Genomic DNA, 144,179 nt, shown 5'->3' with positions numbered 1-144,179 from the left:
GACAGGGCTTGACGCCGGCTGGAAGGCCGGCTGGACAGGGCTTGACGCCGGCTGGAAGGCCGGCTGGACAGGGCTTGACGCCGGCTGGAAGGCCGGCTGGACAGGGCTTGACGCCGGCTGGAAGGCCGGCTGGACAGGGCTTGACGCCGGCTGGAAGGCCGGCTGGACAGGCCGGCTGGACTACGGGCTTGCGCGCACGGCTGGACAGGCCGGCTGGACTGACGGGCTTGGCGCTGGACGGCTGGACAGGCCGGCTGGACTGGACGGGCTTGGCGCCGGCTGGAAGGCCGGCTGGACAGGGCTTGGCGCCGGCTGGAAGGCCGGCTGGACAGGGCTTGGCGCCGGCTGGAAGGCCGGCTGGACAGGGCTTGGCGCCGGCTGGAAGGCCGGCTGGACAGGGCTTGGCGCCGGCTGGAAGGCCGGCTGGACAGGGCTTGGCGCCGGCTGGAAGGCCGGCTGGACAGGGCTTGGCGCCGGCTGGAAGGCCGGCTGGACAGGGCTTGGCGCCGGCTGGAAGGCCGGCTGGACAGGGCTTGGCGCCGGCTGGAAGGCCGGCTGGACAGGGCTTGGCGCCGGCTGGAAGGCCGGCTGGACAGGGCTTGCTACGCTCGGCTTGGCCTGGACCGGCTCGCCGGCTGGACAGGTGGCTACTGACGCTGCGGCTGGATCGCCGGTGCTGGTTGAGTACGCCGGCTGGATCGCCGGTGGAGCGTGGATCGCCCGGCTGGATCGCCCGGCTGGACGCCGGCTGGACGCCGGACTGGACGCCGGCTGGATCACCGGGCTGGACACAAGACTGGACGCCGGACTGGACGCCGGACTGGACGCCGGACTGGACGCCGGCTGCACCGGACTGGACGCCGGCTGCACCGGACTGGACTTCCCCCTCCTCAGCTGGACCGGCCCACAGGACATGTGGCCGGTTGTTGAGAAGCGGTGGGGGGCACGGCTAGCTCCGTGCTAGAGGAGTCAGACGGGGAGTCCCACGACTCCCTCCGTCGGCGCCGTCCACGGAGACTGGTGGGCGGAGGAGGGACTGAGTTCCCCAATGTGGCGATGGCCAGGACGCGACCCTCTGGCACAGTAGCTAGCGGGCGGGAAGCCCGGGCCGGTGCAATGGACTTAGGGTTGTCCCGGTCAGCCAAAATCCAGACCAGGTTGTCAAAACTGGGGGAACCCAGCATCCTCATCTCGCTAGGGGAGAGGGGTTCGGTGAGGCCACTATTAAAAATGAAGCCAAGCTCCTCCTCACCGAACACCCAATCTGCTGACGCATCCAGGAACTCGTCCACATAGTCCCTGGAGGACCGGCTCCCCTGGCGGATCCCGAAAAGGCGGTGAGTCAGGGAGGATCGCAGGGAGTCAGCCATGCTGCCTGCTGGGTTCAATGTGGCTGTTGGATTCTGTCACGAGAGGTGGTGAAGAACCCAAGCGCAGGCAGGCAGTGAAGGGGTTAACAGAATATATTTATTCTTTTACAAAAAACACGAAACAAAAACACCCACAATGGGGAAAACTAAACTGAGATATATATACACAAAACAAAGACTTCCCACGTGGGGGCAAAAACAGCAGGGAACAAACTAAAACCAAACATGACAAAACATCAAAAAACACGGCAGGGTAACTAAGGTAAAAAACACAAAAACTCACAGCTCCAGGACACGGCAAGAAACAGGCATGAGAACATGAACGGTACACATCAAACAGAACACAATGAACAATCCAACAGCACAAGACAAAGAAACATGAGGGTATAAATGGAGAAAACAAACGAGGGATAACGAGCAGGGGCAGGTGTAGAACATCAAACACTCAGGGAAAAATAACGAGGAAACGAGAGGAATGGGGCCAATGACAAGACACTGGAGAGAACGTATATTATAGTCAAACGGACAATAATACGTTTCTCTCCACACATAACCAAAGACTTTGTCATGGCTCTGCTACAGGACCAAGAAAGACATGACTAAGGAAGCAGAGCCATGACACATTATGTGCCCTTTTGTGGCCACTATTATTCTGTGTTTCAGTGTGCTTACGATTTATATATCTATTTACAGTATTATAGGTACAATAAAAAAAGAAAAAAAACACACACATTACAGTAAAACTACATCTGACGGCTGTCCTTCTGAAACCTTGTATCTCCATATTTGTTGATATTTATTTTTCGCCATAATTCCTTATTATTAGTCTCCCTTTATGTTTGTCATTGGGTTTTATTAAAAAGTATTAAATTAAAGTATTTTATTAAAAGTATTAAAAAGTGCTTGTCAACTTTGACAACATAGTATTTAATAATTTAAAAAGTGCTGTGTTTTTTCCATTTCCTGAAAAACAGCGAATTTGGACATCCAAGGTTTTGGAAGGAGAGGGATTATATGCTGTGTTGGTTTAATGTGAAGTTAAACAGTTTGTTCTGCTTTGCTGTACAGTATGTACAGTAAATGGGCCATATAGTATACTGTAAGCAAGAACATGATCCCTTCTGTTGTGCACTGTTATAAATCAACACGGGTTGACTGTTGAACTCATATTTCCAGTAACATGCAACTGACTGATAATGAAGCAGAAGATTTTCAATCTTAAGAATGCAAAAGTATGGTGGTGAAAAGTCTTGGAAGGGGCTCTGTTGCCAAAAGCCAGCTGTTTATTTATATGCACCATATGTCTTGAAATAAAATGGATAGATATCATGTACAGCAAATATGAGGACAAAGGGGAAACAAGCAAAGTTTCACCACAAGAATCGTTAAAAGTCATACAGTAGGTCCACAACAATAAGTGTCCATCTAACAGCTCATGCTACTGAGCAGCTGTGCTTACCTCCTTCAGTACCCCACCACCGCCCCCACCCCACCCCCCGAGGCTCTCCCGGCTGTTAAGTGTTTCCGAACCAGCACCGAGCAGATACACCAGGTCTTACCCTGGGTTTTAAGACTCAGTTTGTCAAATCCCAGACGCACTGAGGTTAAGCTCTTGCTACAATAAATCACAACGCATTAGCAGTGACCCTTCAACATCATGCATTGAGTGATTTATGACTGCAACTGTAGGTGGCATGACACCTTTGTCTATTTTTTAGGCTACTTATACAACAAAATCAACACTTTTGCCATGGAGTGACCACCAGATGGGATTTGTTTATTCAGGTTCATTTAATTATGATGAGTTTAGTAACTGCCTTTAATCTTATTTAATATATCATCCCTATAGTATTTACTTTCCAGCAATGTTAATATGAATAAATTGCGTGTAAATATTTGAACAAGATGAATAAAATAGATTGTTAATTATTAAACAAAACCCAACAGAACATGTGGAAAGCATAATTTGTCTTGTAAAACTGAGTTTATGACTGATCTGACCAGTTATGCTGCTGTCATCAAAACCACTTTAGCTGTCACATCTGTAAAGCAGAACACCTGTATGACAGATCAAAGCTCAGGATCTCACAACACAACCAAAGCCATAATTTTACAGCACTGTGCACAGGTGTTGGCACACAGCAGAATCTGGATCTAAAATACTGTCAACAAACAAGAGACAAGATTAGTGTTTATAATAGAAAAAAACAGTGTTGGGAAAGTTACTTTGTAATGTTGTTTATGTTCTTATTATGACGAGTGATTCATTGTTATTAAAAAATAGATAGAGACTATAGAGACTGGTTTATTATTATGGGTTTCATATTCTATTTGATGTCAATGTTATTGTCTCCAGGGCTGGACTGGGAAGAAAAATCGGCCCAGGCATTTTTAGGCCCGCATCGGCCCTCCACTGAATCTGTCGACGGGGGGGAGGGGTGGGATGGGGTTGGGGATTTGAAGTTTCACGCGTTGCGTGCATTCGCATTTATAATACATCTGTCTAAGCGGCCAATGCCTCCGTTACGGCCCCATACATTAGCGGCAAACTCGTCCATTACGGCCCCATGTGCGGCCACAGCCTCCGTTCCGGCCCCATACGTTAGCGGCCCACCGGGAAAACGCCCGGTATGCCAGATGGCCACTCCGCCCCTGATTGTCTCTGTAATACAGCTAAACAAAGTATAAATAGGTTGCAATGTGTAGCGTGCTACGGTAGCATCAGAACGCTAAGCTTCAAAATACTGGCGATGCCAATCTATTTTCAAAGGGTAGTTAATAGCATTACGTTAATATTAATTTGAACAATTACGTTTGCAATATCATTCGCCTTTCTGCTTTTTAAGGACTGCTGTTTCGCTTCTAAATGAACGAGTCAATTGAGTCATTCATAAGACTTTGAGCCGTTTTGAACGAATTGGTTAAAGGATTCAGTGACTCAGTAAAAATGCTGCCACCTACTGGCCGATTCATTTTAAATTTAAAACAATAGTGCTGTGTAGATGAATTGTCGCACATTGAATGTCCACTCCACAAATGAAAAATGTTGCAAAATACTTTAACATTTATAGTAAAATATAGTAAAATTCATGGACACTACAGTGTTTTTGAGCCCTTACCACATTGTAAAAAAATGAATTTACAGCAAACTCGCTGTGTTGGCTTGTATTTTTAAGTTTGATTAAATTAAAATTTTAAGGCAACCAGGTAACTTTTTTACAGTGCATATTATATTTGCCTATAGGCCTACTATATATTCACCACAGTTTATCAAATGACTATAAATACTGTAGTGTACATAACTGATGTAATAGGCCTACTGTAATATGTTACAGTATACTGCAGATTACTGTGGCAAAGTATGGGCTACTACAGAATACCTTTTTATTGTTATTTTTTGGTGTATTAGCATGAACAGCAGCACTTTTTTCAAAACAGAAGTAGTGACTACAACATTTTTTTCATGTTGTTTTCTTTATGCCATTTTTATGATTGGTCTTCAGGTTTTCACATAGTCAGATATTCATTCCCATTAAAAAGTATTCAAAACTGGTACTGACTTTTTGAAGATCTGAACTATGAATTACCAAAACATTGTACAGTATCATGATACTATTTGGTTTTGTGATAGTTCAGGGTATAGTGTCATAAGATGTTTATGGTAGTGTGACAACCCTAACCCTATAGGCTTGTACTTATACTGTACACCATATGACGCCATCTGTTACCAAAACCCCACCTCAACCTTTTCTTAAAGAATTTGCTTTGGTCATTTGGTCATACAGTAGGCTATTTAATATTCAGTTCACACCCAAAGACCGCAAATGGAAAACAGAAAGTCTTTCCCATTTCACTATTTACAGTTTCATATGTGGGCGATCAGTAGCTTAGCTGCAGAAGGGATGCATACTGTATTAATGGAGTTATTCTTCTCTCAGCCAGAAACAACAGGATAATGGGTTGAACTTGGAGATGTTCCAGAGTGGAAGACGGTCCTGCGATGTAAGTGGACATACTCAACATCCACTCACATGTGTGTGACGGGAGCATTGAGAGGTCAGAGTCAAACTGATTCTTTGTTTCCCTAAAGCAATGACTTAGGAGTCTGTTCAAGGAGCTCAGTGGCATGTACTGTAGGCCTATAGTGTTTTTTTTTAATCTATGGACTGGCTTTTCATAACATTTTTATTTTGACATACAGCTTTCAAGATCTCCTAAGAAAGGAAAACAATCTGATGAACCATAAGTGAAATTTGAATTTTCTCTTAACAATGTCTGCAGACATATTAGATAATGTTGTTGAGGTAATAATGTGATAGACATGATGTCTGGTGTAGAGTGTCTTCTTCTGTTGCAACTGTGTCCTTGTTAAAACGTGTTAATGAAAGAGTTACTCTTCATTACAGCAGGACCTGCGGGGCACCAGCATGAATCAAACAGAACCTCACACGCAATGGAAACACACAGGCAAACCGCCCTGATCAACCTTTTTAAAGGAGTCATATTGCACTCGGCTAAAACAAATATTATTGTTTGTTTTAGATGTATTGCAATGTGTATACACCATTTAAAGTTTAAAAAACATTGTATTTTCCACATACCGTGCATGTTTGTATCTCCTCTTTGCCCCGCCTCTCTGAAACGCGCGGATCTTTTACAAAGCTCATCGCTCTGAAAAGCGAGGTGTGCTATGATTGGCCATGTTCACAAGTGCGTAGTGATTGGTCGAATACTGCAAGCATTTCACGGAAATGTAACGCCTCTTACCATATTCGGAACATCAGGTTCCAAAGCAATTGTACTGACAGACGATACAATGAGATTTACAATTACGCCCACCTTAACTATGTGTAGATTTGGGCGGTCTTAGTCAAATCATGTTACGTAGATTCGCCGGGGTGTGGTTACACGAGGCGTTTCAGGCCAGTCTGGTTGAGCATTCGCTTTTAGATAGAATGCATCTTTTGTACCCACACTTTCATTTGTGCAATTTTACGTGTCTAATACATGCATGGGCAACTTATAACACACCAAAAACACAGAAAAACACGTATTATTGCCATATGACCCCTTTAAAGATTACTTTATCCAACCCTATCTCACCTCTTTTAAACAATTTCTCTTGAATGCAATGTATAATATATATCACAGTAAGCTTCATGCTGTTACAAAACTCTCTTCCACTGTAGCAACAGGAAACTATGATATTTTCCTTATTGATTTTCAGACTGAACAATGCATTTTGTGCCATGGCTATGAAGTGCTTAGTGCCATGAAAAAGAGCGGTAGAAAATGTTCTTCTATACATTTACGACATAATGTTTATGAAATATCAGCTTGGCAAAGCATTAAAGTTATTGCTTAGAATTTTACAAAGCCAGTTCCAATAAAACACAGAGATTTAGAATTTAATGGATTAGATTTTCAACGCAGGACACAAATTTAATGTAAGAAGAGATGCTGGAAATGATAAGAATATCTCAATTATCATATATTCCCATTTAAAACATTAAAGTCCCCATGAACAGGAAGTTGCACTCATTCTTACTTCTGTATTTTGAAACGGAATTTCAAATGTGAAAAATAGTGGCTTGCGTTTTTCTGCGATTTGATTGGATGTATAAAAACAGCCGTTGCATTTTGAAATGGAACTGGCAGCAGACTGACAGTGGAAGGGGAGGAGTTAACGGAGGCTCCGCCCATGCCGTTTAACGTACGTCATTTAAGATGGATAGTCACTACAGGGCGGAAGTGCATTTTCAGAGTTTAACTAAAGATTATGAGGGCACACAAATTTTAATGACCCAAATCGATACGCTATTTACAATAAACGCTGCAATATGTCATGGAAAAATAAGCATTGTAATTTTTATTTCACTGGGACTTTAACATAATGTGTAACTGTTCAAAACGGAACAGAAACTAAAATAAAACCTTTCAGGATTTGGTGTGTTGTACAAGAGTCTAGAAGCTGTTTGCGTGGGACACTGGTAAATCACAAAGAAATTAAGCGAATCTTTGTACGTGATTCAATGACAAATCGTGTTTTGAAGAGTGTGTTTACAAATACTACACATACCGTCACACATTTCATTTTTGGGAATGTTTTAGTTGAGAGGTCACAGATAAGAGGGGCTGTCCTCCCCTGTCACTCGGATAGATGATCTGCTTTCTGTCAGTTCTCTGAGTTAAGTATAATAGACACTACTCTCGTATTGAACAACTCTCTCCTATTTACCAACAAAGACTGTGCAGAATGTAGTGCAATGCCCTACTTTTATCAATGCTTCTTTACGAGATGGGCTGGAGGGCATAATTGTACGATTACAACCCAGCAGACCGGTTAATGGTTCTCAGCCCAGGGCCCTTTCCATGATGGCTGATGGGTTTAATGAAAATCTCCGGGAGACGGATAGATTGATGGTTAGAATGGTGCACATAAAAACCTCTTCTCTCCTCACCAGATGCTGATGAGCAGACATGCTGTAGCTCTTGTCGTTCCAGGGTTGATGTTTTTGGGCATCTCTGACCTGGAAAGCTCACTAATGGGCTAAAGAGAGCAGTTTGACAATGCCAAACACTGGCTCTCCAGTAGGCCTATGCCAAAATCATTATGCCCAAATGTGCCTGATTTTTAAGCCAAGGTTAAAAAAGGTGGAATGTAAAGAATAAATATTATTTAGGCATTATTATTAGTCATTAGTGTGTCAAAATATATAATGTTATATTATAATAATATATGTCATTTTTATTCTACTGTATGTTGTATCTAACAATAGATGATGCTCATCTGGGTCTCTATAAGCTTTTTCCTATTCAGTGTCCCCCACACCCCTTCACATATTAGGAAACCAGTTTTGCCAATAAACATCTGAGGCTCATGAATATAGGGCCATCTGGAGAGGTGGACATGGGTTAGTGGAGAACCACACTTACTGTCTCCCTGCAGCTGTCGCTCTTCCCCAGGCCTCTGTAAGCCAGTTAGGCCCCGCCCCCTCGCTGGCCGACTCCCCTGGGAGGAGCAACCATTCAGACTGAGACCCCCAATGATCTGTGACTGCTTGGGGGATGAGGATGGTGGACATTGGTTACACTCAGCATATGGTTATATTCATTAGAATCTCGGACACAGATGTTCAATTTTGTTTGAATGAACTTAATAGGTCGATAATGAAACACATGCTAAAATGTGGAGAAGACTGAATTAAAGTTGTCCAGGCCTTGGTTAAACGAACAGTTCACCCAAAATTAAAATGATTTAATAAAAAAAACATTTAGTTATTATTTACTCTACCTCATGTCATTTCTAACTGATATTTTCCTTTGTGGAATAACTTTCTTTTTAATTCCCCAGGCACTTTCCTATAGTCAACAATGTTGAAATTTCCAAAACACAATTGCTCAGTCCTGCCACTGGAGAGTCATCATCCTGCAATGTTTATATCCAAGATTCAGCTGTATCCAAACACCTGAACCAGATCATCATCAACAGACAGGTGTTATACTGCAGAAGTAATATTAAAGTTATTTGGAGAACTAAGTGAATTTTGAATGACTAAATGTAGCTTACATTTCTCTGTAGAAATGCAATCGCTAATGCAATCATTATTAATTAATTAAGTAATTTGATGTAACTTTAATTTTCAACATTGGAGAACAGATGTGCATTTTGTTTAGGCCTGCTGTAAATCCTGTAGCCTACGTAAAGTGCAATTATTTAAATGTGTCAAAGGTAAATACAATTTTGGTATGCATTTACGTTTATTTTTACAAAACATATCTACAAGACATATCTTAGGAGATGCTCACATTTAATCAGTGAAACAGAATTATATACAGTATATTGTGCATAGTAGTGACACTCATGACTTCTACTCTAAACGACGCTGTCTGTATTCATTGCCTTCTGATCTGCAAGAAGCTTTGCTGCACTCTTCTGGTCATATTGGGCAATGCATGATATTGAATGGAATCTTTATGCCACGTTTTCTTCGGTAGTAAATTATTTATAAGGATTAACTGTTAGTTGTAGTTTAGTGGGTTAAAAACGGATTGGAGGAGATTTTTAAAATGTAAAAATGTGGCTTTGATTTTATATAGATGTCTTAATGGCAGAAAGGGAATTAGAGAAAATGAAGCAGAACCTCACAGAATAAATCAGTGTGGATTAGTCAGAGGAGAAACTTTGTTTTAATTTTTGTTTTAAATCGAATAGTAGTAGCAGATATGGACTTAGTAAAAAAAACATTGCGTTTAGTTTTGCTGCTTGCAAAATAAAAGTAGTTTGGGAGGGAGTGATAATGTAAGTGCATGAGAATTATGAAAATTGTTACTGAAGAAAATCTTTAAAATATTCTGAAATATTTTTGTGAGCTTTTTGTCAGCAAAATGTTTTGGCAAATAAAAATGGGCTCTTTGAATACGTATGTTTTTACAGTAAAATGTAGGCCTGTATTGAAAGTCGCCTTTTATTATAAACATTGACAAGCATACTGTGAATGATCAATTTAGATCAACTATACAACTACAGTTTTATTATTACATTATTATGATTACTTTTTTGTTACACAGACTTTCCCCACAGCATATCAGGTAGATAAAAAGCTATTACTGTATATTATTTACAGCAGGCCGCATGGTTTCTATTGACGGTACTCTTTTTGTTTATTTAATCGGTAAAACTTGTTCTCATTATGGCTGAGTATATAATGTGGTCTATCTTAACTATATAATGTAGTGGTGGCCTTGCAGCATCTTCACCAATATTAGCCTTGTACATTATTGTCAATACGGTTTTCAAATTCTTAATCTAACTTTATTTAACCACTAAGAGGCGCTAGTTAACAGTTAGTGTTTAGTTACTGCACGTGTTAACATTCTTTGCGCACTGTAAACTAATCATTCAGGTATTTTGAATAAATGATGTAACCCATGCTCCCCATGATATTGTATATTTTGATACGTTCATGTGTATTCTTTATTTCTGATCATGCATGAGAATATTCTCAGGCTACTTATTTCAATTACATACTTTGTATTACCTTAATTCTACTTTATATAAGCTTAATTTCTTGCAAATGCATTGTACGTCCACTATTTCTACGTTTGTGTTTGGTTAATGAAAGCTAATAGTTGCTTTTTACCTTCTTTGTCACAACCCATGAAAACATTATCTTATTTTGCAGATGGACACAATAGTTGGATGCAATATCCAGGTTATTGGCACAGGAAAATGACGTGGAGACATTTATCCAACATAAGGATGTAATGAGGCAGTTCTCTGTTAAAATTGTGTCTGTGGTCAATTCAATTATGTGTTATTATTCTGCCATCGAAGAAGCCATTATTACAAAGCAAGCCATTCTTCAATGTGCAAATGTTGGAAAAATAATTCATGTAAAGGTAGCCTGAATGTCCAAACTTTAGTATTTTCCCTTAGGCTCTGTGTTTTACAAATACTGTACATTTAGATTCAATAAGATAAAAAAATATTAAAATGTGGATAAAATGCAGCCATACAATCCAGAATCACTAAAGTCTGTAAATGTACTGTAGGTGTATTTAAATGCAAATTGTGTTTTTGAAGAACTGCATCTGAAGGTTGAACATCTGTAGAAATATCAGCCAGTATGACTGCTGAATAAACTGGATGCAGTGTAGGAAAATGAGCTTCAACATGTGACATATCCATATATAATCATTTAAAAATCATTTAGCAATGAAGTTGGACATTATTATTGACAGATTTTGTTATGCACTATACAGTCAGGCCATGTGCTCTCATAGTATCGTGTTTGCAGGTAGGTTTGATCCGCACATAATGATAAAAATGTATATATCATGAATGCAATAAATGACTGTGGATTAAAGTGGCTGCCAAATGCATTGAATGTATAATCACCAACCTTATTGCTCATCCTCTGTGGATTACTTATGAGAATGTCAACAGGATATTAAAAGTCAAGTTCACACAAGCACAAACAGTGGAATAAAAAAGTGCTCTTCATTGTAATCAATACACAACCCCGATGGGCGATGGGTGATGGGTAAACGTACGATTTGCTTGTGGTTGTTGGGAAACTGTAAATGAAAGTCAAAACATTAAAATCGACATTAAGTCACCGGTCTGATGAGGAGGATAATGAAATAAGTCACACCACTGAACATCTTCTGCCCAATAAATGACTTTTCACACTGCAATACATAAAGACGGTGAAACGGACCACAGTTTTATTATTTATTTTGATTATTCGTTTTTGGAAATCTCTTTGTAAGCTATTGACATACAGCTGTAAACGTACATTTTACACTTCAGAGTAACATGAGAACACTTCCTCTTTGCAAACATAAGACAAAAAGAACAATCACTTTGAATAAACAAAGTCTGGAGTCTTTTGGGAAATAAGTAATGATGTTCTGCAATGGCAAATGCAGTGACACTTGTCGTATTGAGTAAGTTATGCAATTTTAAAGAAGCCCACTGGGCTCAGTGAAACAGTTGGAATGTTGAAAAAGGAAATCATAACCGTCTATACTGTCATGGTAACAGGTTATATAAGAACTTTAATAATGGGGTAATATTCCTTATACTTCAGACAGCTGTTCGCCCACTTTATTATCAAAAGCAATGCTGATGTGTCAAAAATCGACTAAAAACACAAATATTTCAAGATTTAAATGTCATTTGTAAGAAAAACTACAAGGTTCGGTGTGGAATTTAACGAGGAAGATGAAGTGCACTGAACAGAGTGCAAAATAAGATTGCAAAGAAAAATTGCAGGCAGTGAAAAACGGGCGCTCGTGTAATTAGTGTGTGCGTTAATGGGCACACGATGAGAGACACATTCTTAATTTTATTACAGACTGTAATAATTCAGGGAACAACAACAAATACTGCAGGGTGGCAGAAAATTCTGAAAAATTACTTTTGATATGGCAACATTTTTAATTGAGGAAAAAGGCGACTGGTCTGCGTTGCTCCTGAAGACACATTTTCTGGCTTAAACAACATTACCTACTGTGTAAAGCTCAAAGGATGCAAAAAAAATCTAATTTACACGATTTATGTAATTGCTTTTTTTTGAGGCTTAGGTGAATATTATGTTTTATATTATATTATATTGTACATGATATTGTATTGTATTGTTGTGTTGTGTTGTGTGTTGTGTTGTGTTGTGTGTTATGTTATGTTATGTTATGTTATGTTACGTTATATTATATTATATATATTATATGATTTGTATTTTCCCCACATAGTATACTGCATATCTGCTGCAAATAATTTTCAGCGTATTTATATGCATGTGAGCATGTTGATAAACTCCTTAGTGGGCTGAAAGACAACATGGCTTCTAATTAGCACCTTGAAATATCAGTGTTTACTCCCGCGGCCTGGAGTTCCCTCTCTAATGCCCACAGCTGTACACAACGGAAGCTTTGATTACACAGAGCCTTATCAGACTGAGTGAGCGAGAACTACATTGCGTGCAGCTGCTCTCCGCCCATTGATCTTCCTTGATGGCAGTGTCAGTATCTTATCATATCAATAAGCTTAATAAGCCGACCTGTTTCACTGTAAACAACGGCAGAAGAAAAAAACCTGTTGACATGTGGGTGTGTCATTTGGTGTCTGAAGTCATTTTTTGATTTGTTTCTTCAGATGGTCAATATTTTTAATCGCCCAAATAATGTGTTACTCAGTGTCATGGATCATAAGATGTTTCAGGTCATAACAATTATATTCTTTGTTAAAAACATGTCTTAAATATGTGAAAATCATGATTTCTTTTGTCATATTTGTCAATTATGTTTTTCCATTATGTATCATCAATGTCAAAACAAAATATATAGTCCTACCTTTCTTTTGGTAATATCGCAGTGATTTTATTTATTTAAGACCTAAATAATCGTTTCCATAAAAATGACTTGATGAAAAAAATGATCTGACGATAAATCTTATGTCAACTCTGTTACCGTACCAAACATTTCTTTTGCATTTGTGGAATTTACTTGAAATGATGTCACTTCCTCTAACTGACAAGATCCGAAGCAATTTAAGGCATGTGTTCTTCTTTGAGGAGATAAGTACTTGAAACAGGACTTCTTTTCTAATATGTCAAAACTGTTACCTCCGTTTCATAGAAAAAACATAATTGATCATTGATACTACTGCAGTTTATTTAAAATCTTTTAACCATGATTTGATTATAACCACATGCTCATAGCATTTATGCAATTTATGCTAAAATTGGCAATTCTGTTACTGTCAATTCTGTTACCAAGGTAATATAATATAAAATACAATATAATAAGGTAATATAATTATAATATAACAGGATTGACACTAAATAGTGGTGTTTCACCTGTTTAATATTTTGCCTTTAAAGCCCACAACAGTCACAAACTCTATCAGGACTAACTATCATAAAGCATGGAATTTCATGCTGGTGTGCTCTGGTCTTTTCAGTGGGGCGCGTTTAAGTTGACAAATGTGAAAGAAAGTTTTAGTGTAAAAAGCACAAAATTGCATTGCATTTAAACAGCAGGAGTTCTACGCAGTGTAATTACGCAGTGCTCAGAAAGCCCAGCAACCCAAACACACACAGAATGGATGTAAAGGCTATTTCAGTTTGCCATGATAAAAACTCAGACTTGATCATTTAGCAGTTGCATAACTAGTCTAACATGCCATCTATAATAAACACCGTAAGCATGGGAACTTTATGTACTGAAGGTTAAGAGGAACAGTATCTTACCAAACAGAAAATTACTCTGATGCTATGTGCTCATTTTTGACATAATGTGCCCCTGCTAGCTGTAGGGCAAAAGTAAAAACTTCTGGGCAAATGCATGTGGGAGGGCGTGTATGATGATGGAAGTACGCGGGGGGGGGGGGGGGGGGGGGGGGGGGGATTTAAAGGGTGGATGTATGAAGTGAAAGATTAAATGTGATAAAGTTGTGTGAGTCATACGTTTTAATGCCTGGGACACTCTTTTCCCATGATGCTCCTGGGTCACAGAGACCCTGAGCTACCCAATTAGTGAGAGGGCAAAGATGCCAATTAACCATTTAACCCCCCCATTCTATTTCACTACAGCAATGGGTCGGTCAAACAATCTGGTGGTCTTTGCTCTTGTCAGCAGAGGTTGGATGCATGCAAAAATGATGCAATAGATTTTAATAACTTAATGGGTTTTTATGTTAATGTTCCATAAAACAGCGACAACACGCAAAACCAAAAATTTCATAACTGTTACAGATGGTGCAACAACAGCTTTCTATTTTCCTCTGTATTATTATAGAGGCCTATTATTTTCCTCCACATTTTTAAATTATAAAAATGCAAAGTTTCTTCCATTTTATTTGATCTTATCTTTATTCTAATGCCTTCAGAAAACTGAATTAATTTGCATTTTGCTTCGTTAACAAATACATTCTTTTTTCTCTCTTTGTTGCATCTTCTGTTGGTCATGCTTGTTATACTGTCTCCACATAACCTCACGGCAATGTGTGACTATTTTACGAGGTGGCTAATTCATATGAATTCGTAAAAAAATCGTATTTGTACGATTTTGTGTGATTTGTCTTCACACCAGTGACGTTAGGTTTAGGGGAGGGGCTTCCGTATTGCTTTTTACAAATTAACGTTTCTGCACGAATCACATTGTACGAATTTATACGAATTAGCCACTTCGTAAAATAGTTACAAATAGAGTACCGCAGAGATGACTTATTTTAGTAGGCCAAACCGGAAGTTAGCGCTGCACTGGTTCCCTCGACTGAAAGCCTAAATGCATTTTTCCCAGAGACTTTTGGAAGATCGCAAAAAATAAGATCTGTGATTAACAAAGGTTCATGATGTTTAGATGTTTTGCCATCAAGATAATCTTTACAAATGAGCACGACATTTGTTACTTTTGAGGCCGACATACATCCGGCAGATGGAAAAAGCTAACACGAGGCTATAAACAGACACTGTGGTCCCTGATATCAACGTCACCGCCACCAAGCCTCCGACAACTTTATTAAAAACATGTTCCCTGGTAAGTATTACTCTGTGAATTAATCACGTTTTTAGAGATTTGTGTCCATGTTGCATTATTTGTGAGATTTATATGTGTGCCCGCATATAACATGCCCGCCAAAGGATGTAGTTGCTTTTATAGCAACATGTTAGCAACCGCTGTTTTTAAAGTCACCACAAAACGGAAGTTGCGATTGACGTCTTTTCCGTATCGTGACGTATATCACTTTTTTCAAAGAATAAAACATACAAATATTTAGAGGTCTTGTTAACCACAGATCTTATTTCAGGCAATTTACCAAAAAAACATTCAAAAAACCATAGACTTTAAGGCGAGCTCGCTTTCGAGGGTTTGCATACAAAAATATGTCATATCTCCGGTAGGCTACTCGGTTTCCTCTGTAGTTGTCTCCCAACCATTTTATGATCTGTTCATTTTGGTGTAGGCTAATGCGCTTGTTTCCATCTCACCTAAATGTTGTCCCTTGCTCTTAGCTTTTCTTGACACTCAATGTTTATTAATCCTCAAAATTACATTTCTATCTCATCATTCGCTCCCATCACTCTCGCTGAATAAATGATCTCCTATGCAAAACCTCTCGTTGTTTTTATTTCAGTCTTTTTGCTACTTTATCATCCATTCCCAGTTGTCCACAGTAAGCCCTCTTGTAGGGATATTCACAGATTATTTATTCACTTTGATATTTAGCCGATATTTCCCAGTGGCGCTATGCTTAACTGTGTATCAAATCTCTCTCTCCCTTGTGCGTCATGGCGGCACGGGCACATATTCACCAACACCCGACCTCCCACATTCATTGCACACACATCGCGAAGTCACATAAACTGATAAACACATTTAAAACACATAGTTTTAAAATGTAAACAATCTTCATCAACTAAATAAATACACACTGATATCACCAATGCCCTTGAACGTAAGGCTGTGTCCTAATGCTGAGAATTTTAATTAGAGCCCATAACATTCCCAAAACAATAGAGCCCAATGCATTCATAATGAGGAGATATAACACATACATTGCTTGAATCGAATTATCTGTATCTACACACCACTCAGGGGAGCTATAGCCACACCCCAAAACAGGACAAAGCTGATTACATAAAGCTGAATGTAATACTTGTTTTTTTCCCCATGGGACTTCAATGTGTTATTCCTCCCAGTTCATTGAAAATGCTATGAAATTTAGAGCTCTGATATCTGTTTCAATAGTGTGAAGTAAGCATCTCTAGGGATGTTAATGAAGTGATGCTCACGTGATTATAAAAGCTTGAAGTGAACTTTGATTTGCAGTCTGGATTTTGAAAAATGGGCAGCAAGGTCTTATTATAAGACAAACAATAGCCATTATTATTTACTACTTCATTCCGTCTTCATATCCTGCCCTTATTGACATAATAATAAAATGTATTTAAGTGGCTTGGGCTGAATTCCCTCTCTGTATTATAAGACTTAAGCTTTAATTTATCTTTTGCACCACAGTTGTACACATAACATTATTTGTGTTTGTTTTCCACTAATTGCATTATTAGATTCAAATGCTGTTATTTATAACTCACATCTGTCAATCTAGTATAGTGGTACTGAACTTAAAGAAATCAGTGTTTCATTGTTTATTGATCCCATTTTATGCCTTTCTAAAATGAAACAGCCAAAACATTTATTTAGTTTTATCTTCCACTACTATCTCTCTCACTGCAGGCAGAATTAAATTTAGGGTCATGTCCCTTTAAATCAATGCATAATGAAATTACTTTCAGCCTTTGAATGTGCACTGGTGCTTTGGACCAAATGGAGAACCTGTGATGCAAATTCGGGTCCATCAGGTCGTGTTGCATTATTTTACATAAACTCATCTCAGTTCACAGCAGCACAAGGTCAGCTGCAGTTCTTTGATGAAGAAAATTCCATGTGATGTATTGTTTAATCATTTGACTTGGTGCTTTCATGTATTATTTGTGACTGTACATAAAACAGTGAAAGAGCTCAGTCCAGACTTTGAAACTCTGTGTTTTTCTCCTTTTGAATAAATAAAGTATTTGAATGCGCTGTCACCTTCAAGGTTTACTTTTATCAATCTATCATATCGCTACTGTCCTTCTGAAACCTCCTCCATATTTTATGATTACATTTTTTTGTCATAAATCATTATTATTGATTGTCCTTTATGTTTGTCATTAGGTTTTGCAAATATCGAACCAATGAAAAGTATTAAAAAGTGCTTATCAACTGTGTTTGTCAGACAGAAATACAGGACGACCCAAGTACGGTGAAATCCGAAGGAGTTTATTAAATACAGGCAGCAGTCAATAGAACAAAACCCAACCGCGAACGTGCTGTCCGCGGTGGTGAGAACTGGAGTCCCCAGAAGGGATGAACACGGCGACTCGGGCTGAGGATAGGTCTCCGACAATAAGGCATGGAGGGAAGTGCCTGGGGACCTCACTCGGCCCGGGACCCGTGCTGAGAATCTGGAGGTCGACCACGACCAGGAATGGAATTCAGACTCCGCCTGCGGGTAGCTGCCTGTGATGGGTAGAGGTCGAGGTGAACGCCAATGAGAGCTGCCGGGAAACAGGAAGACAGATGAGGTAACAGGAGAGAGAGAAACTTCACTTGACGAGACAAGACAGTATTAAAGACTATGACACGACAAAGAGAACTAAACTTCTACAGGAGCCGCAGTTACGTCTGGGGCAGTCTGAAACTAGTTACAAACAAGCAACGATCAGACAACAGACAAGAGACACTGAGGAAATATAAGGGGAAAACATAATGCGAAGGAAAAGGTTGGCAGGTGTGAGGTAGTTACGAGTACAAGTGCTTAATGAGTAATGAGTCAGCGGGCGTGTAGGTGCAGAGTGGAAAATCACCAGTGCGGGGAAGCCTAAGGAGACACGAGGGCGGGGTAAAATACGCAGACACCGAGCACGCGGATGCCACGTGCTCGACAACAACAACACAACCCACGTGCAGATAATACCCTGACCAGACCAAGACCATGACAGTACCCCCCCACCAGCGCCCCTAGGCGCTTTATGGAGGGGGCTCACCTCGTCTCCGGTGGAAGTCCATGATCAACGACCGGTCCAACACATCCCGCGAGGGAATCCACGACCTCTCATCAGTGCCATAACCCTCCCAGTCCACTAGGTATTGAAAGCCCCTGCCTCGACGGTGGATGTCCAGCAACTTCCTGACGGTATATGCCGGAATGCCATCCACCAGTCGAGGGGGAGGGGGGTGGGCCGAGAACTGGCTGGGTAGAGATGGGAGGAGACTACGGGTTTAACCTTGGAAACATGGAATACAGGGTGAACTCGACCAAGATGTGAAGGAAGCTTGAGCCGCACGGCCACTGGATTAACCACCTTGGCGATCCGGAATGGCCCAATGAACCTGGGCGCCAGCTTACGGGAAGGCGCCCGGAGAGGTAGGTCCTTGGTGGAGAGCCATACCCGTTGACCTCACACATAGGCAGGAGGAGAGACCCGGTGGCGATCGGCCGCTGTCTTGGTCCTCAGGGAGGTTTGGGCCAAAACCTCTCTGGCCCTCGTCCAGGTCCGGTGGCACCGCCGGACGAACGCCAGAGCTGAGGGAACTGCAGCATCGAGTTCCTGGGAGGGAAACAGAGGTGGTTGATAACCAGAGCACTCAAATGATGACATTCCTGTGGCTGAGGCGGGTAGGGAGTTGTGAGCATATTCCACCCACGAGAGCTGTTGGCTCCAGGAACTGGGATTGTTGGATGTCAGACAGCGGAGTCTCCGTCCGAGTTCCTGGTTGGCTCGCTCACATTGCCCATTGACTCTGAGGATGGAAACCTGACGACAGACTCACTGAGGCCCCGATCTGTCGACAGAACTCTTTCCAAAACCGAGAGGTGAACTGAGGACCCCTATCAGACACGACGTCGACCGGAAGACCATGAAGGTGGAAGACGTGGTCCACCATCAGTTGAGACATCTCCCGGGAGGATGGGAGCTTGGGGAGAGGGATGAAGTGGGCCGCCTTGGAAAATCGGTCCACCACCGTAAGGACTACAGTGTGCCCTCTAGACAGGGGAAGGCCAGTAACAAAATCCAGGTCTATGTGTGACCACGGCCGGGAGGAAATGGGGAGGGGACGTAGCAGACCTGGGGGAGGGCGGTGGGTAGTATTGCTTTGCGCACAGACAGGGCAAGCCAACACAAACTGTCTGACATCGATGGCAACCGACGGCCACCAAAACCGCTGGCGCACAGACGCCAATGTCCCCTTGATTCCTGGATGACCAACCAGCCTAGAGGAATGACACCACTGGAGAACCTCAGGACGCAGCCGAACGGGAACAAACAGCCGACCCGCCGGGCACTTCCCAGGCGCTTGCACCCCGCGACCGGCCTCCTCCACCCGCTGCTCGACCTCCCAGACAAGAGCCCCGACGACCCTCTCCCAGGGGAGGATGGAGTCGACGGGTCTCTCACTGCCTGGTCCCTCGAACAGTCGGGAGAGAGCGTCCGGCTTGACGTTCTTGGAGCCAGGCCGGTACGACAGGGTGAAGCGGAATCTGCCAAAGAACAGCGCCCAGCGGGCCTGACGAGAGTTCAGTCTCTTGGCTGAACGGACATACTCCAGGTTCTTATGGTCCGTCCAGACCAAGAATGGCTGTGACGCTCCCTCCAACCAGTGGCGCCACTCTCCCAAGGCTAGCGGAACTGCCAGCAGTTCTCTGTTGCCGATATCATAATTCCATTCGGCGGGGCTGAGGCGGTGGGAGAAGAAGGCGCAGGGGTGCACCTTCTCATCATGACTGGCACGCTGGGACAAGGCTGCGCCTACTCCGACATCGGAGGCGTCGACCTCGACAATGAACTGGCGATCAGGATCTGGAAAACAGAGCACAGGAGCAGAGATAAATCGGGACTTAAGTTTATCAAAAGCTACCTGTGCAAGTGAGTTCCAAGCGAACGAGATCTTGGTGGAGGTCAACGCCGTAAGCGGTGCGTCCACTTGGCCGAAACCCCAGATGAAACGCCTGTAAAAGTTAGCGAAACCCAGGAACCGCTGCAGAGCCTTACGAGAGTCGGGAACTGGCCATGTGGCGACAGCCTTAACCTTAGCATCGTCCGGTCCCATGCCTCAAGGTGAGATCACATGGCCGAGGAACGAAACAGTATCGGAGTGGAATTCGCACTTCTCCGCTTTGACAAACAATTGGTTCTCGAGAAGACGCCGGAGAACCTCTCTGATGTGTTGGGTGTGTTCTTGGGGAGAAGGAGAGAAAATCAGAATGTCATCCAGGTACACGAAGACAAAGCAGTTAATCATGTCGCCCAGCACGTCATTAATGAGGCCCTGGAAGACGGCCGGAGCATTGGTCAGTCCAAACGGAAGAACCAAATACTCGTAATGTCCCTATGGCGTGTTGAAGGCCGTCTTCCACTCGTCCCCCTCTCGAATGCGAACCAGGTGGTATGCATTGCGGAGGTCCAACTTAGAAAAGACCCGAGCTCCCTGTAGAAGTTAGAAGGCAGACGACATTAATGGTAAGGGGTATTTATTCTTTACCGTAATCTCGTTCAAACCTCGATAATCGATACAAGGGCGTAGGGAGCCGTACTTCTTCTGCACAAAGAAGAACCCCACACCGGCTGGCGAGGAGGAGGGGCGGATGAGCCCGGCATTCAACGAGCTGCGAATATATTTCTCCATGGCCTCTCTTTCCGGAGCCGAAAGGGAAAATAACCGACCCTTGGGCGGAGAAGTGCCCGGGAGTAAGTCAATGGCACAGTCGTAAGGACGGTGAGGAGGGAGGGACGTGGCACGGGCACTTGCAGAACACGGTGCGCAGATCATGGTATTCCTCCAGAACCCCGGTCAAGTCAGCGATATCCACCTGCAACATAGGAGACACAGAAACAGGAGAGGGAGCAAGACCAAGACAAGACACATGACAAGCAGGGCTCCACGCTAAAATAGAAGTGTTAACCCAATCAATGTGAGGATTATGCTGTGACAACCACGGATGCCCTAATACCAAAGGGGTTGTGGGGGAATCGAGGATGTACAACTTAATCTTCTCACAATGATTACCCGACAGAAATAAGCTTACGTGAGGAGTGGTGTGGGTGACGGTGAAAAGTGGCAATCCCGCCAGCGTCACGGCTGAGATGGGTGGATGTAGGGGAACAGAGGGAATTTCCCACGCTCGGGCCGTGGCAGCGTCCAAAAAGTTCCCTTCGGCCCCAGAGTCAATTAAGGCCTTTCCTGTGTGAGTCGTTAGGCCGAAGGTGAGGCGGAACGGCAGCATGGTGCGAGGGAATGGAGAGGTTTCTGTGATGGCGCCCACCCGGACTCTCCGCTCTACGGATGGGCGTTGGCTTTTGCCAGGCAGTGAGTGACAACGTGCCCCGCCTTCCCGCAGTAGAAGCAGAGGCCGTCCGTGAGTCCTTGTTGCTTCTGGGCGGGCGTGAGGTGTGAACGCCCGATCTGCATGGGTTCAGAATCCGGTGGTGGATGGTGTGTGGTGCTGGCGTCCCGGCTGGTGTACCGGCTGGCATCCCGGCTGGGATCACGGTGTCGCCAGGCGGGAGGTGAAGCGTGTCGCCGGTGGCGAGCATTTATCCGGCCCTCGATCCTCAGACAGAGATTGATCAAATCCTCCAGGTCCCTGGGTGGATCGAGCGCTGCGATTTCGTCAGAAATGGTCGCGTTGAGGCCGTCAAGGAACCGCGCGCGCAACGCCCCGGCGTTCCACTCACATGCAGCCGCTAGGGTCTTGAAGCGGATCGCGTAGTCCGTGATAGTAACTCTCCCCTGAGTGACACGGGAGAGTTGAGCGGCCGCTTCATCACCACGGGCCGACCTGTCGAACAAGTTGGTCATCTCCGCGTGGAACTCCCGGAACGAACGACAACATGGGTCCTGGGCCTCCCAGACTGCGAATCCCCACTGACGAGCTCGCCCGGTCAGCAAGGTAAGAACAAAGGCGATCCGGGTCTCCTCCGTGGCATACCGGCGAGGTTGAAGCGCGAACACCAGGGAGCATTGAGAGAGAAATGCCCGACAGGAGTTGGGATCTCCGTCGTAGATGGGAGGGCTGTTAGCATGCGGCTCCGGATCGGTCGAGACTCCGTGCGGAGGGGGGCGTTGAACTCCTCGCAGGAGCTCAGAAACCTGGTGTTGTAATGCCGTCACCTGTCCCTGTAGCGCGTCAACCTCCTGGGCGGCAGCAGAAAGACGAGATGCCTGTTGTCCCAGCAGAATTCCCTGCTGTGTCAGCGCTGCTCGCAGCGGATCCTGTCCCGCTGGGTCATGCATCTGGTCTGATCGTTCTGTCATGACAGAAATACAGGACGACCCAAGTGCGGTGAAATCCGAAGGAGTTTATTAAATACAGGCAGCAGTCAATAGAACAAAACCCAACCGCGAATGTGCTGTCCGCGGTGGTGAGAACTGGAGTCCCCAGAAGGGATGAACACGGCAACTCGGGCTGAGGATAGGTCTCCGACAATAGGGCGTGGAGGGAAGTGCCTGGGGACCTCACTCGGCCCGGGACCCATGCTGAGAATCTGGAGGTCGACCACGACCAGGAATGGAATCCGGACTCCGCCTGCGGGTAGCTGCCTGCGATGGGTAGAGGTCGAGGTGAACGCCAACGAGAGCTGCCAAGACACAGGAAGATGGACGAGGTAACAGGAGAGAGAGAAACTTCACTTGACGAGACAAGACGGTATCCAAGACTATGACACGACAAAGAGAACTAAACTTCTACAGACTAGCCGCAGCTACGTCTGGGGCAGTCTGAAACTAGTTACAAACAAGCAATGATCAGACAAACAGACAAGAGACACTGAGGAAATATAAGGGGAAAACATAATGCGAAGGAAAAGGTTGGCAGGTGTGAGGTAGTTACGAGAACGAGTGCTTAATGAGTAATGAGTCGGCGGGCGTGTAGGTGCAGAGTGGAAAATCACCAGTGCGGGGAAGCCTAAGGAGACACGAGGGCGGGGTAAAATACGCAGACACCGAGACAACAACAACACAACCCACGTGCAGATAATACCCCGACCAGACCAAGACCGTGACAGTGTTTTTTTCCATTTCCTGAAAAAAAGGGAATTTTGACATCCGAGGTTTTGGAAGGGCAGCGATGACATATTTGGTATGGTTGATGGTTGGTTGATGAAGTATTTTTATTAAACAAGAAAGTTTTTGTATATAAACTTGTCTGAGCCATCTAATTGAGGTTTCACTCATTTAGAGAATAATGGTGTGGATTTTCCTAAATATAAATAAAATAAATGTAACTGTACCTGACTGAATCACAAAGACCTACTGAACTTCTTAATTCGTATTTGGGAAATAACACATATTTTTTCTTACCTGGCCCTGTTGTGTTAGCTCTCATTTCTTAAACAAATATCTATCTCTGTCTTTGTACATCTGTCTTTCAGGCCATTGATATTAAAGGGATAGTTCACCCAAAAATGTCTAAATGTCTTTGTTCTGCTGAACACAAAGAACACAATTACTGCCATAGTGGGGAAAATAAATATTATGGGAGTCAATGGGGGATGAGATCTGTTTAGTTACTGACATTCCTCCAAATATCTTCCTTTGCATTTAGCAGAACAAAGAAATGTTTACAGGTTTGGAACAATCTGAGGCTGAGTAAACGATGACAGAATTTTCATTTTTGTGTGAAAAATCCCTTTTAAGTAAACCCTTAAATATTGGTTCAAATTTGCATACAACATAACAGGCATTTTTTACAGTCTGGATTTAACATCCAGACTGTAATTAAAGTGTAAATATTTATCCGCTTTCTTTTGGAATGTTTAGAATTTTCCAAAGCAATGGATGACCGATTTCAATACACCAACAGATCTGGTGTAAAAGGTTTGCCAGCTGCATCATCATCTAAACCTTTTAAAGTGACTATTAAAACCAAAAAAACATTTCTAGGAATACTGTTGAACACAATTGTTCATGCTTCTTTAAAATCCAGATAAAATTAGACCTAGATTGGCTAAGGTTGGCATGTGATTCAAATTTCCAGGAATTAATTACATGAAAATGAGCTTCAATTGTTTGTACACATTGAAATAATTACGCATAAATGTCTTAATCATTTCCCTACAGGGTTTGTCTTTTTATGTGCAGGAAATACTTTTGAAATCTAACTGTGTCTCACAGCTGTTTCCTCATTCCTCATTACGGCTCATTCGGCTCAAGGGACATCTGGAGCTGTCCACGAACCGTGGTGCTGAAACGCACTTTGACACCTTTACTTCTTTTTTTCCCGTTTCCAATGGTTCAATATTTACTTTGTTTGCGAGTAAACGTGATTAAAGCAATAGAACATATTATGTACTCTTACCACAGTCCCTGAATTCTGATATATGGTGTTTGTTTGATCTGTAATGCCTCTTTTCAGCCAGAGAAACGACCAAATGAATGTTTAAACTTTTGATCTATATTAAACATCCACATTTAAACAAGGGCTTTTAAAATATTTATATAAAACAAAGCAAACACATAGTTGAACACAAATCATGAGCCACATGAGTTACTTTTTCAAAGTTTGGTTTCACTACAACTTCCGGATGAATATCGTCATAATATGCCCGTTTAGCGTTTTTACCGTATGTGGAAAGTGTGCGCTGACATCACATGACGATTTGTGTGCATCAATTAATCTTACGCACTGGAGACTCGTGCATGGTGACGTACTTTACGAAGTGCGTGTGTGACTGCGAGAGTTTAAATTCTTGCTTTAAGGCTAACCGACTGAGAACCACAGGAAAGAAACGCAAACGCGATTTACCATGAGCAGCAGCCAATGTGAAAGCGGATCATCTCACAACACGAGCGGCAGCCCGAGAGATCAGCACCACAGCGCAATGAGTCCGGTACACAGCTCCAGTCTGATGCTCGCACTTCTCTTCATCTCTTTAATACCAGTCACCAGTAGTAAGTAAACAAACATCTGGTTTTTATCACTTTTTGTCTGTTTTATCATCTCAGAACAACTTTGCTGAAGTCTCTCAAATTTTTACTCAGAGAAACTTTAATCTAATCTCACCATTTTAAATAATGTCTGCCTTCTAAACAACATAGTTTGTTGAATAGTAGTCTATTCTGTTTTTTTATGAATAAGTAATTATGTAAAGCATTATATCCTAATACAAAAATAAAACAGTACCTGTGTAATGGCAACATTGTCAAGGGTCAAAACATTACATTCAAAAGATTCTCAATATCACAGTTTCAGTAAAAGACAATCAAATATTAATTGTATATATTTTGTAAAAGTTTGATAAATTATGGAATCCAAATTTGTTAGACAACTTAAAGCTTTGTTTTGTGTGAATGCGTCTACATTAATTGGTTTTAAGTCATTTTAAAATGATGTATTAAATAACATAAGATGCACTAACAAAAGACATAAAATGGTTTAACACGTTATTAAAGCTGAGAAACAAAATGTGTTACAAAATGTAGGCTAACATCCTCATTTCCAATATGATACAGAAATATTTCAGCACATTTTCGATGATTTTGTGACCCTTTGTTGCCGGTTCAGCATTTGCCTTGTCATTCAATTGGCTGTTTACTCATACAAAGGCTAAGTTTATCTGTCTATGGTTTCAACATATGCTGCATTAATGTGTAGTGTACAAAATAGGCTTGTGATCTCATTCACATAATGCTTAAAACCAATTTTGGGCTAATGCAGGAATGCGTCACTGTGATGCATTAACCCAAAGTGTATGAACGATAGTGAGATTTGTTAAAATTGGTCTTGCTTCGATTCTGGCGCATGCTCTCATTGTCATATAAACCCTTAATACAAATAAAAACAGAGCAAGTCAAAATCTTTTGGAAGTATGTAAGAGTGACAGAAAAAGCTGTCAAACCCTTATATTGAAACCAATGACCAAGAAATGCCTCCTGTGTTGCTGTGAGATTGTATTGTGTGAGGTTTTGAAAAAGATTCAACAATACTTTCCAAAATGTCAGAATGATTTGGGGAATGATTCTTATTGTTCCAGAAAAAATAAAATGACAACTTGATTATCTGCAAAATAGCAATAAAGTTTTTTTTTCAATACCCATTACTTGTCACAAGAAAAATGAGTTAAAGTGTTGCAGATTTTGATAGCACATTAATAATGAATTCTGATTCACTAAGGTGTTGAAAACTTTAATTGCTGTTTAAGAGTATCAAAAATGTCAAGAGAGATTTGTCAAATTAGCAGCCGTGACAACTGTGACTCATTTGCTGATAAAGAAATAGAATTATATTTTCACAACTGGTTTTTAAATGTCATAAGAGACCCAGAGGGCGAACCAGCTGATAAACGCAGCTCTGCAATAACATGAACATTTTAAATAATAAATATGTTTTCCTGGTTCTGTTTTTAGTGTTGGTTTATAACCTAATACACTCTTTTCCACTAAATTTGTGACTAGTTGTATTTATTTGGTGAAGTAATGGAAGGTCTAATGATGGTGGTCCATAATTTAAACACAGAAATCAATTATGGAACCTCCTTTTGGGAATACTGCTTTAAAAAGGTGGTTTGGTCAGGGCATCTACTCAATAAATCAGTAAATGAACTTTAATGATAAATTACAACTTGTTCCATTGAGAAAAGCGGCTGAATGCCAAAACAAGAAGTCTGACAAACAGGAGTAATGAATTTCAGAGCTGTAGAGCCAAACCTCAGCAGAATTACAGATTCAAGCCTCCCAGAATGATTTCCCTGCTAAGTCACCTATGACAATGAAATATATTTTGTCAATTGCATTTAAACCGAGAACTTTGAATCATTGGTAAACGTTTGATTTAATGGAATGTTACTATTACACTCTAAAAATATACAGACAAAACCTTTGGGTTACACTAACTCAGGGAATGGTGTATATTTGACCCCAACAATGGACTGAAACAACCCAGCAAGGTTAATTGACAGCCCATCGGTTGGGTTTGTCCATTTTTCAGCAAACGCTGGGTTGAAATAACCCAACATTTTAAAACTGAAAAATATACTGTATAGAATACAATGTCTCTAAATGACATGGTTGTTTTATTTGTGTAATATATGACTCCAGTATCATTTTGTTTGTAGATATTTTATTATGCTTTTATTATTGCTGATATACATATAGTATTGACTTTTCCAAACGAATTCCAGGTGCTCCAGTACTCTTGAATCCATCTTCAATAGAGGAAGACCAGTTACTTACCCAGGTGTGCATAATTCACTCACATGATTCCAAATAGGCCAGGTATCGAGCTTTTCTCAACAGTTAACCCTTTGAACAGTTAACCCTTAGAGATCATAAATTATGTCTTTTCATTTAGATAACAACCCTCTGCTCATTCTACCTCTCTGCAGACCCGTCCTTTAGAGTGAGTAAGAGTATTGAAGTGTTGTTGCCATTTGTGTAAGAGCCACTTAACTATGTGCATGGCTTTGAGAAGGCAAAAGCATTTATTTGCTTAACTCATTTGGCCGAGTCTCAGACTTTTAAACTGTCTATTATCCATTTGCCTTTCTCTTAACCTCTGCCAGACATCTGATGTCCTGGAGGACCTGTGTTTCCTAATGCTGGGATCACTGCAGAAATCTAAAGTGAGTTTCATTTGTATTGGCATTAAATATGCCAATATATTTCTTTTAAGGCATTAAAGTATTATTCTGTGTTATTTGTAAAACATTACAAATTAACATGATAAGATATTTCCATGTTTTTTATGTTTTACTCTTTGTATCTGCAGGAGATCACAGCTCGAGAGACCAGCAAAAGGGTGAGTATTCGACATCTGCAGTCAAATGTGACGTCGCCACAAAAACACATTCCTTGTAATGACAATTTGATGGCATCATAACATCAACATCCTTTATCTTTTTATCTGTCTATTCATGTATGTTTCATTGTAATTGTTTCATTGTATTGTACTGTATGTATGATGAATCTGCTCTTTCTCACTGTGTGAATGTTGATGTATTTGTCTGTTGCGCTGTTTTGATTTTTTGTTTCTATATGTGTGTCTCTTTGTATCTGTTCGTGTAACTTTTTCTGTGTTTCTGCATCTGGTTTTATGTGTGTGTGTGTGTGTGTGTGTGTGTGTGTGTGTGTGTGTGTGTGTGTGTGTGTGTGTGTGTGTGTGTGCGTCTGTCCATGTGCGTGTAGTTTTTATTTCATTACACTAAACCGAATGGTGCTGGATTGTCACATGGGACGGTAGGTTTGCTTTAGAGTTCATGTAGTAATGTCTGTTGCTTTGGACACACAACCACTCTTGCTGCGCCACACCATCCTCAATTATACGTTCTTATTTCAGACTGAATACTGTAAAATGTAATTTTGTAATTTTGTTTAGTTTCAAACTGAAGTTTAAGACGTGTACTTAGACTAATACAAACTAGATATAAATATTTACAAACACACACACATTTAGTTCCCATTCTATGCATGCTGACCTCTGACATCCTTTAATTCCTTATTATTGACGGCATCCACACTGGGAAAATGAAGAGAACCAGATAAAAAGGTGCAGTAATGATTGTGTTTAGAGCAGTTTCATGTGGCTAATAACATGTCTTCCTAAATTATTCATTACAAAATTTCCCTTTTAAATACAATAATTTGCACTTGTTTTACCCCAGACACTTCCTCAGTCTCCATCTTCTCTTAATTAGAATTTCAGATATTTGGCACCAGCACAAATGAGAAGAGATCCTGACTTAAATAAACCTTCCGTGTTGATGCTGTCAAAGGAATTGAACTATTGATTGTCTTTGCTTCATGTGAAGGTCCTACTGTTCATTTCTTGCATGTTCACCACATAAAAAACACCACTGCTTCAAACATGGAACACAATCAACTTATTGCTTGCTGTTTAATCCTAAACTGACTTGCAATATTAAAATCCTCCATTTTTACAATTGATTGCTACGCTCCAAAACTAAACAAAACAATTATTCCAGCACAATATCATAACTTAGCATTCCCTCTCATATGTTGTCATGTGCTCTGGCATGGTCAGCATGTGATTGCAATTTTTTTTAACATTAGCGCACCTCGTGTGCAAAATGAACACTAAGTCACACTGAGGACAGACAAGTGTGTGGTCCTCTCTGCGACTGTGGTGTTCATGGTTTTCATATCTCTCCATGTCTGTCTTCATGATTTCTCTTTATATATATGTATGTGTCAGTCCTCTGTGTTGCACCCTCTTCTGGAACTCATACCCCAGCTTAACAGAAGAAGAAGCAGGAGAATGAAATTAAATGTATGTATCCTGCATGCTTACAACATTCATTCATACTTCAGTAGTGCTGTGAGTATGACAACTGAGAAACAAGTGTATACACATGCAAGACATTTTGCACCAGTGTGTCACTTGAACAACATTTAGTAACACAAAACAATGCATTCAAAAGTCTGTTTTACTAAAACTCTACTACAATATAAATATGTGTTATTCAATTCTATCAATTCTGAATAGGTGCCATTATAACATGTAAATTGCAAAGCGGCTACATCACAACGTTAAGAATTCCAGTTCTCAGTTGGAATGATGATGTGACAAACTTTGACATTGTTATTTTATTTTTACAAAGAGGTAAAACTGTATAGTCTGTCCTGCAGACTTGCAGATAAAGAATGAATGTTATTCACTTACTAGACAGTAACCATATTAGCGTGCATGGAGACATTGTTCTCCACTCTGTTATCATGTGCCTGCTTCATGAAATGCCATATGCTGTTTGATAACGTCCCATCATGACTTTGCTCTGGGGGGCTTCTCTTCTGACCATCAGTAATTGTTAATTTAATTAAGTGTTAAGTGTTACTTATTGAAGTGATTAGTGTTAATTAATATTAAAAAAGACAGTGTGAGTATTTGTGTTTGCACACATACCACACACACACATATGAATATACAATAAATACATTAGGGTTGTCACGATATCAGATTTTCACTACACGAAAGAATATAACACAATATCTATTGCAGTTTTTAAAACTAAATGATGGTATCAGTCAAATTCATCTTTAATTTTTTTACTTTTGCGCTTTCTCTTTATACATTTTTGGCAGTGAATCGCAGTGTATGGAGGCAGAATGAGAGAATTTATAACCATTGTGACTCCTAAGACAAAACTTTAAACGAGCAAGAGTTATTTACGATATTACAATATATGTAGACTTATAGATCAATAACACAATATCATTCATACATTTTTATATCGCGGTTATTGACAATACAGGTATGTTATGAAGCATAGAGCTACATATGCTTTTTTGACAATTACAGATTCAAGAAGATAATCTGATTATTTTTATGTGAGAAGAATAGTGTTCATCCTTCCATTTTTTAAAGCAACTGCATGGGCTGATGCCTTTCCCAACATCATGGGCCACAGTCAGGGTACACCCTGAAAAGATGGCCAGTCCAGCGCATTGGCACTATACATTGTGTTTAAAAACATTAATGTTTGCACATGGAAAATATGTGCATGTGTTTGAAAAGAGTTTGAGTGCATCTAATCCCATGTACACAATGTGAAATGGTTCAGCCTTAGTTTCATTAACTGCTCTTGTCCATTTGAGAGGTAATTGGATGCTAAAAATGTCATCGTGCTATAAGAGTTAAACACACAACAGAACCACAGTAAATGATGGTTACATCATCCTGTCACAGGAAATGGACTTGATGTGGACTAGATAAAGCTTTTTAAACCGTCACAACATAAAAGCCTTCATAAAACCTGCTATGGTGAACAGAATATCTAGTGTGGGTCCATGAGTTAGAAAATGTTCTGTAGATCGCATTTAGTAGGAGTTTTGGTTTGTATTGTGTTGTAGAAATCTATAACAATGATTTTTTTTCATGCACAGGAGGACCTTCAAGAACAAGGGCGGATCCAGAGCAGAGGGTACTTCCTTTATCGGGTATATTATATATGGCTATTGTTTAACACATGCAAGGAAAGTCAATTACACACTTCCCATTACATTTCCAAGAATAGAATGTATTGTGTACACAGTGACGAAAATGGTTGGACAACACATGCTACAGTAATGTTTATTTATTGAATATGAGATGTTACAGTATTTCCTGTGGGTTTTTCATCAGGGTATTTCAGCTTCCATGCTATGTTTAAACATATATCCTTACGTAACCTCAGATGTTCAAATTTCCTGTTTTTCAGGAAATGGAAAAACACTGTGTGATTAAATACTGTATTGTCTAAATTGACAAGCACTTTTTAATACATTTTATTGGTTAGATATTTGCAAAACCCATGCAGTGAGAAACAAAAAGGGTGACTAATAATAATGATTTATGGCAAATAATCAAAATCATGAAATATGGAGATACAAGGTTGAATCCATATGCTTTAGAAGTATTTCTTTGTGGTAAAACACTATTTATATTGCAGCCACGAAATGGAAGAAGATCTGCTGAGTATGTGTAAAACAATAAAGAATTCAGGTATATCAGTTTTTGATCTCATTTCCCATTTTGTATTCTACAAATGCACTGGATCTGCATTTACATTCATTTATTTTTGTAGTTTGTAAACTAAAGGAATTTGTATTTAAACAACATTGTTTACATAAACCTGCAAAAACATTTATTTAATACATTGTGATGTCTAGAAAAATGTGTTTTTCCAAAGTTTTTTCTTCCTTAATACTTTTAGTGCCAACAGACCCCGTCCTACAGATGTGTGATCCAGAGCAAGAAAACCTGAAACGTCACGTCATGCACATTCCTGCGACCTCCTTCTGTTCGAATCGTGATGTTGAATGTACAGACTAAATCCAAATAATGTCTTTTATTGGTCAAAACGTGCTGTTTGTGTAACCGTGCTGTGTCTTTTGAATTAAAAGCATTATAAAATGTTACCTCATTGTGGCATTGTGATTTTACTGTATATATTTCGCATTATTGAAGTACTACCAAAGAACAAAGAAATAAAAGGTTTTGTGCAGTTTTTTTTTAAAAACATTGGGACTGTGGTTGTTCGCTTGTTTCTGCATGAATTTGTGTGTTTGTGTTATCGTTGCATCTATGTTCAGTCCAATAGTATTAATTAGCCTTCACTTCCGATTACACCCGTTTTAATTTGATTGGTGTGTATAAATGACCCCATGTTTTGGTAACCACATCCTTTTCGATAAGCATCTTTTTTAGGGTTATGGTTATTAGTTTAGTATAATGTTGCAAATGGTCTGTTGTTCTCATAAATACGCATGTTTTCATTGAGCTGTAGTCATTCTATTGATATGAATTGGGGCCTGTGAGAACTTCATTAAGTGGGTTAGTCACTGATTCATCACAGCATTTCCGTTAAGAACTCGTGAAACTTGTGACACGTGAAGCATGGGTAGGCAGACACACCTGGAGGGAATAACTCAAAACACATTAGTCCTGTAGTGGGTGTGTGTAAAAGGGGGCTGGGTGTGAAAAAAGGCAGCTTCGGGGTTGTGAAAAGATGTCGAACACAATCAATCCAACATTATGAGAAAAGTTACAGAGTGGAAACCTAATACTCTGTCAAAGAGTATGTATAGCTTGTTAATGCTAGATTGTATCATAAAACAACAGTTACATGGTTAAATGGATGGTTAAAATTAAAAGGAACAGCTGTGACAAGGGAACTGTGCAGTTACTGAGATCCTAGCCCTGTAACAGTAGGTCTATTTTGTGGCCTTGAGACATTTTATATACGTAGACACTTAATTAGTTTACTAGTGGAGTATGCTTTAAAAGGCTAAATTAAGAGCTTAATTCATTATTTACTAATATAACTTATTATTGAGACTAATATTCTGCTGTCAGTATAACACACAATACACAGAGGAGCTCAAAAGTTTGATTATACGTGTTAAAATGTGTTACGTGCTGGGCAAGGGAAAACAGGGAGCGGATCCAAATGCAGTATATAATCCATTAAAATAGTCCACAGAATAAGATAACATCCACAGAATGACAAGAAATCCACACACACAAGAAACATGAGAGCGTAACATTCAACAACGATCGGCAACCGAGAACTGAACTGAACACAAAGGCAATATATACACAAACGCAGGGACAAACAGGAAATGGAACACAAGTGAAACCAATAGACAATCACAGGACACAATGCATCATGGGAAATGGAATCCTTGACCAAAACACAGGCAGAAATACTGAGTAATATGGCGTCCTCAGGTGGACAGCCGAGGCGCCAGCAACGGGATGTGACATAACCCCCCCTTTAAGCGCAGATGCCCCAATAAAAACAAATTCCAGGAGGGCGGTGGAATGGAGGTGGAACTGGGGGAGGGTTGATGGGCCAGGACTTTGGAATGGCATGGGACGCAAAGGCGGAGTGGCAGGAGGAGACCAAGGCTGAGCTGAAGGCAGAGGCCAGGGGGGAACTGGAGGCAGAACTGGAGCCTACTGAGCTGGAGGCAGAGTAGGAGGCGGAGCTGGCAGATCTGGCAGAGCAGGAGGCAGAGGCCAGGGCGGGGCTGGAGGCAGCGGCCATGGTGGTGGAGGCAGAGCAGAGTGCGGCGACCAGAGCAGAGGCATAGACAGAGCAGGCAGAGTGGGTGGAGTAGACTTTCCAGCAGGTGGTGCAGATGGTGGCCCTGGTGGCTTCAGCGGAACAGACTCTTGGACTTGACCAGACTCAGGAACGAACTCGTGGACTGGCCACAGAATAGCCACAGGAGCGGACTCTTGGGTTAAACTAGACGGAGCAGTTTCATGGGCTGGACCTGGTTCAGGTTCGTGGACTGCAGCAACCTCTGGGGAGACTGAGGAACAGAGCGTAGACCACACACACCACAGAGCTGTAGCCACCACAGGAAACACAGTAGACAGGGGACACAGCTCTACAATCTTCACTGCTGGAATCATTGGGATGCCAGCTGCCCCCCACGACCTCATAGGTGGGTCTGCAAAGATGGAAGCCAGCCTTAAACGCCTAAGGAAAACCTTTAAGTCATAACACGCAACCCTCAAGACAACTGGGAACTCTGGTTTCGTGTCCTTGACGACCGTAAAATCTGTAGAGTCATCCATGACACCTGGAAAAACAGGTGTGTCGTCCATGGTGGCTGAAGACCTTGGCGTGTCTTTCATGACAGCAGGAGGCTCTGGTGTGGCAGCCATCTTGAGTGTTGATGCTGGCTCCGGGACTGGCTGCCATATTGCGAGCGGGCTCTGGACTGGCGGCCATTTTGTGAACAGGCCCTTGTGTGGTGGCTGTGATGACCGGGCTTGCCACCATTAACATGGTGTGAGCAGGTTTCCACAGCCGGTCCAGCTCTGCGGTCAGCGGAGCCTGAGGCCTGATGCCTGCTGCCCCCCTCCAAAAAACATTCTGGGGAAGCTTCCTCCTCCACCTTGCCCACGGTGAAGGGAGATCCGCTCTGTGCCAGGGGCTGCTCAACAAAGTTCAGAAAGCTCCCTTGAGGATCAAAACTGGTAAGCTGAGTTCTGAGTTGTTCATTGAGGCTGCAACAGTAAAAAACAATGAGTGACTTATGTGGGAAGTGAGTTTGGTGGACTAGGTCCAAGAAGTCCTGTGTGTGATCCTCAAGGGAGCAGCAGCCCTGGCATAGCATGAGTAGGTGGGCTCCTGGGGGAAGGGAATCTGCTGGATCCATAGTTTGTCAATCATTCTGTTAAGTGCCAGGCAAGGGAAAACAGGGAGCAGATCCAAATGCAGTATATTATTCTTTAATAAAGTCCACAGAGTAAGATAACATCCACAGAATGACAAGAAATCCACAAACACATGAAAAACACAAGAGCGTCTGACATCTGACAACCGAGACAACCGATCTGACAACCGAGAGCTGAACACAAAGGCAATATATACACAAATGCAGGGACAAACAGGAAATGGGACACAGGTGAAACCAATAGACAATCACAGGACACAATGCATTATGGGAAATGGAGTCCTTGACCAAAACAGGCAGAAACACTGAGCAATATGGCGCCCTCAGGTGGAGAGCAGAGCCGCCAACAACAGACCGTGACACAATGCTATAATTTTACAGTGTTCTCTGTAAAAAACATTACCATTTGTATTAATTATGTTTCAAAAACAATACCACTTGACTTGGCATGGACTTTGTGTAAAACCGAAAAATATTCCAAAAAGCATTTTGTGTGCAACAACGGAAGCAAGGAAATCTTACCTTTCATACAAAGTATATGGTCAATATCACACTTTGCAAATTTAATTAGTGACTATGAAATAAAACAGAATCTTATATCTTTATTATTTATTTATGCAAAACTTCTTTTTCTTTTTTTACAACACCCAAAAAGTTGTTTATAACATTTTTATTTTACTTTTTTTATTTAAAGAGGATGCAGACTTTTGAACTATAACAGGTTAAAAGCATTATAAAATTATAAAATTGGAAAACCTTTTTTTATTTTGAAAAAGAAAGCAACCTACATGCCTGCTTTTTTATATGAAATATTTTATTTTAATACACCAATCTTAGTGCTAATGAGGTATAGTTTTTCAAAGCAAAAATAAATAAATAAATAAATAAATTCTATCACGAAAGGAAAGACAGGTATGTAGTGTGATCATAGTGCCACCACGTGGTTACTTTATACCTAATGAGCTATGTACGCTTTCCAAAGCTTTGTACCAGTAGGTGTCACAAGCTCTCCACTAATATGAAACCCAGCAGAAGTTTGATTTTGTGTCATCATAAAATGTGCTGTGCCAGCTCAGGTAAAAATATCACAGTACGTTATACAATACATTCTTAGGCTACCGTAATACAGTATTGTTTATTTCCTTGTGTAATTATTATTATTATCATCAATGTTTTAGAATAAATATAGCAGAAATACAGTAGAAAAGAGAACCCATTAAAACATTCTGGAAAAGACATGTTTAATAAATTCTTCTCAATTCTTCTCAACTGAAAGCTGCATTTACATAGTATACACTCTAAAGTTTAGAGTCTAAACTAAACGCAAGTAATTTATTGACTTTAAAAAAGATCACTGTAAAATCACACTTTTTTTTCAGACTTTATGTCTCGTTTAAAATATATTGTAAATTTTTCTTGCACAATATAGAACAATCCCACAACTTCTAAAAATATTTTTGTCGTGCCTTCTCATATTAGCTCCTGGGAATGGAAAACAATTTACACTTGCAATTTTCATGTCTGAAGAGCTCTGCAGCAAGTCGTGCACACGCATCATCTTTCTATTGGTCAAGGGAACTGTCATCCAAAGCGTTACACCCTAATATTTTCGCGCGCACGCTCACACAATCAAGGTTGGCTGTAGCGCGTATTTGACCTAATTGGCATTCCTCCAAGAAAAGAGTGTCACATGTAGGGCAAAGATTGGGAACGTTTGTATAACATAAAATTCACACCGAAGCGCACCCATTAAAAGATAGCAACGTATTTGCCGTTTTAACTTCTTATATATATTTGTAACGTGGAGGCAGTATTGAAAATGTTAATTATTAATTAATTTTAATCATTTTAATTTGTGCATATGCTACAATAATAAAATAGACCACATACATATAGAATAATTTCAGATGATAAATGTTAATGTCATATAGGCTATATGAATCGAAGTTACAAAAGCCGTTCTTATCTCTGTTTATTCCCATTAAAGTTATTTTTACGTCGATGCACATACGATAAACAACAATGCATTTGTGTTCAGGTAGCCTGCTCTCGTTGTGTTGCCAGATTGTGTGGGATTCTGCTCCAGCTCTACTGCGCATGCGCGTGGGAAGCCTGGGGTAGGCCCTGCTGTTTTTCTAACTCTAGTTCAATCCTACACTGCCATCTCAACCAAAACAAGGAGCAAGAAAACCCCCCTCTTGGACGGCAGATAAACGAGGTAAGGCGACAAGCGGGCTTGTAAAACAGCGTTATTTTGATTAAGAGATGCGCGACCGTAGTGTCGTATTTGTTTCCGATTTGACACGAGCGTACTTGCGGTGAATATACACTGGTGTGTTTTTTTTAATGCTTGCTTGGGAAGAATCCGGAGGCCCGGTGACCCACATTTGTTCTACCCTAGTGAGACAAGGGGAGTGTACGATGATGCGTTGCCAAATGTTTGCAACTGATTTAAAGCCAGCACATCTCTCGTGCCTTGCATGATTTAGTCGGTGCATAAACTATATATCTTTGCGGTTCGCCGCCTTAAACTTTGTTGCTAAATTTATCACCAATGCACTTGGTTATGCAGGTGACTCGCGTTTGTCCGACTGTAAACTCGCGGTTCTTCGGGTCATGTTTTACCCTGTATTTTATAAGAATGTCCATAGAATAAATGGCTCTGGTCGGGGATTTCTAACCGTGATGCTAAATTCGCTCGTTTATTGTAATATGCAGCCGTTTGCTTTCGCTGGGATCGCGACTGTGAGAATGGGAATTAAATCCAATTTAACCTGACCGTTTTACCGCGGCTCTGGCAGAGCAACCTGTAGCGAGCTGGTCTGAATACATAATGTCCTGTTACTAAACACAACGTGGAGAATGAGTTAACATCTCACGGACGTCGTGTAGCCGGAGATTTGGACATTTATCGCTGCATTAACTTACGCGTTGCACGGCTTGCTCTGTTTAATTATAAAGCGACCGAGGACTGCGCGACAAAATAAGAAGATAACGCCGGTATTTCTCGTTTCATTTAAACGTGTGACAGTGTACGTTCTTTCACCTACGGGTTTTCTATGAGGGTTTTGAACCGTACAAACACAAAAAGGTAAAGAATCTACGTTTTGACTCGAGTAAGAAATGTTTCGGTTTTAAGAAGAGGTGAAATGAGGGTATATGGCTTCGAAGCTGGTGTTTCTCTTATGAAGCCGAGCTGGTCTCCCCCGTTTCGTTTATAGTTATGTCAGTCTGTCCATAGGCGATTATGGATTTGTATGTCGCCAAAATACGCTAAGCATATGTTGACAGTGTGGCGCGGTCTATGTGAGCTGCCTGCGGAGTATTTTGGGCATCACAGGCGCGTGCACGTTTATGGGAACGCACCGGTAATAGATAAAATGTTGTCTTGGTAGGCACTTGGTTTTGGGGTTGTCACTTTGCACAGCACATTGACTAGTGCTGTTTTTGCAATGAGTTGGTCTTTTATAGCTTCTTTCGCTATTTTGACAGTCCGTGTTACGCGTATTACATGTATATTTTTGTTATATTTTATGATTATATCAAAGCAAATGAACTTGTTAACTGTGCTGATTTAAATCGTTGCATGATGAACACTACTGTAGAGAATAAAGTGTAACCTCCGTCGAGATAAGGTGTGTTTATCACCCACGTGAGAGTGAATAACTCCCTGTAAATAAATTAAACGCCCTATTTAATTCCTATTAAAGGAAACCATGAAAGCAACATATCAGTTGTTGATTCACACCAGTTCTTCAGTTCAAAGACTGCACAAGAATGGTTTTTTTTCTCTTTCAGGATGTAATTTCCCACTCTTCAGCTGTTTTCAGCCAACACATTTTTCCCTACGTTAGTTTCATTTTGTTATTCATGTTTATGTCATTGGTTGCTGTTAACAAGCTACTACATTATAGTGTTGTGCGTTAGTTTGGTTAATTATGGCTATTGAAGTTTTGTTGTAAAGATAAAGGATCCCATGATGAACCTATAAGAGCATCAAAAACCTATCAAGAAAGTCCCACTGACTTTTTGCCTTGTTAGATTGTTTATTTGGCCCTTTTGCAAGGATGTTGGTGTGGCTTGAGCCAATTCACAATTGGCCACATCCAAAGTCATGCCCATCTGACTTAACAGGTTTGCCCATTATTGCTCTTGATTGCATGTGTAAATGTATACCAACCTTGCATGCCTTGCTATGTTTGAAAGTGGTTCAGTGCATCACATATCCCTTGATTTTGATCCAATGGCTATTTTACAGGCAAATCCCCTGCTGCAGCTTTTGTTAAATTTATTAAAAGTATGTTTGCCATATAGTGACTGTGTACGGACTTATAAAAGGCAAGATTATTATAAGAAATAAAGGATGTGTGTGTATGTTTAGTAAAACTGTAAATTTGGATGAAAACATGACATCCTGTGTGGAGAGCGATGAGTCATTGAGTACATGCACAAAATAAACCGATATCTATCAAATATCATCTTAAAAAGAAACCTGTTTTCACGTGTTTACATGCATAGTAAGAAGAAACCAGCTATGCAGAAAACCGCGTTTGCATGGAAGTTTGAGGTTTCTTGCATGCAGTGACGTCATCGTCGATAGTCTGTTTAGTAATTAAAAATGCAGGGGGGAAACTGTCAGAAGCTGTATTTTTATATCTCTTCTCATGTCCGCAGTACCTGCATATGCAACAATCACGGCTCATGCGACCTTATTTCTCAATGGTGCGACTAAGAAAAATCTGAGGTCGCACCGGTGCGACCAGCCGTTCGAGGGAGAAAAAAAGTCATGTGCGACTCTGAAAGTCTCCCTGTGATTGAACAGCAGACACACATTAGGCCCATATCGTGGTCTAAACCAATCAGAGATAGTGAAGGGCGGACCGCCCTCTGATTTGCCGTGGTCCAGATTTTCCTGTACGTGTGTGTACCAGAGGTCGAAACAAAAATTCTCTGTCATTGACAGATTTTTTTTTACCAGTGACGGAAAAATCTGAAGGCCGTCCGTCATTTTGACGGATTACAATGAGGGCAATTTGTAACTCCCCGTTTCCCTTCATTAGAGCGTGATATGCTCGCGAAGGGACGTGCATGTTTTCACCCGTCATTGTTACCGACTAGACATATGTGATGCGATCTGGGAAAACCCGTCGGATGTCGCGCTGGGACGCGGGAAAGACAGGTCAAAGTAAACCACATAACATGAAGAATGAAGGAGTATCAATGCACATTTCCCGCCAGTCCTGTGTAAACTACGGCATGCAAAGTTTTTTTATACAATGTTTTCGTGAGATGACAGAGCTCCCCGTCTGCAGCACCGGGAGTTATCCCCGGTCCACTGCTCATGCGAGCCGGACCGCGATCGCAGAACATACAAGGGATGATCAAAATTCCAGACACTATGCACATGATAAACAAGGTAAAACTTGCTTCACTGCTTATTAGTTGTTTGCTAGTTTCCTTGTGTAGTGATAACGGCAGAGCTCTCGTTCTTTAAGTGTGCCCTGCACCATTTTCCTTACTTTCGTTTTATTCAAACGGTTTTGTACAGTGTTTTTATAGACTTCAACACTGGGAAATGTTTTTTTTATTAAATTGTTATTAGAGTAAGTCTTTTACCACTGTAAAGTGACTTTTACTTGTAATACTGGGCTGTTGTGCTTTTATTTTCATCACTTAACTTTAAACCCGTTTTCCTCCAAATTCCGTTCCTGAAAATCCTAGCGCTTCAGCCGACCTCAGCCATAACTTTTGTCACATACACAAGGTATGAGCAGAATAAAAACTGATTTGGAAAGGGCTTGGTATCAAAAACTGTAATATATAAATTTACACCATGTGTTGGGTTTTCCCAGATCGAATCACATATGTACATGAACATTAAAACATTAAATATATAGATGAATATAAACAACAACGGCTTTATTGGGCATTCGGTTGTATTAAAATACAACAAGTTGCGAGACGCAAGTACAGCGTGATGATGTCACGAACATACTAATTACAACATAAAGCACCTTGCACCATAGTGACGGGTAATAATAGATTATGACAGATTTTTTACGAGCCTGTCAGTCAAAATGACGGACAATAAAAAAGTCTAGCGCAACCTCTGGTGTGTTCGTGTGAAAATGCTGTGCTGCGGTCAGACAGAGAGAGGAGGAGCCTATAGTCCCATCAGTTAAACAGAGTGGATGTAGCCGATGAGAGAAGATGAAAAGAACGATTGACAACTTTTTCTTGAATAATGTTAAGTTAAGGCCTGATCCTTCCGAAAATCATAAGCAATTGTCATGGCTCTGCTTCATTTAGTCATGTTTTTCTTGGTCCTGTAGCAGAGCCATGACAAAGCTTTTGGTTATGTGTGGAGAGAAACATATTATTGTCCTTTTGACAATAATATACGTTTTCTCCAGTGTCTCGTCATTGGCCCCGCCCCTCTCGTTTCCTTGTTATCTTTCCCTGAGTGTTTTATGTTCCACACCTGCCTTCGTTCGTTATCCCTTGTTTGTCTTCCCTTTAAATACCCTCTTGTTTCTTTGTCCTGTGCTCGTGGATTGTCTTTTGGATGTTCTATGGATGTTTGGGGTGTTTCATTTGACCCCGCGTCTCAGCCTTGCCTTGCCTTGCCTTGCCTTGTCCTGTCCGTGAGTCCTGTTTAGTTAAGTTAGTTGTTTTTTAGTGTTCTTTGGTTTTTGTCTTGCCCCCTCGTGGGAAGTTTTTCTTTGTCTTTGTTAGCGTCTTTGATTATTGTGTTTGTCCCCCATCGTGGGTGTTCTGGTTTCTGTTTTTTGTTCAAATAAAATCTTGTTTTTGTTAACCCCTTACTGCCTGCCTGCATTTGGGTTCTGACGCCTACCAGTCGTGACAGCAGTGCTCTGACACAGAGCCATCAACCTCCCAGGTTATGTCAAGCCCTGGTCCATTTATCTTGAAATGTTTCAAGTTTAAGTTTCAGTTCAGTGAAGCACTTTAAGCACCAACACTTTTTCAGTAAGTTACCTTTCTTGTAGAATTGTGCTTCAAATAAAGAACTTTATGTTGACCAGATTGTTAGTTAATCATTTACAAGTCAATTTTGCCTGTATGGACAGCGATTTAAAAAGAAGTGCACTGGTAAAACTGTGGTGTTAAATGCGATGCGGTCGAAAATTTGGGTGCACCTAAATTTTGTGCTGGTGCACCTAAGAAAAGGCGCACCAGTGCAACCAGTGCAAAAAGTTAGTCTAGAGCCCTGAACAATAGTTCTTCATTTTGACGTTTCTAAATCAACTGCATGAATCGAGAGCGGACTTCTATGCGTTTTTTTACAATTACTTCTGTTTGGGACTTTTACTATTGCGCTGTCAGACATGCGCACATAAACAAAACGGAGAGAAAACCGGTAAAGGCGTTTACATGCAGCGCGAATTCTGAGTAATGGGCAAAAAAACACCTCTGCTGAGTGGGTTTTGCTTACGCTGTTTATTAGCTTTTGTTTACATGACCTTACACGTTATCAGTTTATTAAGCATAATCGGAGTAAGACTGTGCAAGTATACGCACTCATTGGTCTGAGGTGTCACATCTAAAATTTGGAATACATAAGGTTTTACATTGTGTGGCGTAGTACTGTACCTGCATGAACCTATTTGGCTGAAGTCATTTTACAACCCTAGAGGTAATAACGGAGTGGACATATGAATATGAGTCATGACGCATGTTTGTTTTATACATGTGTGTATGCATGATGGGGTTGCTTGTAATCCAATTACATGGATTCATGTAATTTCGCCTAAATGAAGTCCAGAAAGTTTTGTGATGTTTCAGAGGTGAATAGAACAGGGTTTAACTATTAACCCGAGAGTGGTTTTCTTTAAATTGCCTTATAAAGAAGTGAAAGTATAGCAATACAACTACACAGCCTGCTAATTAACTTATCAGTGAAGAAATGTTTTGATTTTGTGAGTATGGCTTTAAAATCTCCATAAACCCACCTACACAGTCATCACCCAAAACACTCTTTTTTATTAGTTCTAATATAGCAAAAGCAAACCAAAGATAAGTTAGTCAGTGTTGGTGTTTACCGTGCTCCGGCTTATTGCCATGACACTTGTTGTACCACTCAGCTGGGGTTGACAGACGTGTTACACATTGTAATGTACTGAATATAGAGCAGCTCTTTGGTTAAATTTTACAAAATGATGTACCACCATGCTGTTTAATGATATGATTCAAATGACAGTCAGATATGCTAGGTTAGTAAACTGATAATAAGATCGTTACTAAACAACAGAAATGTAGACATCTTGTTGAATGCATATTGATTTGCTAAATGAGGAGAAAACATTTAAAAACTTACTGAAAAGTAATTCCTCAATCAGACCTAACACATACTCTTGCATTAACTCTCATAGCTTGATATGTCACTTACATTGAATACCAATTTCCTTAAAAAGGTTAATAATCTGCTGATCAATCAATGAGCAAAACAGAAGAAAACTCTAAATTAGTACATTACCCTGATTTGCAATGACACCTTATTGTACTTGGAAGGCATTTCTGAATAGACAGCCAATGGCTTAATGCCATATTGACCTTGTTAGCTGTGTTCAATGTCAAGCTTTTTGATTAAAGTGTGTTTATGGGGCTGTTTACATCTGGGCATGACTGTGATCTGTAAATTGTTTATTGCAGAAGAACATTTCTGAAAACAGATGATATTACAAGAAGGCCTTTACAATTTAGCAACACTGTGCCCCTCACTTCCTCAGATTGTGCAAATAGCTTTTTGAAGTTATTGAGGTTCTGAGATATGGGGCCTGGCCAGTTCTTAGATAAAGTGACATAAACCCCATTCACACAGACCATTGATCCCAGAAAACTGCTGTAAAATTGCCAGAGTGCCTTCTGTGTGAATGCAAACGTATCCCGGATTGATCCGAAAAGCGATTCTGGAAAGGGGACCTTGTAACATAAAAGGGATCAGTCCCGGAAAGCGCCCTGTGTGAACAAAAGGCAGAAACAATGCTGTAAAAGCCGTGTAGTGATGACACGTATCTATAATAAATTGTAAATAATTTGGCTATGAAAACAATTATAGTGAAGCGAGTCATTTTAGTTCGTTAGTAAATAGAAAACTAAAAAATAGGCCTACTATTCGTCTTTAACTAAATCATGGATGAATGCAAGAGTCCTAATCACCAAACTTAAGGTCTGATGCGGGAATAGTGTTGTCTGCTTCTAAACGTTGTTTAAACTTGAAATTACTTTTATCAAAACTATTAACATGAAAATACACAGTGCTTCAATAAACTTGATCGCTTACCAACCTTTAAAACACAGCTGTGTGCATCTGCCGTGTTCATGCTGCGCTGCGCTGCGCTGCGCTGCGCTGCGGAGAAGCCCACGAGTTTCTGTGCAGACACTGTTAACAGACTAACTCCAAACTTTCACCCGAACATTTATGTGCTTGTTTTTCTCAACAAAAACATTGTAATCAATATAAACATGATGATCATTCATATACCTGACCTAAGTGTTTATTTATGTTGTGCTTTTATAGCATTATGTGCAATATGCTTTATTAAAGGGTTTTTCATTCGATATGCATGAGCTTATTCTGAAATGGTTAGAAAATCTAAATGCTAAAAAACGTTTCTCAAACTTTGTTTTAAAAAAACCGATAATCTTATTTTTAAACTCACATTTTTGTTCATAATATTACTGAAAAATCATTATACCATGCCTTTTGTATTGCAGTTAGGCTATGTTGCAAAACTACTGGCTAATTTTTACTACGCAGCATTCCATTATATTTTTTCATTAAGGCTGGGAAAATGTGCTTTTATTTGTTTTCATATGACATTTTATATTTATCTTATATTTAGCTTAATCTCGTTTGGCTATAGCCTACCTTGCGTTCTTGTGCCTCATTCCTCTTCGTTGTTCTGCATATACCAGTAAAAAATACAAATAAGTGTTTGTTTTAAAATTGACGTCTTTGTCATTTGCAAATGGCAATAATATATGCTACACAATAATAACCAAAAAAAGAGAGATTATTTAGGCCTATTTGGCACTAAATAAGGGCTATTCAGCCACCTAAAAACACAGCAAGAAAATATCTTTCACCCCAACCCTATTTTCACCAAAAAAATGCACATAACATTACATGACAGTATATTACGTACGCACAGATTCCAGAAAATCACTGGCAGTGTGAATGAACAAAATTTAACGATCCCGGGACAAATTCCTGGACACATTTATACAGACTCTAATGGGATTGTTTATTGCAGCAACCAGAATTAGAATTTTAAAGTTTTACTTGATTAATATTGCATATAGGAATTTATAGTCTTTAATTTTTGACCTGTGCTTCTCTCTCCTTTATCTTAAATGTGTGCTCTCACTGAGCGTGTGTGTGTGCGTACTTGTCTGTGTACGTGTGTGTGTGTGTGTGTCTGTCTATGTGTGTTAGTACGTGTGCATATTGTGTGTGTGGAGTGTTTTGTATGTGGGTATGTCTGTCTTCTGTGTTTTCAACTTTTTCTTGTTTTTACAGGTACAACTTTATGCTTCTAGTCAATATGTCTCATGTACAGCTGCTTTGTAACAATGAAAATTGTAAAAAGCGCTATATAAATAAATAAATAAAAATAAATAAATAAATAAAACCAAAGCAGTGTTTCTGCTAGGATTTTTTGAAACTGGCACTTGATGACATCACACGCGAATTAACATATTCGTGACGTCATCACATAGTTTTAAAACTGCGTTCAAGACACCTTGGAAGTGGGATATTTCCCACCACAAACGCGGAAGTAACGTCAGATTTATATAATAACATTAAATGTATTTAGTAACATTTAAACATTACAAGTATCTTTTAACATTAAGAGAAGCACCGTGCCCTAAATCATTTCCGGATTGAAGTGAGAATTATAGAATTTCCAAGAGCGAGTAAAGGCAGAAAAAGTTGCAACTTCAGTTCAGACCCGTTTCGATTCTACTCTACATACAGCTTATCGCCCAATAAAGCCATTGTTATTTACATATCTTCTGTTTCTGTTGTGAACACATTTAAAGGTGCGATGAACTGGGCTTGTTTATTGCGTTATACTGTAGTATGAGGTCTACTTATGACGTTCGCATGGTTTTTACATTCAAAAACATCAAAATCAATAAGTAATAGACTATTTTCTACGCGGGTTTTGAGGCCGGCTCGTCAAACGATCGGTTTGAATGGGTGTTCCGCCATGAAGACTTGGAAGTAAATGCCCAGTGCTATGATTGGATAGCAGTTTGCGTAGTAAACTTAGTTGGAGCCTTCTGTGAATTTGGTTAGACACGTAACGTTAGGTTACACATTAGCACCATTCGCACGAGATTAGTATTATCTAGGGACCTCTTGTAAATTATAAATTACCTCCCCACATCAGTATTTCATGTGACGCATTCGCACGGGATGATTTTACTCAAATTTACTGATTTATTTCCCGGATGTGATGGCAAAGCTTTGCGTACAGTTTGTATAGCCTATAGTTGTATCGTGTTTAATGATATATGACAGTACCTGTCAGCATCTGAGACCTGTGATCGCGAACCGGACAGAAGATCACTGTGATCGCGGGTCTCAAATGTAACGAGAGTTTTCCATGATAAATAAACAAACGGGAGACTCCCGGTAACTTATGGATATGACCCTGCACCCGAAATAATAACAAAACACTTCAAAACAGCCTCCATTATTCGCAAACGGTGGATAAAACCTTGAAAAATTATATATGAGCCCGCCAAATCACAGAGATCCCGATTCGCAAGGGATTAAGAACACAGACAACCTCTGCAATTATTACAAATGACTAACGTTACAGGTCCACAGGTAATACTAACTTAATCCCGTGGGAATATCAAGTGATCTCTAACAAAGTAATAGTGACGCATGGTACAAAAATGTTTTACTCGTATAGATTGCTGCGCCATTCCTATTGGATTCAATATTGATGGCACAGCACTGCTTTTTAATTTTAGTCTCTCCGCAAATCCAGCGTCGATCTGTGCCTTGTTTCATGAAGGAATCCTCGGAGAAATGAAACGATCAAACGCTCCATGTTTTTCCCACTTGAGCTGGAACTTCTTTAAAAATAAATGTTAACCACGCATTCCTAATATCGGAATCCGAAGGAAGGTTATGCAGCGACTGTATTCTTCCACAACCAGGGATGGCACAATATTTAGCTATATTTAACTGCATATTTGTTTATTAGTTGCTAGCTAAATCTGGTTCCGCGCCACTTGTTACTTCAGTTCTGTCATGCGCGAACCAGTGGGCGGGGCGAGAGAAGTAGTCGTTGATATTCTTTCTGTGGAGGCGGTGTTCAACCTATCAATGGTGCATTCCAGAACCTGCCATCCGCTGGGCCTGGTGTCAATAACAGTTGTAATCTCAGTAACAAGGACGTTTTCAGTTCTGACACTTACAGGATGTTTGCATGAACAGGGCTCTAGAGTGCGACCAATACGCCATTTTCACATGACGTCACGCATCTTCCCTGCCGCGAAGCAGTGTATCGTTACTTCTGCTAGCACTCCAGTTCATAAGGTGGCGGTAATGCACTTATAAGCTGGTTTGCCAACTGCCAGTAAAACTCAAGAAGAAGTTACTTCCGCTAGCGCCTCAGAATGGAGTTTACCAAGTCCCTTGCACGTCTGCCACAAATACGGCTAGATGATGTACAACGTTGTGACAAGCAGAGCGGGATGAGAGAGATGCCAGGCAGGTGCAACGCGCAGCTGACGCTCGTTATCACTCGCATCACGGCCCTCATCCCACTCTGTCACAAACATCTTTTTTCGCTAACGACAAGATCAAAGCTAGAGAAAGGATACAAATTCTTCGTTGAACAGTACCTGTTTGATTATGAAGGTAAGTGTTTTGTTTTCTTTTTGTGTTAGCGAAGGTGCTAGGATAAGTACTTGAATACGTGTTCTGTCAGTTTCTCCACTGTTGTTAAATTCCAGCGTGACAGCAAAACGGAAGTTCTTCTTCTTCTTCTTGTTTGTTGTAAGACGGATGTTATGATACACTGCTTTGCGAAAAGGCGGAAGTTAAGTGACGTCATTGTGAAAAGGGCCTATTTGGTCGCACATGTGACCTTATTTCTCAATGGTGCGACTAAAAAAAATCTGAGGTCGCACCAGCCGTTCGAGGGAGAAAAAAAGTCTCCGCGACTCTGAAAGTCTCCCTGTGATTCAACAACAGACACACATCGTGGTCTAAACCAATCAGAAATAGTGAAGGGCGGACCCCCCTCTGATTGGCCGTGGTCCAGATTTTCCTGTACGTGTGTGTACCAGAGGACGTGTTAACCGAAAATTCTCTGTCATTGACAAAAAATGTTTACCAGTGACGGAAAAATCTGAAGGCCGTCCGTCAGCCATTTTGATGGATTACAATGAGGGCAATTTGTAACTCCCCGTTTCCCTTCATTAGAGCGTGATATGCTCGCGAAGGGATGTGCATGTTTTCACCCGTCATTGTTACTGACTAGACATATGTGATGCGATCTGGGAAAACCAGTCGGATGTCGCGCTGGGACGAGGGAAAGACAGGTCACCTATCAAAGTAAACCACATAACATGAAGAATGAAGGAGTATCAATGCACATTTCCCGCCAGTCCTGTGTAAACTACGGCATGCAAAGTTTTTTTATACAATGTTTTCGTGAGATGACAGAGCTCCCCGTCTGCAGCACCGGGAGTTATCTGATCGCAAAACATACAAGGGATGATCAAAAGTCCAGACACTATGCACATGATAAACAAGGTAAAACTTGCTTCACTGCTTATTAGTTGTTGTCCGTAATGTTTGCTAGTTTCCTTGTGTAGTGATAACGGCAGAGCTCTCGTTCTTTAAGTGTGCCCGCACCATTTTCCTTAGTTTCGTTTTATTCAAACGGTTTTGTACAGTGTTTTTATAGACTTCAACACTGGGAAATGTTTTTTTTTATTAAATTGTTATTAGAGTAAGTCTTTTACCACTGTAAAGTGACTTTTACTTGTGATACTGGACTGTTGTGCTTTTATTTTCATCACTTAACTTTAAACCCGTTTTCCTCCAAATTACGTTCCTGAAAATCATAGCGCTTCAGCCGACCTCAGCCATAACTTTTGTTACATACACAAGGTATGAGCAGAATAAAAACTGATATGGAAAGGGCTTGGTATCAAAAACTGTAATATATAAATTTACACCATGTGTTGGGTTTTCCCAGATCGAATCACATATGAACATGAACATTAAAACATTAAATATATAGATGAATATAAACAACAATGGCTTTATTGGGCATTCAGTTGTATTAAAATACAACAAGTTCCAAGACGCAAGTACAGCGTGATGACGTCACGAACATACTAATTACCACCTAACGCCACCTTGCACCATAGTGACTGGTAATATAGATTGATGGATTTTTTACGAGCCTGTCAATCAAAATAACGGACAATAAAAAAGTCTAGCGCAACCTCTGGTGTGTACGTGTGAAAATGCGTGTGCTGCAGTCAGACAGAGAGGTGAGGAGCCTGTAGCCCGTCAGTTAAACAGAGTGGATGTAGCGCGGATGATGAGAGAAGATGAAAAGAACGATTGACAACTTTTTCGTGAATAATGTTAAGTTAAGACCTGATCCGTCCGAAAATCATAAGCAATGCTCTGACACAGAGCCATCAACCTCCCAGGTTATGTCAAGCCCTGGTCCATTTATCTTGAGATGTTTTAAGTTTCAGTTCAGTGAAGCACTTTAAGCACCAACACTTTTTCAGTAAGTTACCTTTCTTGTAGAATTGTGCTTCAAATAAAGAACTTCATGTTGACCAGATTGTTAGTTAATAATTTATAAGTCAATTTTGCCTGTATGGACAGCGATTTAAAAAAAAAAGTAAACTGGTAAAACTGTGGTGTTAAATGCGATGCGGTCGAAAATTTGGGTGCACCTAACTTTTGTGCTGGTGCACCTAAGAAAAGGCGCACCAGTGCAACCAGTGCAAAAAGTTAGTCTAGAGCCCTGGTGAATACGATTCCCTCTTATATAACAAAAGCTCGGGTTAAAATTGTGGTTTTAATTCATGGCATCTTTAAAACTATTCTGTGGAATTCTGCAGATTTTTTCCCAAATTTTAGGGTGGAATTAAAAAAAGTCAGCAGATTTAGTATTACCCTGGTTATGAGGGAAAACTACTTGGAAAAAAAAAACTTTATGTGAGCAAAACCTATGAGAGGGAAGATTTACACACATCAGGATAGCTAAAAGTATCTGATTTTTTTGTCCTGTAATGTCATATACATAAATGTGTAATGATATGATATGAATTTAAACAATATATTAGATAGGCGTCACACTGCAGCTCCATTAAAAAAATGTTGTCCTACCTTGATAAAATTGTTTAAAGGAATTTAAAATCCCTTTTCTGTTTAGGTCCATCTCAAATTATTTAAAACCTCATAAATCTTTTCTCAAATGCACATACAAATACTTAGACGGAACAGGAGCGAGCCCTTTAGTTTATTTATAGATGTTTGTTTGTGTAATTTGGCTACTTGTTAGCATTGTTATTTGTGGAATATTTATGTCTGACTTTACGTCCTTTGTAAGGTCAGTAACCGGTCTCTTATGTTTGTTTTTCATTTGAGAATGCTTTTGGGTCAAGGGGCCATCTGAGCTGTTTTCTGTAGCAAGCCGCCATTTCAAAAGAGTCTGTGATTTGCTTTCCTGCCTGCCAAATGACATTCTGTTTAGCCCACACAGATGGAAAACGAAACCGCGCATGTACCTCTAATGAGATTTATTTTTCTATTTAGAGTGCCTTAAATGTCTATCGGCCATAACCAATCTGCTTATTTCAGTCAAAGAGAGGCTGCGATGATGTGAAGTACAGTAGTTTCCATTTAAACTTAGTTTTTAATGGCATGTGACAGTAACGCAGGAGGTTTGTCCTGTGTGCTAAGAGCTTCACACTGCTTCTCATAACCCCTGCAGCAGATGCGTTTCATTAATTTCCGATCTGTAATTGATCAGAGAGGTGGAATTTCCACTCGTGATGCTCAGATGATCCAAAGAAAATGAAAATTCCTTGGCATTTTTGTTTTTTATGCTACATTTCTTCCCTGTTGCTCTTAGAGACGAAACCAGACCTGATTTTGTTTCGTTTTGGCAAAGGGACTAACTAATGCTGGGTGCCAGCTCTGTGTCCAGAGGGACACGTGACTGCATTGTGGCTGTGTGGGTTGGAATGATCAGTCTTTTTGGATGCCCAGAGCTCTTAACATCCTCCCACTCCACTCCACCCAACCCGGCATGCATGCGTCCATCTGTTCGCTCTACAATATCTACCTTCTGCACTGGACTCTACTTCAGTGGACCATGCCAATGCGATGTGTGGAATATGAAGTGTGTTAGTAGCTCAGAAGACCAGGTTTTTTTTAAAGGTGAAGTGTGTAGTTTCTTCAGCACCAGTTGGATTTGCAGTCTGTGTTAGCAGCCCGATATAGCAACATTGGCTCAACCAATGGCATGGAATTGGTGAAGGGCTAACCATTGGTCTGACCAAGAACAGATGGGGAATGTTTGAAAAATCCAATTCATTTTTGTTTACTGGCTACATTTTGTATTACAGCAATATTAGTGTTGGATCTGAACAGCATAGACATGGCATTGTTAGTAGTGTTGTAAACGTTTTCCAATGAAGATTAGCAGACATGATGACCACAGCATGATCTGATTTTTGTGGTCATCACCTACTCAAAGTATTTTTTGTTTTTGTTATGGGAACGTAGTATACAGTGCATAGCAAAAAAGTACTGTGCTTACTAATGCGTAACAGAAGTGACCGTTGTTACCTAGATGCACATTGTGATTGTCAAGAATAGGGCTGAAACGATTCCTCGAGTAACTCGAGTAATTCGAATACAAAAATCATCGCAATTTTTGTTGCCTCGAAGCTTCGTTTAATCCATTTAACTACAGTACACAAGGAGCGCTGTGTTTCCCCACGGACCGTTATTACTAACGCACAGCCCGTCTCTCACAGCCCGAAACTCTATTCATGTTACAGGCACTCAAGTCTCACGCATTCACCGTGAGACACACGCATTTTAGTCTGTTCACACGCTCACACTTATTTCTCATGCTGATAAATAAGTGATAGCTTATTGAAATGGTGAACTGCTATTTTACTTAGTTTTAGTCTATTTTGCGAGTGAAACTTGTTTTCCGGCTGCATTGAGTCCATAAAACTAGATGCGGACTAGTGGACGCCGAATCCTGTTATTTACACGTCATCTGTCTGTTCTGCGTGTCTGAGTGAATGAACTGCACTTAATGAGGACATGAACTTCATCTCCAGAGTTGCTCTGAGAGTTTATTTCAGAACATTTTACTGAGTGAAGCTGACACACTAAAAAATAAGCGTCTTCCGACGACCTGCCAAAATAAAAGTATTTTTATGTGGACAAATATATTACTATTTAATAGTAAAAAAAGAAACTAAAACTAATTTAGATAAACTAAATGCATCATGCATAAGCTGAAGTTAGTTGTTTACCTTTGAAATGATTCTTTCCATTTTTATTCATGTTTCTTATTTATACATTTGTATTAGGTCTATATTGTATTTTGAATGTAATATGGCAAAGGAATGTACTAAATGGGTTTAGTTTTCACAGATATTAATGTATGCAATTTCAGCAATAAATATGTTATTTTTTCTAAAAAGGAAACAAATTAGTTGTTCATTTTAAGAGACCAGTCTTATTTTCTCTTGTATATTTAGTAATGCTCTTTAATAAAGAAAAAGTACTTCGAATCGAATACCCGATTAATCGATGGAAAATCAGTAGAATACTCGATTACTAAAATAATCGATAGCTGCAGCCCTAGTCAAGAATCACACACTCGTAAATATAACACACAATATAACACTGAACTACAGTACAGCACGAGCACACAATACATCATCGCATTTATTCACTGTGAGGATGGAAGTTTGGGCATGCTTTCATGGAGAATTGTACAATAAGGGACTAGAACCTAAGAACCAATAAGGGACTGGAACTAAGCCAGCACATTGACGTTTAACAGTGTAAAGAAGTCAGAATGCATGAAATAGCATGTTACCAAGAGCCTCATCTGGGGCATAATGTGAAATTAAACATAATCCAAAAGAAACCAGCTCTGTCCTTCTCAGATTAAAGAAGTAATGAAATGAGTTAGATAATTGTATATTAAATGTTTGAACCATGTATATGTAACATTCAAGAAATGCGAGATGTCTTTTTGATAGATTTATTGGGGTTCACTGAACGCATTGAATCTTACTACTCGAGCTAGAGTAGTAAGCGCATAAAACAGAACGCTAGTGCAGCTCTTCTCTTCAAAGAGAAATGAGCCAATAGTGTTAGAGTGTAAGCAGTGACAGAGCATTTTTATTGGTTGAATTTACTGAACGAATACGCCCTTTACTGAAGTCAATTGAGTCAAAACGAGATTGAATAAACATGCCATTCTAATGGTCTAATATCATCTGTGCTGCAATAGTGCAATGTCTAATTAGGTCATATTAATGAATTTGTTTAATTTAATTCCAACAGTTTTGAAAGTTAACTGTTAGTCTGTTTTTGATAATAAATTGTATTTTAAAATATAATTAATGAACCCACTGGCTCATTATGATTTTTTCCATCGCCCATAGATGGAAATCCCTTCAGTACTGTTTAAAAAAGGGTGAGACCTTAAGATAAGATAAGCTGTCTGATAAAATGCCAAGGTTATCATTTTACAATTTCTAGGCAAAGTGGTAACTGTTACAGATGTTAGAATATGACCATTTAAATTTCTTTCAAATGCGTTTAGTCACAACATAATTCCCACAGTTACAATTGTCCTACTCCATAGTTTTGTTAAAGGGATATTTCATCCAAAAATCAAAAAAAATTTTTTTACTCACCCACATGACGTTAAACATGTTTAGAGAACTTCCGGCGTCTTCGGAGCACAAATAAAGATATTTAGGTGACATCCGAGAGCTTTCAAGGCCTCCTCATTGAAACCATGGTGTCAGTTTTTGCCAAGGTCCAGAAAAGTACTAAACACATCGTTAAATTGGTCCATCCGCGCATAGTGGCTCAGTTGAATTTTTTTGAAGCGACGAGAATGCTTTGTGCGAAAAACAAACCAAAATACCCACATAATCGATATATTCCTGTCAGTGTATGGGGCGTGTTCACGAGAGCACTTCTTCTTCGTCTTCTTCTTGGACGAGAGCACTTCAAAAGTAGACAGGTTTGTGCGGCGAACGCCACATGGGGCTTGCCCATATTGGATGCCGGTGCTCTCACAATGCGGAAGCGCAACTTTGTGTTTACATGCAGACGACGAACAAGTGCTCGTGAACGCGCGCCATACACTGACAAGACAGAGGAGAATATATCGATTAAAGTCGGTATTTTGGTTTGTTTTTCGCAGGTGTGGTTGCCTATGCAACTTTCCCATTTGGGTTGGACACATTCAAAAGATTTATCTTTTAAAATGGTACCAGTAAACTGTATGCATGGATGGATGAGAGTGTCTGCGTTTATGAGACATAAGCAGAGGGGCAGTCGTTTTGTCACAATATAAAGGGAGCCGTGCGTGCGTGCACAGTATTTGTGAAGCTTAGTTTTAGTTGTGATTTCATCTCTAATCAGAACCTCTGGGAGAAGCGAACGGGGCAGTTACAGAACCATTCTTAGGACTAGACAAACACCCCCTCGACACACAAGCTTGAAGCTTTGGTAGTAATCAACACTGAATATTCGAAGCTTCGGAGGGAGGGGACTGAACATATTCTTCTCTCTAATAAAGTCTGGAATCTCTCTGTCTGTCTGTTTGCATCTGTATTATGGCATGAACCGTTCATCCAATCGACTTCACAAGTGGCGGGTGTGTTGCTGCGAACTCAAGGGAGTGCAGTGTTGCATTTTGGTGCAAATATGGACACGTGACAAATTCAGAATGAATAAACTACACAACAGTGCGAGCTGGAAGCGGCATTAAAATAGTTCCGTTTTGTTTTTAATGGCAAATTATATTTCGTTCAGTTTCTGTATTAAGTTAATTTAGAAAAATGTTTGGAGTAGTTTTTGTTTGTGGTTCAGGTGCTAGCATAGTTTGATTGCCAACTACGCTGGAGTGTGGATTTAAATGCATAACATGAAGGAGACTGTTTAAACTGTTGCAGCCAACCGTTTTGTTTTCAATGGTAAATTAGATACATTTCGTTTCCTTTCTTTATTACATTAGTTTAGAAAAATGTTTTGAGTATTTCTTGTTTGTTGCTCAGGCACAGGACGCAGTTTGATTGCCAACTACGCCAGAGACGCAGATTTAAACGCATGACGGGTAGGGCTGGGGGTAAACGATTATTTATTAAACGATTAATCTGGTGGTTATTTTATCGATTAGTCAACTAATATAACGACTAGTTGGGCGATTAATCTAACGATAATTTTTCTGTTGCTCGATTAATAAAAAACATAATGTATCTCAAATAAATACCAAAAAAATCTATATCAATATCAAAAATCAATCTACTAATTGATCAAATCAATCTAATAATGATCAAAAATCAATCTACTCTTAATCTCATTGCAGTGCTATGCTATGATTAGTTTATTTGAATGCTAACGTGGCTATCTAGCAGCTGTGCACTTTGGTGGTGCTAGGCTAACCAAGTAACCAACGCATCTTAGCTCTCTGTGCAGTTTGTTCGTGCTAGGTTAGTAGCTAACGTTCACGTTAGCTAACATCAGCTACTGTCTGCAGCCGTAAGATAGTTTCCATTCAAGCCAACATTAGATGATAACTAACGTTAGCTAAACACAGCTGTCTAGGCGCCAGTAGCTACCTAGCAAGAACAAACTGCACGGAAAGCTAAGATAGTTAGCTAGCACCACCGAAGTGCGCAAAGCTCAAGCTACACTACACACTACACAAACATGAAATTAATTTAGCCAACGTTAGTACTTACTTGTTATTGTCTCCTTCACAAGTGGGTTAGGGGTGCCTCAGTTTCAGATGCTCCAACATTGCCGTTGTGCTGGTGTGGTATGCCAACACCATTTGGCAAAGAGCGCAAATAACGACACCTTTACGTTTGGGACTAAATTTGAAGTATTCCCATACCTTCGAAGATTTAGGGCGAGCTGTTTTTTTAGGATTTTTTCTTTTATTGGGGCTTTGTTCGGAATTATGTGAGGAGGTTGCTGTTTCGTCCTCCATTCTGCAATGTTTTGGTCTCCCACGTGTGTGTGTGGCGAGCTGTGGCGAAGCGTCGATGCAAAAATATGACGTCGAAGCATCGCTACAGGCCTAATGACGGGCATGAATCTGTTTAAACTCCTTATTCAGCTTCAGCTGTTACTGTAAGAAAAAAACTTTGGATACGTGCGACATAGTGACATGCAACCTGTGTCCTTACCGGGTCCCAAACTGCTCCAAATATTAGGTTTGTCGGACATAATGCAGCGCTGCGCAGACAAAACAGAGCAAAGCATCGTGTTGTTTTGATAACATAAGCAGATCTGCGCAACACACACATAAATTCAAACACATAATAAATCACAAAGTATTTTTCAAACTTGATGTACTGTTGTAGGCCAGTTTCGATTCGCTGCCTTTGTCTTGTCCTTTAAAGTGTTCCCACACACCTGAGGTCTTTGGCATTTTTGTCTTCTCTTCCAGATTAACTAAATCATGACGTTCACTCATGGGCGATTCATATTCAAGCACGAATGAGAACTGCTTCGCAGGGGATGCCAGGTGTTTGAAAAAAAGAATATTCGAATTTCAAAATTAAGAAAATCGAATGCCAACCCACCGAACGAATATTCGAATAATCGAATATTCTGGTCCAGCCCTACACACAACACACATGGCTAAAGTCTGTGGGTACACGCGGCAGCACATCGCACATTTAAAGCGCGACCTCGTTTGTTGACACATTTTTGTGCAGAAAATTTAACTCAGCAAAATTGTGAAAAATGAGAAGCATGACAATATATGTTGTTACACAAGCCCAAACCCTTACAGCGGGACCGCTAGGGGTATTCTGTATAACATTTTTGCTCGTTTTACCTTTTGCTTTCATTCGTTCGGTCTTGCGGTTCAGATTTATTTTAAAATGTCAGAATGGCGTAACATACTGTAAATATCCTATCCATGGTACTATGTTTGTTACGTTTTCATGCTAGTAGGAAAGAGTGCTTAAAAATTCCTTTTTGCATCCGCAGGGTTTTCATTACCATCGGGCTTGACTTTTCTGTTTGGACTAAAACGCTCAATGACAATCTACAGGCACTCTCCAAGACCTTTCCCCACCTAAAGAAGGTAGGAAATACTTGTGATGCAAACATAATGAGTAACTGCACGCTTGCTGGTTATGTTAACTTGTTATGGTCAATGTATGTGACTGACTGACTATAGAAGAATATGCTGTTTATGAAGAAAGGCTTTAACATTTTAGATCATTCCCATTCTACTGCTGTATACAGAATAAAGTGGCATTGGGAGCTGCAGAATATAAACAGTAGTAACTTGCTGACATTTTTAGGAATGAACTAGCACTGAACATGATAATTGTGAATAAAATTACTGAACAGACTTGATTCACAAAAGCAGCAGATATAGCTGAACTAAAAACCTGTAACCTGCATGAAACATCTCAGAAATGATTGTGGTTACTGTGCTTTTCAATGAACAAGGGTTGAATTGTAGATTGAATTGTTATTCCGATTTTGCCCTGCCAGTTTGCATAGTCTGTTTTTTTTCACACCTATTTTGCATGAAGAAGCTGTGGCTTATGTGTATTAAGTGGTTTTTGAGCACAAAATATGCTTGTGCATTTTGATCGCACACACTCTTACACCCATTTCACACAGCACGCGTCAGCAACGCGTATTTTTTTCGGAGCATTCATACCGCATTCATACCGCATGCGTAAGCAACGCGTGCTCTCGGAGCAGAAGCGGCGCGTAAGCAGCAGTGCAGCGATCATTTCGACGGCGAGTCTATTTTTGCTGCGCTTCTCACGCTCAATTAAAGCGACAGTGCATACTTTACGGATTTTTTCAAATCCACATAGATTGATAGGAAAAAGTAACACTTTTACCTTTAAAGCATGTAAGTGGTGTCTAATGTTTTATTTAATGATTTCAAAAACATTGATTTGATTTTGAAAAACACTTTTGCCAGGAGTTTTTGGCTAAAACCACAACAGCACATTTAAAGGATTTAAATAAAGTATATCTTAAATGTTATGCTTATATTGCATATGAAGGAGTGGAAAATGATCGCATTGCGCTGTCAGGGTACTGTCTGAAAGTAACCCAGTCAACATAACCTATCTGAAAAAACAGATAAAACAACATAGACATCATGTTATTTGCTTATATTGCGTATGTGTGAGAGAAAGCGAGCACATTACTCTCCTATGGTGAGTTAACCCTTTAGTGACTTCGTATCCTTCAAAGCACGATGGCTTTTTGTTTATAACTTGTACTACGTAGATCTAAAAGAGCATGAAACTGGCAGATATAACAAATCATAATTATGCAATCTACTTAAAAGGCGCTTTGAAGTTCTGGAAGATATTTTGCTCATTGATGTATTTAAATAACGTAATGCGAAATTGCACAGTGCATACACTGCCGGTGTGAAAGGACAATGGGGGCGTTATGAAACGGGCGTTAGACTCTGTTTCCAGTGATCTCAGTGTCTTGGCTTTAGACCCCCTCACGTCGCATTACATGTCTGTGTTCTCTTAGTGAGAGGGAAAATGGCAAATGAGCACAAGGGAAACGTGAGGAATTAGCTGTATGACTCTGCAGAAATTGCCTGTTCTTCGTATAAATGCCACTTCATTTCTTTGAAAATAACAGGCATGTTTTGTTTTATCAATGATGAATGATTCATCATCTTTTTTATAAGCTGTATTCTAGTTTTATTTTGTTGACAGTAACATGGATATTTACACTTTATTCACTATTTACATCATCTAAATGCATCTCATATTGTATCTCATATCATAATGTCATTTCATTTAACTTTGAAAACTGGAAGCTTGTTGCACTAGAAATGATATTTTGCTAAACAAAACTTGACTTCACTTGAAATGATGATTTTTAATTTCTTTCAACAGTCAATTTGATATTTTTCGTTCACTATATTCTTGTCTCAGATGAACAAAACACTTGCTGCTCTGCAAATGATTAGTTGACAATATGATACATTTGAGTAATTTTATGTTTCCTAGAACTCAGCAATCTTTACATCTGATAAAGAAGCCACCTTTCACTTAAAGACTTCAACACTTAACACACAAACCTCAGTAATGGTGACTGTAAACAAACCGCATGATGTAAAAGATAAGCTTCTGACTTCACCACAAAAACAATACCGGCCGTGATAACAAAAACAATTACAGTAGTTTAACGAAGACAACAAACAGCAAAGCAACAGCCGTAAAGCAGTAGCAGTACAATTTATGCAAAGATGAATTGATTTACAGTTACTAGCTGAATGACAAAAATTAAACTCGGAAGACGAATTCTGGGCAGGTTAGGTACCCATTAATTCATTTTGGGGTAAATCAGAAATTTGGTGTTGATATATCTAGAAAGAAAAATGTGCCTTAACAATTTAATGATTTGATTAAGCAACAATATCAATTTTTTTTGCCCAGCCAGTTATATAAAAGAAGCTAAAAGATGACTGATTTATATCAACTATTTATTTTACGGTATCTCTGAAGTAGATGCTTTCATGAAGAATGCCACAAGAATGTTTTTATATGTGCTTTCATGTTTCAAGTCAGAAATTGTGAAATGATTCTTATTTACTGTTGCCGCCTTTGGAGTTATTTCAGATCAGAATCTAGGGCACATTTTTAAGGCAAGTCTGATTCTGGATTTGCTCAAGATTTGAAGGGGCTAAGCTACATGAGTATGTGGCATTGAAAACAGCTTGAGGCTGTTTCTGGTTGTTTTGTTACTATGTGTGCAGACTTTAAAGGATTTTTAAATGAAACTTTAAAGGAAGTTTACTTTGATGTTAAATAAAAATTAAGTTGAAATAAAGTTACAATTTTAAATACCAAAGTTTGTGAAAATATGAAATATTAACTCCCATAGTTAGTATATAATTTTGCTCATCAATTACACGCAGAATCTGAAAATATTTAACATTTTGTTACCATCATTATTGCGGGGGTGTGTGTAACAGCTTTCTATATGCCATGCATTTAAGATCTGTAGGTCAAAAAATCTGTTCAAACTTTTGTTTCTAATTAGAAAACGTCACGTGTGTACAAGCAATGGTGGTTACTGGAGTAATAAGACAGGATTTACACGAGAGAGAGAATGACAGAGACCGAGCGAGAGAGAGTGACTGAGTGTGGGATTACCTGGGTCCTGCCGAGACATGTCTGCTGAGGAAATGGATAACCTTGGCAAGTTGGCATAGTATCATTACGCTTTAAAAAAACCTGTCTATTGCAAATATTTAATGCAATTATTTGGTCTCCTTCCATGTTCTGCACTTTTGAGTTTTTAGCTTTACTGGATCAATGAGATCTTGGTTTGCCACTGATCACTAAAGCTACACAGGCAACACAACCAAGTGTGTGCAAACAACAGTATATTTTTAACGTATCATTTTGATATTACTTTGGCTTATGTGCTTAAATATATCTGAAATGCAGCTTATTCAGAGCAGTACATCTGCTTTTTTCAACTATACAACACAACTCATGTCAAGGTGTATGGTTCAAACCCTTGTCTGATACCATCGCTGTACCATCTGACCTTTTCTTTTTTGGATTTGTTCCTGGAAAAGGTGGTTCTGAGGAAAGAGGGAGGATGATAGTGTATCATAACTCTCATCCTGGTGCTTGTAAATCTTGCTTTATCATGGTGGGGTTCCATGAATCTGCTTATAAATGGAGCTTAGTTGTTTTGGTTAGATTTTTAACAAGTTCAACACACATTAAATGAATGATTAGTGGCTAGGCTGTTGTTGATGTGTTTGCAGGCTTGTTCAGTTTTCACGTGTTTGTTTTCTGTGAGTCATGCAGGTGTAACAGGTGAGTTAGAGAAAATGAGATGCTTTTGAACTGTGGACAGCCACCTTAGACTGGGAGAGGCTCACGTGAGCTCTGTTAAAAAAACATATATTGTAAAGGGCGGGCGGCACGTGAGGCGTTCCGACTGAATAACACAATGAGTGTACACATCATACACATCAACATGTATCAGAACGGTACATATACCCCAATCTCAAAATAAGAAACTGTATTTGAGCTATTTATAGGTTTTTTATAGTGTAAACAACACTGGTTCTGTGATGCTATCAAAACTACCTGTATGTTTATTTCGGACGTCTCGACACATGGCAACATTGGCTCAACGAATAGCATACGCTGGTTTGGAGCGGGACCTTCACTTCTTCACTTTTGTTTTGGTTGCTGGTTCTTAGTAAATCTAAATTTTCCTCAGCCTCTGACATATAAGCCATGTATTCAAGAAAATATACCTGGTTTACCGTGCTGTACTACTAACCTGTAAAATAGGAGTAACAGCATTCCTCGGTGCACAGACATGGTCATAGAGATAAATCAGACTATCTACTATCTTAGGAAGTTCAACCAGATCAGTTTAAAATGGCATTTTAACATATATGTTAAAGAGATAGTTCACCCCAAAATGAAAAGTCTGTCATGAATAACTCATGACTCGCCTATATGAATGTTAGCAAATGAGATTTCTGGTGCACCATTGACTACCATAATAGAAAAAATTATTATATGATAAATTTTTTTGTTCTGTTGAACACAAAATATTTTGAAGAATTTAGGAAAACAAACCGTTCTGGGGCACATTTTATAACCATTTTAATGGTAGTCAATGGTGCCCAGGAAATCTCAGTTGCTAACATTCTTCCAAATATATTATATTATATATATTATATTCCAAATATTATATAGTTTTCAACAGAACAAAGACATTTTTACAGGTTTGGAACAACTTGACAATAGTAATTCATGACATCATTTTTATGTTTGGGTGAACTATCCCTTTAAGTGAAGTGCACACAGACTTTTTTAGTCATAGTAGGTGCATCAACTAGCCTATTTTCCTCCCCGACTGTACCTACAATCCCAAAATACAATCTCAAACTCGAGCACATAGAACATTATTTTATTCTTGATCTCCACAGAACAAGTTTGAAATTGGTCGTAGTGTCTCTTATCATCTGCAGTGTTACCATAGCACCTATTGCAGTCTGCGCCTTATTGCTGTTGAAAATTTCAAAGAGCTTGAGTCCTGTAGTAGTGTGTGCTTAAGCCCAAAGTATAGTCCGGCTGTCTGCGTCCGCGCGCCACCCGCATGACCTAATTTTTGTCATCAGGAATGTCCGCGGTCGTCCTCATATCCCGTCAGCATGCAACCCAATTTTTGAGACCCTGCGGACGAAACGCCTACAAATGCGCATGCGCGAAGAAATGTTGAATTGGCCGAGTCCACTAGGTGACCTACTGCGCATGTGTCTGTCGAACTCGTCTATCCGCGCTTACCCGCGATCGAGTATGCTCAAGAAACTGTGGACGCATTTGTGCAAGAGTCAGACACAGACGCGGAAAGTCAAGTATACCCGGCACTTTAGCTTAAGTTGTCTACATTTGCCTCTAGAGCTGGGCGGAATGACGGAATATGCCGTTACCGTGGAATAAAATGTCAACCATAAGAGATTTTTCTATTCCGTGTGTTCCGTGGCCATTATAATGAAAAAACATGTGAATTAATGCACCCATAACAAATGAACAAATCAAATATTCTTTAGACCTTCTTTCAGTCTGAAGTTTCGTGATTCGCTCCAGTCAGGCGCATCTCTCAACCACAGTGCTCGTGCAGGGATCTGTGTGTGCATATAAAAAAGCTCATTCTCACGTTTTTCAGAAGTCCGATTGTTTTGTAAAGTTGTTAATATTTTTAATAAAGTTCAACTTTAGGCGAGCCGAGGGGAAACTTGCGTTGAAATGCGCAATGATGCTCGCCGCGTGAGCACTTTGACATGACGCGCCGCAACCCCCCGTTTTGGGAGACGCATGTGGAGTCAACAGAGACTCGCAGTGCAAAGACAAGCGCGAGAATAAAACAAACCTAAAGACAAAGAGTCGCAGCACACTAAAAGTGTGCATCTAGACAGTTAAGAGCGATGAAGACCTACAGTACAGACCCCATGAACACCGTCATATACATGTACTCTCATTGTTTTTGCATATATTCATACTTCATTGTTATACATGTTGTCTATCTTCCTACTGTACAACATATGATATAGCCAGAAGATAAATATAAATAAATAATACATTTGATCAGATTTATCATAATTTTATCATTATCAGAAATTAATTTGATATCTTTAGTACATTTTCATAACTTGCCTACATTATAACTATGGTGAGCATTCAAATGAACTGTAATAAATAAATAAATAAATAAAATTAATCTAAAAAAATGAGGTACAAGATATAGAATTTTAATTGGAGATTGTTACCGTGAAATAAAATTACTCATTCCGTGAAATAGATTCTTGGTCATCCCGCCCAGCCCTATTTGCCTCTAATCCTTACATACTCCTGTGCTCTCTGTCTCCCTCTGGCTGAGATCACGACTGACCCACTTGGCGCGGGTGCCAGTGGTTGGCTCCTCGCCGTTCCTCTGAAAGAGCAAGCCAACAGCCGCAGCAACTTCACCACGGGGCCTCCTGCAGCTGCGCCATGGGGCCCTGCCAGTAGAAAGCCGTATTGCTCAGACATTTTCCTGTCTGTAGACCGCTGGATGTCAGGGTGAACAAAGGGAGCTTTTGTGAGACCCAGGGACAGGGGCTCGAGGCTGAGTACAAGCCCACAGAAGCAGCGCTAAATCTGGGAAATCAGGCCACGGTGATATAAAGCGTCCTGGAGGACAAAATGTGACCTTTACTTAGTTATCATCATACACAAATAATAGACAATACTGATTAGCTCGAGTACCCAGAAGTGACAGCAATAATTGAATCGCAAGAGAGATAATGTGGTGTCGTTCAACTTTTCCACGAAGTTAGGAACCGCTATACATGATTTTGCTGAAATGGAACGTTGTTTTTAAGTTGGATTGGTTACAATTGGATTCTGGGTTTAAAGTCTGTTTGGTTATAGGGGGTGTAGTTAAACCATACATTTAGTTCCAACAAGAGAAAAGCAGTGCTCAACACTATATGGAGATACAATAATAATGTTGTATTTGTTAACATTAGTAAATGCATTAACTAACATGAATTATGAGTTTTTAGCATTTATTAATGTTGGTTAATGTTACTTAATGCCAATATTATTGTTAACTAATGTTAAAGAGATAAAATGAAAGTTTTGTCATCATTTACTTGCCATCTTGTCATTTTAAACCTTTATGACTTTCTTTCTTCCACAGTAACCGAACAGCACTGGCCCCCATTCACTTCTATTGTATGAACACAATACCAGTGCAAGTGAATGGGGGCCAGTTAACAACATTCTTCAAAATATATATTTTTTGTGTTCTGCAGAAGAAAGAAAGTCATACAGGTTTGACATTATAAGAGGGTGAGGAAATATCAGAATTTTTATTTTTGGATGAACTATCGCTTTAACATATACAACTTTTGATTTTAAAAATGTATTAGTAAATGTTCAATTTAACATGAACTTAGATTTAAAGTAGTTAACCCAGAAATGGAAATAATTTATTCCAAACCATTGACTTTTATTCATCTACAGAACGCAAACGAAGATATTCCGAAGAACGTTTGTAACCAAACAACATTAGTCCCCATTGACTTCCATTGAATGGAACATTCCATTGTATGGCGTTTCGCAAAATATCTTCATTTGTGTGCCATTGAAGAAAATCAAATACAGGTGTCGATCCACATGAGAGTAAATAAATTGTCTTTTTTTGTTTTTGGGTGATCTATCCCTTTAAAGGTGTGATGAACTGGGCTTTTTACGTTCAAAAACATCAAAATCAATAAGTAATAGGCTATTTTCTACCCGGGTTTTGAGGCCGGCTTAACAAACGATCAATTTGAATGGGCATTCCGCCATGAAGACTTGGAAGTAAACACCCACTGCTATGATTGGATAGCAGTTTACGTAGTAAACTTAGTTGGAGCCTTCTGTGAATTTGGTTGGAGACGTAATGTTAGGTTACACATTTGCCTTATTCGCACAGGATTAGTATTATCTGGGGACCTCGTGTGATATAAAAATTACCTCCCCACATCTGTATTTCATGTGGCGCATTCGAACGGGATAAATGAAGCCTGTGATTTTACTCAAATTTACTGACTTATTTCCCGGATGTTATGGCAAGGCTTTGCGTATAGTTTGTATAGCCTATAGTTGTATGGTGTTTAATGATATCCGTACCTGTCAACATTTGAGACCCGTGATCGCGAACCGGACATAAGATCACCGCGATCGCAAATGTTACGAGAGTTTCCATGATAAATAAACAAATGGGGAGACTCCCGGTAAATTATGGATATGACCCTGCACCCGAAATAATACCAAAACACTTCAAAACAGCCTCCATTATTTGCAAACGGTGGCTAAAACCTTGAAAAATGATATATGAGCCCGGCAAATCACAGCAATCTCTAACACAGCAATAGTGACGAATAGTACAAATATGTTGTACTCACATAAGATTGCTGCACCATTCCTATCGGATCCAATATTGATGGCACAGCACTGCTTTTTAATTTTAGTCTCTCCGCAAATCCATCGTCAACCTCTGCCTTGTTCACAAAGGAATCCATGGCAATGTTTTACCCACGTGAGCTGGAACCTCTTTATAAATAAACTTCAACCACGCATTACTAATGTCGGAATCCGAAGGAAGGTTATGCAGCGACTGTGTTCTTCCACAACCAGGCACTGACTCCACAATATTTTGCGATCTTTAACAGCATGTTTATTGCTTGCTCGCTCTATCTGGTTTTGCGCATTTTGTGTTACTTCAGTACTGTCATGCTCGAACCAGTGGGCAGGGCTAGAGAAGTAGTCGTTGATATTTTTCTGTGGAGGCGGTGTTCAACTTATCAATATTGATAGGTGCATTCCAGGACCTGGCGTTCGTTGAGCCTGGTGTCAATAACAGTTGTAATTTCAGTAACAAGGGCGTTTTCAGTTCTGACACTTACAGGATATTCGCTTGAATACGATTCCCTCTTATATAACAAAAGCTCGGGTTAAAATTGAGGTCTTAATTCATCGCCCCTTTAATAAACGATGATGTTCATTGTTAGTTTATATTAGCTTATGCATTAACACTCTTATTGTGAAGTGTTACAGGTAAAACAACAAAATAAAACGCAAGGGTCTATTTAAAAAAACAAAAACGCAATACTCATGCCATAAGACGAATATGAATAGATGGTGTAATGGCTTGTGACTGATGCACATACCAGCAATAAATAAAAACGGCAAAAACCAGAACTCGGTCCCTCCTCAATACTCAGATTTATCTGTTGAGTACTCAAGTCATAACCAGAATCTACATCTCTAATACAGATAAGCTTGTCTTCCTATTCCTGTCATTGCAGAAGAGCATTTGGCACAAACTCAACCCTTCTTATGGGTTCTCATGAAACTGTACTGCATTAATGGATAGTGGTATTTCAGTTATGTCAAGTTTTTGGTTTCCATTTAAATGTGAAAGATGTTTTTACTGCTCTGCTGTTCTGGGTTTTGTCTCTCCTAACCTCTTACTGAACTTTTTTGTCTAAAATGATTTATTGAATGCAGTGTGATTACAGTTAAAAAAAAAAAACAGGTTTATGGGTGTGACATTGCGTTGTTTTATGGCTGTTGTCAGTGTTTATTTAAATGCCCGTCTCTCATTCACACCCCTGCGCTCTGTGTGGATATTAGGGAACTCATTAGATAAATGTGTTTACTGCTTATGTCTACTGAACCGTTTCATTTCACTATGCCACCCTGAGGTTTGTGTATGTGTGTAAGACTGCCGAATGAAAATGTGAGTGCTAATGATATCTGTATATTAAACACGCTTTCTTTGTGTTTTGCGACCTGAACTGCTTGTGTCTGCGTCCATTTAGCACTTACATTCATCTATTTTTGGTCTTTGCCAAGCGTGAGCGAAAATTACTTTGTGCTTGTAAAGTTGACAAGGTTTGTAAACACAAATGTTTGCCCAGTTTTGAGTCAAAACAGGCAGGTTTTGCACACTAAACTAGGTTAAAATTTGCCTAGTTCTTAAGCATCCTCCTCACTTCCAAGGGAGCGTATCCAAGCCGTAGCTGGTTTTAAATGTCGACTGTGGTTGCTTATGGATCGATCGTCATGGTAACGGTGACGCAGTCATCCACACTCCCGCCCTGTGCGTGACACTCGACAGCAGACGGCAGTCCCGGCTTCTCTCTGGAGTGCCACTTTTGCATTGTCACTATCATCACTATTGCAAGTGCCACACCCATCAACCATGTTTGTAAAAGCTCACAGATAGAAACCTTTAGTTTAATGGGCAAAGGGAATGTTTCACATGCATAAACCACATTAATAATCAGGGATTTTTTATTTAAACTTGGAAATGAAGACTAAGTTAAATTGTGCTGGTGTATTGGATATACAGTATCATACATTCTGTGTCGTTTCTAGGTCACTAATCAAATGTAAGCACATTTTTTGCCATTGATCACGATAACTTATCGTGTGGCTCGCGAGCCATAGGTTCCTGACCACTGGCGTAAGGGAACTACCCATGAAGATAACACATAAATCATCCATTAATGGAGAAAGTTTACACTGGTTCTAGTGAGAATGCTGAGAACTATGAGGGGAAGAGGAGAGCGGAGTTATAAATAGACACATACCCAAGCATAAGAATCACTGGGCAGCACATTCGAGCACAAGGGGATTCCTTGCCGTGAGATGTATTTGGTGTACAGTAGCCAATCCCTTTTTATAAAATGAGAATATATTGAACACAGATTTGTGTAGTGGCTGAAAATAGTTTGAGATGGGTAGGGTTGGGTATCGTTTGGGTTTTTTCGATACCGGTGCCAAATCAATACTTTTAAAATGGTACCGGTGCCTAAATCGATACTTTAAAAAAAGAGCCACAAAACACTGGTGGATGACGTTAAAGAACAATATATTCTATTAAAAAACACAACACAACAAATTCACAATTAAAGTTTTAAGTGAATGTGAAAAGAGCATGGACACTGATGGACACAAAGATGTTATAGTGTTTACCTTGTTTACCCTCCAGCTAAAACTAAATGTTGACAAAATGTTTATATGCTCTCCTACTTGTAAGTCGCTTTTGGATAAAAGCGTCTGCCAAATGAATATGTAAATGTAAATGCTCACCATGGTTGAATGAAATGTGGGCAGAAAATGAATAAGTCCATTTACAGAGAGCCTTCTAGGCTACATTATATGTGCACACAAACAGTATGTTTATTGAATAGGTATAATTTTAAACAAAACATGCAGTCAGAGTAAAAAGCTTGACAGACTGATGTCTAGAGATCGGACTGACAGATGCTATAAGGCTTTAGTATAGATGCTATAAGGCTTTCACTACTGTGACTCGCTTGTCTTTCTTGTCAAATGTGTTACTGTGTTAAAGAGTAAATATTTTGTGATTTAAAAAATTTTTTTTTTTAAGGTTTATGGAGTGTCCAACAACAAGTTTATGTACATCCAAGTTGTAAAAACACTTTAATTTTCTAATAATAGGCAGTTATTGTTACTTCTTGACTGACTCAAATGATTCGTTCGGCGATTCATCTGTCTAATCTCCTCCTTTCTGTCAGCCCACTCTGATCTGATTGGTCAGATGGTCTAGTCTGCTGTAATTGGTGTACCGCGTGCAGTGTCACAAATGGAACGTAGGCAGGCATTGCACGGAGTGACGCAAATCTGACCCGGAACTGAAATTAGAACGACAGACGACTCGTTCGCGTGATTCAGAGTCGACTCCTTTTTTCCCAAGCCAATAAGTTTGTTATTCGTTCACTTTCGGCTTTACAGCTTGGCAGACTGCTTACATTCACACACAGCAACATTACACACTGCATGCAATGTCATTTTAAGGACATTGCAATAGTTACTCATTAAGAACAAGCTCCACGGCACGCAGCACGCGCTTAGTTGATTTTAAATGCGGGCAACAGTTTTATTGTGATCGCTTGCATTACAGATGTGTCATGAGCGTGTCGAACGTTAGTTTCACTTTAAAACTGGCCTTACGTGGCTGTTGAAGTTAAAGATGATGAATGCTGAACACTCCGAGATTGATGGAGGGAGAGAGAGAGCAAGCACTAAAACGGTTTTTCAGTATGATCAATCAACGGGTCATGTGTGTTCCGATCCGTGGGGCGTGCTCGCGATCATTTGCGACCCCGTTTAACCATAAGATTTGTATTATCAGAGCTTTCCGACTTTTGTTCACTTGAGGGCAAATGTCTCAATCAAAGGCTCAGTCAGTATTTAAGTGGCACCGGATTTCGGTACCCGACCCTAGAGATGGAACACATTGAACATAATTCAATACAGTAAAGAACCTTTCCTTAATACATGCATTTTCTTTAAAATATAATTATTTGCACTGCATAAAATGCTTGTATTACCTGTAAAATGTAATTTAAAATGACTTAACCAATATCTGTGCATAGAGAACAGTTTAATCTAATTGAGAATGAAAATGATTGTCGAATCATAGTTTTTACATTGTAATAGATGTTATGGGATCATTTACCGATAGCCGTATGCTTTGCAGATCTCTTCGCAAAGGGCTTTTCTGGTCGATTGTGTAGATTGCCGCATGAGTAATGGAGAAAATGCTGAAAGAGAATATGAGAGGGAAACTCTGCAGCAGAGGAATTCAGCACATCTATTTTTATCCCGCTTGGTGAGAGTGGTTGCTATGGTATTGCCAATGGGCACCGTTGTCACGGCGTCTCTGTGCATGCAGAGCAGCGCTGAAGATCCACACTGGAGTGACTCACATCCTCAGAGCTTTACTGACCTACATCTGAGAAAACGCACACACACCATGTGTCTGTAGAGACTCCATCTGAGTGAGAATGTGTAGGCACCTTGCATGAATTTATTAAAGTTGAAAAGCATGTATGTGGACAGGAAGAGAAGAGAAAAATCTGCGTTTGGTTACCACTTCAGTTAATGATGTGTGTTACTGTGTGACCAAGTTTGTATTGATATTTTTGGAGAGTTTGAAGATGTTTGTGTTCTGCGATGCAGAAATCACAAGAATTAAAGACGTACAGCAAAATGGAGTTCCATTGAAATTGACTATAATGTTTTTATAGTTTTGTTTTCAGTTTTGTTAATATTTTGAATCAGCATTTATTTTTGTTTTAAATTTTATGTTAAAGGTGTCCTGAACTGGGCTTGTTTATTGTTTTATACTGTTGTATGAGGTCTGCTTATGACATTTGCGTGGTTTTTACATTCGAAAACATCAAAATCAATAAGTAATAGGCTATTTTCTACACGGGTTTTGAGGCCGGCTCGTCAAACGCTCTGTTTAAATGGCCGTGCCGCATTGAAGACTTGGAAGTAAACGCCCACTGCTATGATTGGAAAGCAGTTTTCGTAGTAAACTTAGTTGGAGCCTTCTGTGAATTTGGTTAGAGACGTAACGTTAGGTTACACATTATTAGGACATATCAAGCGATCTCTAACAAAGCAATAGTGACGCATAGTACAAATATGATTTACTCACATAAGATTGCTGCGCCATTCCTGTCGGATCCAATATTGACTGCACAGCACTGCTTTTTAATTATAGTCTCTCCGCAAATCCAGCGCCTTGTTTACAAAGGAATCCACGTGAAATGAAGCGAACAAATGCTCAATGTTTCACCCACGTGAGCAGGAACGTACTTAAAAATAAACTTCAACCACACATTCCTAATATCAGAATCCGAAGGAAGCGACTGTGTTCTTCCACAACCAGGCGCTGCACAATGTTGCAAGTTTGTTGCTTGGTCGCTCTAAATAAAAATAACAGTGAAACAAGTCACTTTTGCACATATGACACGGGGCTAGCCGCCCTCGAGAGCCCTTCGTTAAAGTGACCGAGTTGCCAGATCTTCACAGAAAAAATAAGCAAATAAAGACAAGACAAAAACAAACCATAAAATGCAAATTGTTTATATATTGTAACTTAAAATCTGCAAGATCATTTATTAAGACCTAGGTGCTGAGGGTTTTGGATCTAAGACCAAACGACAAGCATAAAAGTGCTTATTAATAACAAACATGGCAACACAGCAAAAGAGCGCTGTGTGATGGAGCCTTCCGAGCATAAACACAACACAGCGCATATCAGCAGTTTAGTTTAAACTGACGGACAAAACGAATCTTTAGCCAAAAAATATGTCGCTATTGTTACCAGTTTGTCGATCATCACAAATGCGGGAGTGTGTACTGTGTGTGGCTAAAGTTATTCGCGAACCAGTGGGCGGTGCAAGAGAAGTAGTCGTTGATATTTTTCTGCAGAGGCAGTGTTCAACCTATCTATAGGTGCATTCCAGGACCTGGCGTTCGCTGGGCCTGGTGTTAATAACAATTGTAATTTCAGTAACAAGGGCGTTTTCAGTTCTGACACTTACAGAATGTTCGCTTGAATAAGATTCCATCTTATACAACAAAATCTCGGGTAAAAATTGTGGTTTTAATTCATGGCTCCTTTAATTTTATTTCATTTGTTGTTCAAATGTTTTATGTGCTTTTATTTTATTTTTATTTGTTTATTTTTTATTGCTATATAGACGGTTTCATCAGACACACTTGCCTGGCCCGCAGTTAACTTACAATCTGTGTTTAGTTACAATATAACAATTTATTTTATATTTAATTTATCTTAATATTAATTTATATGAACATTTTATTGTATATTAATTGTATCATATTAAACCTGCAGTCGCGCTTCAAGCTTGCGGCGTTTTACCGACGATCGTGAAGGAAAATAAGACGCTTTGTAAACCGCATGGAGACACAGAATATATGTCTGTGCTTACCCCTACCCTTACCCATACCCTTCTCTGTGCTTCACCGTTTATATGAGATAAGCAGCACATGCGTGCAAACTGATTAACTGTTATTTTCATCTCGTTTTTATTAGTTGATGAAAATGTAAGTATATTTTTATTACAGTTTTTGTTATCATGCATTCATTTTTATTTAGTTATAGTCTCGTTTTCATCAGTGAAAACATGTCGTTAACGAATACTTTTCTATGTAGTTTTTCGTCAACGAAATTAACACTGATGAGCTTGTTGTATTTTAACCTGGCGCTTATAGGGCACAACTGTTTTGGCTCACTAGCAAAATCTGTAGATGTTTCAGTCTTAGAAAGAGCAGATGTCACTCTGACCTCAGCCAAGTGAGTTTCACGACTGCTTCAGTGGTTTTGTTTAAACTCATGTCCTTATGAGACACACAGACGTGTTTCATTTTTCCTCCCCTTCCTGAGCTCTTCAATGCAATCCCGCTCATCTTTCTTCACATCCCTGGTTTGCAGTCTTTGATTTCTTTCTCAGCCTGATATTGGCTGTTGGTTGCTTATGGTAAGCCAATCCTGACTCTCTGATTTGCTGCTAGCGAATGTATGGTGAGTAAGGCCACCGCGTGATTGGCTGCCTGTTGAGCTGTGATTAAGTCGCTGTGGAGTAGGAACAGAGAGAGCTAGAAGCAAAGTAGGTCACTGGGTCAACAGGTCAGTGAAGCATCTACTGACATCACAGTTACAAAACCATTTCTCAGCCTACTGAGAACGACACAACCGCTAGGGACTGTCGTACTTCCTCTTTTTCTTTACTCTTACGCTTTTATGTCTGCTTTTATCCTCTTTTCTTCCCTTTTTTCACAAATACTCCCCCTCGTGTTTTTTCTTCCTTGCGCGTTGGTTTATTCATTTTTCTCATACCTTCTTGCACAGGATTATAAATCTTGCTTTTTCTCAAAGTTTATTTTCTAAAATGACTCCTTATTTTAATTTACAGAAAGGAATTATTTGACTTTCCTGCATGCTTCCCCCTGAAGCCCCCTCTCTCTCCACATGTGCCCTTCCACATGTTTTTTTCATAGAATACCCATTCTCCTCCCCATACAAAGAAATCCTCAAACTGGATTCTCAGTATTGTATGGTCAAATGGCATGTTTACGTGTTCATTGCAGAAAGGAATGTTAGGGGTTCACGTCCCTGAATGTTGCTCTGTAAGTTCTATGTAATGAAGCTTGTTGAAGTAAAACTTTTGCATTACAATTAATATGATTCCTATCTGGAAAGCATCTTAATGCCAAATATCGCTAAATCAGAGACTTCTACAAACACGAGGCTGAGGCGTCAAAAAATGCTAAAGGTTATGTGTAGAGGATTTCTATCCTAATTTGTAACCAAACCAACAGATGCTAATGGAATCAAATGGGAATATGATTATACTAGATGAACTGAAACATTTTAAACTTGCTTTTAATTCATGAAAAGTCCTCTTTTCTTCAAAGGCCTATGTAAAGTATTGCATTGGAATAATGACTTGATAAGGTGTGTGTATTACATGTCCTTTTAAAGGGATAGTTCCCCCCAAAATGATAAAATTCTGTATTAATTTACTCACTCTCTAGTTGTTCCAAACCTGTATAAATTTCTTTGTTTGGTTGAACACAGAGAAATATATTTGGATGAGGGTCAAACACTAAAAAGGGTTTAAGCATAAAAACAATAAGTGTAATACTGCTTTAAATTGTTGTTCAAAAGAAAGAAAGAAAAGGTTTTCTGTTTATTTTTGTTTTTCTTTGCAAAAAATAAATATCATACATTTTCCCTGATTAATAGAAGACGCCCACTAAAATGTCATACAGTGTAGCAATCTTGTCAGGCATATTTACAACAAAAATCAATTTATGACATATTAAAAGACTAATTACTTGTACATTTTTAAAAAATGCCACTATCCGAGGTTTTGCCCATTTGTCAATAAGATTTTTTTTTACTAATTTAAAGCACAATAAAATGTTATATGCTCCCTAATTCTTTTATATATTTTAATATGTTCAAGTCAGAATAAGCATGTTGTTTGAATTTGTACATAAATATTGTGTAACATTATTTCAACCATGCAGATTTAGACATTTTATTCTCCAAAAACTTAAAGTAGACCTTAAAGTAGACATTTTACTTACATTTAATGTGCTTTCTATGGATATAAAACACTTTTGTAAATTTCTTTTGATGGGTACATCTTAACGTCTTTGACCCATGAATGCTTGTAACCAAACAGTTCTTTGACCCCCATTGACTACCATAGTAGGAAAATTCACAATGAAAGTCAAAAGTGCCCCAGAACTGTTTACTTTCCTACATTCTTCAGAATATCTTCTTTTCTACATTCTTCAGAATATCTTCTTTTCTACATTCTTCAGAATATCTTCTTTTCTACATTCTTCAGAATATCTTTTTACTTGCGTATTCGGACACATTTCCGAGTGAAAACGAAATCCAAAGGTGGCCGTGGCTTGCGTTTTTAACTGCGAATTGATTGGATGTGTAAAAACAGCTGTTGCATTGATTTTGAAATGAAACTGGCAGCAGACTGACAGTTGAAGGGGAGGAGTTAAGGGATGCCCCGGCCAGAGCCATTGAGAGAGAGAGTTCTGCCAACGGAAGTCCAAAACGCTGGAGCGTCACGTGATTCATGAAGCCTTCAGATAGTTCCAGGAAGTTATGTTTTCTCTTTAAATGCTTTATTTCTTTCATTTTTTATTCATTAAATGGCTTTTATCTTTAAATGGGTTAGAAGTTTACATCAATTGGTCTTTTTAGTCGCAGCTCCTTGCGTTACTAGCCTCCATTGCTGTGAAAAAACTGTTCCATTGGAATCAACGAAGTTGATGCGACTCTCTCTCTCAATGGCTCTGGCCCCAGCCAAGCCGTCTAATTTACGTCATTTGAGATGGATAGTCATTTCAGAGCGGAAGTGCATTTTCAGATTTTAACTGAGGATTATGAGGGTACGTGAATTTTAAAAAGAAAATTACCCACATTGATAAACTATTTACTATAAACGCTGCAATATTTCATAAAAAAATAAGAATTGTAATTTTTTATTTCACTGGGACTTTAAAAATATTTGCGATGAGCTACAGGGATATTTTGCCAAATCCTCTTGGAAACTATGGCTGTGTCAGAAATAGCCCCCTGTACTCTAATATAGTGCACTATTTGGGGGGACATCCATTTTTAGTGGTGTCTGAATTCATAGTGCACATTATTGAGTGGCAGTGCACTCATTCAATCCCATGATGCATCATAATAACGAGTGTACAACAGATGTACACTCGCGGCTAGCTGCTAGCTATCTCGCGATGGCGCCCACAGCATTTCCAGTGCACAGAGTGTCCGAATTTAGTTACTTGTTTTCACCCGCTCCTTAAAGTGGACTATATTAGTGAACTAATGTAGGGAATAGTGAATGAGGGTATAGTGGGCGATTTCGGACACAGCCTATGTCTATAGTTTTATTACAATGTCTAGTTTTTATTTAGTTTATAAAACAAGAATTTTCATCCTAGGGCTGTGTAGTTTCTTACTTTTAATTTACGTTGTGTTAGTTATTCTGTTAGTCATGTTGTGTCTGGTCAGATTGTAGCTCTTTGTATCAGCTTGCCTTTAATTTCCCATTAATGCTGCAGGAGTGGCTTGGAACAGTCTGAATTTGTTGTTATCTCTGTGTGCGAGTGTCTCAGACAGGAGTCAGTAGGATACATAGTTGGTGTTCAATGGGGCGTAACCAGAGGTCCAGACATGCATGTGACAAGACACTGGCTTCGATCAGAATAACCTACTAACATATTATTCTTACTATTGCTTGGTCTTGCAAACACGGTATACTGGAGTTTTCTGTAAGCATTCAATACCTGAAATAAAATATGTAGAGTACATTTAGGGGTGGTTTCCCGTACAGGGCTCAAGTCTAGTCCTAGACTAAAATAAATGTTTGAGCTGTCTAAACTGAAAACAGCTTGCACTAACATATCTTAAAATGTATCAGTGCCATTGTTTTGTCTAAAAATGCACACAAGTAATGTTTTTTGTAAGGCATGTTTGTTAAAACTATTTAAATGTCCTAATTTAACTAAAACCTAGTCCTGGTTTAATCTAATCCCTGCGGGAAACCGCTCCCTAGAGTTTTGTGGATGCAGTGCTATCCCACAAGGCATTGCATGCAACTTGAGCTTCCGTATCCAGTGTTATAGATGACCCAGAAGTAATTACAGCCACAGCTTTTGTGTCTTAATCATTTTTGCACGGACTAGCACATAAGACAACCTTACAGTTATGAAATATAACATTACCATTATAAATGTTTATTACAACATGATGACTATTACTGTTTAGAGTAAAAAATAGTAGATTGTACTCAATATTTTGACAGTATTTTGTGTAAATATTTATGGACAACATAATTTTCTCTACCAATGTTCTGCCCCCTCAGAACTACTTGATTTCTTTGCGTCAGCATCCCTCTCAGGTCCATGTGCATCTTTGCATTTCACCAAACAAATAAAATTACTATATTATAATAGCAAAATGAACTCTGTTACTACATAAACCATTTACATTTAAAATTAAATCTAGACATTTGCACATATGTTTCTGGTGTAAGTGTTTATGACGTTTCCGGTTGATCCAATTTTGGAAGGCGGTTCGTAGTTGCGTGTGATGTTTATTTGAACTTCAAAGAATGTGTGGGTGCATTGAGGAATTTGTGTTCGTGCATTTTCACAGATGAATTTTGTATGAAAATGAACCACGCCAGAACTGTTGCTCATAGCGTGTGGTAACGGATAAGGCATGGGAACTTCTGCCATTAGGATAATCTCTGTGATATTAGTTTCTTTTATATGGTTGAAATGGCCTTCAAGTACAAGCTTGTAAACAAGTTCAACTGACTGCTTCTGGCAAGAGGGCAAAGACGGTTATGTGCTCTATCATTTTATGAGTAGTAATGAAAACATGTGTTTTTCTGTCTGAACGCTTTTCTTATTGCAATGTGCAAAAACAAACATTGCAGTGGGTACAGGAATTTTATCAGTGGTGTTGTGGGAGACTCGGCACATTTGTGAAGCCTTAGCCAATGGACATTAGACTTTTGATTGAATATCTTCAGACATGCACTTTTGGCCATGTTCGTCTTATAAGACTGAACTTTGAATAGCTCAGCTGTTGGTGCGTGTCACTAGCAACACCATGAATGTGGGTTCGATTCTCAGAAAACACGTGAATGAATAAAATTTGTTGGAATACAAATGCTTTTTAGTAGCTTTGTATAAAATCCTATGCTAAATGTAAAATCGAAATAAACTAGCACATCCGTTTCATTCTGAAATGCAGCAGACACAGAGGAGCCGAGCCACACACTTCTTGTCCCATCAGATTAGTGAAGCAAAACCCATTGTGGTAATGTATTAGATTTAGACCCTGTATATGATGCCATATTGTAGATTATTTCTTAAGGTTGAACAGTTTTGGCATAAGGTCATAAATAAGTCATCATGTTTGGAATGGAGGTGAGGTTTGTAAGACTATGTGGTTTTAGGTGGCATGTTTTCCTACAACTTGACAGCCTAGCTTTGCATATTCTGATGCTCTTTATTTTTTATACGCAAGATCTATGTTTTGATAATCATTTTTATGTCATTGGAGCAATGTTTTGATAAAGCCGTTAGTTTAGAGAAAAGATTTCTGGTGTTTAAAGGGCATTGCAGCTAAAACCCAAAATCATGACTTGAGTCAGCTTTGTTTCTTATGTCCTATAGCCCACAAGAAAACTGTTCCTGCGCAGAACTTCACAGGAACACATTTCGGAAACCCATTTTCAATTAATTCTGCAAAATCGTTTAAACATAAAACAGAATTTTATGCTGGTAACAAACGATGTTAAGGACACTTGATAGGTCTCAAATAGTACGTTTTATGCATGTTCAGTACCCTAGGGTGAAATCAACACATGATGACTGTACTCACACTTATGCTCAATGGAAATATTCATAATGTCATTTTTTTCCCTGTTTTCCTAACAGGTTTCCATTTTTGTTTTAGAACCGACATTCGGCATGCATGATGTTTTGCCACTTCCAGGCATAATTTCTTGTTAAATTGTAAATGTTCATGAAACGTATTTATTTCAGTCAACAAAAACTATAAAGTGACGAGTTGCTCTGCATATTGGTCAGAAATATTATATATAAATATGTCCTATAGCAGGAAAATAAAAAATATGCATAGGAATTATCAAATGTAAAATATGTGATCCTGATGTGCATCGATCTGTTTTTATTTGCAGGCAGCTACTGCTAACATGTGGTACCTTCAGTCTCGCACCCGACGGAAATCACATGCACCCCACTGGGGTCCACAGCAGGATTTTAAACCTTGACCTTCAGGTGCTCACAGAGACCTCTGACTGAACCCGCATACAACAATATTGATATTCAAACGCATCTATCTAGTCCACCGGCTGACCCTACATCCCGTGACCTTACAACTCCTTATATAGAGAAAGCAGAGCTGGAGGTAAGTTTGCTTTGGAATGGATCATTAAATTGTGCTCACACTCATGCATCGTTATACATTTATTGATTTATTAGACACTAATATTCAAAGTGACCTATAAATGAGGACACGTAATAGCAATTTATCCTAGAGGAGCCGACAGTACTAGCAATACCACAGTGCAGAACACTGTAGTATTAAAATTTTTAATATGTGATAATAAGTGCCTATCAAATCAAATGCATTTATAGTTGATGAATTAAATGCTGGTTTCTTTTGTTTCTTTGTGCCTAGGTTAATATACAAATGTCTACCTCACGCTTAAAGGTCCTCTCTCTACATCTGCAACCTTGAACACGCTACAAAAATGACTTCCAGCATAGACCGGTGAGCACTCAACTAACCCTATACACTTCAGTTTGAGTTTTGTTCTGTTAACAATAGCCACATTATTTGCTCACAATTGTTTTCTGAATAATCAGTAATATTCAGAATCATATAACAGAGAGACCAAGACCACCGTTCCTGTCCCATCTCCATAAAAGCATTATTTGCTTGACACCACTACCATGGTTAAATTTATATCCGATGCACAGACCGCTTATATAAAATCTTAACATTATGATCATAAGATAGCATTCCTCCTAACACGCCAAAATAACACACCTATGGTCGGTTACTAAGCAACAAGAGTGAAATGACCTGCTCTAGCTCGCCTGGATTTTTCTGACTGGTTGGGCCTGTTAAGTGACAGCGAGATGCGCCATTGTACGACAGTGGTGTGGAATTTTTCAAGATAATCCCGGGATTACCTCCACACTGAACAGAGCCGGAGCTCCATTTTCCTCTCTCGCAGGATTCAAAGTGAAGTAACATGGAGAAAGCACATCCGGTCAAGAACAGGAACTTAAGGCACAGCCATGGGGCTTTCACAATCTGTATTTGTTTACCTTCTCCAATGAATCTTTATAAGAAACACTCATCTCTAAGATTATATGAACCGTGAGTGGAAAGGTGGCATGGGGCACACGGTCGTGTTTAAGCACGGATTGGTGGAGCTCAATGATTTAATGCTTTTCAGTTTTGTTTTAGCTTGACATGGCTTCCAAAACATGCACGGTGTTGTGATGTGACCAAAGACGTGCATGTAGACGGTTCTCCAAAAAAAGGCTGTTTATCCCCAGGACAGTTATAAAAACCGCTCTCTTTTGATTTAACGCTCATGCAATCTTTAGCAATTATAGTACATTTTATAGTATTATTGTACACTGTAATTTTCTTAATCGTGCTTTGTAATTATAATTGAAATCCGTGTTTACTTTCAAAAGTTTATTATAAGGTTAGTAATTATGCACTTATTTCTGCCCCTGCTGAAGGTGATGAGACAGGACTTACCTGCTATACAGTCAATCAAAGGTGAATCTACCAAGCCCTTGACGTGCCAACAGATATATTTAGACTTCACATAGCATCGGCACTTAATGTGATTGCATTTAATATCTGCAAAGACAGTCATAGTCTGAAAGTCAAAGTTTAGTGTTCCATCACGTTTTAGTTACAGCATCAGGGTTGCCAGATCTGCATAATAAAAAACATCCCAATGGTTAATCAAAACAAATTCAAAACTAGCCCAATGAGCCCACTCTAAAAGCCAAAACTCAAAAATATGCCACTACTATACTTAAAGGTCAAATGTGTAATTTTTTGAAGGATCTATTGACAGAAATGCAATATAATATACATAACTATATTTCCAGAGCTATATAAAGACCTTACATAATGAAGCGTTATATTTGTATTACCTTAGAATGAGATATTTCTATCTACATACACCGCGGGTCCCCTTACATGGAATTCGTCATGTTGTTTCTACAGTAGCACTAAAAGGACAAACTGCTCTACAAAGCGTGTTTCATAAATATGTTATCTCCTTCAGCAAAGAAGCGAAAACGTGACGACATCTTAGTCCTGTGTCAGCCACCGTAGTGCTTTGAAAGAGAGAGGGGAGGTGTGGAGGGAGCCGTTGGTTGCAATTCGCAACCTCATGACTAGATGCCGCTAAATGCCATACACTGGACCTTTAAAATACCATAAAATTAAAATAATCTTTTTTCATAAATAACTCCATCTTAAATTATAAATGAAAATATTCTTCACTTGTATCCCGCAAAAAAAAACCCACAGACACAGTTTAAAAGTAACCCAATTGTGTGGGTAAACCGTGGACCTGGCAACCCTCCCAGAGATTGATTGGGTAGTTCCAAGTTGGGTAGTTTCTAGTGTTATTAATAAAATAGCCAAAAGTAAGCTTTAAGTTTCCACATTTTAAGGTTATCATTTTTGGTGTTACTTTCAAATATGTCAATATGTGATTTAGTTAAGACACATTTTTCCATCCTCTCCACACACACATTTGACACTTTCCAAACACCATCCGACAGCAAGTTGGGTGAAGCTCAGCCTGTAACAGCGTGACTCCTTTTGAGTAATTATAGTTGTCAAATTTGGCAAAATCTTAAGTACTTACATTTGCCAAGTCAAGCAACAAGACGTCAACGTTGTGACTTGAGTCTCAAGTCCACGTTTCTGATATCAACTGAACATTTCTTTGAGCATATCTAGGCCAAGCGTGTGTTCAACAGTTCAGGGCTGCTTTAAAAGCCCTGGAATACAAGGTACAACTATGCATCGGCTTAGCAAACACATCTTTAATGGGCCATGCTGCAGCTCAAATGTTTTCTCTCGATAATTGTCAATACCAGAAATTCACTTCTGTTTGTAATCCGTATTGACGTCTGAATCATCTATATTGCATTGTTGTGGTCACATTGTTTGTGTGTTTGCCCCACAGAAATAGGGAATATGGCGGAATAAAAAGCAAAAAGCTGTTTTCTGTTTTTCTCTCACAACACAAACACTATTAAAGTTAATGATAAGCCATCGAAAGCCTTTGCACATCCTCTCTCCGTGCGTGTCAAAGAGAGCAGTGACACTGTAACCGATAAGCGCTGCATTGTTTCCATTGCATAAATGACACTGTAGGTGAGGTCTTTATAAAATGGCACAATTTGTTACATCTTATCTTATATAGTTGAATGTTGAGCTGTTACGGTGTGAGAGGCGTAAAGTAGTCAGATGGAGGTTAGAAGGTGGACTTTGTAGGCAGAATGAAAATACCACCCTCCGCATGTGTTGTGACTAATAGACCTGTTTGTGCCTTCACAGCTGTCACAGCCCTTCATTTTCATTTTAACAGTAAATGTGTGTAGGGTCCGCGAGTTTGTGCCTTATAACCCTGCGGAGGGTCCCTTAAATACAACTACTTTAAGCTGCAGGGCAGGTGAGGAATGGGGTCATTCGAGGTTGTTAGCCGATACGTGTGCTTTTATGGTGGCAGCGTGTCACGCACGAGTCTACCACGGCTGATGCGGTGACGCATTTGGTGGCCATTTATTAAACTCTGAAACTGCGACTAAATCAATGGGTAATTTGTGCGTAATTGGATGGTAGCTTCAGAGGTGACAAAGATGCAACCAATCTGTGTTCAAAGAATATTTTACCTCTTTTGTTTGTGACGTATGAATGGAGTGATTAAAGAACATGATTTACACATTTACTTCTCCATATTATCAATTATTAATGGTTAACTTCATGGGGTCAATCTTCTTTTTTGTAATTTTCTTGTCACTTATTCAGTTCATATTCCAAAGTGAATGTGAAAATACACTGTTGTTTCCTTGTATTCCCAGCTAACAGGGAACATTCTCTGAAGGTTTTAAAAGGATTTTTGCTAGGGATGCACCGACACTAGGGGTGCTCCGATCAGGATTTTTGAGGCCAATCCTCGATCACTGAAAGCTGTATCGTCCGATCACCGATTACAGAAGCTATTTGAAGCTTTCTTAGTAGCATTATTTATTAAACTATATTTAACAACAATGTATATCAAGTATTCAAATTAAGAGAAGGGAAAGTCTCATGAATTGACAATTGAATATTGGCAAGTGACATATTTACATAAAACATAGCAGCCTGTGACATGAGTCGCAGAAAATGTTCGTCTTCCACAATATATAGTGGCTGATGATCAAAGAAAATGTATTCCATTATTTTATCTGATATTTGTTTATGCTTCTTAGTGTCCTTGCAGTAGGGTTGATGCTTTTGAAACGTCTCTGTTACCGACAGCTGAGCAGAGGTTGCATTTTAGAATGTTTCTGTTGTCAGACATAAAATAATAGGCTAATTACAGACAAATGTTTATGTTCAAATGTCCAATCGGTAACAATGACAGATGCCTGTAAAAGGTGTTTTGTACTCACAAGTAAGCTGTGTTTTGGTCATATACAGACGTGCTCAAATTTGTTGGTACCCTTACAGCTCATTGAAATAATGCTTCATTCCTCCTGAAGAGTGATGAAATTAAAAGCTATAATATCATGTATACTTGCATGCCTTTTGTATGTCATAGAATAAAGAAAAGAAGCAGTGGAAAGAGATGAATTATTGCTTATTCTACAAAGATATTCTAAAATAACCTGGACACATTTGTTGGTATCCCTTAGAAAAGATTGGATTATAGTAATATTTCAAACTAAATAGTTTCTTTAATTAGTCACACACATGTATCCAATCTTGTAATCAATCATACAGCCTATTGAAAAGGAGAACAGTAGTCACTGTGCTGTTTGGTATCATTGAACCACACTGAACATGGATAGAGTTGTGTGAGGAGCTCAGAAAGAAAATAATAAAGACAAGCATGGTAGAGGTAAAGGCTACAAGACCATCTCCAAGCAGCTCGATGTTCCTGTGACAACAGTTGCAAATATTATTAAGAAGTTTAAGGTCCATGGAATTGTAGCCAACCTCCCTGGGTGCGGCTGCAAGAGTAAAATCGACCCCAGATTGAACAGAAGGATAGTGCGAATGGTAGAAAATGAGCTAAGGATAACTGCCGAAGAGATACAAGCTGAACTCCAAGGTGAAGGAACGTCAGTTTCTGATCGCACCATCCGTCGCTTTTTGAGCAAAAGTGGGCTCCATGGAAGACCCAGGAGGACTCCACTTTTGAAAGAAAAACATAAAAAAGCCAGACTGGAATTTGCTAAAATTCATATTGACTAGCCACAATCCTTCTGGGATAATGTCCTTTGGACAGATGAGTCAAAACTGGAGCTTTTTGGCAAGTCACATCACCTCTATGTTCACAGACAAAAAAATCAAGCTTTCAAAGAAGTGAAAGTGAAGTGAAGTGACCTATTAGTCAGATATGGTGACCCATACCTGAAATGTTACCTCTGCATTTAACCCATCCAGAGAGTAGTGAACACACGTACACCCGGAGCAGTGGGCAGCTATCACTGCAGCGCCCGGGGAGCAAGTAGGGGTAAGGTGCCTTGCTCAAGGGCACCTCAGTCGTTACCCGCTGCCCTGGGAATCGAACCAGCAACCTTCTGGTCACGAGTCAGACTATCTAACCATTAGGCCAAGACTGCCCCTAGTGAACGCCATACCTACCATAAGTCCGAAGTACTTCGGTACCGAAGTACCTTCACCATAAGTGAATGCCATACCTACAGTGAAACATGGAGACCCATGACCTGCATGGTTATGTTTTGGGGCTGCTTTTGCTGAATCTGTGCAGGACACAATGCAATCTCAAGACTAGCAAGGCATTCTGAAGCGAAACGTACTGCCCAGTGTCAGAAAGCTCTGTCTCAGTTGCAGGTCATGGGTCTTCCAAAACACACAGCTGAAATCACCCAGGAATGGATAAGAACAAAACATTGGACTATTCTGAAGTGGCCTTCTATGAGTCCTGATCTGAATCCTATGGAACATCTATGGAAAGAGCTGAAACTTGCAGTCTGGAGAAGGCACCCATCAAACCTGAGACAGCTGGAGCAGTTTGCTCAGGAAGAGTGGGCCAAACTACCTGTTAACAGGTGCAGAAGTCTCATTGAGAGCTACAGAAAATGTTTGCTTGCAGTGATCGCCTCTAAAGGTTGTGCAACAAAATATTAGGTTAGGGGTCCCATCATTTTTGTCCATGAAATTTTCATTTGTTTTATTATTTACAATATTATGTTGAATAAAAAATCAAAAGCAAAGTCTGATTTCTATTAAATATGGAATAAACAATGGTGGATGCCAATTACTTTTGTCAGTTTCAAGTTATTTCAGAGAAAATTGTGCATTCTTCGTTTTTTGTGGAGGGGTACCAACAAATTTGAGCACGTCTGTATGTGCTGCTTCTGCCGCTCACTGAACAGAGAAAACGCAGAGAGAGACATTTTTCCACTCACTGAAAGCTATTATTTATCCAGAAAGACGCTATTTATGAGGTAAAAACTCTGTAAAGACGGCACCACTGCGCGCCTGTGTGTGTATGCGTGCACGGGACGCAGGGAGTGACGGATGCATATGAATCACGGTTAATCAAATTTTCGGTTAACGCGATCTCTGCACCTGAGTGGCGCTTGAGCTGCTGAACTGTCCTGCTCTCTCTTAGCGCTAGCTAACTTTGAAAATTACTCACACTCCTTTACGTGACTAACCTTCAAATGTCTGATGAGGTTGGTGGTGTTAAAATGTTTTGGGTGCTTCCCGCCTCGTGGAATTTGCATGGTACACACGTTGCAGATTGCTAATGTATTGTCTTTTTCACACACCTTGCCAGACCGGTGAAGCCATTTTCGTAGGGTGTAAAAAAAAGTCTCGTGCATTTTGCGTCATCTGATCGGCTTTTCTGGATCGGCCTTTGTAGAGACCACTGATCACACTTCCCAAAGTGATTATCGGCCGATTGTGATTGGCGACCGATCAATCGGAGCATCTCTATCCGATACCTTCTCGCCAATAATGATACCTGTATCCGTATTTTTGTGTGAGGTGGCAATTTCCCTAACACATGAAACTAATAAAATAAATTGGCTTCTATATTATGAACAACTCGAACACATTATGAAAAAAGACAAATCACAAACTTTCAAAGCACAACTTTCAGTCAATTCTGTCCAGGGGCGGCTGGCCATCTGGCGTTCCGGGAGTTCTTCCGGTGGGCCGCTAATGTATGGGGCCGGAATGGAGGCTTGGGCCGCTCAGACGTATTATAAATGCGAATGCACGCAACACGAATGCAGAAGACATGTATGCATGCCACCCCCCGGTCAATAGACTTAACCGTGCACCCCCCCCTCGTCGACAAAAATGGTGGAGGGGCGATTTTTCTTCCGAGTCCAGCCCTGGTTCTCTCAGGTATGTCACGTGAGGTCTCGGTCTTTGGTATCGGTGCAACCGTACGAGTACAATACGAGTACATGAGCTTTGTATCAGGCCCGATACCAGTGCATCCCTAATTTTTGCAGTAATCTTTTATCAACATTATATGATACAAAAAACATTAGTATCAAAATGTTTTACTTACAATGTTAGTGGAATGTTTAAATAACGTAGTGGGAACCCAGCTAGCACACGTACGTCTGTAAGATGTCTGCTAACGATCTGGAGATCTGAAGAACATCTGCTGTGTAAAAATATTGATTTTTAAATCATAAACATCTTACAGACGTCTTCTAGATGTCTAAATGACATCTGACAGCAGACGTCTCTGAGACGTATTGCAGATGAGCAAAGTATGTATTGCAGATGTAAATGCTGACGTCAAATAGGCGTCTGGCAGATGGAGTGTGCTATCAGTGAATGTTAGCCAAGCGTTCTTAGAACATATTTTTGTTAGCCGGGTTTGTCCTGTTAATTGACCGATCCTCCTCACATTGTACCGTTTCAAGCAGATGGCTGTGAATGTCACAGAGCAGATATAAATATCTTTGTTCTCCAGCCAAATCAGCTGATGTCAAAATATTTCTGAACAGACATGCAGCGCTTATATCTACAGATAGCAGCTCTAACACATACTCGCGCTGTCACACCCACAACCAGCAAATGCAAATGGAGTGGGATAAACGCTACATTGTTTATGTAAAAATGTTGGTAATGGACATCCAATAGCAATTGCCCAGGCTGATGTTTGCCCTCATTATTCACTCATAACTTTGCAAATACTGTAAGGTTGACTTGCATGTAAACATTCAGTTGTACCTCTGGGTAACTGTTAGTCTGGTGTGATCTCTGCAGTTATACAGATAAATGCACAGTGAGTGACATACTTGTACCCCTGCAGAAGACGGCTAATATGTTTAGCCTATCTCAAGGCTATATATAAAAAGACTGATTGTCATGCCGTGTTAAAATAACCTTTTAAGAACCTTGATGACTAAAATGGACATTTAACAAGAGAACATATTCAAAGCAACTCTTTCTCTCTCCAGTGAAAATTGTTGACCATAGAGAATATTCTGATGCACTCAGGTACATGTTATTGACCACCCGTGACCTGAGAAGATGTCATGACATCATTCCTCTGAAATCAAATCCAAATCGCAACCACCACAGTCTTTTCTCAGATCAGCTGCTGAGAATGATGGTCCCTCTTTCTCTCTTTGTTTTCAAAGCAGCTGGATCTAAATATAAACCCAAACACAGCACCTCACAGGCCTTTATTTTCAAATCACGGCACATCTCCTGCTGATCTTTTGCCAGTTTATTCTGTGATTTATTAAATGGCATGATTGTGATTGAAAATGTGTGGCATTGAAGACAGTCTTGAAGTTTGGAAACTTTCTTGCTTGAAAGGAAAGCTTTTTGGATTAAACATTTTACTCGCCCTCGTGTTGTTTCAAGACTTCTTTATGTGCAGCTGAAAGAATATTTTTATTCCAAAAGTTATTTCATTTCCTTTCATTGAAGACTTTTAAAGGGGTAGAGAAGGAAGCTGGCTCCGATTGGCTTGTTGTTGGTTCAGTTTATCTAATCAGTTTCGTTTTGGTCTGTTCTCAGGGATGACAGCAGTATCTTTGATGGGTTGATGGAAGAAGATGAGAAGGACAAAGCGAAAAGGTGATGATGCTAACAAAATCGTGATCCTGGAGATTTTTTACTTGGAGCCAAATTCATACTTGAAGTCAAATTGAATCACGAGTCAGTCATGTTTAGGTTAATTCTGAAGAGTTGTAGACTAATTATTTTCCCGGTAGTCTCAAAAAATGGTTTTGCGCCCTGAATTGAAACTAAACAGTACTGTATATATGGCTAACACTCATATTGTGAATGATCACAGTACCGTACAGTAGATCCTTAAACTCTCGCCATATTTTTGTTCAGATTAAATCTTTCTGTTATCACTTTGATAATTGTAAGCCGTTTAGTTTTACAGGAAAAAGTGTACTGCTGAGTAACATGAAGTATAATGTTGTTCAGCTGTGATTCAGTATTCAGTACTTTCTCAAATATCAATAAAAGAATATCAATGATCTCCACTGGAGTTTAAAGAAATTTTCCACCTATTAATTTTTCCGTCTACAGAGTTTCTAGGAACAAGTCGGAAAAGAAGAGGCGAGACCAGTTCAATGTGCTCATCAAGGAACTGGGCACCATGTTGCCGGGTAACACCCGCAAGATGGACAAGTCAACCATCCTCCAGAAGAGCATCGACTTCCTGCGCAAGCACAAAGGTGACTGTACTTCCAGACCAACAGTTCAATGCTTCTCTTATTCACTATAGACTTAGCCTTATTGTGTGTTTTGCATACTTTTAAACAATGCTTGTGGGAGGTATGGTTTAAGTTACGCTTGCAAGTCAGGTTTTTTACTGTTTGTGTATTATGACCAAGAGCAGCCGACATGGAAAGGAATGTCTTACGACAGGTATAACTGCCAACCGTTTACTCTTCAAACAACATATAGATGCAGATGCATCCATGCGATGCCCTTTCATTTCTTTTGTCGCCACACTGTACAGACAACACAGAGAAAATAAAAATGACATTTAGTTTAAATCGAATGATTAAATATTAGGATTATCTTGAGTTTGTTTATTTTTGAGTTTTGCTGTCGTGGCATATATGGAACAATTAAATGCAATGCTACAAGAAAACTGAAAAACCAAAATACTGAAGTAAATTCATTGAAAAGGAAATGAAACTAGTATTTTCGTAGGATAAAAAGAACAATGAAATGAAGAAATTAAAATCAAAATATCAAACAAAACCCAGAAATGCCGTTCCATATTTTGAAAACTCTGTTTTAGCCGAAACGTAATATCTTTTAATACACGGCTCGTTGGAATGCTTCATTCTGATTGGCCAGTCGCGACATTTGCAGGTTCGTTATTCCCTGATAACAACCTCTCAAAACTAACAACACAGGGTAACCCGGATGCAGCAGATCATTTTGACAGGTTTTTTTTGACAAATTCAGGCTTTTAATAACATATATTATATTTACAAATGATTAAACCAAATTGCCTGTTCGTGACATTTGAAAGTCGTTTCTTACCTTAAAACCGAAAGTAAACTGCTTTTCCTCGCGGAAGGTCTGCAATCGGTAAAAATGAGCTAATCAAATATTTCAGATTCACATTTTCATTCCAGTTTTTTCTCATGTGCCAAGTAGCCGTGTAATACGCGGGAAAATGTACAAGCAGCCGGCTGTTATCGCGACATAAGCCCCTTCAGTGTGATACCGGCTGCCTGTACATTATCCCTCGCATAACATGTAATGAAACGATTGTTTCAGTTTACCAATAAATCAACATAATATTGTTAAATTGAGAAATATAACTTCATTATAAAAATTAAACGTTCTTCTGTATTGGAAGCAGAATCGTTTTATTTGTGCTATATTCCTGTCAGAAATCGCTGCACAGTCTGAGTCCAGTGAAATCCGTCAGGACTGGAAACCTCCTTTTCTCAGCAACGAAGAGTTCACACAGCTCATGCTGGAGGTGACAGAGGACTTGACACGCACATACATGCTATAACTGTATTTTCCATCTGTAGATACAGTGGCTTGCAAAAGTGTTCAACCCCCTTCATTTTATTCACATTTTGTTATGCTGCTGCCTTATCTTAAACTACTTTAAATGATTATTTTTTTACATTAATCTACACTCCATGCACAATAATGACAAAACAAAAAAATGATTTTTGACAGCTTTGCAAATGTATTAAAAATAAAAAACAAAAATAAGTACATTTAAAGTAGTTTAAGATAAGGCAGCAGCATAACAAAATGTGAATAAAATGAAGGGGGTTGAACACTTTTGCAAGCCACTGTAAGTAAAGGCTTTAGTCAAATCAATCCTAAATTCTGTATTAATCTCAAACTCAGATAAGTAAAGTTCCTGCTTTGTTTGATTTTTCTTAGGCACTGGATGGATTCTTTCTGGCTATCATGACAGACGGCAACATAATCTATGTCTCGGAAAGCGTCACGTCTTTATTAGAACATCTACCTGTGAGTTTAAGCCCACTCCTGTTTGACGTGTACATTTGTCTTTTTAGATAATGGTGACAATGTTTGTTGTTGTATTTTCAGTCTGATCTTGTGGATCAGAACCTGTTGAACTTCCTTCCGCTGGGTGAGCACTCGGAGGTGTATAAAGCCCTATCCACACACAATCTAGAGGGGGAGACCCTCACCCCAGACTACCTGAAGAGTAAGGACACTTGTATTTTAAGTCTTCTTCATTGTCTACAAATATTTGAATTTGGAATAGGGGAGGATACATTTTCTTTCTTTTCTGTTCATTTAAATGGAATTGCAAAATACTTTATCAGCTGACTATATATTTTGAGATTTTTTACTTGGATAGTATTATTATTAATAATAAATAATAATATAATTGAACAAAGTTAACTTAAGGATCCATTCATTTTTTAATGTTATTATTTTAAGCGTTAGGTAATATGATTATTAATAATAATAACTATTATTATTATTATATAATTTACCAAATGTAATTTAAGGAATTTATTTATTTACTATGTTATATAAAATGTTAAATAATATTATTGTTATTAATAAACATTATTAATAATAATATGAATAGTATTATTATTATTATATCATTTGCCAAAGTTAACTTAAGGAATTTATTTGTTATTATATAACATTTTTAGGAAGCAAAATATCAAAAAAGCTTGTCAGCTTGATTTATCAATCAGAAACAAATATCCCAGATAACCATGCGTCTGCCAAATGAATAAATGTAGATATAATAAACATCTCATGACTGGAGAAAAGGTATCTTTCTTATTATGATGCCTCTGGCCTCTCTCTTTTTCTGTCTCTCTATTATTGTGTCTACATTACTGTTAGCACACAGACCCCAAAGGTTGGCTGAGACTAGAGCTCATAAATGTTGTTTTCTTGTTTTTGTTTTGTTTTGTTTCCCTTTAGCAAAGAACCAGTTAGAGTTTTGTTGCCACATGCTCCGAGGCACGATCGACCCAAAAGAGCCGCCCGTTTATGAGTATGTCAAGTTCATCGGAAACTTTAAGTCCCTCAACACTGGTGAGTGTGTGAACGATCGCCTGCAGCCTTAGCCGGAGTCTTTCATATAAACCTTGAATTATCCAGTCAAGTGCCTGATTGCTTAGCTTCTTTGTAGAGTAGGTGGAGCAGGGGTCATTATTTTAGTAGGAAGTGGTGGGAAAAGCACAAGCGGCAGAGAATCAAGCTTTTGACCTAGATTTCAAGTATTGGAAAGTTTGTGGTTAAAAGGTGTAGTAATTTCTGCCTGTGGGGAGACAAACAGAAAGTCCCGCCCCAAACTTTCACCATTGGTTGATTTAATAACGAATGGCATGCCTAGCTGTCACTGCATATTAAGTCAGTGGATCTCAACCTTTTTGGTTTTAAGGACCCCCCATTGATCACAACAATATTTAAAGCCCCCCCACAGCTTGGCATAGCTGGAAAGATGTGCATTTATTATCAAGCTGACCAAACGCTTATAAATGTCCTAAATTAATTATTTTTTGTATTCATATTTTGAATTTACTTGATTTTTTATGCGTTTAATTTTATTTTGTGTTTACATTTTTACATATTAAAATGTAGTCATATTGTTATGTGCTTTTTCACTATATTGCTATATGTTTTTCTTGTTAATTTTATTTCAGTTTGAATAAATAAATTTATTTCACTTCACTATATTACAAAGGCAACATTTCTGATTTAATTCAACATTTTTCAAATAATATTTAGGCCTCAAGTTTATTTCATTTCAAATAAAAGGAATGTTTTAATAGTTTTAGTTGTAGTTAACTACAATAACAGTGGGAATATCTTGGTTTTTATAGTTGTTTAACTTATTTTCATACTTGAGGCCTCGATCCCCTGCTTAAGAAATACTGGATTAAGTGTGATATTAGAAAGCATTGGAGAGTTTCTAATTTAAGATTTATTACCCCCTTTTTAGTAAAACTGCTTTGAAACAATATGTATTATAAATATCGCTATACAAAATAAAATGACTTTACTTGAAATCTCATGTAATTGTCCCTAATTTCAATGTGGGTGCTGCTCCCTAGTGGTAGGCCAAAAAAACAAGCGTATGGTAGCACAATTTGTATTTTTTCATTTAAAAGCCTTTATTTATAAGCATTTACTAATCGATCAATTTATCTTTCATCGTCTGCAGTGCCTAACTCGACGCGTAACGGCTTCGAGGGAGTGATCCAGCGATCGCTGAGACCGGCTTTCGAAGACCGAGTGTGTTTCATAGCAACTGTGAGGTTAGCCAAACCTCAGTTTATCAAGGTAGGCTGAGCTCATGCTTACTTTGCAGCTTCTCATTGGTCCTCTGACTCTTATCATTTGCCTAAAAGACAGTGACAGTCTCCGCTTTGTAAATGATCATCATGACATTGGGTGTACATGAGCTCGAGAGAGCCGGTGTCTGTGTGGGTGTGTTGATAGATGCAATACATGTTTGTACAAGAATTTGCTTTGTTTTGGAGACAGATAAATAGCCAGCATGCAAAACAGCCTGTGTTGAGAACTAGGTCACTTGGATTTTGTTTATTTTTGTATGGTGGGAGTGCTTGTAGGTACATTAAGAATGGTTATGTATAATATGTTTATAACCTCTATTCTGCAGGAAATGTGTACTGTGGAGGAGCCCAATGAGGAATTCACCTCCAGACACAGTTTAGAATGGAAATTCCTGTTTTTGGACCACAGGTACAAACTTCCTTTCTGATGTGTTTAGTGTTGCTGTTAGCTTATTTTTATGGACACACATAAGGTTCCTATTTATCTCTCCTACTTATTTATTCTTGTTGACCGTATTTACACCTGAAGTGAAGAATTAGTTTCGGTCAGGTGGTTAGACAAGAGTGCAGAACCTGGTAGTAACGATCACTTGTGTTCTTATTTCAAGTGGATTTTATCATTAAATACACCAAAATACTACTTAGTGCAGTACATCAGTAAAATAAGCTAAATAAATGTTGAAAGTACATTTAAACATTTCTCCCAAATTTACCAATAATAATTTAAAGTCATAATTGAAAATGAAAATGCTGTCATCATTTACTCAACCTCAGATTTTTCGAAACCTGTGTAAATTTCTTTGTTTTGCTAAACGCAAAGGAAGATATTTGAAAGAATGTCAGTAACCGAGCAGATCTCGCCCCCCATTTACTGCCATAGTAGGGAAAATAAATATCGGCAAATATCTTCCCTTGTGTTTAGCAGAAATTCATACAGATTTGGAAAAATCTGAGGGTGAGTAAATTAAACTATCCCTTTAAGCACAAACAAGAAAAAGACAGTTTTTATAAAAAAGTTATTATAGGTTTGTTTACATTTTTTTTGCAGTTTTATTAATACTTTGAATTCGCTTAAAAATATTAAAAAAAATATTTTCAGTGTTTTCATCATGTTCATTTTTGTTTACTTTTTTCAGTTAATAAGTAAACAAAGTTTTAAAAATAATATTTAGGCTTATACTTTATTTGATTTCAATAAACATAAATGTTTTTAGTTTTAGTTATTTATTATAACCTTGGCACAAACCTGATGTTTTTAAGCAGAATTAAAAGGTTTATTTGCCAAAACAGATCAAAAACATGGTTTTTATTAAGTTTTATTGCGTTAGTTAGTTGTTGTTGTTTTTTAGTTGTTATTACCCAACCGCAGTTTGATTGATAATACTTGGAATGCACAATAAATAACCATGGGTTTTGAAAAACAAAGTTAGCTGTTTTTGCAAATGAACTCTTCATTTCTTTTATTTTAGTTCGACACTGTATTAACTGCTCCAGATCTTGTTTGTCGCTGCATGTTAATACCAGGTCTGTTATAGTTCTGTTAAGTCTTGTGTGTATGTATTTATGACCTTTTCCAAATCTTCCAGTCGATTGTAAACAGGGTCATAGTGATTCTGTTACAACCCTCTACCTTCCGTCCTATTCACTCTCTATTCACCAACTCATGATACATATTACATACGAGTACATATTACAATCCTTTGTTTTGAAAAAGTCCTGCACCTCTGGCTCTGCGAGTCCTGTAATAGTCTCATCTCGCTTTAGCCTCGTGTTTGCAGTACTTGAGTCAGCTGACCCCTAAGGGTCTGAAGTGGGAGCATCTTGCCTTTCGTTAGCGCACATGGTGTCACTGAGCGTTCGATCAAATCCTTAGCCCACATGCTCAAATACACACACATATATATATATACTGTATGTATATGTGTATATACACTCACCTAAAGGATTATTAGGAACACCTGTTCAATTTCTCATTAATGCAATTATCTAATCAACCAATCACATGGCAGTTGCTTCAATGCATTTAGGGGTGTGGTCCTGGTCAAGACAATCTCCTGAACTCCAAACTGAATGTCAGAATGGGAAAGAAAGGTGATTTAAGCAATTTTGAGCGTGGCATGGTTGTTGGTGCCAGACGGGCCGGTCTGAGTATTTCACAATCTGCTCAGTTACTGGGATTTTCACGCACAACCATTTCTAGGGTTTACAAAGAATGGTGTGAAAAGGGAAAAACATCCAGTATGCGGCAGTCCTGTGGGCGAAAATGCCTTGTTGATGCTAGAGGTCAGAGGAGAATGGGCCGACTGATTCAAGCTGATAGAAGAGCAACTTTGACTGAAATAACCACTCGTTACAACCGAGGTATGCAGCAAAGCATTTGTGAAGCCACAACACGCACAACCTTGAGGCAGATGGGCTACAACAGCAGAAGACCCCACCGGGTACCACTCATCTCCACTACAAATAGGAAAAAGAGGCTACAATTTGCACGAGCTCACCAAAATTGGACAGTTGAAGACTGGAAAAATGTTGCCTGGTCTGATGAGTCTCGATTTCTGTTGAGACATTCAAATGGTAGAGTCAGAATTTGGCGTAAACAGAATGAGAACATGGATCCATCATGCCTTGTTACCACTGTGCAGGCTGGTGGTGGTGGTGTAATGGTGTGGGGGATGTTTTCTTGGCACACTTTAGGCCCCTTAGTGCCAATTGGGCATCGTTTAAATGCCACGGCCTACCTGAGCATTGTTTCTGACCATGTCCATCCCTTTATGACCACCATGTACCCATCCTCTAATGGCTACTTCCAGCAGGATAATGCACCATGTCACAAAGCTCGAATCATTTCAAATTGGTTTCTTGAACATGACAATGAGTTCACTGTACTAGAATGGCCCCCACAGTCACCAGATCTCAACCCGATAGAACATCTTTGGGATGTGGTGGAACGGGAGCTTCGTGCCCTGGATGTGCATCCCACAAATCTCCATCAACTGCAAGATGCTATCCTATCAATATGGGCCAACATTTCTAAAGAATGCTTTCAGCACCTTGTTGAATCAATGCCACGTAGAATTAAGGCAGTTCTGAAGGCGAAAGGGGGTCAAACACCGTATTAGTATGGTGTTCCTAATAATCCTTTAGGTGAGTGTATATATACTTATATATTATATAAATGTTTTATATATAAATTAGTGTTGTATATATATATATATAAATATTGAGTAGCATAAACCCAAGTTTCTCTATGAATTCCTCCAGTCCATTTGCTCTAATGGGAGTTAGATTTTTGGATAAAATGTTGCTGGCGCTTTTAAATGGCACAACTGCTAGATATTGGAGTGAATAAGATTTTCCACATTGTCATTTGTTTAGCTAAAGTTAGCAACACCCCACTCCCATTCAAAATTTTCTTTGCCATTTTATCTCAGAATGCTTTATTATTCGTGATTCGTCTCAAGCATTCTTGCAATGGATACTCAGCGATCACTGTGAATGTGTCACTTTGATGTTCAATTGATCTGAAGAGGCGTGTTATGTTCTGCAGGGCGCCACCCATCATAGGTTACCTGCCCTTTGAAGTTCTGGGTACATCGGGGTACGACTACTATCATGTGGATGACCTGGAGACCTTGGCCAAATGCCACGAGCATTGTGAGTTGAGCTCTTTGTGTGTGCGTGTGCGTGCGTGTGTGTGCGTGCGTGTGTGTGTTTGTTCATGTTTGTACATCCCAGTGGGGACCTAAACCTGAACGCACACCAACACATGGGGACTCGTGTCACCGTGGGGACCAAAATTGAGGTCCCCATGGGCAAAAACGCTTATAAATTGTACAGAACAATATTTTTTTTAAATCTAAAAATGCAAAAAGTTTTCTATGATCTTTAGGTTTAGGGGTAGGGATAGGGGATAGAATATACAGTTTCTACAGTATAAAAAACATTACGCCTATGGACTGTCCCCACGGAGATAGTAAACCAGACGTGTGTGCGTGCGTGTGTGCGCGTGCATGCATGCGGGTGTTGATCTGGGTTTGATTGATTGTGTCTTTGAGTCAAGTTGCTGACAAAAACTACATTCATGCTTTTTTTAAGGAAATTAATCTGTGAATCGTTCATTGTCATCGTGCAAAGTGGCACACAGTATGAGACAGAGGAGCACGTTCAAATATTGGGTTAATGTGTCTTTCTTGTGTTGTAATGTGTCTTTTGGCAGTGATGCAGTATGGGAAGGGGAAGTCGTGCTATTATCGTTTTCTAACTAAAGGTCAACAGTGGATTTGGCTCCAGACCCACTACTACATAACCTACCACCAGTGGAACTCACGACCAGAGTTTATTGTCTGCACACACACTGTGGTCAGGTGAGACTTGCAGCATGTGTCGTACACACTAAATCAACTGTACACAGTAAAGAAACTAAACAGAAAAAACAAGAGAACAAGCTTCATACAGGTAACCCTGCCCCTCATAAAATCTTACTAGTCCATGTAACTGTACATTTAAACTTGAAATATTGTTTTATTGTTTGTGGATATGTTGCGCAGTAGTTTCACATTTACTACATTTATAGAGAATTGCCTTCATTAATTTTTTATTCCCGTTTTTAACAAGTAAATAATTGTTGTTTTGCCTGTCAGTTATGCTGAAGTAAGAGCTGAACAGCGTCGAGAACTGGGCATCGAGGAGTCGCCTCCTGAGATCTCAGCAGACAAGGTGAGACATTACTGAAATTATTTTTTTTCATGTCTGTGATTATCAGTATGCCACAGATGCTAATGGTGATCTTAGCTCACATCGAACCCAGAGTATTTCTTGAATCACCTGTTTTCCTTCATTTCAGTCTCAAGACTCCGGCTCTGAATCTCAGTTGAACACCTCCAGCCTGAAGGAGGCGCTAGAGCGCTTTGATCACAGCCGCACACCCTCTGCCTCCTCACGGAGCTCACGCAAGTCCTCCACACACACCGCTGTCTCGGACCCCACGTGTGCGTATTACACACCGAAGGCAGAAGTAATATGTATGTTTAAATATATTCTTATGGTATAGAAATTAATGCGTGTGTGTGTGTGTCTCTCTTCAGCCACACAAACAAAGCCACAGACAGACCATATCACACCACCCCGCCAATCAGTCTTAGCCATTGAGATGGCATCACAGCGGAGGTCGTCCATTAGCAGTCAGGTTAGCATATGTCATTATTACTGTCAAACTCTATACCTAGACCACTTCGGAAGACGTAAACAACACTGGTCCAACTTCCTGTTTCAGTTTTTTAACACACAACCAGCAAAACAAAATGTTAAACAAATATATTTTATTAAAGATTTTATATATAAGCTAAAAAAAAGTAAACTAATAAAAACTGAAACCGGAAGTGTTTACATCTTGCAAAGTGGTCTATAAGATACACTGGGGTTTACAAGTGTGAGAACACTTTCATGCATAGAGGTCACTACAGTGGACATAAAACAAAAGTGTAAAAAAATAATCATGTTTTTCATGCCCTAAAAGCAATATCTTTTTACATCATAACTTCAAAATCATCATCCATGTCACTAACCAAATGTAGGCAAATTTGTGATGTTGACCATGCAACTCTTTTGCACAGAAGGCCACATTGCTTGCTTACTCTGAGGACCAATACATACAAAGGGCATAAAATATATATATATATATTGAAAAATAACTCAACATTTGACATTCAGTATAATTTGTGATAATATATAATTAACTTTTGGACCTCATTGAATACATCCTCCTATTCAAGCCAGTTATCTGGAATTAAGTGGGATTTAAAAGCACATCTTTAGTACTGCTGTATTTTCATTTCATTTCTACGTGTTGCACATTCTTGTATGTGTATACATGTGAGTATTAAACTGATATGTGTTATCGCTCTTCAGTCGATGAGCTCTCAGAACACGGCACAGACGATGGCAACGTCCCTCGTGTCGCAGCCTCAGCCACTTCAGCCCAATGTGCAGGTAATTCAACATCACAATGACTCAAGAGAGGAGGGGGGTTTGTGCACTGATAACTGCTTTCAAATGCTCTTGTGTATTAATGTTACACGTGTATAATGCTCTGCGAAGGTCAGATACATATTTCAGCCTTTTGTATTGTACTGATTCTGTTTAATGTTCTTTAGCCGGTGCTGCCATTTTCTACGCAGATGGATGCCATGCAGCATCTGAAGGAGCAGCTGGAGCAGCGCACGCACATGATCGAGGCCAACATTCAGAGACAACAAGATGAGCTACGACAAATTCAGGAAGAACTGCATAGGGTGCAAGGACAAGGCTTTCAGGTGAGAGCGCCCCCTAGCGTTGAAATACGAGCAAGCGCTTCGGTGTTAGTAAAAACAGCATTTGGAAGATTTTTAAAAGAGAATGGAGAATTAAGATGAAACTGGGTAAGAATGATTCTATTAAGCTAGCGTGTTTTTTATTTGGACTGTTTAGATCAAATCAGACATTTCCTTGTATTAGGAACAGTTCACCCCAAAAGGAAAATTCTGTCATCATTTACTCTCCATCAAGTTGTTTCAAACCTGTATACATTTTTGAACTCGAAGATATTTGGAAGAATGTTCGTAATCAAACAGCTCTGGGTCACTATTGATTACTACAGTAGGAAAACAATCTGCTATGGTAGTCAATGGCGACCCAAAACTGTGTAGTTTCCAACATTGTTTAAAATGTCTTCTTTTGTGAAAGAAATTTATACAGGTTTGAAACAACTTGCGGGTGAGTAAATGATGACAGAATTTTCAATTTTGGGTGAACTGTTCCTTTAAGATTTGAACTTTTGCTTATTGCAATATCTTTAGTTCTAAGAACATTGTAGTAAGGAATTGAGGTATTGCAATTTAAAAGGGATAATTTACACAAAAAAGGAAAATTCTGTCATCGTTTATTCAACCTGTTGTTTTTCTAAAGCCCATAAGATTGACCTTCTTCTGTTAAACACAAACGGGCGGAAGTTTAGTTACTGACAATCTCAGTCTCCGTTCACTTTCATTGTTAGAAAAAAGTTTATTTCATGTTCCAGATGTCAGTTTAAGTATGAAGCAATGTAAGCGGGAATACATGATAACAGCTTTCACATCTTTGGATAAACTAGCCTAGAAGCACCCGCAAATACTTTGTCAGACTTGTTACATTGTTAATACCATAATCATACCCGAACCCAGTGTTTCTGAGTCAAAACGCTTGTTGCTCACATTGACACTCTTTTGTGTGTGTTCATGTAGATGTTCTTGCAGCCAGGAGGGGGAGGTCTCAACCTCGGCTCAGTGCAGCTGACACAGGGAGCGTCCGTGCAGGCAGGGGGCGCTCTTTCCATGCAGGGGGCGGTGGTGCCGACAGGGAGCCTGCAGAGTGGCCTACAGTCCACACATACAGCGACACAACACGCCGTCACACAACAACATTCTCAGCAGGCACCACCACAACAGCAGACCCTTCTCAGAGATCAGAGCGCCACATTAACGCAGGTACACAAACGTGCATAAGTCAGTTGACCTTGAACTCAAAATTGTTTGAATCCCAAAAATGTCAAAGATCAGTTGCCTTTTAATAACTCTCTCTCTCTCTCTCTCTCTCTCTCTCTCTCTCTCGTTTTTATCAGTCCCAGAGGTCGTCTCGCACACTGCAGTCTCCTCAGACAGCACTGCCAGCATCTCTGTATAACACCATGATGATCTCTCAGCCCGGCCAGGGCAACGTCGTGCAGATCGCCACTAGCCTGGCCCAGAACAGTAGCACCAGCGCTGCCGCTGTCGCCACTTTCTCACAAGACCGACAGATAAGGTGCTTACCTACAGCATCACTGTCTACTGTACACACATTCAAATCCATCACTCGCCAAACTACCAAAACTAACTTTCCTGCCTCCCACAGGTTTCCTGCTGCTCCACAGCTTCTTACTAAACTTGTAACCGGTCCAATGGCGTGTGGCGCAGTTATGGTGCCCACCACCATGTTCATGGGGCAGGTGGTGACTGCGTTTGCCCCACAGCAGGGCCAGGCTCAAACAATCAGCATCACCCAGCAGCCGTCTGCGCAGACGCAGGAACAGCAGCAGCAGGCCCAGACGCAGTCCCAGACGGCTGCGGGAACAGCCCAACAGCAAGGCCAGGCCCAAACTCAGCTTGCCCAGCAACAAACACAATTCTTACAGGTAGAGTTCGGAGTAACGGGATCCTGATAGCAATAAACTCAGAAAGAATGTGTTCATTATAAGGGGGAGAGGTGGAGTGAGTCGTTGGTTGCAATTCGCAACCTCACCACTAGATGCCACTACATGTCATACACTGGACCTTTAAATGACGTATACTTTTTTATTTTTTACTTTAACATTACTAGGCTCCTCGACTTTTACACGGCAACCAGTCGACCCAGCTGATTCTTCAGGCAGCGTTCCCTCTGCAGCAGCAGCAAGGCACCTTTACAACCACGCCGCAACAACAACAGCAGCAACAGCAACTCCAACAGCAACAACAGCTGCAGCAACAACAACTGCATCAACAACATCAACAACAACAGCAGCAGCTGCAGCAACAACATCAACAACAACAGCAGCAACTCCAACAGCAACAGCAGCAACAAATGGCAGCTCACAGATCCGACAGCATGTCGGACCGCTCCAAAGCGCCACCTCAGTAGCAGCCGCGGCGGATGAATGCATGGCGGGGACCGAACCAAATCTCGATCGAGCAGCTTTGCAAGCTGGGGAAGGTGAATTGAGGTCGTGCGATGGGAGTTATATAACAAATGGCAGTATTTGTACTGTACCCTCGCATATCCTTCTACTGAGGTTCAGGTGGGAGGCAAGACCTAAAGAGGAGGGGGGTGTTGATCTGCCCCGTGCCCTCTCCAACCTACGTGTTGCTTGCACTGAATTCTGGTCTGACCACACGTCGCAGAACGTTCCATTGGCGAGGGAAGACGCAGGGGGGCCTGGTTTGTCTTCTTAAAGCCGTGAATTATCTCCAGCTCTACCTTCGCCACAATAAGAAGGAAGAAGGCTAACGCCTATCTCAATTTCTCACGTTCCTTCGTGTCGTACGGCCACCCCTTTTTAATTTATGCAGAACGCTCTGGTAAAAAAAGAAAACGAAGCGAGACTTCAAAGAAGTCAGGCAGAACAAACAGCATCTTCGGTCTCCATCTCTTTTTTTCCCCTCGATTGCTCTTTCTGTTTCGTTTGGCTTGTGGAAGTAATTATGGGTCATAAAATATTTTTAAGAATGTCACATGGATTCAACTTTTACTGTACAGTTCACCTGTAAGATAATGTGTAAATATATGGACAAAAGGAAAGAGAAACTAATATTTTATATGATGCATGAGATGAAAAGCGTAGTCTGTTATTTGTAGCTTTGAATATACTTTTTTTTCTAATATTCAAAGGTGAAGCGCAAACTTAGTACACATAATGGCTGATCTCTTCACAGACTTCCTTTTTCCAGTGGGATGGGGTGAGCGTGCGTGTGTGTATATATGTTTCATGTATGTGTGTCTGCCGAGCAGGCAATGCTGGATCCAGTTTGTCACAGTTGGTTTAAAAACGACCTTCATGTTTTAGAAGAACTTATTAGAACTTAATTACATATTGCATTATGTTACACAGTAATTATACAGCTTTTGCACACAAAAAAACATAGTTATATTTGGAGAGATATTCTACATTTGTAAATACTTAAAGAAGTTATATTCTATCCTTATATATACTGTATATATATATAAGGGTGTCAGTATCTTGGTTAGGCAAAATATCAAAATGGTGCTATGACTGTAAGGTGCATTTGTTTGCAGTTCTGAATGGCAGTAAAATGACATCCGCTACAAAAACTCAAGCTGATGTTTTTACTAAAACTAAGACTGAAGAGGACAAATATATTCACATACAGTGGGGCAAAAAAGTATTTAGTCAGCCACCAATTGTGCAAGTTCTCCCACTTAAAAAGATGAGAGAGGCCTGTAATTTTCATCATAGGTACACTTCAACTATGAGAGACAGAATGAGAGAAAAAAATCCAGAAAATCACATTGTCTGATTTTTAAAGAATTTATTTGCAAGTTATGGTGGAAAATAAGTATTTGGTCAATAACAAAAGTTCATCTCAATACTTTGTTATATAGCCTTTGTTGGCAATGACAGAGGTCAAACGTTTTCTGTAAATCGCCACAAGGTTTTTACACACTGTTGCTGGTAGTTTGGCCCATTCCTCCATGCAGATCTCCTCTAGAGCAGTGATGTTTTGGGGCTGTCGCTGGGCAACACGGATTTCCAAAGATTTTCTATAGGGTTGAGATCTGGAGACTGGCTAGGCCACTCCAGGACCTTGAAATGCTTCTTATGAAGCCACTCCTTCGTTGCCCGGGCGGTGCGTTTGGGATTATTGTCATGCTGAAAGACCCAGCCACGTTTCATCTTCAATGCCCTTGCTGATGGAAGGAGGTTTTTACTCAAAATCTCACGATACATGGCCCCATTCATTCTTTCCTTTACACGGATCAGTCGTCCTGGTCCCTTTGCAGAAAAACAGCCCCAAAGCATGATGTTTCCACCCCCATGCTTCACAGTAGGTATGGTGTTCTTTGGATGCAACTCAGCATTCTTTCTCCTCCAAACACGACAAGTTCTATTTTGGTTTCATCTGACCATGACATTCTCCCAATCCTCTTCTGGGTCATCCAAATGCTCTCTAGCAAACTTCAGACGGGCCCGGACATGTACTGGCTTAAGCAGGGGGACACGTCTGGCACTGCAGGATTTGAGTCCCTGGCGGCGTAGTGTGTCACTGATGGTAGCCTTTGTTACTTTGGTCCCAGCTCTCTGCAGGTCATTCACTAGGTCCCCCCGTGCGGTTCTGGGATTTTTGCTCACCGTTCTTGTGATCATTTTGACCCCACGGGGTGAGATCTTGCGTGGAGCCCCAGATCGAGGGAGATTATCAGTGGTCTTGTATGTCTTCCATTTTCTAATAATTGCTCCCACGGTTGATTTCTTCACACCAAGCTGCTTACCTATTGCAAATTCAGTCTTCCCAGCCTGGTGCAGGTCTACAATTTTGTTTCAAAGTGTCCTTTGACAGCTCTTTGGTCTTGGCCATAGTGGAGTCTGACTGTTTGAGGTTGTGGACAGGTGTCTTTTATACTGATAACGAGTTCAAACAGGTACCATTAATACAGGTAACGAGTGGAGGACAGAGGAGCCTCTTAAAGAAGAAGTTACAGGTCTGTGAGAGCCAGAAATCTTGCTTTTTAGTAGGTGACCAAATACTTATTTTCCACCATACTTTGCAAATAAATTCTTTAAAAATCAGACAGTGTGATTTTCTGGATTTTTTTTTCTCATTCTGTCTCTCATAGTTGAAGTGTACCTATGATGAAAATTACAGGTCTCTCTCATCTTTTTAAGTGGGAGAACTTGCACAATTGGTGGCTGACTAAATACTTTTTTGCCCCACTGTACAGTAGCTTGTTAGGGTAAAGATTGCTTAGGCCTGAGCCATAGTGTTCTCTAGTTCTCCAGTTGTTTTGCAGTTAGCTATTACACAGAGAGTTATGATTAACAGAAATATATAAATATAATTTCCCCAAACCAAACCTATTTGATATTGATCACATTTGCACAATTTTAATACCGAAAATATTTTAGTTTTATGCTGGCTCTTAAGCAGGAATGTATAGGTTCACTGAATTACCTCTGACTGACACATGTCAACAGCTGCAAGGAAATTATAGTAACTGTCCATAAGAGGAGAAGTAAACTCTGTTAGGTGTGTTAGATCCAACAGAGCTTATAAGACAAAGCGAATGATCAAATATAGGTCTTTACCCAAAGCAATAAGTTTTTTATAATGAAAACCCCAGTGTTGACAATCTGATTCTAGTTCAATTTAACTCGATTGAAAATATGTTGATGCTTATTTATGAAGAATAAAAATCTGCTTTAGCTGCTCAGTTACAAAAGAAATTTCACCATGGTGAATTTTCAAATTCAAGAGCTAGGTTTTTCTATATTTAAAATAGTTCCCTGTACTTAGTAAATAATGTGTAACTGTATATAGAAATGTAGACAAAAATGTTTTTTTGAAAGCTGAAAAGCAAAATCGACAGGTAGCACTTATGATCTTTTGACAAAGTATCATGTTATTTTGTAATTGTCACTAAAAGTATATTTCACCAACAGATAGCACTTACCATGGTCTTGTGAGACAAGATCACATTATCAGTTGTTGTAATTCTTTTAATAGTTCACCCAAAAATGAAAATTCTGTCATAATTTACTCGCCCTCTTTCAAAAAAATTCAAAACTTGTACGACTTTCTATCTTCCGTAGAACACAAAAGATATTTTGATGAAAGTTGGTAACCGCACAGCACTGGCCCCATTCACTTCTATTGTCGGGACACAAAACCAATGCAAGTGAATGGGGGCGAGTTAACAACATTATTCAAAATATCTTCTGTGTTCCACGGAAGAAAGTCCTACAGGTTTGAAATGAGTAAATCATGGCAGAATTTGTACTTTTGGGTGAACTATACCTTTAACTGTCTGAACTTTAGTATGTTAGTAAGCAATATTGCAAATAAACAGGTTTCATTAAAGGATCGTTCACCCCCAAAAAATCATTTACTTGCCGTCATGTCATTTCAACCCTTTTGACTTTTTTGAAGAATTGATGTGTACTGGTTGCTACTCTTCATGCAATGGGGCATTTTACCCTCAAAATGATGCCTTAGTCACTTTGAAAATATAAAGGTCTTATCCACTAGTCCAACTGTGCTAAAGCCATACAATAGCTTAATAAAAGAAACCAACCAAAATTTGAGTTGTTTTTCACTGTGACTTTGTTCTAGTACATTCATAAAAGAATGTAGTACGAGTATGAAAAGACACGACTGTGGGTAAAAAAAATATATTTTCATTTCTGAGTGAAATAATCCTTTAACAGGATACTCCACCCAAAATACATTTACTCACCCTCAAGTTGTTCCAAATCTGTATACATTTCTTTGTTCGGTTGAACACGAAGAAAGATATTTGGAAGAATGTTAGCAACCAAACAGTTTTTGGCCACCATTGACTACCATAGTAGGAAAAAAATGTTGTATTTTTTGTTCTGTTGAACACAAAAGAAGTTGTTTTGAGGAATTTAGGAAAGCTAGATGGCGAGTTATTCATGACAGAATTTTAATATTTGGGTGGAGTATCCCTTTACTGTATTCATATCAGACCTCAGTATGTGTATATTACAATGCAAGTCCGAATGTTTGGCTTGCTTGAGAAAAGCCATCCACCCTCATCCAATCGGAGTTCATATTGCAGTATCCACCCAATAGCGGAGGACCCCCTTAATCTTTAATAATGCAGTATGTCATCTGTGCCATCAGGTTTCTTCGATTCAATCCACTTAGCCCAAGCCAGCAAGTCAATCAGAATATGAATCCATGCCATCCATGCGCTGGTTTTGCTTTATGTGGTCACTAGTTTAGACATAATCGTATTTTATCCAAATAAATAGCTGTTTAAATGCCACTAAAACTTAATGTAGATTATGTCTCAAAGATGTAACCCAACAATAGGGCTAGAAATGGGCAAAGCAGGATCACTGACTGAATGTAAAACCCTCATTAAGCTTTATTATACAGTAACAGGTACTGTATGTTGGCGCACACATAATAAACATTTGAAAGAGGAATATATATATATATATACAGGTGCTGGTCATATAATTAGAATATCATCAAAAGGTTGATTTATTTCACTAATTCCATTCAAAAAGTGAAACTTGTATATTATATTCATTCATTACACACAGACTGATATATTTCAAATGTTTATTTCTTTTAATTTGATGACTAGAAAGACAAAGAAAGGATTTTTAGAAATCTTGGCCAACTGAAAAGTATGAAGATGAAAAGTATGAGCATGTACAGCACTCAATACTTAGTTGGGGCTCCTTTTGCCTGAATTACTGCAGCAATGCGGCGTGGCATGGAGTGGATCAGTCTGTGGCACTGCTCAGGTGTTATGAGAGGCCAGGTTGCTCTGATAGTGGCCTTCAGCTCTTCTGCATTGTTGGGTCTGGCATATCGCATCTTCCTCTTCACAATACCCCATAGATTTTCTATGGGGTTAAGGTCAGGCGAGTTTGCTGGCCAATTAAGAACAGGGGTACCATGGTCCTTAAACCAGGTACTGGTAGCTTTGGCACTGTGTGCAGGTGCCAAGTCCTGTTGGAAAATGAAATCTGCATCTCCATAAAGTTGGTCAGCAGCAGGAAGCATGAAGTGCTCTAATACTTCCTGGTATAAGGCTGCGTTGACCTTGGACCTCAGAAAACACAGTGGACCAACACCAGCAGATGACATGGCACCCCAAACCATCACTGACTGTGGAAACTTTACACTGGACCTCAAGCAACGTGGATTCTGTGCCTCTCCTCTCTTCCTCCAGACTCTGGGACCCTGATTTCCAAAGGAAATGCAAAATTTACTTTCATCAGAGAACATAACTTTGGACCACTCAGCAGCAGTCCACTCCTTTTTGTCTTTAGCCAAGGCGAGACACTTCTGATGCTTCCAGCTGCTGACAGAACTTTATGGAGATGCAGATTTCATTTTCCAACAGGACTTGGCACCTGCACACAGTGCCAAAGCTACCAGTACCTGGTTTAAGGACCATGGTATCCCTGTTCTTAATTGGCCAGTAAACTCGCCTGATCTTAACTCGTGAAGAGGAAGATGCGATATGCCAGACCCAACAATGCAGAAGAGCTGAAGGCCACAATCAGAGCAACCTGGCCTCTCATAACACCTGAGCAGTGCCACAGACTGATCGACTCCATGCCACGCCGCATTGATGCAGTAATTCAGGCAAAAGGAGCCCCAACTAAGTATTGAGTGCTGTACATGCTCATACTTTTCATGTTCATACTTTTCAGTTGGCCAAGATTTCTAAAAATCCTTTCTTTGTATTGGTCAAAGTAATATTCTAATTTTCTGAGATACTGAATTTAAGATTTTCATTAGTTGTCAGTTATAATCATAAAATTAAAAGAAATAAACATTTGAAATATATCAGTCTGTGTGTAATGAATGAATAAAATATACAAGTTTCTCTTTTTGAATGGAATTAGTGAAATAAATCAACTTTTTGATGATATTCTAATTATATGACCAGCACCTGTATATATATATATATATATATATATATATATATACATATATACACATAGAGAGAGATGAGTTAGATTTTATTATTTTTCTACAGCAGAACAGATTTTATGAAGATATAATTATTGTTTAAAATATCTATGATTCTTTTGCTAGGAAAGCATATAGACGATAACGTTTACTCCATATAACCTCAGATGAAGGATTTTTATACAAACTGTGACACATTGGTGAACCAGTTGAACATTCGCCCCACATTTGGATTCAGGAAATGGTTAAGGTCTTGCCTGTTTGTAAGAGACCTCAGTGATGTATGTGCTTTAGGCCCCCACTTAAGTTATTAGGTATTTTGGAGTTGTTTTTTTAAGGATACCTATACAGTTTCGGGCTGGGTCGGGAATGACCTCATCTCCAATGCTTAGTATCGATGCCAGTGTGCGACAATTGTTATGTTTTGGAGCATAAGGGGGGTTGATTTTTTTCCTGCACTGATTTATATCGTCAGCCCCAAAGTAACAATGGCTTCCTCAGGTTGGTTCAGAATATTCATAACTCGCATCACTTTATACCTCTCTTCTGTCCTCACTCTGCTTTATCTTGTGATACTGATATCTTCTGTTCTGTAATAACTTATGTTCTTCTGCACTCACAGTAAACAATAAACAACTGTTTTCCCCCAGATTACTGTAATAATATTCTGCACCTCTGAAGGGTCTTTGTCATTCAATGCAACGTCAATGGGTTTTTGGTGTTTATCCCAAAAAGCCAAAAGGAAAGATGAGAAATTTTGCTAAAACCTGTAATTTTGGAAACTTTTAATGCTCTGCTTCACAATGCCCATTGGAAAAGGTGGTGAACCATATTAAATGTTTTGTAGTTCTGTATGCACTAAAAGTAGAATGTCTACCAGTGTTCTCTCTTGCTATCATTTAATCTCTGTACGTGTGTTTACAACCTCTGTACTTGTCTCTAAAGAGTACTTGCCTTTGGCTCACGTAATTGATCTGGTCATTACACATTAGATACAAATTTTAGATGGATTTTAACACTTAATATTTGTTAGATTTGATCGGTTCAGAGCTCCGTGGCGTTACTAAAGCATTCTGGGTTTTTCTAAAGTTAGATTCAAGAATATCAAGAAACGAAGTGTGCTGTATTGATTTTGTGAGCCAGGCCATTCATACAGTAAAAAAACTTTTTTTAAACAAAACAATGCCGTTAACTCCCCTTATTCAGTTTTGAAAATAAACAAAAAATACTCTTAATGTCTTAAAATTAATGTTTCCTTGTGTTTGTTTAGTGTGGTTGATAAATAACATGTACACTGGCATTTCAACATCGCATGTTCTGACGTTGACACAATATTGCCCTTTCATGACCCTACAATTATTGCATATGCCTTTTGGTTTTACATAGCGTAGTAACATGAATAACCACCACAATGGAGTGACCGACTTACATTTTTATTCAATATTTACAGGAATCATGGTTTTGTCACTAAATTCCTCTTCAACACACTTTCCTAAATTGAAGAACAGCTGTCAAATATTGACAAAGTCACCCTGACAATGTTACAAAAAACCAGCACGTCCCCCTTTGATTCACAAACAAATAAAGGACTTCAACTTTGACAAAACAATAGAATAAATGCTAACATTTTACAATAAGGTTCAATTCATTAACATTAATTAATGCAATACAATAAAGAACTATACCTGTACAGGAATTATTTTATATTTACATTTCACATTTCAAGTTAATGTGCAAACAATTGTATTTATAAATTAACCTAGGTTAATAAATGCTATAAAACAATGATCACTGATCGTTCATGACACCTAAAGCATTAATGTTAGCGAATGTAACCTTATTATAAAGTGTAACCCAATAAATAAAATCTGCTTAGAAAAGGCAAAAATAATCAAGATTAGACATATTTTAAGGAAATTTGTGAAAACCTCTTACAAGTCAAATCATTCTGAACATCCCATGATCTGGAGGGTCTAAAATTACCCAACTGCGTACTTCTGGTTAAAAGCTGCAAATCTTCATGCTATTGTTTGTAATTGATGAAGATCTTGTGACTGTAATATTACTAAATGCTCCTGAGATTTACTGCTGTGAAGGACGAAGAGCTGCTTTTTGTGGCTGTTCTGACTTTAGTTTTACAGCTTTTCTTAAAATGAGAATATAATAGACTGGACCACTCAAGTCCAAGACAGGATTTACCCATAATGCACCGTTTAATCAGTGTAAAATGATATAGAAAAAAGGTTCATTGTTAATTAAAATATCACATGACATTCTGAACATCTGGCAAGTTCAATTAAACTGTAAAGTGGAATACTGGAGAAACATGGTGAAGGTTTAAAAACAGAAGATTGGGTCCGGTTGAAAGTAAAGAGAAAAAACTATGGGATTAAGCCAAAACTGAAACGCTCATTAAGACATGAGCTGTAAATTGTCCTCATTCATTCATAGTTTCACCCACACACAAAAAAAACACACCCAAAACATACAAAACAAGCCATCCACAATGCACAGTATCTCTTTAAACCAGCTCCTCTAGGCTTGTACTGTGGTGATTGTATGTACAAAAGAAAACCAAACATCACTTCAAGATCAGAATCCAGAGTCTGGCTTGATAAAGAGGGCAGAGAACGCAAAGGCCAGGAACACGATCCCACCGATTATTGTAACTAGAGATCAAAGAAAAAAATACCATTAACAATCAGATTATGCCTTGAGAAAGAAACAAAGCATATGTTAATAATTCTCACCGGTTCTGACAGAGATCTTCTGAGCTACCATCCTTCCTCCAATAACAGCCAGTCCTGTACACAGGCAGTGTCCCAATGTTCCACCAACTGCTACTCCACATGGATCCTTCAGCACATAACAGGCCAGTTATTCCGGTGAATTATACTAAAGGGACTTGCATACAGCTAATAATGTTAAAGATCGGGTCTCATCCTATGTCATGCATTCTGACTTCTTTACACTGTTAAACGTGCTGGCTTGTCATGCAGTATTTCTGTACTTGATACACTCCCCCAGTGTTTTTTATAATTCTATTCCTTTTATTGGCCATTCTCCCAGAAAAGCACGGCAAGGCGGAAGAAAGAGCCCGCCCACGAGCCAACCGATGAGCAACACCCGCTTACCATCAAGATGGGCTGCGCTGCAGCTCTTCAGTCTTGCTACAGTGAAGTTTAGGCGTGTCTGTTTGTTCACGGCATTTCAGTGATGGATGTTATATAAACGGTGGATAAAACGCTGGATTTGGAGATCGTTTGAAACTGATAGATGGCGTGGTCCCAGTGCTAAAAGATGGCAGACATGAACTGCACGCGGTAAGTGAAACCAAGTCATACGTCTGTGTTTTGTTGGCAATCGGTGTGTATATGCATAATGTACAAAACACGAAGGGATTAATGTGATGATGTGTTGCTTGCTCGTGCTGTAGTTCCATCCCACTAGTCCCACACCTCTAGCAGCTCTTGTTTTTCCGGAAATAATCATACAGCTGTATCTCTTTTATACATTTGATCAAACTAAATACTCTTCGAAGATACGACGTATGCAATACTATTGTATAGGCACTCAAAATGAATATGAGATTGGCAGAAACTGCCTGTGATACGCGATCTTTAAAGAGAACTGAATTATTACTATCAATTTGAAAGCCAGCTGTAAAATGACATGATTCAGTTGCCCACGTTTTAAACAACTTCTACCATACCTCTCTTGCAGCCAGCACAATGGTGGCGAGCTGAGAGCGGTCACCCCACTCAGCAAGGAAGGTTAGTGTGAGCGCCTGAATGAATATGGGCGAAATCACACTGTGCCACTTCCTCTGAGGCAACATGGTCGCTCCCACCCCCGCTTCCACATCGGACGCGCCATTAGCCATCTTATAGCGTTGAAGCTGCAGGTGGAGAGAGAATCCATCCAATCAGAGGACAAATGCTTGAATAATGCATTAGGTGTAACATAACCTCACCACCACTGAAACAAATGTGGGTGTATCTGCTTCTCCTCACCTCTTCGTCTTTCTTCTTTATATCGGCTTGAACCTCCTCCAGCTCCTCCTGACCTTCATCAGGACTCATCTTCAATCCCTCTCTCAGCATTCGCAAACCAAAGATGGCAAACAGCGCGGTTGATATGTAGTAGGTGTAGATCCGTGGGATAATGGTGGTGGCATAACCGAACAAGACTAATGGGAAGACAAATGTGTCATAGGTCCTTCAAGCATTCAGAAAATTGAATGAAAGACAGCACAAAAACACTCGCTGTAAACACATTAAGAACTTTGTGTTTTTCTTTACAAATGAAAAACCAACAATGACTTTTACAACCAGCTGGCTGATTCTCACAAAATCTTGTGTAAAGATTTATAATACTGGCATCAAAAAGTTTCCTTTTTAGGCATTAAAAACCAGGTCTGCCATGTTTAAAATCATTAATTTTACAATTTAACAGGTTTTTGACATTTTTCTCTCTCTAGAAAATCAGTAATGATAATCAATAATCTTGCGAACACAGTATTCAGACATGTTACGGTAATGAGATTTTAATCATAAAATGCAATAAAATACAAGAATAAGTCATTCCCATGTAAAAATTATTCTTTGTGCATGGTAGAAAACAACTACCTGTATTATAATCATTTGTGTGTTACTTGATTATGTTTTATATTTAAAATCATTGCACATTTCAATGTTTTCATGAGAATGAAAAGTATAAGCTAGTGCTTCATACAAGTCATATTTTTCAATGCTTTGTAATATGCATAAAATAAAATGGTGATAGTTCACCCAAAAATAAAAAATCTGTCATCATTTACTCTCGTCCTTTCAAACCTTTATGACTTTTTCTTCCTTCCACATTACACAAAAGAAGACATTTTGAAGAAAGTTGGTTAGCGAACAGCAGCACTGGCCCCCATTCACTTCTATGGTGTGGACACAAAACCAATGCAAGTTAATGGGGCCCAGTTAACAACATTCTTCAAAATATCTTCTTTTGTGTTCTGCAGAAGAAAGTAAGTCATACAGGTTTGAAATGACACGAGGGTGAGTAAATGATGACAGAATTTTCATTTTTGGGTGAACTATCACTTTAAGACTGTTTAAGCAGCAGGTAAAACATTGATATGATAAGACTGTTTACTTCAGACAGTCAAATTATAGCACAGCAAATTAAATATTTCATATCTAGTATAGAACAGAAACACAGTGAATATGAATGGCAGGTAAGAACAAAGAACTCAAATCAAAAAGCTAAGCGACATCTAGCAAATAAACAAGATCATATCAAATAAAGCTAGTGGCAATCTCTGATTAGATATTGTAGGTTAATATCCAATTAGACTATTTGTCATGTTAGTAAGACTGAGCTACCTCACAGATACCTCGCTCAACTAGTCTCCTTCAGCAATCAAGGTTAGCAACTAGGTCAAGACCTAAGAGCCTAATTTTTGGGGGACTGTTCTCACCCACAAATTTTTTTTGATACAGATGCTTTAAAAGTAGTTGTGAGAAAGTGCGGTTTTCCTGGAAAGTGTTGGGTGTTTTTTTATCTGAATCTTCTCTGAATTTGACAAACAAGTTCCACCTACCTGACAGGCACGTCATGAGTCCTAAAGCCAACATGGCTCCCACCAAAACTGTGAGACGATTGTAGCGCATGGCCATGATGGCTGCGATGAAGAACGTCTTGTCTCCCAATTCCGAGACGATAATGACAGAAATAGCTGCTACGAAAGCATGAATGAAGCCCATATTTCCTTTATTGGGCTCGCTGACACCGATCGCCGGGCCGGGTGCATGACCGGTGGAGGCCTTCTGGAGCTGGACAAGTGTTTCAATGTCAGAAATAGTGACAAGTGTATAGTTCTTCATAGGCAAAACAATTCATGAAGATTTTGGAGAAAAAACACTAACAGTAATTCAGGTTTCACGGTTAACAAACATACACGATTTGAGCTATTTTCATAGAGAATATTTAGTGTGCCATATTCAAACTAATCAAATCATAAAGACTTTTCTAGCTTATGTGTCAAGGGCAGTTGTGTTTTGATGTCTGAAATATACAGAACAAAATGTGAGAAATATTAAATGTCTAGTCTACAAACAAAATACTAATGTGTGGGTTACTGTTTTTGGGCCAAAAGTAGGCTACACTCTAGTAAGAATTATAATAATGTAATGCTTACTATCGATTTTTTTTATAATTGTTTACCAATTATTCAGATGATTATTTAAGCCACGTGGCACAATAACTTGTCACCTTGTAAGAGAATGCAATTGAAATTGAAACGAATGAATGAGAGTTTGAAGCGTACACTACAATATCACGTGACATACGTTTTTAACAGTAAGTACGATGTAAATGAATGGGATAAATTCTTATTTGTTTGTCCTGCAAATGAGCACAGTAATGTGAATAATTCATTAAGGTTATTGTTCAGCCTTCTAATACCTACTTTCTTCCTCACAGGCTTGGGAGAAAACCCAAGTTTAAACCCTTCATTTTATCTACTCAAACACGTGGCAATAAAGCGGATGATCCGTTTTGTTAAAACATTGCTCACCTCAGACTCAACGTTTCGTTCCAGCGCCACAGTGACTCTTAAAACAGGGTAAAAGGTTTGAGTCTGTTTTATTATTATCATATAAAATAAATATCAACGCGCCCGATGACACCCAGCATGAAGAAGAGTACTAGTGTGTATGATTGTATGCATGTCAGTCGTAAATTCGGCTTTGTTTATCAACACGAGTACGGTTAAAGCAACAAATAAACACTGTCTACATCCCAATCTCAGCATCCCCTCTGCGCGTTTAGTGACCACTTGTAAAATCACCTGGGTGTAATTCTATCAGAGTAACGTTACAGTCTAGTTTTCCTTAAAGGATAGCAATATGAAGCTTTAATGATACTTCCACCACTAGCCTTGTTTCGCGAGTAGGTCATTTTACACGTGTGTTTAATGTAGAAAAGTACACACTGAAGGTTTGATATGTACCTCCACGGGGTGTTCTTCATTGGCGACGACTTTATTCTCTTCTTGATTTGCTGTAACTCCAGCTGAGAACAACACGACGTTCAGCAGAATAAGGAAGCATATAGACCTGCCTCCGGCATGCCACTCGCCGGCCCGGAAAGGCATCTTAAAGGCTGCCTTACGCGGCTTATATTATGGTTTTACTTTGCAAATTAAGATAAAAAAGTACATCCGCGTTTTCTTGTTAAAGTCTGGCTAGCCCACCGTGGTCATCTTCAGAAGCGGCTGATCCGAAGGCGAATAGAAACCTTGGTTTCAATTAATATCTGTGATTGGTCAGTTGAAGGATCAACGTGTAACGAAGAGCAGTACGTCACTACAATAGTGGATATCCATTTGTTGGAAGGTCGCTCCCTTTGACGTATCACGGACTGCTTTCAAGGTAGGTAGAGCTGCAAAGCGACAAGAAATGCGAGATGATATTCGCTTCAAAGAACGAGTTTGGCTTTGCCCACAAACATTTATATGGGATTTGTACACTTATATATTTTATTTATTCGAGTCAGTTTATCTGTTGCAAGTGGCAAAAAATAACCGCAGCTGACTTGCTTACACTAATTTAAATAATAGATGCATAAAAATGATCTTTAGGAAGGAGGTACAAACCACTCATGTTGTTTTCTCACCTTCTGAGGTCAGTCTGTCAGGGCAACAAGCTGTAATTTCAGATCAACTTGCTCTCATAAGAATATGCATTGAGACTGATCCGTGTATTTAGTCAATAGCTTTATTCATTTAGTTTCCATATAAAAGAGATTTTGCATAAAAAATTCACAGGATAAAAGGAATAAAAGCTTTCCGATGACATGGATAGGTTTCAAACTTGCTCCTGTAGTAATCATGACAGAGCTGGGCAGCCAGTGCCTGGTTACAGAGTACATACAGTACCACCAGCCAACAGGTTAATGAGCTGCAACCACAACAAACACTCATGGCAGTGTAAATCAGAAGCTCGGCCAGGTAATGTGGACAGGAGACCCAGTCAAACCAGCCCCCCTGTGGCATCTTGTGGGCCAAGGTCTCCACTTTACCTATACAGCATATAGAAACAGAATGGGAAATGGTTCAATGGCTGTTGTATCATTAAACAGACCTGTTTTGTACTTGTACTCACAAACAGATAACAATTTGAGTTGGTGTCTTTCATGGATATGCATGTTTTATTGGTTTCTACTTACTATACTTGACATTGTGTAAATAGAAAAAGTGCTACAGATCACATTTAAGGGGAAGCAGAATTTTTTTTCCAGATTTCAGCTGCAACTTAAGATTTGTGGATGGCTTAATTCTCTTCCCAGAAAACTCCAAGATTCTTACCTGAGTGGTCAGTCCTCAGGTTTGCCAGCAGTGAGAGGGACCGGTGTTGGAGGAGTGATGCCCAAACAAAAAGAAGAGTCCCAATGACATGATGCCAAGTGAGCTGATAAAATAACGCAACTGATTTGACCCCTGGCATGCGGAGGGACAAATAAACAAACAACATTGTTAGTACATTCAAATGACATCATCTGGACACGTCTGAGTTGCTTTGTTTTGCAGGTGTATTGTAGACAAAACATAGATAACAGAAGACTGTAATAACCTTCTTGTGTCGAAGAGGCATTTATGCACAGGACAGTTAGACCAAGTAGGACATAGTAGGCCAAACCAAAAGTATATTGTACTACATGGATCACACCATTAGAAAATACACTGACAAATAAGCACTCCAAAAGCCGTCTAAGGGAATGGATCCATAGTAGCACTTGTAATAGTAGAACAGAAAGCTGTAACTCTGAAAAACAAATAAATATTCATTTTAATGGCAATGATGGTTACTAACTTGTCATTCTGTACATATTTTACAAAACAAATGTTTTCATTTAGTAATACATCTTATTTAAACAACCTTTCCATGCAGTTCTTGATCTGCCAGTCAAACACCAAAGCAAGTCCATCAACCAATCAGGAAACATCTCGCCAATGACGACAGACCGGAGGGAGAAGAGTAGGAGGAGTCCATTCCACATCACAGACACCGCATAGAAGTGATAGAAACATCTACAGAGATACAAAGATTTATTTAATAACAATGCAAAACCGCAGATACCTGCACAAACTGTAAGACCTTTACAAAACGTCTTATGACATATTTAGCCCACAATCACCTCTTAGACACGTCATAAACGAGCTGCCAGCTTTGGCGCTTGATGTTGTCTTTAGTTTTTCCATATCGAATTAAATCCTGAAACACGCGATCGAGTTCGTAAGGTAGTTTTAATGAAAATTTATAGAGGCAAAAAGCTACCATAAAACATAACGCTAACGAAAACCATATGATATTAACTGTTAGGATAATGTCAAACATTACAGCGTCATAATTCGTCCGCCCGTTTAAAGCACCGGAGGACACCAAATACTGGATGTTTTAGGTTCCGCTTACAGCAGTTGACCCCTGAGGCTACTCTGGTCAGACAATGCAACAAGATAAAATCCATAATAAAAATATAAATGAACGCTCATGGTAAAATGTAAATAGAAGAAAACTGTTAGAACGTCACCGTTTTTAGAACGCTTGAAATAAATGCAGATGTACAACTTGCAGTTCTGCCTATAAACACTGAGGGGCAGCTTGCAAAAATATTTTATCAAATATTAACCTACTTTTGACTTTAAAATTAATTGGTTTGCTGATTTATTCGGTTAGATTTCACTCCATTACGTCTACTTACACTGACCAAAATTATAAATGCAACACTTGTTTTTGCCCCCATTTTCATTAGCTGAACTCAAAGATCTAAGACTTTTTCTATGTCGACAAAAGGCCTATTTCTCTCAAATATTGTTCACAAATCTGTATAAATCTGTGTTAGTGAGCACTTCTCCTTTGCACTAACTAGCTGGCATGACATTTTTAAGCAGAAAAAAACTTCAAGCAGGATAGAATCTTCAATTTTGATCTTATCTTAACAAATCTTTTCTAATTCTTGTACAAATTTTGTCTGGCTTTTACGCAGCATTGCATCTTGCAGAAGACATGCAAGTAGCTGTGTAAAACACTTTAAGACTGTAACCCTGTTCAAAAAACCAGCATATATTGGTTTGGTATGTTTTGATGCTGGTTTGTGCTGGTTTAAGCTGGTCATGTGCTGGTCCTTAACTGGTTTAAGATGGTCAAACCAGCATCAAAACATACCTAACCCAGCATATGCTGTTTTTTTTCAATAGGTAAGGGTTTGGTAATCACACATCTAATTTTACCAGGTTTCATTGGCACTTTAAATTTAGTTCCCTTCAAACTATATCAACACACCCAGATACATCCTTTCCTACAGTACATATAAAAAATATTTTATTGTTCAGTACATGTTTGTTTAGTCCTGATGTGCATAAGGTCTCAAGACCAGTAGAGCATGTATTAGTTCATGGCTTAGCTGACATCAAAGCAACTTTTTGTTTATTTCGGCTCATCTTCTGTCGTCTTAAACAGGAACCGTGAGATTGTATGCACACTGAAGGATCCAGCTGTATGTTTTTTTCAGAACTGAGGAAGACATAATCTCACACAAGACTAAACAAACAACATCACTAAAACCCCCTGTTCACAACTAGGGAGACTGTAGATGTAAACGCTTAAATTAATTGTTATGTAAAAACTTGGGACACAAAAAAGAAATTGGGACACTACATAAACTGTACATAGCCATAGTCTCAAGCATCTGACATTTCTATACTTTCCAATTGGAGAGAATTCTACATTTGGTTGATGTCTGATGTTCTTTTAGTGGAACACAAAAGGACAAGTGTGGCATAATGAATGAATGAATGAATGAATGATGATAATGTTGCTCTTGTTTATAGTAAATTTACATTGAATCGAAGTATTATACTGTGTAGTGTAATGTTTCACGTACAGTGAGCATTTTACACATGCTGTCACATAAGATGTTACAGTGGTCAGTCCTTCAGTACACTGCAAAAAAATCCTGTAAAAAACGCCCCATAAAATAACATTTCCCCCCTGTAAAATTACTATTTCCCCTTTTTTCCTTGTAAATTTACTATCTTTTTCTGCAATTTTACAGTTTATATATATAAAATAGTAAAATACCATAAAATTACAGTTTTTGAGATTATATGTGGAAAAAACTGTAAAAAACTGCAGTGTGCCTTATTTTCTGCACTTAATCCTTTTTTTTTCGATTAATTGATGAAGCAAGATTTTTCAAGTTTTTACAAATCTTACCTTAATTCACTTTAAAAAATAAAGCCCATAATGGATTTCTGATTTATAACAGGAAGTAAAGTAATAACCAGACCGCACAGTATGTGTTTGTCTCTTTGTCTGCCAATGTAAGGAAATCTCATTCCCCACCTGAGCTATTAACTATACCATTATTGTTCTGTCAGTGAAAGAGAGCATGTGTGTTAAACAGACATAACCTAAAACCTCTGAAGTATTTGACTCCAGGATGCCTCATAGAAGAGGCAGGTTTCCTATCTGAGGATGTGTGCATAGTTTCCTGCCCCCTCCCGACTCTTCCTCACTGTACCCACTGCTGGACCCTCAATAGATTCCCCTTTGAAAATCTCATTGTCCCTCCTCCCCTCTTTCCATCCTTTTATCCCCCTGTCTCTCCATACACCCTGCCTCTACACCCATTTCTCCACACCCATTTCTCCATGGCCTACATTTTCCGTTTTGTGATCCCCAAACGCTAGAAAACACATTTTATATGCTGGCCTTATTTTTCATTGTTCTTCACCCCTTTACTATAATGCTACACAGACACACACACACCTTGTGAATCTGCAGAATTTTAGATTTTGTCTCTCATAATTGTACACTCATAAAAATTAAGGTGGTTAAAAGGTTCTTCACAGCGATGCCATAGAATAACCATTTTTGATTCCACAAAGAACCATTCAGCCAAAGGTTCTTTAAAGAGCCATCTCTTTCTTACTTTTTTATAATCTGAAGAACCTTTTTTGCCACAAAGAACCTTTTGTGATACAGAAACGTTCTTCGGATGTTAAAGGTTCTTTATGGAACCAAAAGGTGTTTCTATGGCATCAAAGAAACTTTGAAGCACCTTTTTTGTGTAATGTGTTGTTTATCTATCTGTAATGTGGCCCTCTATCCAAAGAACCACTGCTGGAAAGTTAAAATTAAGATGTTACCCAAAAATAAAAGAATATGTCATCATTTCCAAGAACTCTTCCTTTTAAGCGTTTGGTTGATGCTTTTTTCCAAAGTGACCTATAGTGCATTCAAGTTTACTTGCTATGTACATTTTTGGAACTTAAACATCTAAACTATACATGCAGCTTTAGAATTACTTCTGAAGTCACTATGCATTAATAACTCTCCAAATGCAGGCTACATTTAACTCAAATGTGCAACAGTTACAATGTCTAATGATGCTATTTTTGCTCTGTGTGAAAACTGTAAGAACCAAACCATTTATCAGACTTGCACTCTTATCAAAAGTGCTACAAAAGGTTTGTCACAATGTCATAGAAGAACCATTTTTACACACAACAAAGAACTGTAGATGATCAAGATTCTTTATGGAACCATTCAGACAAAAACAGTTCTTCTATGGCATTGTGAAGCACCTTTTGTTGATTGTCAACTGTCAACTTCATAATACATCATATAACATAATAATTATTGTGCATTTGAATTTATTATATTGTATGCGTCTCATGATTTTAGGTTCACGTGTGGCTAGAGTATATTGGTCATGATACTCTATTGTCTTGTGCTGGCTGTTCGTTTTCATGGTGTTCACTGTTTTCTTTTCCAGTATCCAGCACTGATGACAGAGCAGGAACTGGCACACCTTGACCAGGGCCATTGGGATGTGGGACTCAATAGTGAGGTATTCTTGTCAGTTTAAAATAAGAAAATGAAAAAAAAAACGTGCTTTTATATTAAAGCATATTTATAACACCAACAGTGTTAGAGCAGAATCTTAAAGGCTACCTATCTACAATTTGATGTATTAAACTATTCTATATTTCGTATTGAATTGCTAAAGTGTCAAAGAGAAATTTTATTGCTCAGAAGTTGCTTTTTTGGTTCAGGAGATTCACAGTTATGTTTCATTTCAGTATTAATTAAGTCTCGTGTGTTTCTCTTAAAAACAGATAAAAAAGATAAACAAAAACAAACAATTGACCCGTCGCAAGCAGTTTGATTGACAAGCGATCTGACCAATCATAACGGCAATAATTTGTGCCCCCGTGACTTACCACATTTTTTTTCCGACAAACAAACCAGTCCGATAAACCTGGCGTAGTAGAGCTTTGGTGATTAATATGAAAAAAAGCTTTTTTTAAATATTGTAATAGTAAACCGAGAGATATACCCAGCTTTAAAGTCCCTGTGAACTGGAAGTAGCGACCGTTTTAACTTTCGTATTTTGACGCATTTCCGAGTGAAATGGAATTTTGAATGATAAAAATAGTGGGCGTGGCTTTCTTCTTTCTCTGCGATTTTATTTGATGTATAAAAACAGCCATTGCATTTTGAAGTGGAACTGGCAGCAGACTGACAGTTAAAGGGCAGGAGTTGCTCCGCCCAAGCCATCTAAAATACGTCATCTAAGATGGATAGTCATTACAGGATGGAAGTGCATTTTCAGATTTTAACTAAAGATTATGAGGGCACACAATTTTTAAAAAGAGAATAACCCACATTGATAAACTATTTACAATAAACGCTGCAATATTTCATGATAAAATACACTGTAAAAAATAAATGTATTTTTACAGAGAATTTAACAGTAACATCTCATTTTGATCAGCACTGTGCAATTCCATATAAATGCATATATTGACACCTAATATACATTTCGCCTGTTCTTTAACTGATTAAATGTGTTACTGGAAAGAACTGTCTATTTCCTTTAAATTAAAGTAATTGTTGAGTATTGTTAACCTGACATGTCCTTTAAAAAACGTTCATGTTTATTTTTTGTCAGAGGATAAAGTGTATTTTTATAGAAAAATCCATTAGAATTTCACTGCCACCATGACTGTAAAAATTCTTTAAAAAACACATTGAAACCAAATATAGTCTACATTTTCCCAGTTGAATTAAGCAGTGGCTATATGCACTTGCCATTTACACTAAGTGCAAATAGTTATATATTCTATTTACACCATGTAAAATTCACAGTTCTTTGCAATAAATGTAAATAGTTATTAGATACTATCTATACCTTATATTGGCAGATACTATTTGCACCTCAGTATTTTTGTACATTACAGTTTTTCTCGATTGCTAACACACAATTCATGAAACAACTCACCATTTTCTGACAACCATAAACACATTCTCAGAACAATACACCAACTTGTACAAACCCCACACACAAACAGCCTCAATTTGCAAAGGTTTAACCATGTTCTCATTCAGAAAACACAAACACACAATATAATTAACTGAAGTGTCAAGTTGTAAACTCAAATAGCACACATTTGTCCATCAGTAAACATTCAGTTGCAAAACTGATGACACACCAACCAGAATCTCAGGATAATATCAATAGGAGCACAGGTACAGTAATTGTGCATCCTAGAATCATCTACTGCGCTTTATACTACTTACAGTAAACATTATAGACAGTATAATCACAGTACACACTTTATATGAGAGAAATTTCACTATTCTGTATCCAGTAAACTGTAGCATGTGTACACCCTCAAATTTGTGATTATCAAGTTTACAAATGTGCATTTGTAGCCTTTTTTACCTGTTCCGTATTTTTGCAGAAAATAGTACACTTTTGCAAAATTGGGCCAAAGGTGCAGAGGATGCCATATTTTTTACAATGCCTCCTATTGACAAATCGCTTCACTGTTTTGTTTCCTTTATCTTCTCTGTAAGTCGCTTTGGATAAAAGCATCTGCTAAATGCCTGAATGTAAATGTTAATTGTGCAGATACTGAATTGTGTTGCATGACCAGTTTAAATTGTTCTTTGGTTTTTGAACTTTTCTTGTCTTGTAAGATCATCTTCATCTACTTTCCAATAGTGTAATGTTTTATTTTTTCCTAAAGCTCATTCTTGTACTTTGCTCTATGTGCACTCTTTTATGTTGTATATTCTAATAAACACTAAGCTGTCAAATTATTCTTAAGTCCCACAAAGAGATTTTAATAACAGTGTTTTGAATTTATCTCACCAGTGTCTAAGACTATGTTGCAGTGTGGGTGTTTTTGAGGGCTTGTGTGTCATAGCTGGGGGAAAAGTTTGGTTTTTCAGCAAGTTTGAATGGTTTAGAGAAGAGAGCTTCATTTTGACCTGAAAATAGGATGTTTGGGGAATTGGGTGAGATGTTATGGATTTGTGTTCACTGTTTTGAGAATACGAGGCATAATTTCAAGAAATGTGTTTAAGCAATCGAGAAAAACTGTAACAGGATACAATAATTAACCTAGACTATTAATGATTACTGTATACATTTATTACAATTATTAAATGGATGCTGCATTAATGGGAGAATAAAAGGCCTCTCTGACCCCTAACCTTACCCAATAAATATTCTTGTTTATTCTTGATAAACACTCGTTATGCACTTTATTTCTGCATAAATGCATTTTGATGTGATATGTGAGCTCGGCAACAGGTGGATTCGAACCAGGGTCTCGCATCAAAGGACAAATCTATGATCCTTATGCGCTATTACCTACGCCACTGGAGACGTTAAGGATTTGCTCGACTTTTTGAACTAGTGGCCGTATAGCTACTATTTGGTTCCCTAAATTTATAGTAGGCATTTAGCTACAATTTTTCGTTCGTTTGTTAAAGAGGCGATTTGGAGCTGGAATAGGAGCCAATAGCAGTGTAAAGTTGTGGGTAATCTGAACCGCAGAAGCTGACTTCCATAATGACCAACAAAATATATCAAAAGAATTGTAATAAGCCTACCATGTCTAGCACAAAATAGGCCAAGACACGCTTTTTGGGAGCGTTAAAGAGAATTGTGCAAATACCTATAAACTGACTACTGCAAGCCTTAGGAAATTACATTTAAATTATTCAAATACTCTGCTCCCATAAAGGGAATGCATATGCAGTAAGGTTAAGCTGCAAAAATCACTATTGATGCCTTTTCATCACGTCTTCAGTACTTGGGCCTGGTTTCAAGGCTTAGCTAAATTAAGCCTTAGTTAAATTAAGATGTTTAAGCATCTTTTAAAAGCATGCCTTCACATCAAAAAATATGATACTGTTTTGAATCTTCACATAAATCAATGGCACTGGCTTATTTAAACATCTGTCAGCTCAAACATGTGTCTTAGTGTAGGACTAGCCTTAAGCATTGTCTGTGAAACTGGGGTAAAAGAGAGCTTGCACTGCCACAAGTAGATAGAAAACGTGGTCCTAGATGTTTTCATGCCATAAGCCATTTTAAGTTAGTGTATTTCTTTACACAAAATATACATCACTTATTTTACTGGTATTTTCACAGTATTCTCTATGTGCACTTCAACAGCGTGCCAGTAATAATGCTATAAATAAATCAATGCAAAATCCTACGAAAAAAGCTATTTTAATGCACCTTTACAAAATACATCAAACAACAGGAAAATCCCTTGTTTCTTAAACTCATTTCATTGTCAAGGTCACTTGACATCAGACCAAGATTTAATAAATTAAATTATAATAGCCAGACTCTTGCTGTAAACGAGGCAACATGCTTAAAGAGTAAGTAGCATGAGATCATGAAAATTACATTTCATGCAGTGTGTTATGTTGCCGTGTTTGAAAGTAAGCTGTCTGCCAAGTTGTAAGTCCGAAGGTGAATAAATAACAAAGTTATTGGCTTGTAAAAATGGGAGTCGACTCTGAATCATGCAAACAAGACATGAGCTAGTCCGAGTCTCTAACCGCAACGTATCTACGTCACTACACATAGTCCCCGCCTACGTTTTGCTGGAACTGCCGCGAAAACTTCACTACTAGTCTCCTCCCCCAAAACACTGTCGCTCGTTCGTGATGCGTGTGTATCATGTCTAGAACCTGTGTTCTACGTTGTGAAACTAAGTCCGTCTTATTTCAACTACCAAAGGAAGAACTTCTGAGGGAACAATGGTTACAATTCATTTTTTCAAACGATACCAAAGGAGTATAACCCCAGGGTTTTACTGTGCGCATCATTTCACCGAAGACTGCTTCAATAATCTTGGCGCGTTCACTGTGAAACGACTATCCTTGAAAGAGGGGGCAATACCAACCTTATTTGGACCTGTTAGCTCCACCGAATCACAACCTGTAAGTGTGAATATTTATTTTTGTCTTAACTTCAAGAAATATTTGTGTACCTTATGTCTGTGTTTAGCTAATGCATATAACGCTATCATTAGCATGTACCGTTATTTCTGGGGTATTACAGTTTGTTTATCTTGCTATTAACTCGGCTAATTTAATGTTCAATCTATTAACTCTCAAAGTATTTATTTCAAAAACTGAGTCGAGTACTATCTGTATTGTAATAACATCTGAAGATACGAACACCGCACACTGTATGCCGTGTCAACTAGTCCAAGTATAATACTGTTACAAGAGAATTGTAAATGTCCTTTTTCTTACTGGCATCTGCAGAAGGATCAATTAATTTTCTAAATACTTTCAACGTTTATGAACTTAATAGAATGTTTTATGAAATAATTTTTATGACATCCAACCACCTGTAAACCGTAATCCAGTAATGATGGTAGGCGTTCCATTTGCGACACATGATGAACACGTTTGACCAATCACAACAGACTACACCATCTGACCAATCACATGACACTAGGCTAGCGGATAGGAGGGGACTAGACGGATGAATCGCGGAACGAATCATTTGAGAGTCAGACAAGAAGTATGGTAAGAATAATTGCCTATTATTACGACATAATAGTGTTTTTACACCTTGTATGTACATAAACTTGTTGTTGGACACTCCATAAACCAAAGTAGGACCTTAAAAATCATATGCTACTTACTCTTTAAATAACATTTCTGAGCAAAAGTCATTATTCAGAACTCATAAAAAGAAAATAACACTGGGCCTGGATACTGATTATCCTGAACACGTTTCAGGGAATACAAATAATTTTTAAGGAACAAAGAAATGCATTGAAGAAAATATGTTTCTGATTTGCCACATTCAGACAAATTTTCTATACTTTTCTGAATGGCCAAATCTGTGGGGACACAAACAGTTATAATAAATACAAATCAAAAGAAGGGCAGAAACAGGAACAGGCATTTACACAATCACAGTTCACACAGTCTTTCTTCTTTGTGGCCCCTAACACTTAAATCACATTTATTCTAGTTACTCAAAAATATTTCCATTTGGTGCAGTTTATCAGCAAATAATGCTAAACACAGGAAATAAAGCCTACCACTGCTATGTATACGAGACAACATAGAGCTTTGATGAAATTAAAAGACTATACCCGTTACTCTCCCCAGTCAAATGCAGCAATTTTAGATGTCAGTCTCAATTCTTTTGGGTTGACAGAACATGCTCGCTTCTCTCTCTTTTCCACCTTAATACCTTTATGAGTATTTATCCTGAAGATACACCTTTAAAACACACAACAACATTACTAACAATAACCTTAAATAATTTCTGTATACTTCTGTCATGAACGAGATCGGACTCAACTGCAGGGGTCAATGAAAACAAGCTTTATTCAGCCAAAGAACACACACAGATTAAAAGTCAATGAACAGTCTCTCCGATGGGCAGACCGAACCTGGTGAGAAGCCCCATTCTGCAGCCGGTGGTGCGAGGCTGGTGAGCTGGGACAGCGAGGCAGAGGCTCGGGATGATGAGCAGTGAGGCAGAGACCCACAGCGGAGAGCCGTAGTTGCGGCCAAGGGAAAGCAGTGGCTCGGGGTGACGAGCAGCGAGGCAGAGACCCGTAGTGGAGAGCCGTAGTCGCGGCCAAACCTCGCCTACCCCGACATCCGATGCATCCACCTCGACAATGAATTGACGTTCAGGGTCTGGAAAACAAAGCACAGGTGCAGAGACAAAACGGGACTTGAGGTTTTCAAAGGTTACCTGGGCTTTGGAGTTCCATATGAAGTGCACCTTAATGGAGGTGAGCGCCATAAGCGGAGCAGCAAAAAGACAGGGAAAATAAGCGACCCCTGTGTGGAAAAGTGCCTGGTAGAAGGTCAATGGCGCAGTCGTAGGGGTGATGCGGAGGTAGCGAGGTGGCTCGTGACTTACTAAACACGGTACGAAGGTCGCGATACTCTTCCGGAACCCCGGCCAGATCGGCTTACTCCACTTGCAAAACAGGAGACACAGAGACAGGAGAAGGGGCAGGACCAAGACAAGACACGTGACAGGACGGACTCCAAGCCAACACAGAATTATTAGACCAGTCCACATGAGGATTGTGCTGTAACAACCAAGGATGCCCTAATATGATGGGGGTATTGGGGGACTCAAGGATGTACAGCTCAATTCGCTCACTGTGGTTACCAGAAAGAAGGAGGCTTACGTGAGGTGTGATATGGGTGATGGTGGTGAGAGGGCGCCTTGCTAGCATCCAGGCAGCGATGGGCTTGGAGAGCGGGATGACAGGAATGGCCAAATACGAGCAGTCTCCTCATCTATGAAGTTGCCCTCCGCCCCGGAATCCAGAAATGCGCGGCTGGCGAGAGAGCATCCCTCGAACCCCAGGGTGTATAGCACCAGAGAGCGAGAAGCTGGAGAGTTTGAACTGGGAAAGGCGCCCACCAGGACTCTCCGCTCTTAGGGTGGGTGCGGCCTTTAAGCGGGCACTGAGAGACGAGATGGCTGGACTTCCCGCAGTAAAAACATAGTCCCTGAGCGAGCCGCTGCTGTTTCTGTGTGGCGGTGAGGCAAATGGGACCCAGCTGCATGGTTTCAGTGTCAGAAGAAATGGGGGAAACCGCTTCGGGAGTGAAGTTCTCAGTGGCCCGCCATGAGTTGGTTAGGAGTCTCCGCTGGCACCTCAAGGCAAGACGACTTTCCACCTGGAGGGAGAGATTGATGAGAGCCTCAAGCTTCTCAGGCTGCTCGAGGTCAGCAAGTTCATCCGCAATGGCGCAATTGAGGCCCTCCGTAAAACAGGCAAGCAGAGCAGACTCATTCCAGTCACATGAAGCGACCAGAGTATGGAAACGAATGGCGAAATCTGTTACTGACGTCCTGCCTTGCGAAAGATGTGACAGCCGGGCTGCCGCCTCGTTGCCCCGGGCAGAGCGATCAAAGAGTTTCGACATCTCCTGACGAAAAGTCTCAATAGAGGCACAACACAGTGATTTGGCGTTCCACACTCCCACTCCTGGGCTCGGTCAGTCAGAAGGGTCAAGACTTAAGCCACCTTTGCCTCCTCCGCGGCGTAGCGGCTTGGCTGGAGCGAGAAGACCAGCGGGCATTGCGAGAGGAATGCCTCACAGGCTTTGGGATCCCCGTCATATCTGCACATTCAAGTCACTTGAAATCAGTAATTATTTTGGTGCAAGATAAAACATTTAGTGATCATAGTAAATGACACCCACCACATTCTACTATACATGGTGTTGCTGGAAGCTGTTCTTAGCATATATCACTTGGAACACAAGTGTCTTGTAACATCACAAGTAAGTGGTCTTGGTCATTTTTGAAATGGGAAAGCAGCAACATCACTGCCCCACAAACATGATCTCCTCCAGCTCTAATCTTTGTAGGATTCTCCATGCTCTGCTGCTTTGTTCTGTGCATTGAAAGTGAAAGTACTCTAATATTCTTCTGAATTTACTGGTAGTGGCTTCTTCAAAGCTGTCGTTCATGTCAATGCCAGGGAGCTCTTTAAAGTGTGCTTACATTCCTGCTGGCTGAAAAAGATATGGCCACTCATCAAGTAAATCTTTGGTTTCATTTCCAGACTGGATGTCGTTTCTTTGGGATGTGTAAGTAGAAGTCATCAAGTTGTTGACTGTCTTCACATTTCTTTCATTATTTTGAAACATTTCTACTAATTGCTCTTTTTTTGCCAGCTGCAATTCTGATGTTTCTCCAACTGGCAGCTGTGGATCAGAATTTATACAACCATACTCCACTTTCCGTTTCTTTGTTGATACTTCTAGTGTAGCACAAAGTGGTGAAGTAGTAGCATTTGTTCTTTTCAAATTATCAGTTCTACACACCAATTGCTTAAGGAGAGATCATATCCACGTCCTATAACCTGGGTGTTATGTCTCCCTATTTAAATCGGTGTCTAGGAGTATTTGGGAGGTAACAAAATAAGATTTTTTTTTTTAAAATTAATTAATACATTTCGACTGCTGAATGTACTTAAAATGGATACTTTTATCAATATTTCAAGTGTGGTGAATGTCATTCAATAAATCAAGCAGAGACAAGCATAAATTTTAACCTTGCTTTTAGTAGAGCAAATAAGTTAATGCGACAGATGTAATAACATCCAACAACCCAAACACAAGTGAGAACCAAGAGCGGTGCTTAAGGAAAGAAATAAATAAAACAAAACAAAACAAAACAAAACAAAACAAAACAAAACAAAACAAAACAAAACAAAACACAATAACTAACACCCACTCAATTATAAATATAAGAAATAAAAAAAAACATTTTCGGCGTAGAACGCCACTACCTACTCTAGCTATCCAAAACATAAATACAAAAGTTGGCACCCGCTCGTAAACTAGTGTGTTTAAACAGTTTTTACCCTGCGTGTAGTCTGGTGTAAGTCACGTGACATGCTGAACTGGTCCCATCACTATATGTTCGAACAAGGGAATCAAAACTCGGACCAACCGAGAAGCATGTTATATTTAAACACACAATAACTCAATCTACAAAAATTAAAGAAAGCAAGAGCAAAGCCAATCTAACATATAAACAAACAATGAAAACGGAAAACAAAGCTCCCTCTCCTCCTCCCTCCTTTCTCGAAGCACGTCACCTCCGGCTTTTATCAAGGCCTCCCACGTCTGATTGGCGAGGGTGGATTGATGATTAACGGGAACACGATCCAATCACAGATTCTGTGAACCTATTATAGAAAAGGGAAAATACAGGAAACAAAAACAAACGTCCCCTAATAATACGGGACGTAACACTGGGAATTAATCTCATCTCTGAAGGAGAGGTACTTAATCACAATATTCCGGACTATTTATAATACATGTTTCTTTGTTGGACATTTACTGACTTCCAGGATCTCCGAAGCAACAATGCGTCTCCTCTCAGAGCAACTCGGCCTTTCCCCATTTTTCATCTTTCTCATAAAATTTGCTGACATTTTTTCCCATGGAACAACAAAACCATAATGCCAGTCATTGTCATACAGTAAAGTTTCAGAGCTAGTGTCCACCATTCAGTTCTCTATTTTTCAATTTACTTGCCAATTAGCTAGCTGTAACAGTCAGCGCTACTGCTTTCTACCTGAGAATTGCTACTCCAATGTCTGCTTCTTAATTGTACAGCCTAGTGTTCGGTGTCAGAATGGAAAAAGCTGCTGGTCTATTATAGTTTGCTAAAGGACCTCATTACTTTGTTCACGAAAACGGCACACGTTGTGGGTTGTTCTTGTGCCACGGTATTGAGGATGCATCAAAAGTGGTGCACAAAGTCATTTGTCGTCCCAGCTCATTCACAGCGACTGCAGGGCCACAGTGCAACAAATCACCAGCAGCTAAAACAGTGGCGACCAGTGCATTGTGATACAGCAATCGCCAACATCGCATGAAATGGGCCCAAGATCTTCAAGACTGGACCAAAGATGACTGGAAGGAATTGGAAGTCTGACAAATCCAGATTGATCTCGAAGATCATGGGCCCATGTCATGTGTTGCTGGAGATTTGTTGCACTGTGGGCCTGCGGTTGCCTTGAAAGACACGCAACAATCTCTGGTCTCCACTGGCATTAAATGAGCTGTGGACGACACACAACTGCACGACTGGGGTACTGACAATGCAATTTCCCAGTGTTTTAATTATAGAATTACAAAATACATGACCTGCATATATGTTGTTAGTTTAATGTCAGATTAACTTTTACTCACATATTCCACTTGAAGTACTGGATGTTGAAATGGAGCATCCAGGAGAAGGTGAACCTGATGCATCAGCGGTGTATTTAGCAGACTTATCATTTGCATAAACAACAAAACTGGCATTGATACCATACTGTTGAAACATGAAACACACTGACATATTGTAAAAGATTGAAGAGTACAGCTACAAAGTTCAGAATGAGAAAGCCTGAGGTGCTTTTTTTCCTTCAAGTGAATGTATGATATATACATTTGTATATAAACCCACCCATTGATTAGAAAACTTACTTGGAATTTGAGCAATTCGTTTTCTTGCTTCAATCGGTCTCAGAAAGCCAGCTAGATCCTCTTCTTTCAAGTCAGGTCATCTATGGTCTTCACACCTAGGCTGTTGATACCCTCTATGGCTAGCTTTGACGTAGTTGGGTTCACAAGTTCACCTTAGCTGATAATAAAGTGGGACGGGTGGTAAGTGTATTTGGCGTGCTGTCCCGGGGAGGGAACTCTGATCTCGGTATCACTCCCGAGCTCGGAGCACCCACCCCTTGACCGGGGAGAGGGCCCAGGTCCGGAGTGGGCCCTAACCTGGGGCTGATCCCTGGTGCTGAGGTGGAAAAAGGATTAAAGGTGAGGCGTCGGGGTGGAGGAGGGATGTTGAGAGGTAATCGAGAGACTGAAGGTATTTATAGTGCTGGTTAGGTGATTACTAAGCCATCCGGTTGTGTGATTGAAGCCAGCCGGGTTAATTATCTGCACATGCTTCTCCCGAACTTTGTTAATAAAACATCATTTTGGGAAGATATTCTAAACAAACTGCAATAATGCATCCATTGCTGTTGGGTGATTTTTTTGCATATTAACAATGCTGTGCTTGAGATTAATGACTTTCACTCCCGTAAAACTGTACTCATTTGAGGATAATAATCCAGACATTCTTCAGCATTTACAAAAAATAATTTTCTTGGTTGCAGGCAAAATGTCATAAAGTCCATAATCAGACAAATACAATGAAGAGTGGGGAGTCACAAGGAAGGTCGCTTCATCATCTTTAAAGAAAATCAGTTCAATCTGTACAAACTGCAAAGTAGAATATTCCTCTTCACAGGCAAATGTAGTTTCCTTTCCTGTACAGAGTACCCTTTAACTATACCTGTGTTCCAACAGAGTCTGGTTCATTTAGCATGGATGTCTCAACAGCTCAGTGCACACCATCACTGTACAAATGAGGAGTGTATGCACTTTTAAGATTTGATATGCTTGAAGGAACTGATGGTTGGGTGCCAATATCTTGCATACATTTTTGAAGTTCTGTGCCCTTCTCACACTTCTTTTGAAGTAGGAATGTTTGCTTTCAAATCTCAGTGACCATAAACGAATTAAAGGTCCAAGACTCAGAATACGTGAAGTATAATGAAGTATGTAATGATGTTTTGTTTTACATTTTTCACCAGGAAACAGCTCCTTTCTTGTTTCCAGATATTCTGGTATTAAGACATATGCAATAGAGATATGCAATCTGTGCAGTGGTAATCTTGGGAGCACACACTAGCTCAACCAGTTCTTTCAACTTAACAGTCAGCTGCCATACAGGGTCTTGTGAATCTTTGTCTCCTATGACAGGAAGAAATCTAAGGAGACACCAGTTCTCAGCTGCTTGACCACCTAACTTTCTGCCTTTCTCGCATATGCGTGAGGGGGCAGAACCTGCATCAGAATCTAGATATTTGAACAGTGCAATTCTTCTGTGCAGCTGCGTATAGGAAATCCATTTCCTTCTTACAAAGTATGCCAAGAAAATGGCAAGATCAACAGTTACAATGCCTTCAAACAAGTCGTGGCCAATGCATGGAGGATGCCCGGACTAAGCAACGTGAAAATATTTAAGCGAGTCAAACTTCAACCCATGGTAAACATTCTCTTCTGTCGTCTTGAGAGTTTCCACTGCTGCCTTATAGGACTCAACCGTGCGAATGGGAAAGTCTACACTTACATTCTAAAGTTCACCGCGTGCTACCAAACAATACCTACAGCAATACTTGGCAGTACTGAAGTTCTGTGAGTAACAATCGATGCAGTGAGAGCCCAAATTATCACCAATAATGGCCACAACTGTTGCACGTGCTATGTCACCTGAAGATGTCACAATTCCACATGCTCTTAGAAAAAACCTTGGTCTGACCAAAATAGTTAAAATCTCTCGCATAACACAGAAGTAATAGCTGAATGTTATCTATGCATGACCTGTAGAATTGCTCCAAGTTACCAGGTGTAAAATACACTCCAACCATTTTGTGGCTCTTTTTAGATGACCCAAGGGGGTTTACTATCTCAAAGGCATCCTGGTACAAGATAAATTGGATTGTTAACTCAGGCTGCTTAAACAAGTCATTGGACTTGAACACAGAGCCATCAGAGATGTCACAGAACACATCAGAAGAGTGTACATGCTGAGGCTTGGCACACTGCTCCAACACCACTGGGTCTTTCAACATGGTTTGTAAAGTGTTCTTCAATGGAATATACTGTGCATTACATTGTTTGCTGTTCTCATCAAGACCAAGATAAATACTCTGTGGATGCACGTAGGGGAAATTTTTCTGGTAATACTGCCTTCTTTGGTACTCTGTGGAAAGTAACAAATTACAAGCTGAATGCAAAACATGGCCCTGCAAAGTCTACACAACAGAATCAATATCACATTGTGAGAGGGCTGTTTTTGACTTAAGAATGTCGGTGAATGTCTTCTTTGTGTACTGACGACAGATATCATTTAAACCACTGAATTCTTCTACAATCATCTGAATGGTTGATCACGGCACCAGGTATTTGGCTTGCAGCTGCATATAAAGCAGGCACAGATTTTTAATATACAATGACTGTGTGTTACATTTAGTCAGCGAGTCTGTGAATTCATTTTCATCACCATCATCCTCAGTTACATCAAAAGATGCTGAAGAAGGTTGTTCAGATAAAGTTATCTGTAAATGTGCAAACATCGAAGTTCTGTGCTTTTTGTGAAACATGGGCAGCTTGATCTTAAACAGAACTTTTTGTCACATTTTTCAAAAGGACAACATACCACCTCTCCCTTGGTTATATGTGACCTGAGATGAGAAAGGACTTTGTTCATCCATTTTTGCTGACAGTTTGAAATGTTGTAAACAAATGTGCCTGTTGATTCATCCAAACGAGTATGTGATCTTTTGTATTGCGATAAACATTAGGTTTGAGAGCATTGTATTTTGTGAATTTAAGTTTGCATTCTGGGAAACAACATGGAAGTTGAGCATTTGCTCCATGTCTGTGTCAGATTTGATGATTAAAATATCCTTAACTGTATTAAGAGAGCACTCACAAAATTTGCACAAATACATCCTTGTGGGTGAAGGCAACACACCTGAAGTGAAATCCTTTGTTCATCCAATGAGTCTGCTTCCTTAGTGTTTGTGAAAGCGAAGTTTTTAATATAAAACTTCACTTCACAGTTCTGAAAGCTATTTAAATCTTACTTAATATCTTAACAGTTTAGTGACTTGCATAAAACATTCAGAATGAGAATTTAAAACTTGTGTATTTATACACAATGTAATAAGCCATTGCCACCTGTTTGCAAGTAACATTCATTAACATTGGATGATAGGTCACTGGAATGAAAACAGAAAGCAGATTATTTTTTAAAACACTTCCCATGCACGACTCGACATCAAGGTCCATGGTTGATTTCGTGCACTTCGTTTTGCAAAGGGTCAATTAAAAAAACAATCTGAATTTGGGAAAATTGAGTGAGAAATGTTTGAGGTCTCATTGAAATCTTAAATAATATTGCTTTTTAATTGTAGACTTGCAGACATTTGTGAAATGTCTTGGTCTTTTTCTCTGGAGAAATATCTGAGACTCAGAAGACTTATGCAAAAGTTTCTATTTGGTCTCCATTTAATTTCATTGATGTCTATAATTGAGATTTTAAAGAGATCTCATCTTTGATTTTTCTTTCTCATAGGATGATGTCCATATAATGCTATCGAACATAATACTCTCAAAACTCTTCAGTCTCAACTCCACATACATGTTTCTGGCGATATTAAATGAACTTAATTGATTAAAAGAGTGTTTTGCATCTGTTTTGGTATCTGCACATAACTAATATTTTCCATGTTTGGCTATTGGCTAAGTGGCACACTAGTGAATAGCACACCTAAAGGACAAACCAACATAAAAATTCCCTTTGGGGTTCTTTTCCATGCACGCTGTTAGCACTGTTCCAAAAGATAGGAAGTTCTTTCTTTTTCCCGATGTCCTGCTCAGAGGGGGAAGTGTTTAGATGCAATGACTCCCAGTAGAAATGACCAGGACAGGAAACATGTGGTGGTTGGAGACTTAAACTCTAACCCTTTTGATCAAAGCCCCACCTGAATCATTTAGGCTTTCTAAGACCATTAGCACACATTCTGCCAGAACAAATCCATTTGGATGGAAATGTAAAGTTCAATGTATATGTAATTAGTCTGAGACATTCTTTCAAATCAATTTTTTATATTTTATTTTTTTAATGTTAACTTTCCTGTCCTCTGGGTGGACTTCAAAGAAAATGTGCTCTTTTATATTTCTTAATATTATATTTCATATTATACCTTTCATTTTTATAGAATGTCTTTAAGTATATTTTCCTGATTTATGTTGAAAGCTTAGATCTGATTGTTTGCCTCACAATGTAAACGTCGAGCAAATTATCCAAAACATATCATTGTCCATCACTCATACACAATACATGACCTTTTCTACTGCATTGTTTGCCTAGAGACGTCCCTTGTCATGCAAGCTTACTGTTACACAACAAAAGGTGTCCCCCACCTTTTTTCGATCCACCCATATCCGACTGGCAGAGTCTCTGGGACATTCTATCTCAACTTGCTGGAAAAACAAGGGAGGTTACCAGTACTCAGCCAACCTCCTTACCTCCAGAGAGGAGAAAAAAACACGGTTAATAAATGGAGTCCTTTAACTTTACTGGACAGGAAACATGGCCGCCCAAATTGTTTACAGACAATGGAATAGTCAAAGGGTCTTCCTCTGCTGTGTATGGCTGCTAGTGGTTTAGATAGAAACCATTATTTAGTCCATACCATTTTTTTTCAGTTAGTTCCTCAAATGCCAGAATATTCAATATCTAGTGTAAATGGTGACATTTGTTGTAAGTGTTTCATATTCCATTTAAGAAAAGAGAAAAACTGTTGGTCCTGATCTCAGCTTGCTTGCATCATCTAACAAATATGATCCATAATCTCTCCGTATGTCCTCTTAAAAGTGTCATTGATCTTGGAAATTGACATTTTGAAGAATCAGGTTATATTTTTGTAATTACCAATGTGCCATGAAGGTATAACTAAAGAACATTGGATAATAAGAAAAGCTTTAAGTAATAAAATAACGTTTTCTTATATTTTCAGTTCAGAAACCAGTCAGTTGCATTTGGCACGGTATGCGTAATGGTGCGTAAATGTGCGTCAAACTTTAAACATTGATTGCAGTTTAGACAAACTAAAGCCCATATCAGATAAGTCAATTTAGTGCAAATAATAATTTAAAGTATTTAAATTGCTATGGATGCATTTTGCATACTATCTGTTGTTTTTGATTGAGTCAAGTTCCTATGTAATTGATCTCTGATAAAGTCAACCAGTCTGTTTGTTTGGTCCTTAAGATCTTTATGTACAGACCTTCGGCCTGTAAATATAAAAAAACGGTAATGTCTGTGGCGTGTGGAATTTATGACGCTCCTCCCTCACCATTAGCGCACTTCCAGTCGCCCGTCCGTCCAGCGCGAGTCCATCAGTGAGCGCGCAACTGTTACTGTCAGGATTGATCTGCCTCTCTCACATATTTGTTTTTATTCGTTTCTACGATTTAAGGATTTTTGAAACATACCTGAAAGAGCACATCTGTGCTGTGCGATCGTGATGAGGAGCTAAGGGTTATCTTTTTCTCTAAACTTTTTAAGTTTGGATGCCGGGAGGCTTTAGCGTTACTGTCGGGCTATGGCAAAGACATCTCATGTTCTTTCTCTCGTCGACTTTTTTCTCACCATCAACGTGGTTATAGGTAGGACCAAAACATTTCGTTTAATATGTTCACATTACCAGAGTAAAATAAACACTTAGACCAATAATAAAGGAAACTCATTAAACGTTTTAATTGTATCAGACTTTGTCAATTGGTCCCTATTGCTGATCAGTCTCGAAACTTGTCTTTATGATGTCCAATATAAAGGCAAAAATATTTTGCTGTTATATTGTATGAATAGAAAGTTATTGGGTATATTATTATTATCATCATTATTATGAGCATTGTATACTATATTGTTTATTATTAACGTATATCGAAATAAAACGTTTCCAGCCATTTCAAAGCTATGTGCCTAAATGGATTACAGATGGGAAACAATAAGCAATATAGTTTTTCCTATGTCCCAATCTATTCCAACACTGGTTAAATTGATTTTATACAAATTAAACTTGATGTTTTTGTCTAGTAAGAATTATTTTATGCATTATTTTTATACACTAAATTAAATCCTCATATTCTATCTTTGCCTTATCTTTTGATTCCCACAATTCACGCTTATTCAAAAGATACAATCAGACCTTCACCACCATTGTTCTTTCAGTACAAAGCAATTCAAAAGTAAGAAATAATGTATGTCAGTCTCCACGGAGTGCATGTGTTTTATCATTGATTGTGAGTGCATAAAAGAGTGTGCTGGTTTCTCTGGAGCAGGCTACGGAGCGCGGGCCGCGGGGCCATTTAGCCCGGCCCCGGCCCATCCGCCCTGGCTTCCTGTTTTGACACATCCAGTCCGCTGTGCTGTGCAGATCCAGTGGAAAACTATCCAAGGGTCCCACACCATGCTTCTTTGTGCCACAATGTACTGTGCTGCATAATACACTATACCATACATCCCTTTCCATACAACCAGGCCAGGTTGTAGACAGGATTTCACCTTTTGCAAACCTGAATTGCGCTGGTTGAAAAACCTGGTGGTTGGGCTAACTTGTACTTTGAAAATGGCTGACTCACAGTTTATGTATTTTGTATTTTTTTGTATATGTATTTGATATGCACTATATGCTGTCACTATGCGGTTTAAATATATACAGTGTATGCATGGAGAGTATACACTGAACAAATTATACCTCATAATTTCAAGATAGCGTTTAACTTGAGATGAGATGTTGTCTTGAGATGTTCAATGAGAATTGTCTTGAGATGAGATGTTTAGGATCAAACTTCTTTAGTCTGGCAGTGGGGAGACCCTACAAAGATGCATGCTGTACGATTTATTTAGACTTTACCTGCTGTACGGACAGATTTTCTAAGGGTTGAGATTGGAAGCTTTATTTTACAAAATTGGGATATATTGTCTGATATATATATATATATATATATTGTCAGAGTTTTTTAAGGTTATTCTTTACTCTCTGTGTTGCATGGATCTTATTTTTCTATTTTCAAACTAGTTTAAGTTTCAATATAATGTAACAAGATAAACAGCCAAGCTGCCAAACTATTTAAAGTATTTATATTCTTCATCCAGCATAAAATAAGCAGTCGGTGAAAGTAGGGCTTTATATTTTATTTTATATTTTATACTTTATAATTTAAAATCTATTCCATATTAATTTTGCAGTTTGAAATTAACTTTAGTCTTAAATTAGCTGTTTATTTTTAATATAACATTATTTAATCTATTTCAAAATATGAAATATACATATGTGGCAATTCTGTAAAAAAACTGTAAAATCCCGTAAAATATATAAAAATATTTTTTAACAGTAAATCCTATTTAAAATCCATAATTGATTTAGATTTTAAAGCTCCAAATCTCTCTGTCGCCATCTGTGTTTGGATTATAAAATGATGTCTTTTGAAAAACAACTGACATTCCTTGAAATTATTATTATACCCTAACCTTTATGATCATGGGTAATTTTAGATGCTGTTTTAGAGCATCTTGTGTGTTTTCTTTCAGCAATAGAGCTCAGGTTTGTGCCTGATCCTCCAACTCTAAACATGACTGAAAAGACTCTCAAAATCAATGCCTCAGATACACTTCAGATCACCTGCAGGTAAACCTCTGTCCTTTGTGAATTTCAGTTCTGTCTTGAAATAAAAAACAGCTCCTTTCTTTCAGCTTATGCTATTTGGGTTGGAAGAAGACAACCAATACTATTTATATTCATTAAGCAAATAAAAATGCATTTTAAAAATGTGAAAAATTCTTATCTGCCCACCACACAGGGGGCGTCAGATCCTGGAGTGGGCTACACCTCACAACCGAACCCGTTCTGAAACCCGGCTCACCGTATCAGATTGTAGTGGCGATGGACTATTCTGTAGCACTTTAACCCTCTTAAAGGCAGTAGCCAATGAGACGGGAGAGTATCGCTGCTTTTATAAAAACCTGCCCATTGAGGATGGGAAGACTTCTGTGGGGGTTTATGTCTTTGTTCAAGGTAGGTTTTTCAGTAATATCACATGTGTAATAATAACCATCAATAAATAATATTAATGGTAAAACGTAAAGTGTATAAAAGCAAAGCATAAAAATGTTACCAAAAATAGTTTTTCATTGTATGTTTTTATTTATTTGTTATCCTTCAGGATAACCTCTTCACCTCCTTATTCTTCATAACCTCGTTTTGGTGTCACCCTCTGTATTTTGCTTCCTGTTTTAGCCATAACATTTTACATAACTTGTACATTCCTACCATGTCCAGACAGACAAAATGGAGGAAATTTTTGGGTTGTTTTGATTGACTGTTTAAGGCTTAGTCAGTGTACTTGTAGTTGTATGAACACTTTATCAAATGTTTTTAACCATCTGAAATTGCATGTCTTACAGAGTGATTGTAGTTTTTAATTTTATATTTAGTTCTTATTTCTGTTTTATTTTTTATATTTTTGTCTCTTCAATTTAGTTTCAGCATTTAAAAGATGATGTATAGCATTTTTGTAAACAACACTGCTATAATTTCACCAATACAGTCCAATACTTATATTATCATATTTGATTGTTGTCTTTTCTGCATTTTATTAATTTTGTACGTTTCTGATTTCTGGTTACAGATTATCGCATGCCGTTTGTCCGAATGGCTCAAGATTATGATGTGGTGTTTATTCGAGAAGGAGAGCGAGTGGTCATCCCTTGTGTGGTATCTGTGGAGGATTTAAACGTCACATTTTACACGGTTAGTATACTGACACATACTATACCGCAGATACACAGTGAGCACAGATGGATGCACACAGAAAAGCATACTTGATCACTCACATACTGCCTTTAGCACACTGTGTTCATTACATTACACAAAATAAAACTTGTTGGATTAACTTAATTTAATTATGACACCCATTGCCAAACAATTGAGTTGATTTATCTGAACCTAAACTGAGTACGGACAAGTAAGAATTAAATTAATTTAACTTAACTGATTTAGTTTAATTTTAGCTGCACATGACAGAAAATCTTGTAAATTTTAACATTACAAAACAAGAAACACTTTAAAGTGACATTATCTCTCACCCTGCTTAACTACAAACATAATGTAACACTTTATTTGAACATTTACTGTCTAAATCCTGTAATGAGAGCAAAGCATACTGGGAACGCTGTGTAGTTTCAGTTAGTCAATGACAATGAATTATGTTGTCGAATTAAGTTATGTCAAAGAGTCACCTATTTATGTCAGTATTACACATTGCAATTGTGTTTGAACAAGAAACCAATACAAATATGTTAGATCAAACTATATTGCTTAAGCAAAATAAACAACCTTTACAAATATTTATTTTGAGTGTAGACATGAATACATACATTGAAATGCATTGTGGTTCTACAGTATGATGTGAAGTATATGTCTACGGTGTTTGCCCTGAACAGAAGTATCCAGTAAAAGAACTAGTCACTGATGGGAAAGAGGTGCTCTGGGACAGCAAGAAAGGGTTCATTATCCAAAGTCATATTGTCAGCTATGCTGGCGTGGTCTACTGCGAAACCATTATTCAAAATGAGACATATCAGTCCTCACCTTACATTGTGGCTGTTGTAGGTAAGGCAGAACCTTTATATGTGCAAACATTTATGGATTACATTGAATGTCCTATATTATATACTATTTCTAATATGGGTTATATTATTTTACGCAAATACATAATGTTATTTTCAATATTCAATTTTTAAAACTGTTATTCCATGAGCAAGAAATAAAGTTGTACGCAAAAGTTAGAGAACAGAATGTTCATCTAATGTTGCCAGTCACAATCAACAGCCAGTTACCTCATTGCTGTGATAAACTCAACTGGCATGCCACCATCACATTTCTTTCCATAATATTGCAGCTTACTATATAAGCACTATTATATTACTATAATAAGCACTTACACACGTCCAGGAAAGAATATGGAACATGCAGGCAGATGAAATACTTAAGGTTATTGGCAAATAGTCAATTAAGATATATGATTGAATATTATATTCATTTTTTGAAAGTAGTGCTTAAACGCTCCATCACTAACCACGCCTTTAACTCATTTAAACATTGTTTGACAATGTATTGAAATTTCGTAAAATCTTTTTACCTATTTATTTCAGTTATTTCCAACTATTTATTTTTTAGTCCTTTGAACAATCAAACGATTCTTGTGTTTTCGATGGGACAGCATTGCATTGCATGCTTCAAAGTCATGTTGTTGAGACTATATGTGAGATCAGCTGCCCTGGTCTCAAGAGAACAATGCTCCACCCGGCACGTCCCTTACACCCCTTTCCCTCTTCCGCAGGATACAAGATCTATGACCTCACCCTGAGCCCGGCTCAGGAGAGGCTGACGGTAGGGGAGAGGCTAGTGCTGAACTGCTCCGCTCACACTGAGCTTAATGTGGGAATCAACTTTCAGTGGACCTTCCCTCACGAGAAGGTCAGTAACTAAAAACAATACTCCAACTTTGTTACAAGCTCAACTCGTATAGCATGCGTGGCATTATCTCATCTCAGTTTGCTTGTATGTTCATGATGACGATGAAAAACAGGGGTGTGTCTACACCAATGGAGGGATGCTATATCTCTCAACATTTCCATTCACCTTAATATTTAAAGCAGGTGTATTATACCAGCATTATACTAATACATATTTTGATAATAAACAATAATAAGCCTTCATTTATTTCCATAAATGACAAATTCCACCTCAAAAGGCAATTAACAGTAGACTTTAAAATATATTTATAACTGATTTCAAACCTCTTTCCCTTTATAGAGAAGCGTCAACAGCTCAACAGCCCAGTCACGATATATAACTAAATCCAACAAGAAGAAACTCTGGAATTCTTTAGAGCTGTCCAATACCCTCATTGTGGAAAACGTGACCATAAATGACACAGGAGAGTACGTATGCACAGCCTCCAGCATGCAGATGCAAAAGATTGCACGTGCCTCCCTCATCGTCTACGGTACGTCCATGATCCCTCTGGTTTATGAACAAGAGAAATCTCTACATTTCAATCAAACTATCTTATATTAAGGTCTATTAACACATTAAGACACTTTTTATTTTTATAAAAAATTGTCGGCCAATAAAGAATATGGTCACCTAAAAGACATAACAGTGACAAGTAATATGAGCATATGGCATAACTCTTTTTCAACTCTAATTTTTTTTCAACTGAAAGGGCAATGACATTTCAACATTTTTTTTATTGATTTTTCAGAGAAACCTTTTATTGCACTGAATGATCAGATATTTCAGACTGTAGAAGCAACTGTTGGCCAGCCAGAGGCAAAAATCCTTGTTAAATACTACGCTTATCCAGAGCCCTCTGTCAAGTGGTAAGTAAAGCATTTTGGGTGCCTAGTATACAATAAGTCAATCTATTTATAAACATTATCACAAGGTGTTCAAATGTTTCATCATTCTAAAGAATGGATTAGGACTGTCTAGGCAAGTAAGGGTGAACTTGTTTAACTCTTTTTTTATTCAGGTATAAGAACGACCAACCAATATCATGGAAGGATGAGTACAGAATGAAACCTGCCCGAGGATCTCTCACTCTATATGGTGTTACAGAAAAGGATACTGGAAATTACACCGTTATCATGACAAATAAAATCACCAGGGAGGAGCAAAAGAGAACATTTCAGCTTTTGGTTAATGGTAGGGTACTTTTCTTATCAGTTTTCTTGTCTTCTATGAACTTCTTATCACCTGTCTTCAACTGTTCTGAGACATTTATTGTGTGTTCATTTATAAAGACCATCCCAGGATTTTGGAAAAGGAAGTACCTATGGATCGAGATGTTCATATGCATGGAAGTAGCCCTACGCTTAGGTGTACTGCCAGCGGAGGATCCAGCCCTGTCACAATACAATGGCAGTGGATGCCCAGAGAGGACTGTCAAATCAGATTTCAGTAAGTCATATGCCATATGGTTTGATGGAGCTAATGCTCTTGTTTGGCTTTGAGTTTCACACTTTTGTGTCAAGTCTTGTTACATTACCAACATATTATCTAAAACATTAATATTGACACTCTTTTTTCAGTTAAAAAACGGACAGATTAATCAGCAAATATTAATATTTATCATCTGGTACTTCAAATGATGCTCTGAGACAGAACTATTAAATAATACATTGTTTTCCAGTCATTCAAAATTGTTAAAAAAAATGGCATGGTAGGGATATTCCAACTATTAAGTTGTTTTTTTCTAGTTAACGGTATTATTTTATTAATATTTAAATAATACAGTAAATGAATGTATAAAATGTTTTGTGGTTACGAGACATATTTGCTAATGAACGTGCTGGAGCTCTTCATATCACAGCAAAAACAGGATTTACCTGTGGCCCCACAGCTTGCTATATAAGGAAACAGTAACCAAACTATTCTTTATTTAGAAACCTTTGTTTAAATATCATTTAAAAATTGTTCACTTACCAGAAAGTTGCAAATGACTTGGGGCTGTCAAACGATAAATCACATCCAGAATAAAAGTTTGTGTTGACTTAATATTTGTCTGTGTACTGTGCATATTAATTTTATATGTATATACACATACAGTACATGTATACATATTTAGGAATATATTTACATGTATGCATTTATATTTACCAATACTTTTAATTATATATAAATGTTTATTCATTTGTATATTTTATGTTTTTCTTAAATATATGCTTAAATGTGTATGTTTTTATAAATACAAAAATATATGCACAGTACACAGACATATTTATGTAAAAATAAACATTTATTAATCGTTTGATAGTGTCATGATTTCGCAAAGGAGGACCCAGGTGCAGACAACGGTGGACGGAGACAAAAGACTTTTAATAAAAAAAC

At 39.1% G+C, this 144,179-nt stretch overlaps 5 protein-coding genes across 10 annotated transcripts in view; 3 read left to right on the top strand and 2 right to left on the bottom strand.

Moving 5' to 3' along the window:
* Positions 1–25,207: 25,207 nt before the first annotated feature.
* Positions 25,208–32,389, top strand: nmu (neuromedin U). Of its 3 annotated transcripts, XM_057353316.1 has the most exons (10): positions 25,208–25,370; positions 27,599–27,654; positions 27,769–27,816; positions 27,980–28,039; positions 28,186–28,215; positions 28,602–28,652; positions 29,629–29,703; positions 31,317–31,370; positions 31,862–31,914; positions 32,126–32,389. In XM_057353316.1, the coding sequence occupies exons 1-9, from the start codon at positions 25,226–25,228 to the stop codon at positions 31,895–31,897; spliced, it is 555 nt and encodes a 184-aa protein (XP_057209299.1). In that variant the 5' UTR covers positions 25,208–25,225; the 3' UTR covers positions 31,898–31,914; positions 32,126–32,389. The 3 variants fall into 3 exon arrangements, with proteins under 3 accessions (XP_057209299.1, XP_057209300.1, XP_057209301.1); XM_057353317.1 differs by lacking the exon at positions 28,602–28,652; XM_057353318.1 differs by lacking the exon at positions 29,629–29,703.
* Positions 32,390–37,211: 4,822 nt separating this feature from the next.
* Positions 37,212–102,471, top strand: clocka (clock circadian regulator a). Of its 4 annotated transcripts, none has more exons than XM_057352579.1 (23): positions 37,212–37,323; positions 57,412–57,508; positions 78,602–78,831; positions 79,105–79,197; positions 87,712–87,771; positions 88,237–88,385; positions 89,565–89,656; positions 90,079–90,168; positions 90,250–90,370; positions 91,114–91,227; positions 92,360–92,478; positions 92,819–92,901; positions 96,040–96,146; positions 96,709–96,856; positions 97,133–97,208; positions 97,336–97,480; positions 97,577–97,677; positions 98,400–98,480; positions 98,669–98,803; positions 99,749–99,991; positions 100,126–100,307; positions 100,398–100,677; positions 100,863–102,471. In XM_057352579.1, the coding sequence occupies exons 4-23, from the start codon at positions 79,178–79,180 to the stop codon at positions 101,160–101,162; spliced, it is 2,646 nt and encodes an 881-aa protein (XP_057208562.1). In that variant the 5' UTR covers positions 37,212–37,323; positions 57,412–57,508; positions 78,602–78,831; positions 79,105–79,177; the 3' UTR covers positions 101,163–102,471. The 4 variants fall into 4 exon arrangements, with proteins under 4 accessions (XP_057208562.1, XP_057208558.1, XP_057208560.1 ...); XM_057352575.1 differs by having other exon boundaries at positions 98,645–98,803; XM_057352577.1 differs by lacking the exon at positions 37,212–37,323 and adding an exon at positions 37,588–38,196 and having other exon boundaries at positions 98,645–98,803.
* A 6,659-nt stretch (positions 102,472–109,130) lies between these two features.
* Positions 109,131–115,001, bottom strand: tmem165 (transmembrane protein 165). Its single transcript, XM_057353843.1, has 6 exons — positions 114,720–115,001; positions 113,310–113,541; positions 111,730–111,905; positions 111,429–111,614; positions 110,467–110,572; positions 109,131–110,385 (listed from the first exon to the last, which is right to left on the bottom strand). The coding sequence occupies exons 1-6, from the start codon at positions 114,861–114,863 to the stop codon at positions 110,309–110,311; spliced, it is 921 nt and encodes a 306-aa protein (XP_057209826.1). The 5' UTR covers positions 114,864–115,001; the 3' UTR covers positions 109,131–110,308.
* Positions 115,002–115,470: 469 nt separating this feature from the next.
* Positions 115,471–117,124, bottom strand: srd5a3 (steroid 5 alpha-reductase 3). The gene is made up of 5 exons (XM_057353326.1): positions 116,906–117,124; positions 116,647–116,798; positions 116,341–116,532; positions 116,076–116,207; positions 115,471–115,789 (listed from the first exon to the last, which is right to left on the bottom strand). Exons 1-5 carry the CDS (start codon positions 117,103–117,105, stop codon positions 115,530–115,532), a joined length of 936 nt encoding a protein of 311 aa, XP_057209309.1. The 5' UTR covers positions 117,106–117,124; the 3' UTR covers positions 115,471–115,529.
* Positions 117,125–136,600: 19,476 nt separating this feature from the next.
* kdr (kinase insert domain receptor (a type III receptor tyrosine kinase)) overlaps positions 136,601–144,179 on the top strand; it is a 20,804-nt gene continuing 13,225 nt past the window's right edge. The window contains exons 1-10 of the mRNA XM_057353487.1: positions 136,601–136,887; positions 138,815–138,911; positions 139,084–139,298; positions 139,912–140,033; positions 140,726–140,894; positions 141,625–141,761; positions 142,101–142,293; positions 142,552–142,669; positions 142,822–142,994; positions 143,093–143,249. Of these exons, the coding sequence (XP_057209470.1) occupies positions 136,824–136,887; positions 138,815–138,911; positions 139,084–139,298; positions 139,912–140,033; positions 140,726–140,894; positions 141,625–141,761; positions 142,101–142,293; positions 142,552–142,669; positions 142,822–142,994; positions 143,093–143,249 (1,445 nt within the window). The 5' untranslated portion in view covers positions 136,601–136,823. The remainder of the gene's footprint in view (positions 136,888–138,814; positions 138,912–139,083; positions 139,299–139,911; positions 140,034–140,725; positions 140,895–141,624; positions 141,762–142,100; positions 142,294–142,551; positions 142,670–142,821; positions 142,995–143,092; positions 143,250–144,179) is intronic.

This window comes from Triplophysa rosa, linkage group LG15 (genome assembly GCF_024868665.1).
Source record: "Triplophysa rosa linkage group LG15, Trosa_1v2, whole genome shotgun sequence".
NCBI lineage: Eukaryota > Metazoa > Chordata > Actinopteri > Cypriniformes > Nemacheilidae > Triplophysa > Triplophysa rosa.
The sequence above is the reverse complement of the archived record's forward strand: the minus strand, read 5'-3'. Positions and strand labels throughout refer to the sequence as shown.

Bases quoted from the DNA above. Each gene is read 5' to 3' on its own strand.
- tmem165 (XM_057353843.1), bottom strand. From the start codon at position 114,863: ATGCCTTTCCGGGCCGGCGAGTGGCATGCCGGAGGCAGGTCTATATGC. The intron at 113,542-114,719 runs GTACATATCAAA...ACACTTGTCCAG, and splicing joins ATGAAGAACACCCCGTGGAG to CTCCAGAAGGCCTCCACCGG. The intron at 110,386-110,466 runs GTGAGAATTATT...TTTGATCTCTAG, and splicing joins GAAGATCTCTGTCAGAACCG to TTACAATAATCGGTGGGATC.
- srd5a3 (XM_057353326.1), bottom strand. From the start codon at position 117,105: ATGTTTGACATTATCCTAACAGTTAATATCATATGGTTTTCGTTAGCG. The intron at 116,533-116,646 runs GTTGTTTAAATA...TTTGTTTTTCAG, and splicing joins ATCAAGAACTGCATGGAAAG to AGTTACAGCTTTCTGTTCTA. The intron at 115,790-116,075 runs GTAAGAATCTTG...TATGCTGTATAG, and splicing joins CCTGAGGACTGACCACTCAG to GTAAAGTGGAGACCTTGGCC.
- nmu (XM_057353316.1), top strand. From the start codon at position 25,226: ATGAGCAGCAGCCAATGTGAAAGCGGATCATCTCACAACACGAGCGGC. The intron at 27,817-27,979 runs GTGAGTAAGAGT...AACCTCTGCCAG, and splicing joins CTGCAGACCCGTCCTTTAGA to ACATCTGATGTCCTGGAGGA. The intron at 29,704-31,316 runs GTATGTATCCTG...TTTCATGCACAG, and splicing joins GCAGGAGAATGAAATTAAAT to GAGGACCTTCAAGAACAAGG.
- clocka (XM_057352575.1), top strand. From the start codon at position 79,178: ATGACTTCCAGCATAGACCG. The intron at 79,198-87,711 runs GTGAGCACTCAA...GTCTGTTCTCAG, and splicing joins ATGACTTCCAGCATAGACCG to GGATGACAGCAGTATCTTTG. The intron at 88,386-89,564 runs GTGACTGTACTT...TATTCCTGTCAG, and splicing joins CTTCCTGCGCAAGCACAAAG to AAATCGCTGCACAGTCTGAG.